The 144,179-nt window shown below is 41.0% G+C and overlaps 1 long non-coding RNA gene across 3 annotated transcripts; it reads right to left on the reverse strand.

Moving 5' to 3' along the window:
* Positions 1-44,273: 44,273 nt before the first annotated feature.
* Positions 44,274-97,636, reverse strand: LOC120398660. 3 transcript variants are annotated; one of them, XR_005594615.1, is made up of 6 exons: positions 97,570-97,636; positions 97,213-97,343; positions 95,167-95,331; positions 70,891-70,958; positions 46,444-46,615; positions 44,274-45,493 (listed from the first exon to the last, which is right to left on the reverse strand). It is a non-coding gene; the product is annotated as an uncharacterized LOC120398660 (long non-coding RNA). The 3 variants fall into 3 exon arrangements; XR_005594614.1 differs by lacking the exon at positions 44,274-45,493 and having other exon boundaries at positions 45,650-46,615; positions 95,167-95,280; XR_005594613.1 differs by lacking the exon at positions 44,274-45,493 and having other exon boundaries at positions 45,650-46,615.
* Positions 97,637-144,179: the final 46,543 nt, after the last annotated feature.

Genomic DNA, 144,179 nt, shown 5'->3' on the forward strand with positions numbered 1-144,179 from the left:
TCACGGGTCGGCTGGAGGAGTAGCATAGCTGGTGTAGTGGAGCTGGTTGTGGTGAAGGCTGCAGCCGAACTCCACGAAGAGGCACAGCAGTTGGCCCTGGCCCATGTAAGGTGCCCCTTAACACCCTGTGTGTGCCCCCCCCCCCCATTTCCACCCATGTTGGGATGGCACTGACCAGAGACTTTCGGGTTGTTGGACTTTGGGGTGATTGGACTTAAAACCCAAGGGGGAAAGGACATTGCCAAACATACTTGGAGGTGGGTTTTTGTTGCTTATGGTTTGTGTTATAATCCTGTTTGTGGTGTCAAGTATCAGAAGGGTAGCCGTGTCAGTCTGGATCTGTAAAAGCAGCAAAGAATCCTGTGGCACCTTATAGACTAACAGACATTTTGGAGCATGAGCTTTCGTGGGTGAATACCCACTTCGTCCTCTTTGCTGTTTGTGGTGTTTCTCCAACATGATGCCGCATTGTTTCCCTCCTTTATTAAAAGGATTTTGCTACACTCAGACTCCGTGCTTGCGAGAGGGGAAGTATTGCCTCCTAGAGGCGCCTGGGGGTGGTATGTAATTGTCCCAGGTCACTGGATGGGGGCTCGAGCCGGTTTTGCATTGTGTTATTGAAATGGAACCCCTGGATACTGAACCCGGCCCTTGTTGCTGCCAACTCAGAGGGGCAGAAGGGTTACACTTGCAACACTCCTGCTGATACATCCTAGAATTTTTTTTATGTTTATTTATTTTCAACAGCATTTGAGTGTTGACTGGCATTCACTATGTTAGACATCCAATCACATCTAAACTTTTTGATGAAAACAGAAACAAAAAGGTATTCATCACTTCTGCCACTTCCACATTCTCTGCTACAGTCTTTCCTCTCTTTCTTCTAATATATTTGTAGAACATTTTCTTGTTACCCTCTATGTCTCTAGCTAGTTTAATCTCATTTTGTGCCTTGGCCTTTGTAATTTTGCCCCTACATGCTGTATATATATATATCTTTCATAATTTGACCTAGTTTCCACTTCTTGTAGCACTCCTTTTTTTTTGAGTTTCAGATCATTGAAGATCTCCTGGTCAAGCCCGTGTAGCCTCTTGTATACTTCATGTCTTTCCTATGCAGTGGAATAGTTTGTGCCCTTAACAATGTATCTATGAAAAACTGCCAACTCTCTCAAACTGTTATTTCCCTTAGGCTTACTTCCCTCAGGATCTTACCAACCAATTCCTTGAGTTTGCTAAAGTTTGCCTTTTGAAATCCATTATCTTTATTTTGCTCTTTTCTCTCATACCATTCCTCAGAATCATGAACTCATCATTTCATGATTACTTTCTTCCAAGCTGCCTTCCACTTTCAGATTCTCCATCAATTCCTCCCTATTTGTCAAAATAAAACCTAGAACAGCCTCTCCCCTACCTTCCTTTATCTAGCTTCTGAAATAAAATAAAATTAAATTAAAAAAACAAAAACAAAAAAAACCCTTGTCTCCAATACATTCCAAGAAATTGTGGATAATCTGTGCCTTGCTGTTTTCTCCCAACAAATGTCTGGGCAGTCAGTCACCCATCAGTACCAAATCCTGTGCTTTGAATTATTTTGTTAGGTAGTTGCTTGTTAGTTATTCACTGCAATAGACACCAATTCAGCAAGGTACTTAAGCGCCTGTCTGATGTCCTGTTACCTTTAATGGAACTAGTCATGTGCTTAATGTTAGGCAAGTTAAGTACCTTGTGAATCAGGGCCATAAATTGGGAGAAGGGGGAAAAACACACACAAGATATCCCAAAACTTTTTTGTACTGTCATTGTTTAAGCACTTGAGTGTTACCCTAGAAGCATTAACTGAATTTTTATGCCGAGGGTGAAGCACTTTATACAGATAATTAAAGAAGAGCTTCAATTTTCATTACACTCTTAAGTATCCTCTCTTCTCAACCCAGATTAGATTTAATAGAGCTATTTGCATGCACTTTGATTTGCAGATTTGGCTTGCAAACAAATTGTCATTGTCAGAGATATTGACTTGCTTACCCTGTATTTCCTCATTTTATTGACCTATTGACATAATGTCAGCACAATAACAAGCTTTTTAGCTAAGATCTAATCTAGAATCAATAGGTTTATTACTATACTATTCATAGATTGACTAAACAAATACAGATCTTAAGGGGCTTTTATTGAATACATGAATTGGTATACTTAATTTTTGAATGACAAATCATTATTTGAACACCAAAACATACAAAAATCTTAACTACACTGATATATAAAGCAAATTTATTTGCATTTTACAAATCAACACTTTCTTAATAAAAAATTATATTCCTAGGATGTAACACTTGGGTCAGAATATTTCTTAAAAGTGCTCTTGTACATTGCAGACTGATGGTGCAAAAAGGAACAAAGTTAATGAAGCTACATTGCCTTACACCAACTGAGAATGTGGCCATCTGGATTTCAGGTAAGAAATTTCTATTTCCTTTTAGATGTGGTCAGAATAAAGCCTCCATGAGTAAGCCTTTAAGGCTGAGACTTTCAAAGATATCAAACAATTTAGATGCCCAGTTACCACCTATCTTACACCTTTATACTGATATGACAAACACTTACTCGGGTTATACATTTGTAAGGATCCTCCATTTGTTATTGATGAACTGTAGAAGGTGGGGCAACTACTGCAGTGTGTTAAGTCAAGATGGTTTGGATCAATTCAGCTGAAAGGAGATAAAAGTTCATATTCAATTTGGTTGAAAGAAAAAGAATCATGCTAGTTTCCGAACTTGTTTGGATATCCTCATTGACAATGATCCATGGAATTAATCTGTGAAAGTTTCACTTCTTTTAAAGAAGACAACATTGGATAATGGACAAAATGTTTTAAAAATATTTAGCTCAGAGTTAAATTAATATTATAGATCCAGATTTTCCTCTCTGGGAAAAAATACTTGGTGCGGGAGAGGAGGGGGCTTTAGGGAGCCAGTTGTGACTCCCTGATTGTGAATTAGAGCAGTCTAGTATTAAGATGTTCATGACAAACAGTAGAGGCTTTGCCTTGGTTTGCCAAAATTACTTGATTATGTTATTCTGAAAAAAAGGAATAAGGGTGAAATCCTGTCTTCACTGAAGTCAATGGGAAAACTCCCATAGACTTCAGTGGGGTCAGCGTTTCACCCTGTGTATTCTGGATTTGTGTAGTTCCTGGGGTGGTGGTGGGGGGCATGATGTATATTAATTATACTTCCTATAAAACTTATCTTTCTTTCAAGTTTAATTATCTTTAGGTGCCCCTCAGATGTAAAATTTTGAGGGGGAGGGGAAACAGGGAACCGAGGGTCAGTTGAAAATAAAATTTGTTCAAAATGGAAGTATTATGCAGTAACTTCTTGGGGGGAAAAGTGGTGTCAGATTCTGTTTGTTGAAAACTATTTACTGGAGTAAAGGAAATAGATTGAAATTGTGCTTCCTAAATTTGGTAAAAAGTAGTTGAGCATTTCACCAGAGAACATTGATAAGGAGAAGCCATATTATAGGTATATGAGGTGCAGTGCAGTGCAGTGCAGTGCAGTGCTTTGTTTTACCTACTATATATTGTATGTAAATAACTACGTTGATCCTGGAAAAGTTAATAAAATATATAAAGAATCAACGCTCTAAAGAGATGCATACATAATGTCTGCCTGAACTATGCCCCCAGGTCTGTCCATTGTTTCTAGTCTGTGCTAGAAATCTGTCAGTCAAACTGATTTCAGTGAATAAGGACTTCAGAATTTGCCCTATGTTTGTAAGATGATATGTTTAACAGACATAAAACAACAAGCTATATAGCATAGTAGTCTCTAGCAAAACAAATGGAAAATCAATATATTGAAAACATCTAATAATGTATCTTTAATGTATCATTCTTTGTGTTGGTCGACACCTTTCATTATGCTGGATATAGATCCATTTTTTTATATTTTTTGCAGATGGGCTAATAAATCTGAGTCATTTTTGAGAAATCAATAATCCTGGGAACAACCAACCATATTTTTATTTTAAGCATTCTCTGTAGAACAGAAATGAATTGCAAAATAAGGCCTCAATTCTTAATTCTTTCAGGTCTATGTGAGTTTTGCCATTGATATTAGTAGAAGAGAGTGCAAATAAAATCCTTTCTCTTTCTTCCCTCCCTTCCCCTATCTTTGCTAATTCTATTAAAAGGAATGAGGTCACACAGTTGAATAGTTTACAAAAGTTTAAGATGATGAACTTGCTAATGTGATCTGAAGAAATAACGGGAGGGGGGAAATCCACAGATATTTAATGAATTCACAAGTGCCATGCCCTGTCCCTTTTGTGTTTAGTTTCCACAAACACTTGAATGATCAAATTTTACTGGCACAACGGTAGCAAAATGTGAATTTTAAAATCACAGGTCTAAATGTGTCATATCCTCATTCATTCCAATGGAGCTATGACAATTTACACATCTGAGGATCTGCCCCAGAGTTTTGAAGTCAGCAGTAAAAGTAGTCATCCTTGTGAGCTCATTTAGTCATGGAACAAAACTAATTTCATGTAACTTATCTAACGAATTTCAATCAACCAGCGTATCTTGGATGCTCGCAATCCATGGAGCAAAAGATACCAGAAGATAATTGTTGAATAAGGAATACATTAGAGGAAATTGTGATCTTCTCACAATATTGCAAGCAGAAAGAGACTTAATTATGTAATAAATAATTTGCTACAAATTATTCCATCTTCTATATTAGCTACAATTTCCTTTAAAAGTGTTCTTGTGTTAATTCATTCCAATATAATTCCTAGTCCCATGGTGATGCACTCTAAAGTAATTTTTCTCATATGGCCTGAAAAAGCAGCCAGACACTTAATATAAATATATTAAATAGAATGTATTTAAAGGGAATTTTACCATTCAGTTTTTTCAAGAATTAGAAATTGTTAAATTAAAATATATTCCTTTATCATTAAGGGCTCACTCTTGCCAAGTGTTGAATATACCTGTGAATTGAGGAGTACTTCCAAATCCCCATTTCCTGTCCCTCACCCACACATGAACATAAATACTTGCCAATACAACAGAGCTAGTACAAATGGGAAAGTAAACTGTCAATGATATAGATTCTAAGAGTAGGGATCAGCAACCTTTAGCATGCAGCCCATCAGGGAAATCTGCTGGCAGGCACAGCCGTTTATTTACCTGCAGTGTCCGCAGGGTTGGTTCATCGCAGCTCCCACTGGCCACGGTTCACCGTTCCAGGGCAATGGAGCCTGCGGGAAGCAGCGTGGGCCAAAGGATGGGCTGGCCACCGCTTCCTGAAGCCCCCATTGGTCTGGAACGGCAAACCGCAGCCAATGGGAGCTGCGATCAGCCAAACCTGCGGATGCTGCAGGTAAAGAAACCGTCCCAGCCCGCCAATGGATTTCCCTGATGGAGCGCATGCCAAAGGTTGCCAATCACTGATATAGACAAATACCAAACTGTTTCCTTCCAAAGCAAGGAAGTGAGGTCCAAAATATGGATTGTTACTGAAAGTCACCTAGTGTGCTTTAGAGTGCAGACGAGCTACATGGTGCCCCTTCCTTAGAGCAATTTAAGGGATGATCTAGTCCTAAATACATTGTTTTGTCATATATTACTCTAAATAATCACAGACTGGAAGACAGGAATAATAAATTACCAAACAATACTGAAAAGTTTTGTATTGGCACCAGTTGGGCAAGCCAATAATTCAGAACACTCAGACAAGTATACATACAGTTTATAGTGCCCATTAGCTGCTTCTATCACAAATAACAAGCTAGACAACACCAACAGCATTTTTCCCCTTTCATTTATTAAGTTAAATATTGTTTAAACACTGGAGATGGAGAGAGGAGGGAGAGAAGACAATGTGAATGTTTAAGGGATTTAATGAGCTTGTAATATTTCAGCCTCCTCATTCTTATGATTTTGTATCTTTTTCCCAACTAATGCGGTGAACTCTATTTCTGTCAGTGATTTTTGACAAGAATCATCTCTGAAGTTAGGTAAATCTTTATAGCTAAAAGACTGCCATGCAGTATATATAGATAATATAATGGCCATATAAAACTGATTGCATAATTATTATTCTCTTTCTTTGGTAAGACAGGATGATATGCTACTTTGTTAGTTCAAACACCAAGTTCTCTAACTTACCTGGAGAACACAATAAAGGAAAGCTTCAAAAATTATTTATATTGTCGGAGTCATCTGCAAAGCTTAATTAAAAGAAATCCATCAAGCCACTTCACTTTTGAAAAAGTGATTACACTCTTTCCACTCTGATATAATTATATCACTTAGAAATTTTAACTGATTAAGCCCTTTTTGAAATAAATTATAGAAAATCTTGTCTATATATATTTTTTAAAAGTCCTTAATAAATTTAGGGAAAATTCTGATCATGAATTATTAGCAAGCAGATCTCAGATGCAATATTCTGGGTTCTCTAAATTCATGACACACCCGTTGTCAAAAGATCCACACTATAGATCTGTGAGTAGAAATGTACATGAGTGTCTATCGATTTGTTTCCCACATCATCACAGGATCTGAATTCCTCACAGAATTACTATGAGTAGGCATACAAGATCACCCCCCATTTTACAGGAGCCACAGAGAGAGTTTATATCATTAATGTAAAACCTGTTGAACTCAATGGAAAGCCTCCCATTGGCTTCAATAGGGTTTGGATCAATCTAAGGTACTTGACCAGTGAAACACAGGAAGTCTCTGGCAGTTCCAGAAACTGAAGCCAGGTCCCCTAATCCCAATCCAGTGTCTTCATTACAAGGCCATTCTTCCTTTGTCCTTGCAAGATATATCTATATAATCTGGTCACCCACATGGAATTGTTGGTGACATTTTGGTGTGAATATAAATGTATAAATGTATCTGACTGATATTTAGTGACTCTTTACAAATGGCTAAAGGATGCATTGAAATAGGTCCCTTGCTAGATTATGCTTGTGACGGGTTGGATCACAGAAACCCAGTTGGGGCTGCCAACTGATGTGCCAAGACTACTTCTGCCCCTGCTTTCCCTGCCAGCTTAGGACTCCAGAGTCCTGCCTGGCTGTGCCAGACACGCTTGCCTGCCACAAACACAGACCCAGGTCTGAACTATGTCCCCTAACAGCTGTAGGTTTAATTGAAGGGAGTTTAAGAAGTGTTCCTGTCTTGAACGCTCAGATGTCCAACTCCCAATGGGGTCCAAACCCCAAATAAATCCATTTTACCCTGTATAAAGCTTATACAGGGTAAACACATAAATTGTTCACCCTCTATAACACTGATAGAGAGGTATGCACAGCTGTCCCTGCCCCCCCCCAGTATTAATACATAGCCTGGGTTAATTAATAAGTAAAATTGATTTTTATTAAATACAGAAAGTAGGATTTAAGTGGTTTCAAGTAATAGCAGACAGAACAAAGTGAATCACCAAGCAAAATAAAACAAAACATGCAAGTCTATTCCTAATAATGTAAGGAAATTGAATACAGATAAAACCTCACCCTCAGTAAGCTTCCTTTTACAGACTAGTCTCCTTCTAGTCTGGGTCCAGCTACCATTCACACCCCCTGTAGTTACTGTCCTTTGTTCCAGTTTCTTTCAGTATCCTTGGGGGTGGAGAAGCTATCTCTTGAGCCAGATGAAGACAAAATTAAGAGGTCTCCCAGGGGTTTAAATAGACTTTCTCTTGTGAGTGGACACGCCTCCCTCCTCCTGTGTAGAATTCCAGCCAGAAGATGGATTTTTGGAGTCACATGGGCAAGTCACATGTCCATGCATGACTCAGAGCTTACAGGTAGCAATCGTGGTCCACATGCTAACTTGAATTTCCTCATGTAGACTTCTTATGTGGATTGGAGCCTTCCAAGATCCATTGTCTATTAAGTGCTTCTTGATTGGGCACTTAACTTGCAAATTCCTTTCTAAAGAAGCTGACCAAATGCCTTACTAAGGCTATTTAAAATCAAACAAGTAGACAGCCAATATTCATAACTTCAAATACAACAATGACACATGCTTACAAAGAGGATGAATATATTCAGTAACTCATAACCATAGATATGTTACATGGCATATCTAGCATAAAACATATTCCAGTTATGTCATATATACATTCACAAGCATATTTCCATAAAGTCTTATGGGGTGCATCATCACAATGCTAATACCTAGAAATAAATGTAACTGCAACTCTGTATTTAGGCAGTCTGGTAATAGACAATATCACCACAAGTCAGCAAACAAGGGAAATCAACATAGCTCAAGATGGAGTGTATGCAATGGTGCTGAGAAGTGAACAACCTCCAGAAGATACATAACATAGGGTCTGATCCAACTCTCACAAAAGTAATTGGGAACCTTTTAGTGATTTCATTTTGAGCTAGATCAGACCTCTACATGGGTGAGCAACAGAGTAAGCTAAGTCATAATACACAAGGCAAGGAATATAAAGGGTTCTGCTGAAATGTTGTGTGCTTATGATTTTCTCTTTAATTTAGAGGAAAATAGATGATAAGGGGATAGCCGGTGGTCCTTGCACTGGGTTTTCATACCTTTTACTCCCTGGAATCACAAGTTCAAATGCATTCTTTCCTTGGTAAGTAAATTGAGGTCCATGAAACTTACTGTTCAGTGGTCTTATTCAATGTTGTGAAGTGTTTTAAATGGAGAAACTGCTCATTAATAGTCTGAGACTCTAAAAGCCAAGGTAAAGTCAAGAGCCCTCAAATTTTGTATGAGAAGGAATTTCCATTGGTGTCCTTGATCAAGCATTTCCTTCATTCCCGCTATTGTATTATGTGTTGTTTTCTACCTACCTACTACTTTACACTCCAGAGCCAACCTTCAGTGTGTCTGAAAAGCAACAGATTTAAAATTCATAAAATGTCCTTGTAGATGTTTTTTTGTTTGTTTGTTTTGTCTAAAGCCCATATTTAATATGTGAAACCTATTACCAAAAAATATCACTGAGGCCATGAGTTTAGCAGGATTTAAAAAGGATTAGACATTGGTATTGACAACTCTTTTTGATCCAAGCAGCTAATCAAGTTTTGGGGCCCTGGGAATGTAACTGTTGGAAGTAGAAATTGATGGGGGCTGGTAGTTGTCTTTTGATGAAACCGTGTATATTTACAGGGAATGTACCAAGTCCTGATTGTGCAGGAGGAACCAAGAACAAAAGGCAACAATATCTTAATGTACAGCCCAAGTCTCTTTACCAACACCAGACCCCGAAGCTCTTTCTAGCTTTTTCCTAGGGTCACACTGTGTGCACAGGCTACTGCTTGCCTCTCTTGCCTCTGTCTCTCTGTTCTCATCTATTCTCTGCTCATGTATGTTCTGTATCCCCCATTCCTCTTTCTCTCTCTCCCTCTCTCGCACAACCTCTCCTCTCACCCCAGGTCACAATACATAATGGAATACTTTACTACCCACACGAGGCTGGTTTCTGGGCAGATTCTGTTACACCTTATCTTAAGTGTTGTCCCTCAGTTGTTTGTTAAACTATCTTAAGTGAAGAGTGTATTCACACATTAGTTCTACCAAAATTTTAGCTCAGCCCATAACAATATTTCATCCAGGCCATAATGCTATGGATAATGAGAATATCCACACTTAGAAGCTGAAGTCAGAGTTTAAAACTAGAAGGGACCACCATATAACCTAAACTGACTGCCTAGGTATCACAGGCAACTAAACACAACCCAGCCAGCTCCAGAGAAAGTTCCCCAACCAGAACTAAGATACATAGAATCAAGATTAGGGTTGTAAGAGACCTCAGGACATAATCTAGGACGTCAGGAGGTCCTGTTGAAAACAGAACCAACCCCAGCTAAATCATCCCAGCCAGGGCTTTCTCAAGCTGGGCCTTAAAAACCTCTAAGGATGGAGATTCCACTACCTTCCTTGGTAACCCATTCCAGCATTTCACCACCCTCCAAGTGAAGTAGTTTTTCCTAATATCCAACCTAGACCTCCCCACTGCAACTTGAGACCATTGCTGCTTGTTCTGTCATCTGCCACAACTGAAAACAGCCAAGCTCCATCCTCTTTGGAACCTCCCTTCCGGTAGCTGAAGGCTGCTATCAAATCCCCACTCATTTTTCTCTCTGCACACTAAATAAGCCCAGTTTCCTCAGCCTCTCCTCATAAGTCATGTGCCGCAGCCCCCTAATAATTTTCATTGCTCTCCTCTGGACTCTCTCCAATTTGTCCACATCTTTTCTGTATTGGGGGGGGGGGGTGGGCACGCAAAACTGGATGCAATACTCCAGATGTGGCCTCACCAGTGCCAAACAGAAGGGATTAATCACTTCCCTTGATCTGCTGGCAATGCTCCTACTAATACAGCCCAATATGCTGTTAGCCTTCTTGGCAACAAGGACACACTGTTGACGCATATCCAGCTTCTCATCCACTGTAATCCCCATGTCCTTTTCTGTAGAACTGCCACTTAGCAAGTCAGTCCCCAGCCTGTAGCAGTGCATGGGATTCTTCCGCCTTAAGTGCAGGATTCTGCACTTGTCCTTGTTGAACCTCATCAGATTTCTTTTGGCCCAATCCTCACTGGCTCACTCTGGATCCTATCCCTACCCTCCAGCATACCTACCTCTCCCCCAAGTTTAGTGTCATTTGCGAACTTGCTGAGGGTGCAATCCAGCCCATCATCCAGATTATTAATAAAGATTTTGAACAAAACCTACCCCTGGGACACTCTGCTTGATACTGGATGCCAACTAGACATTGAGCCTTCGATTGCTACCCAACTTTCTATCCACCTTATAGTCCATTCATCCAATCCATACTTTTTTAATTTGCTGGCAAGAATACTGTGGGAGACTTTATCAAAAGCTTTGCTAAAGTCAAGGTATATCACATCCACTGCTTTTCCCATATTCACAGAGACAGTTATCTCATCACAGAAGGCAATAAGGTTGGTCAGGCATGACTTGTCTTTGGCGAATCCATGATGACTGTTCCTTGTCATTTTCTTCTCCTCCAAGTGCTTTAAATGGTTCTGGGGACATCTACACTTACAGTGGCACGTGGAGTAAAGACACTGCATTCCCAGCTAGCACAGGTATATATAACAGTGAAGATTGTGAGGCTCAAGTTAGGTGAATAGAGTTGCGTGCTCTGAACATCTTAACCCCCCTCTCCCAAGCTGTCTACCCTAGATGGGCTCTTTACATACCAAATGTTATCTCCCATCTCTACACTATTTTTAGCATTCTAATATCCTTGCTGCTTTTCCTCACTCAAACATGTAGATATGCATGTAGTGCCTATACTCTACATGCTGCCGTAAGTGTAGACATAGTTTTAGCCCAAGATATTTCCAGTCCTCAGGAGACTAAACTAAAGGAGGGACTGAGGAGCAGCAATGACCAAGGCCCTTTCAATGACAGGGAATTGAGTAAGTGATAGATACTCAAATGATCTCCGCAAATTACAATACAATAAAAAAATAAGTCTCATGCTCCTGCCACGAAACCAACTACTAATTGAAAGGGATTAGAAATAAACTTTCCCTGTGCTCTGGGTTTTCTTTAACCCCTTATTATTTAAGGCTAGCATCTTCTTCTAGAGCAGCTGTTACTGGACACCATCAGAGATAAGATCCTGGGTAGACTGATCTCTGCTGTTCTCTGGCATTCCTATGTTCCTGCTAGGGAAGGAAGGTATTGTCTTCAGAATACTGAAGGAACTAAAATACCTAAGTTCTGCAAACCAAAGATAGGGCACAGAAGTGGTGCTAAAAATATAAGCTCCCAAAATTGATTAGGACTAAGCTAAAATTATGGTGAGGTTTCAGGCTCAATCTTGCCTTCAGTTTTGACAAAAATTTGAGCAGTGTTCTCTCAAGATTTGGTCCATAGATGGTGGAAATCTCAAAAAATCAGATGCTGACACAAGATTTTTATCATCTTCCCTGAAAGTCTCTATTCTTGGAAGATTCTGGCTGCATCCAAATGAGACCTAGAAAATAGTTCTGCTCTTCATTTGCATCTGACTAAAATATAATTGCAGATTACAAAGAGTGGAGTTTAGGATCCAAATCTGAAGTAATCCCTGCAATTCCAAAGGGTTCAGATGAAACATGCCTGTTTAGTCTCATCTCGGTTATTGACTGGATAAAATTTCTGTCTTTGTTATAGTATAATTTAAAATAAAGTGTGTTAACTCACCTCTACCTTTGAATCGGGATTAGATTCTACAGCAGCTGAGCTGCAGAAATCTTGCAGAGAATCTACATCCAAAATCAAAAAACCCACAGTGAGATTACAGGTTTTAGTAATCAGGGCAAGGGCTGTCTCTTTGTTTGAACCTAGCACAGTTAGATTCTCATCATGAGCACAACTGCAGTATAAATACAGAATAACATATTTTAAACATTTTCCACCTATAGAGAAAAAAGAGAATGTCACTAAAAAGACATTGTCTTAAAACAATCAGATATTTTCCTTAAGGCCTGCTAATTTCCAGCATGGGTAAACTTTCTGTAATTTCAAATGGAGGTCAGTGGAATAAAAGACAAATAAGGCTGCCCTCTCCAATTCCTCCCACTCCCACAAAAAAGAATAATAAAAAAAATATTTGTTCCTTTCCCTATTTCTACTAACTGTTCTCACCCATTATATAGGAACTTTCTTAGCTGTGCATCCCTGAACACATCCACACAGCATGACAGTAAAACCATGCTTTGATATACTGCCTTGTTAGTGTGTTCTTCCAAAACATTATAATAGTTTGAGACATGGTCCAAATGGATAAGCTAGGCAATGCTCAAAATGAATCTTCACAGGACTGCTAACATCTCGACTATACCTGTTCAAATAAAAGTGTATTTTCATTATACCTCCAAATTGACCCTCCTACCGCTCAGCCTCCAAAATACTCAAAGTCCTTATATGAAGAGTTCCTATTAATATTTCACAGTGGCAAAAGGCTTGAATTTGAGTATATGCTTAATGGATAAAAAGTGCAACTGCTAGAATAACAGGTAATGCAGTAATTAATTCATTTGACTTTCAAGGATAGTCAAGTGCTTAGGGGAGTCAGCCTACCTTTGTGTCATTGGGAACACACTTAAGAAAATAATCATAAATACTTGCTTGTGTTTTAAGACCTTGTCATTCATTAAAGAGACCAATTCTGTAGTGCAAGCAAAACTCCCACTCACTGCTGGATTTTTTCCTGACTAAGGATGTCAGGTTGTAGCCCAAAATCAAACAGATGACTTTTGAACTGTACTCCAGAGTGCCAAAAATGCTGTTTTCTGAAATACTATCGTAGAGCCAAAGGGGTGGGGGAGTTATACTTTCAGGGAGAGAATTCAACATTGTAGCTCAGTGTGCAATTTACTTACTGCTGCATTATGCCTGATTCAGTATATACACAGCAGCATGTCTTGAAAAGTATTAAAGAATCCTGTGGCACCTTATAGACTAACAGATGTTTTGCAGCATGAGCTTTTGTGGGTGAATACCCACTTCTTCGGATGCAAGCAGTGGAAATTTCCAGGGGCAGGTGTGTATATATAAGCAAGCAAGAAGCAGGCTAGAGATAACGAGGTTAGATCAATCAGGGAGGATGGGGCCCTGTTCCAGCAGCTGAGGTGTGAAAACCAAGGGAGGAGAAACTGGTTCTGTAATTGGCAAGCCATTCACAGTCTTTGTTTAGTCCTAAACTGATGGTGTTAAATTTGCAAATGAATTGGAGCTCAGCAGTTTCTCTCTGGAGTCTGGTCCTAAAGTTTTTTTGCTGGAGGATGGCCACCTTAAAATCTGCTATTGTGTGGCCAGGGAGGTTGAAGTGTTCTCCTACAGGTTTTTGTATACTGTAGGAGAACTCCACATGGACTCCTCCTGAGGGTCGAAATGACAGTTTGGACCTATACATTGAATGCTTCCGCCGACGTGCACAGGCAGAAATTGTGGAAAAACAACATCGCTTGCCTCACAACCTAAGTCGTGCAGAACGCAATGCCATCCACAGCCTCAGAAACCATCCTGACATTATAATCAAAGAGGCTGATAAAGGAGGTGCTGTTGTCATCATGAACAGGTCTGACTACCAAAAGGAGGCCATCAGACAACTCTCCAATACCAAATTTTACAAGCTACTTCCCTCAGATCCCACTGAGGAATACACTAAGAAACTGCACCATCTACTCAGGACACTCCCTACACTAACACCGGAACAAATCAACATACCCTTAGAACCTCGACCAGGGTTATTCTATCTACTACCTAAGATCCACAAACCTGGTAATCCTGGACGCCCCATCATCTCTGGCATTGGAACTCTCACTGAAGGACTGTCTGGATATGTGGACTCCTACTCAGACCCTATGTTACCAGCACTCCCAGCTATCTCCGTGACACCACTGATTTCCTGAGGAAACTACAATGCATTGGTGACCTTCCAGAGAACACCATCCTAGCCACCATGGATGTAGAGGCTCTCTACACAAACATCCCACACACTGATGGAATACAAGCTGTCAGGAACAGTATCCCTGATGATGCCACAGCACAACTGGTTGCTGAGCTCTGTGCCTTTATCCTCACACACAACTATTTCAAATTTAATGACAATATATATCTCCAGATCAGTGGCACCGCTATGGGCACCCGCATGGCCCCACAATATGCCAATATTTTTATGGCTGACCTGGATCAACGCTTCCTCAGCTCCTGTCCACTCACGCCCCTTCTCTACCTACGCTACATTGATGACATCTTCATCATCTGGACCCATGGGAAGGAGACTCTACAAAAAGTCCACCATGAATTCAACAGCTTCCACCCCTCCATCAACCTCAGCCTGGACCTATCTACACGGGAGGTCCACTTCCTAGACACCACGGTGCAAATAAGTGGTGGTCACATTACCACCACCCTATACCGAAAACCTACCGACCGCTATGCCTACCTTCATGCCTCCAGCTTCCATCCCGGGCACACCACAAGATCCATTGTCTACAGCCAAGCACTGAGGTACAACCGTATCTGCTCTAACCCCGCAGACAGAGACCAACACTTAGAAAATCTCCACCAAGCATTCTCAAGACTACAGTACCCACATGAGGAAATAAAGAAACAGATCAACAGAGCCAGATGTGTACCCAGAAGCCTCCTACTGCAAGACAAGCCCAAGAAAGAAACCAACAGGACTCCACTGGCCATCACATACAGTCCCCAGCTCAAACCCCTCCACCGCATCATCAGTGATCTACAACCCATCCTGGACAATGATCCCACACTTTCACAGGCCTTGGGTGGCAGGCCAGTCCTCGCCCACAGACAACCTGCCAACCTGAAGCATATTCTCACCAGCAACTACACACCACACCATAGTAACTCTAGCTCAGGAACCAACCCATGCAACAAACCTCGATGCCAACTCTGCCCACATATCTACACCAGCAACACCATCACAGGACCTAACCAGATCAGCCACACCATCACCGGTTCATTCACCTGCACGTCCACCAATGTAATATATGCCATCATATGCCAGCAATGCCCCTCTGCTATGTACATCGGCCAAACTGGACAGTCTCTAAGGAAAAGGATAAATGGACACAAATCAGACGTTAGGAATGGCAATATACAAAAACCTGTAGGAGAACACTTCAACCTCCCTGGCCACACAATAGCAGATTTTAAGGTGGCCATCCTCCAGCAAAAAAACTTTAGGACCAGACTCCAGAGAGAAACTGCTGAGCTCCAATTCATTTGCAAATTTAACACCATCAGTTTAGGACTAAACAAAGACTGTGAATGGCTTGCCAATTACAGAACCAGTTTCTCCTCCCTTGGTTTTCACACCTCAGCTGCTGGAACAGGGCCCCATCCTCCCTGATTGATCTAACCTCGTTATCTCTAGCCTGCTTCTTGCTTGCTTATATATACACACCTGCCCCTGGAAATTTCCACTGCTTGCATCCGAAGAAGTGGGTATTCACCCACGAAAGCTCATGCTGCAAAACATCTGTTAGTCTATAAGGTGCCACAGGATTCTTTGCTGCTTCTATAGAACCAGACTAACACGGCTACCCCTCTGATACTTGAAAAGTATTATCTTTTTAGCTGTGTGAAAGCATCAGCTTTCTTCCCTCTCCCATTCCTTTCTGGCCATTTTTTTTCAATGTCCTTGCAGTTTTCTTTTCTGTATTAGTGCACACCAGTGCAATATTAATTTGATGTTACTATCAAAGTCTTGAAAATAAAAACTGTAGCAAGCTGTTCACTGGAGATTTGATCTCTGACAAATAAGCTTGTGTCCATACTCCTAAAAAACATGAGCTCATACCTCTATTTCCTTCCCAAAAAGACTCTTGGCCCGAATGCAATTAAAAAAAATCAATCAGTGGTTTGCTGTCTGATTTCTGAATACTGACACTGAGCTGCCAGTGTGTGAAGGTGCAGTGTTGTAAACGTACAGAAGCACTGGTAAATCCCACTCCTCTTTCTGTTCTCTAAATGAGCCTGATTTATTTAAAGCATTAGAATGAGAGAGAAAAAAGGCTTGTGGGGTGGGGACAGTGGGTTATGCAGCTGGCTTTTGATAAACCGAAGCATGTTATATACTGTTTCAAAATGACAATATTTAGAGATCTGAGGTAGACTCACTGTCCCGGGGCTTTCCTATGGGCCACTGTGCTGACTGGAATCTCCATACAGCTGCATGCTGCAAAATATGTCCAGTTAAGACATTTGAAATACAAAAGGCTGTATGTTTGGGGTCTGACTTTTCTCCTACAAATTGCATTGAAGTCAATGGGAGTTATTGGTGTTCAGCATCTTTGAAAATCAGCAAACACTCTTTTATGTTGTTTCCTAGCTATGGATTTAGGAACTTAATCCCCACAGCTGTATAAATTTCAGCCTGATCTATCATGGGTTGAGCCAACTGCATATTTTTTTTTAATACAACCTGTTTTTTGGCGATGATTGTGCAACACTTAGGCACATATATAGTTATTACTCATATGAATAGCCCCATTGAAGTAAATAAAATTACTTGACTCAGAGAAGTTACATGTATATGTGTCTGCAATATTGGGACCTTTATCTCCATGGTATATCTTGTAGGCAGTAGCTTTGCACCTAAGAAATAATTCCAGTCAGAGAGACACAGCCACTAAACAGATTTTATTAGTTATATGCTCAGCTTCCTAAAGGAACTATATCACAAATAACAACCAGAATTTTACAGTATGTTAAACAGAACTTGCAAGTCTATTTTTAATGGTGCCCTCTGTTGACTGATAATAATAATATAACTCACTCCTGAGTCTGTTCCCTCTTCCAAACTTTGAGGGACCTTGGATCCTGGTTCAGTCTTTGCAACTTAGGCACCTTTCTTATATCTTCTAGAAGGTAATATATTTTATCAATTTTCACTGCATATCTTTAATTTTCTTGTAGGTTTTGAATATTTTTCTTTAAATTTTGTGTCATAAATATGATCTGACATAAAATGTATAATATTTTCCATTCAATCAATTTTCATTTAGGTTAATTTTTTATATATCGTCATGTACTACGGAAATATTATTACATATATATGCATAAACGCTTTAAAGTGAAATAATCATAAAGTCAGGGATGAGATTGTGTGCTGCATCTCTAAGATGTACCGCACAGCACTCACGGCCAAGGAGTAGGAGTACGCTAGCTTTAAGCTACTTAAGCATTCTCTCAATCCCTTGCTGTTGCAGAAGCTGTAGAAGCCTCTGGCAAACCTTAGGCAGACATGGGGGCATGTTTACATTATGACTGGCTCCCTGCACTGCCCTCATGGCCACATTCCTGCCCAGAATCTCCACACTGCTGCATGCTGCAACTCTGCCCCAACTTGGGCCTCTTACTCTTGGCATGCTCCCTCACCAGGGCTTGTGAGAAGATCCTCAGAAGACAGCCTTAGTTCAGTTCCTGTATGGGGGGAATCTTCCCACAGCAAGAATCAGCATTTTTGATTCTCTTTTTATGGTGCTACAGCATTGCTGCCTGGCATAAAGGGGTCGGCATGTCACCAGTGTCTGTGGTTCAGTCCCCCACCCACTTATTTTTAATTTTCTTATTGTACTTTTAACCAAGTATTTCCAAAGTTCAGAGTCTTGATACAGAAAGAGTTTATCAAGAAGGTGGATTTCTCTGATCACTGGCATGATTTCTCTTTTTTTCCCCTTGAATTGCAGAACCTCAGAAACTGTTCAGAAAGCTTTAAATTTACCAACCACTCTCAGTACATTTTTTTCGGGGTAACATCCAGATATTTGTTGACAGAATCAAAGTGAACCCATCTGACCTGAATTGTTTTCATTCTATGCTGATATTTTTTCTTAAACAAAACTGATTTCCTACCCTTTTATTGTATTTAAACAAGAAAAAGGAAACAAACACCAGTTAAATACAGTTCATAAGGACCACAGCAGTATAAAATGGTCTCTCTCAAGAGAAATAATTCTTCAGGGAAGTTGTTTGGGAGAGGGAAGCAGGGGAACCAGACTGACACAGAGACCTGCTGAAGAAACTAGGCCTGCTAAGTTACCATCAGGGGCTGATGACCCAAATGAGGGCTGCAGGAAGCGGCGTGGGCTGAGGGATGTGCTGGCTGCTGCTTTCCGCAGCCCCCACTGGCCTGGAATCATGATCAGTGGGAGCTGTGATTGACCGAACCTGCAGATGTTGCAGGTAAACAAACCGTCCCGGCCCTCCAGCGGATTTCCCTGACGGGCCGCGTGCCAAAGGTTGCCGATTCCTGTCTTAAATCTTAAAGCACATGAGGTGCAACATGAAGCATATCACGATGTATAATATTAATTTCTAAGCATAGTGCTGATTATTTGTTTGATGATTTAATGACACTTTTCAAGTACTTTTACTGTCTCTTTCACTAAATCATTCCTTTTCCAATGGGATTTAAACCCATACTAAAGTGTTTTCCTGAATCAGTGCCAAAGGCTTGATCTTGCTGCTACTGAAGGCAATGGCAAAAGTATCATTAAATCTCATTAACTCTCACCCACATTCAAAGAAAGGGAAACACAAAGCCAACACCTGAGTCTTTATGTTTGGGCTGACTATAATTGGAACACTGCTTTCTTCTAGCCCTGTTTGTGGACAAAAGATGGCAGAAGGATAAAGGCAGCAGAGAGTTTGTCACATTGTTGGCATGGGTAAAGGGAGCAGTGTTGTCCAGGCACAGAAATAGAAGTGTGAGGAATGCTTTTCAAGAGTGACACAGCAGGTATATTAATGTACATTGCTAGGCAACCCCAGGAGAAATACTGGATGAAAAAGCCACAATTTTTTCTGGAGACTATAACTGACCCTTATTCGACTATTCATGAATAGGGAGATCCTTCTCTGGAATAGGGTTGCTTCTGTGGTTTATTGTGTGGACCCTCTGCTGACTGATTTTCTAATGGAGAATAATATACGAAGACCCAAATTCAAGAGAGGTGGCCCTATATATTTTAACATGTTATAAAGTATTGTTTGTAGAAAGTCTTTCTGAGTGACACAGTGGCAGGTTCATACTCTACAGAGGGGAATCTTTACAAATCTGAAGCATATCAATTTCTAACCAGTAGAATACAATTCAAATTTTAATTTCAAAGCAATTCACTATTACTTTAAGTATAGGAAGAAGTATTAATTCGTCAAGATTCCTTCCCTTTGGAAACTGTGGGCCAAAATCTATCCTCAGATACATAGGTTTTAAGGCTAGCCGGGACCACTATGGTATTGTGTTTGACCTGCCTAATGCAGGCTATAGAATCTCATCCAGTGAAGCCTACCTAAGCACACATTGAGTCCAATAACTTATGCAAAACTTTCCCTTCAGTGATGGAATCTGGCCCAATTAATTTCAATCCTTCAAGGACCTCTCCATTATGAAGCAGTTTTGTTTTTTAGTGCAGCCCCTCTGCCATCACCAGAAGGTAGAAAACTGAACTATATACTTGTTTTAAAAAACAAGTTTTGAAATAGCACTGTGTTGAATATAACAATAGTACACATCAAAGAACTGACAGTTGTCCCCAATAAAAATGCTAAATACCGTATATCTTTATCAGGACTTATTTCTTTAGTTATAGAAAGAGAATGAAGACTAATCACTGAAGGTTAAAAGGCAAACTAAGAAGGAGATTATCTTGCCTTTAGAAGTTCCTGAATTATCAAACTGTTTTAAAGTTACTGGATCTAATTAGTATCATTCATACTTCATATAAGCCTTTGTAGATCTTCAAAAGATGCCTGCTCCATGTTATATTTCCATACCTTTGAGAAACTTTAGGTTGTACTGAGAAAAAGAAATTCCTGTTTATATGTAAAGGGACTTTACAAAAGCCAGGGGCAGGTATCATAAAGCAGCTTGAGATATGATGATGATAGCATTGGAAATAAATAAATAAATACAGTTAGTGATAAAAAGTAATTGGAAGACAGTTGCAGAAGAAATCACAGTAAAATGAATGCCGGTTGTGCATTGCTGTATGCACAATGGGAAGTCTCCAAAATAAGAACAGCTTTGTGATATGACCATTTGTAAAATTCTATATGAGATCATCTGTTTCTCTCACTGGTCTATGTCATTAGGGTGACCAGATGTCCCAATTGTATAGGGACAGTACCGATATTTGGGGCTTTTTGTTCTATAGGCTCCTATTACCTCTACCTCCTGTCCTGATTTTTCATACTTGCTGTCTGGTCACCCTATATGTCATACAATTTAAAATGCATTTTGCTTCTTTTTTTTCCCAAATTGTTTAAAGGGGCTATTTTAAAGACAGGCTCCACATGATTATATATACATTTCTGTACATTTATAAAATGAACTTAATTATTTAGTACAGTGCTGAATCAGAACAAGTACTGATTATGTTCATTCATTTTGTTTTATGTTGTTAATAGATTATAAAGTGTTTTGCTTTCAGTTACTTTGATGTAGTACTGTTTTAAAAATAATTGTTAATCCTAATGTTGAGAGTGGGGCGTGAGAGAGAGAGAGAGAGAGAGAGAAGTAAAAATTCTTGCTAGAATCTGTTATTCTGAAAGGTGCTGCTGTTCTTTCAAATAGTAACAATCCTGGATACACAAGTTTAAACAGTTAATTTTGTCCAATCAAGTTTTACAGAGCTTTTAAACCTGAGTATCTCCCCATTAAAAACAGTATCCTAAGTGAGTTCAGAACCCTCTAAGCCTACATGGAGAGATTCAACCCTTCATAATGAAATCTGTTCCATTATCTACATCATATTCAGCAAATAAACATAAAATGTTTGCTCTGATCATTTACATTCCTGATTGGCAGAAGATGTGTAAACAGAGCAATTATAGTCTGATGATTTATTATATATTTACATGAGGATGATCAAGAAGAAAGCTCCCCTTAATTAGGTGGTTGGAGCCTGGGGGGCTCCCACACACACAATTTCCCCCACAGCAAGCCATTTAAATCCTGTGAATCCTCAAAGCTGAGACAGCCTGGTGGGCTATGACAAATGTCAGTGTCCCATAGAGCCTAAAATGAATGCAGGTTGGATGCAGATTTTTCCCAAATGCAAGTACACTGCAGCATTCCATTTACATTTCTGATTTACTTCTCTAAGTTAAAAGACTTGAAGAAAAGCAACTGTGGTGTGAATAACCAAATACAGGCAAATGCAGAGAGCAGCTGTTAAAGTCATACAGAATTCCAGAAGTGTTTTTCAACACACAATAAAATAGCCGTATACAAAGGGTGAAGAACAATCACAAATATAAGAACTCTGAGCCAAATTCTGTTCTCATCAAGTCTTTCCAGGTGTCTGCTTTCAGTTCTACCTATGTAAACTTAAAGGAGTTGCCCTGGATTTACACTAACATAATTGAGAATAGTATCTGTCCCTGTATTATTAGTACTGTGAATATACACAGCACTTTCCAGCAGATGAAATATGTTCAGCAAAAAACAATAGCTCTGTTCCAAACAGCTTACAGTTGAATTACACAAATAGGTACCGTTCAGTAAACAAAGTGTTATGTGGAGTCTAGCACTTAGAAGGCTTGAATGTTTACATGTGATTTATTTGGCTGATAGGTGTTGGTGAACCAGATTGGCCCTGGCCCTTGCATATGGATGGGAATGAAGGGCCATAAGAACCTCCCATTCTGCCTATAAAGTGCAATGGAGGGGAAATTTCATTTCCTGAGACTACAAGAGTATAGAGACTGCTCCCTCCCTACACTTCCAAGGGTGCATTTCACCATGGGCCAGTGTGGCTTCAAAGCACCACCACTGTAGCCCTAATTTAGAAGATATTCCAAGTAGAGGAGGAGATAGGAAAGAAGGCACAGTAAAATTCATCTACAGTGTAAGTCAATTAAGGCTATGTCTACACTACAGCAATGCAGCTGCACCAATGCATCTGCACCACTATCGCACTTCTGGTGAAGATTCTCTTAGATGGCGGGAGAGAGCTCGCCCGTCGGCTTAATAACTCTTTGCTTCCACGAGAAGCAGTAGCTGTGTCAGAGAGAGAAGCTCTTCTGGTGACATGGCACTGTCCATGTTGGTGCTTAGGTCAGTATAACTTACGTTGTCCAGGGTGTGGATTATTCCCTAAGCGATGTGTGTTATACCGAAATAATTTGTAGTGTAGACATAGCCTAAATAATCAACAAATTAATGTGCAGTGTAAGCCAATCAAGCACAAGCGATTAACTTGTCCTGAAGTCGGTATAAAGGGAAGGAGGTATAGTGCTAAATTCTGCTTTCAATGTAACCTCATTGATTTCAGTGGAGTAACTTTAAGAATGGGTGACAGGGGATGGAAGACTTGATGATTGCCTGTTCTGTTTATTCCTTTTGGGCACCTGTCATTGGCCCCTATTGGAAGACAGGATACTGGGCTAGATGGATCTTTGTTTATTGGCTGGATCTCTCTGACTGGAAATAGTTCTTAGGTGCAGAGCTACTGCCTACAAGATATACCATGGATATAGTTTTATGCTCAGCTTCCTAAAGGAATTATATCACAAATAATAACCAGAATTTTTCAGTATGTTAAACAAAACTTGTAAGTCTATTTTTAATGGTGCCCTCTGGTGACTAATAATAATATAATAATTCACTCCTGGGTCTGTTCCCTCTTCCAAACTTTGAGACACCTTGGACTCTGGTTCAGTCTTTGCAGCCTGGGCACCTTTTTATATTTCTTAGAGGGTAATACATTTTATTAATTTTCACTGCATATATTTAATTTTTTGTAGGTTTTGACCCAAATGGAGCAGTAAGGAGATTCAGCTAAAAGAACCATAGAATCATAGAACTGGAAGGGACCTCAAGCGGCCATCTAGTCCAGTCCCCTGCACTCAAGGCAGGATTAAGTATTATCTAGACCATCTTCCACCTAGATCATGGTAGCTGAAGGAGTGGAGAGGAAAAGGGTTTCAATTTTTTCTGCCTAACATTCAAAATGTACAAGAAGGACTTACTCCTGTAAGTTTTACTCACAGACTGTAAGCTTTCGGGGCAGAGTCTGTCTTTTTGTTCTTTTTGTATCCCTGAGCACAATGGGTTCCTGATCCATGACTAGGGTTGCTATGTGCTATGATGATACAGATAATAAATAAATACTAATAATGAATTATCATCACTCTCATAAGTATTCCCATTTACTTCAATGAGACCGCTTGCATGATCAAGGATGATGCATGTGAGAAAGGCTTGTTAGATTGGGCTCAGACAAATTTACAGTTGACCACACAGGCACCGACTTTCCAAAGTGCTGGGGGCTGCTCAATCCCAGGGTCTGACCCAGATCCCACCCCCCAACTCCACCCCTTCCTTCAAGGCGACATCCTGCTCTACCTCTTCCCACCCCCACTCCACCCCCTCCCCATCTCTTTCTACCTAGTTCCTCCCCATCCCCTCACCGTGCCACATCCTCGCTCCTCCTGTATGGGGAGACTTTGGCAAACCAATAAAGTGCCTAAAATCACTATGGCTTATTGTTAAAGGCAGCCTAGTAAGCAAGCTGTAAATTGGCCATTCAGCAGTCTCAGCTTGACCAAGGCGGGGGGGTGGAGTTTTGGGGTGCCACAGAAAGAGCAGCTTGACCCCACATCCTTCCTGATAAGAATTGTGTTGAAGTTGCTGATACATGCATTTTAAAAGAGCAGGAAGTTCCTCAGGAATGTCTATTGACATCTCAAGGTTGCAAACTCTGGAAGAACCCACACCTGGTTAATCAATAATCAGAAGGAGCCTCTTGCTTGCCCATTGGAACTGCTTGCTTTACAAGTTTTCTTTAAGGGACATGTCATTCTATTACTAATGTATAAATAAGGGGAAAAAGCTTGAGATGGTTTGACTCGTTTGGGGACTCTTTTTGGACTCTCCCTCTGGATACATCTTGCGGTCCCCACCGGCAGACAGAAGATTTGGCCACTGCTGTGTCACTCGAAAGCCACACTCAGCTTTGGTAATTATCAAGGGTTGGGGGTGTTTTACTAATCTGTTGCAGATGTGTGTAAGTGCTTGTCCTGTTTGTGCTGGCCATCTATCGGTCAGACGGCCGTGTCTCCCCTGATTTATTTCCTGACACCACCTCTCACAGAGTAAAATTACCAAGAGCTTTGGGTTGAAAGAACCCTGGGTAGCACTCCCCCTCAGCCTTCTGCATGCTTTGAAAGAGCTGTTCACGGTGGGTGGGAGGCGCTGGGAGGGAGGGGGAGGCACTGATTCTTGGGGCCCGCTGATGGCGGGAGGCACTGGTGTGTGTTTTATTTAACTTATTCTGCAGGATAGTTAACTTATTCTTCAGAATATTTTCCAGGCCTTGTGCTTCTTTTGGTTGTTATCTGTCGGCCTGATTTCCTCATTTTGTCTCTTTAATTTTCTCAGCCTGTTTATAATGCAGATAGTAAAGCCTTCTGTGTGAAACTGCATAATGTAATCTGTGATTGTCAGCATCTTTTCTAATTCACTTTGTTAATGTCCTGCATTAGAAACTTCTCCCTATGTACAATGAGATTAGTTCATCAGAAACTTCTCTCATTCTTTCGGACTCCCAGGTTGTGGAACATTTCTTTGGTAGGTGTCAAGTTCTCAGCACTTTTGCAGATTTGTGTTGGCGTTCTGTGAAGTTTAAGACAGATGGAATTTACATTGAATCTGGCCCTTGGAGATCAGGAATTATTCTGCTCATTTTAATACCATGGATCACAGATCAGTAGCACAAGAGCTTACATTAACTGTCACTGGCCTGATTTACTAATGGTGTTTTCTCTCTCATTAGATAGTGTTTGCCAGCCTGTTTCTCCTGACTCATGGGGAATGTCACCTTTAGAAAATATAAATTAAGGCCCTTTGAGGGAATGCAGGGAATAGCACTATCAAAATCCGGGAAAACTGAATTTAAGTATAAATAATAAAAAATCAGCTGGTGTAAATCAGCAGAGCTCCATCAGTCTATGCTGATTTACAACAACTGAGGATCTGGCCCTAAGAAGAAAGGGTGTGCAAGAGAAAAGGAAGACTGCCTTAGGTGAGCAATCAGTGGCCATCACATTATCTTTTCACTTGCACATTTTGAAAATATTTGTAAATTGCAGAAACAATTTGAAACAATTTCAAAAAGTCTTGTTAGAAGTATGTTGGTTATAGAAAGTAATGACTTATTACCCAGGTACTAATCTGGTGAAATTGTCAAAACTCCACTGACTCCAACTGAGCTACAACAACTTATGTCAGATGAGGATCTGGCCCAGTATATCTAGGGTTCTCAAACTAGTTCAGTAAAATTGCTTTGATGATGCTGTGATTTATGCCCAGATGGGTGTCAAACAACCATAAATGGTCATTTTCTGGCAAGGAAATTACAATTCAATGACTCGCTTGCATAAGTCCACAACAGAGGAATTGTTTAACCTTGCCCAGTGATTCAGCATTGTCCATTAGACATGCCCAGAGACCACATGGTTGTCCTGCTCTCCTCCCCTCCCCTACCCATGCTGAAAGCAATGAGAATGCTGGAGCTGGAGCTGAGGGAGAGCCTGTGTATGAAAGACTGTAACCAACCTGCAGTATCCAGCTAGGGTGAGAAAAACTGCTTAGTCTAGATATTGCCTAGTATAATAAAGTTGAGAATTTAGACTGTGTGCTTATCTTTTATTTTCCTTTGGTAACTACACTGACTTTTGCCTATCACTTATAATCACTTAAACTCTATCTTTTTGTAATCAATACACTTATTTTAATATTTATGTTTATGTTTACCAGAGAGTTTGACTGAAGTGCTTGGTAAATCTGCTCAGGTTACAAAGGCTGGTGTATCCACTTTCCATTAATGAAGTGGTGAACCAATTACTAAACTTGCATTGCTCAAGACTTTTCTTGAGCAGTGTAAGACAGTATATTCCTGTGATACAAGGCTGGGAGATGGGGGGATTTGTCTGGTGCCTTTCTATCTGTGATTCATGAGTGGCTCTGGGAGCATTCATGCGATTTGTCTGAGTCTTCGGATCCACATGCAGTTGTACTGAGTGGTAACAGCACCTTGAGGATTGCTGCTTGTCACCAGTAAGGCATTGTGAGAGACAACCTAGATTAGTGAGTTAAGGAGGCACAGCAGTCCCACAGTCCCAGGTTACACCCTGGGATCCCCTCACAATACTGTTTTATCGAATATGCTCAATAGCAGAGTCAGTATTGCTTTTTAAAACTTAACTTTTGCATATATTGAGTGAAACATTGGCTCTGCAGATGTCAATGGGAGTTTTGCCATTGATTTCAATGGGGTCATCCATTGATTTTTTTATTCAAACCGTGTGACCTTAACATTGCATTAACACAATATCATGCATTGTGCATGTGCCCGCATGTGTATGCATGTGCACGCACACATGTATGGACTGCCAAAAGGAACAAAAATAAGATATTTTTGATGGTCTAATTTGTAACATAATCTGTTTGACTGAGAAATATATAAAAAGATACACATTAAAAATAGATAGGCAGTTATTTGAATAAAAATGTTAGTCTCTGAAGGACACAAACTAAGACATATAAGACTATGGATTTTCTCTTGTTTCTGATAATGCAGATTGTATGAGTGGTACATTTGACTTTGTATTGAAATACTCTAAGGTTTAATCAAAGGATGTCTTTCTTCATAAGAGACTTGTCCCTCAAGATATGTTGCAAAAGAAACTTTGTAAATGATACTTCATTTGATTTGGACAGGACATTTATTCTCTTGGATTTTACTCTGCTAGAAAGAAAGTGATGAATTAAACAGAATATATGCATACTTGCTAACTGTGTTATTAATGCATACATGGGATAGTCCATCATCTCCAAACTTAAAAGGAGATAGAAGAGATTGGTCGTCCTGAAAGCATAATTCTGATTTGCATAGTCAGTTCAATCAGGTAATGTGCTTTTTTCTCCTTGAACCTATCACTAAAGTAATAATTTGCTTTGGACAATACGTAAAGTATAAAATAAATATTTTCCAAACTATTGTAACCCTTTGTTGAGTTAAATTAGACACATACATATGGATGTGGAAGTGGAATCCTAGTGAGGAAAATAGAAAGGTGCATAAACTCTGGCAAGTGAAGTGTAAAAATATAATTAGGAAGGCCAAAAAAGAATTTGAAGAGCAGTTAGCCAAAGACTCAAAAAGTAATAGCAACAAAATGTTTAAGTACATCAGAAGCAGAAAGCCTGCTAAACAACCAGTACAGCCACTGAATGATTGAGATGATACAGGAGCAATCAAGGATGATAAGGCCACCGAAGAGAAACTAAATAAATTATTTGCATCGGTTTTCAAGGCTAAGGACGTGAGGGAGACTCCCAAATCTCAGCCATTCTTTTTAAGTGACAAATCTGAAGAACTGTCCCAGATTGAGGTGTCATGGGGGGGGGGGGGTTGAAACAAATTGATAAATTAAACAATAGTAAGTCACCAGGACCACATGCTATTCACCCATGAATTCTGAAGGAACTCAAATGTTAAATTGCAGAACTACTGACTCTTGTTTGTAAACTTTCATTTAAATCAGCTTCTGTACCAAATGACTGGAGGATAGTGAAATAGCTCCAGGGGTGATCCCAGAAATTACAGGCCAGTAAGCCTGATTTTAGAACTGGGCAAATTGTTTGAAACTATATTAAAGAACAGAATTGTCAGACATATAGATGAACATAATTTGTTGGGGAAGAGTCAAAATGGTTTTGTTAAGGGAAACCATGCCTCACCAATCTACTAGAAATCTTTGAGGGGGTCAACAAACATATGGACAAAGGGGATCCAGTGGATGGATATAGTGTACTTAGATTTTCAGAAAGCCTTTGACCAGGTCCCTCACCAAAGGCTCTTAAGCAAAGTAAGCAGTCATGGGATAAGAGGGAAGGTCCTCTCATGGATTGGTAACTGGTTAAAAGATAGGAAACAAAGGGTAGCTATAAATGGTCAGTTTTCAGAATGGAGAGAGGTCCCCCAGGGGTCTCTACTGAGGCCAGTATTATTGAACATATTCATAAATGATCTGGAAAAATGATAAACAGTGAGGTGGCAAAATCTGCAGATGATACAAAACTATTCAGGATAGTTAAGTCCAAAACAGACTGTGAAGAGCTAGAAAGGGATCTCAAAAAATTGAGTGACTGGTCCATTAAATAGCAGATGAAATTCAATGTTGATAAATAGAAAGTAATGCACATTGGAAAACATAATCCCAACTATATATATAAAATGATGGGGTCTAAATTAGCTGTTACTACTCAAGAGAGAAGTCTTGGAGTCATTGTGGATAGTTCTCTGAAAACATCCATTCAGTGTACAGCAGCAGTCAAAATCTAACAGGATGTTCGGAATCATTAAGAAAGGGATAGATAATAATACAGAAAATATCATATTGCCTCTATATAAATCCATGGTACACCCATGTCTTGAATACTGTGTGCAACAAAAATGATTAGGGTTTTTGATCAACTTCCATATAAACAGAGATTAATAAGACTTTGACTTTTCAGCTTGGAAAACAAGATAACTAAGGTAGGATATGATCAAAGTCTATAAAATCATGACTGGTGTGGAGAAAATAAATAAGGAAGTATTATTTACTCCTTCTCATAACACAAGAACTAGGGGTCACCAAATGAAATTAATAGGCAGCAGGTTTAAAACAAACAAAAGGAAGTATTTCTTTATACAACACACAGTCAACCAGTGGAACTCTTTCCCACAGGATGTTGTGAAGGCCACAACACTAACAGGGTTCAAAAAAGAACTAGATAAATTCATGGAGAATAGGTCCATCAATAGCTATTAGACAGGATGAGCAGGGATGGTGTCCCTAGCCTCTGTTTGCTAGAAGCTGGGAATGGGTGACAGGGATGGATCACTTGATGATTCCCTATTCTGTTTATTCCCTCTGGGGCACCTGGCATTGGCCCCTATTGGAAGACATGATACTGGGCTAGATGGATCTTTGGTCTGACCCAGTATGGCCGTTCTTATGTTCTTATGTTATATTCTTATGATGTATCAATGTCTATATGAAATGCAATATATTACTCATATTGTAAGTAAGGAATATTCCCACAAGATTGACAGCTCTTTCCCAAAATTACTAATATCAGACAATGTTGTCACACTTTAATGCTTGAAGTATGAATTTGTGGTACCCATACAATCTTTTCTAAGGAAGTTGTGGAAGTCTCACCATTAAGCCATTTAAGACAGTACTGGGAACCCACTCATAATAAGAATGATCCTACATTGTTAAGCAAATTAACAAATTGGTATTAATGTTTCCTCATCTGTAATGACTATGGATGGTTATTTGTCTGTTTTTCATATGTTATATTATCAAAGGTTTCACTGGAGTTTCTCATGTCACAGTTGGTACTCTGAAATGGGCACTGGTTGTTTACTCAACCCCATTCACACTGGGCTCTGTTACAGAGCACTAGCTAAATCCATAGAGTGTCTTATTGAAAGTGGGCTAGGCAGAGAACAAGATAAAGCCACTCTCTTTCCCCCTAGTGCACTGGGATGCTCTCATTGTAAACTGTGGGCTCTAATGAGTAGGACTGTAAGAGACAATAGATGTTATGGGTAAGCCCTAAGCCTGTGTTAAAAAAAGCAAGTGGCTGGCAGCAAGATTACCTGGTTTGCTGCTTATATGATATTGTGGTAGGGATGGTTTAACAGAATACATACATTTTTTACCTTACAGAAGACCCTTTGGGAATTGAGGATAGTTGCCTGTGCACACTTGCTGAAGGATATGAACATCTAGAAGCAAAACTGCAGTAGTTTGATGAAAGGGGGCTCTGTGGGAAAGGGTTAAGTTTCAGCAATAAGTTTAAAGCCACCAAACATGCTACTGGACACTATGTAGTGCCACACTTCCTGTTGATTCTCAACCATACTCACGTATACGGAAAGAGGAAACAATTGCAGAGATAGAGATGGAGAATAGAACCAGGCTAGTTTACAACAGCAGCAATACTATGTGTACTTTGTAAGTTGTTTGAGTTAGCTGTACTTGCAAAGCACTTTCATGATGCTATACTGTGTCGCCACCAGGGATTTTGCAGATATAGAAATGTCATTAAAAAACCTACACACCCAGCTAACATTACTATATTGGCAAAAGTTTCTCATGTAAACTATATCTTTATACAGCACCTAGCACTATGGATTCTTATCTTGATGGAGGCCTCTAGGCACTACTATATTAGTATACTTTGCTATACTGATATAATTAGCAACCTAACACCTAACATTTTTTGGCTCAGTTGAGGATTTGCAAACTAAACAGAGAGCTGGATTCTCACTTACAGTGTGGTCAACCAGGAGTCTGAATTCAATAGATTTAAACCCATGGACCTGGTGGAAGTAAGATCAGAATCAGACTCACTAACATTTAGGACTTCGCTTGATATAAATGAAAATGAAATGTCATTCTAATTTGTCATTCCTTTTGCCTTTCCATTAACTTTTATCTAGTCCTTCTTTGATCTGAAGATAATAGTTTCAGTTTTTGACTATGGCTGTATTCTTCTCCCCAAATACTGCCCATCTCCCAGTCTCAGGTTTCCAGAGTTCTTCTGAGAAAGTCCTGAGTGGTATGAAAACAATCTCAGACACTTCTGGAGCCTGTCCACCTATACTCAGCTCCCTGAATCCAAAATCAGTGTAGGAGATCAAAACAGGGGACTCTAATAGTGAATCAATTCTATATGTTAGGTTCCAATGCTGCCGCAGTATCAGCAAGTGACAGATCACCCCACTCCAGCTTCTCTTTCCACCTGAGTAAAGACATGAAATTCAGTGCAATGCCAATATTGACTAAAGTCTGACTCCCTTTTGATATCTGGTGCTTGATGACTTTACAATCTCAGATTGCTCCAAGATTTAAAACAAAAGCATTGGGCTTCCAGATAAGGCAATTCACAGTAGTGTTTTTATACACAAGAGTATGAAAATCAGAGATCATAGTTGTCTGTGATGGAGCCTCTTTCAGTCCCAGCTGGCATTTTGTGTCTATGATTAAACCTATACACCATTAAATGTGGTGGCACATACTAGCAGTAGTTGTGGCATGTAATCCAAATATACCTAACAAAATCTATGCTGATACAGCTAGCTTCTTGGTCTGCTCAAATGTCTTGTTACATTCATCAGTACAAATCCAACCTCTAATCTTTAAAAAAAAATCATGGTGTCATTGGTTAAATAGGAACCTAGATTGGTTCTCAAAACAGAGAAATTTTAAAGTACAGTTACCTGAGAGACTGCTTCATTGTATTGTGGAAGAAGATTTAAACTTTTCACAGCAATCATATGATTCAAGGAAACCACCTGAGACTGGAAAAAAGGCATATTTCTCCCTTTCCACCTGTAATACAAGCATTTTGATCCTTTTTAACGAAGACTACAGGATCTTCAAATGAGCTTCCTCATTTTCAGCTTTAGTGAGTATATAAATTTGGTAGCAAATCATGGCATTTAAATCCTGTAATATTTGTTCAGTTATATGTTAAAATACAGCTGTGATACAAGTTTCTCTATAGGGCAGCCTATTATAAAGGTACAGACCATTTTGGGCATCTTTAAAAGGGAGTTCTGAGATTTTTCCTTGTGTGCCACCTCCTGATAAGTTTAAGAGAAAACTGAAGCTCTGATTGTCCAGTCTTTTTTTATATGAATAGCCCCAGTTATTTAATGTGAGAAAGGGCTACAGATTCCTGACCTAGTTTTAACTACCTCCTTAACAAATTATGTAACCTGTTTCTGGGTTTTCTCCACTGAATAATGGGTCCAACTGCAGCTATGGCTCACACACTCTACTGTGCTTTGCTTTCTCAGAGTATATAAAATGGGTGCTACCCAACTGTTGTGGAAAATTGACCACACGGTTGATTTTAGATCAGACAGCCTGAGGCTCCTTTATTTTATACAAGCATATATGCAGGGAGAGTCAGCATGGACCCACGCAAGAGGCAAACTGCTCTGCTCTCCACAAATTTTACCAAGCTTATAAAGGCTAAAACCGCAAGCACGTAACGCACTCAATACATTTTCAATTGCCTTATTTGGAATACAGCGTTAATCAAGAGCAAGCTTAATAATTAGCTTTCCATATATGGTTTTTCCTGTTATTGTTATCCCTAGCCAAGTTTGCAGTTTGACTGTTCTAACACCTTTTCTGTAGTCCCGAAAGCAAGCTCGGCTGTTGTAACTTAACAAATCACCTGGTTCCCTTTATCCAATTCCAGTTCCTCTTTTTGGGGCCCTGGCCACATCTTTCTGCCCCCGCATGCCCTTTGTACAGAAAAGCAAGCCTAGCTGAAACTCTTAAGTTCCATAGCTTTGCAAAAAGGCCTAAAGCATTGGGGGAGGTGAGGGGTTATCACTTTTCCCTGACACCAACCTAAGAATTACCCAGGTGATATCACATCTCAGTAAAGAAAACATCAATAAAAAACAAGCTTTGTGGATAAGTCATTTAAATCTGTCAATCATAGTGCAATGCATTACAAATGTGCCACACTCTGGTCATTTGTCATACATTTCAGCATCTGAGGCATTGCATAGAGAGGAAGGATGATCTGGTGTTTAATGTACTAACCTAGTAGTTGGCAGACCTGGGTTCAGTTCCCTGTTACACCACAAATTTCCTATATGACCTTCAGCAAGTGACTTAGCCCATTAGGTCTCGATCTGTAAAATGGGTATAATAACAATGTCCCATATCACAGGCAAACTATGCGGTGCTTTGGTACTAAGGTGATGGGAGGCAGATAAGTACTTGAGAGAGAAAAGTCACAAGTTGGAAGGTTTACAGGTATGCTCCCATCCACCTTTCTCATATTGCTATTCTATTAGTCTGTGAGCGCATTTTGGTAGGGACTTGGTTCTCTTGTCTTAGGACAGTGAGTACTGTAATGCAGGTACTTTGGAAATGCATAAACTAATTAAAAATAAAATAAAATTATTAAAATAATTACTATGACAATGTAATTGTCACCCACCCCTACTAAATATGAAAGGTTCAACCTCACTAGAGTACTTCTTCAGGGAATATTTTAGGAGAAAGAATAAGGATTACAAAGTAATGTTAAATACTTGTATTCATGTAATACACTGTATTGTACACAATACATGCATATTAGTAATACAAAATATTCATTTTGGTCCCATTTCTGTAATCCTTACCCAGGCAAATCTACTTTTGACTTCAATGGGAGTTTTGCTAAAGTTAGGGATGAAAGTTTATGATAATACCAACTGAATACTCCACTGGAAGTTTAATAAAACATATGACAGGGCAACTTTTCATAAAGTGAGGCCGAAGTGCATGAACATTTTCACATTTGCATGTGTAGTTACTGCAATGGCACATGAAGACTGAGCATGCAAAGGCTATAATTCCTAATTTAGCACACAAATGACTGATCTGGAAGGACATTACACAGGGACTGTTCTGCCACTTGCTGCCATACCTGCAGCAACATTGGACCCGTAAGTCATGGAAATCCAACAAATACTAGTGTGATGCTTATGCTCAGTCCAGCATGGTTCTTTTTTTTTCTGAAGGAGAACTATTTGGTAATGACAGTAGCCCTCAGTGGACTGTTAGAATGTGTCCCCATTTACTAAATAATGTCATAGGATCCCTCCTCCTCTCCTGTGTAAGAAGAAATCTCCATGTTAAAATTTATTTAACTTTTCCCTCCTCCACCCCCTACCCATACACCCCAGTTATGTACATGCGACCTATTCCTCTCATGCCTTGGAGAAGAAATTAGTCTCTGTTGATTGTGTGTGGCAGTAGCTGGAGGGGTGGGGGAATGAAAAAGATAGAAGGGCATCTCAGTCAGGGAACAAGTGAAGGATTTTGGAAGTACTGGTACTGCAATTTGAACAATTGTGCTTGAAAATGTAGTCAGGGAAAAGTGCACAAAGTTCTGGACTCACCTTATAAAAACCAAGCCTCTGAAGTGCAATGTCTACACTATACATTAAGATATGTAATGCTGTTGTTGTGAAACATCGTTGAAGCTGGTAGGTGTAAGGATCATTAAGGCTTCGATTTAGTCACAGATATTTCTAGTAAAAAACATAGACAGGTGACAGCAATAAACAAAAATTCACAGCCCATGACCGGTCCATGACTTATGCTAAAATATCTGTGATTAAATCTTGTGGGGGCGGGGCACTGAGGGATGTGGGGAAGCTGCTGTGGGGAAGAGTGCTGTTGGGGGAGGAATGGGAGAGAACTATGGGAGGGGGGATGCCCAGGGCCAGCGGCACCAGCTCCTGGAGGCCACAGACCATGGCTGCTCCGGCTGGCTGGCCAGGGACCACTGCAAGAGGCTGTGGACCACAGCTACTCCAGCCAGCTGCTGGGGACCACTGCCTGGGGCCACGGACAGCGGCTGCTCTGGCCACCCCAGGACCGCTGCCAGGGGCCACCAGAGCAGCAGCTGGTGTGGCTGTCCCCAGGGGCCACCTGAGCAGCTGGCCCCAGAACAAGCTGGTTGAGCCGCCCTGAGGTCAGCCACACTGGCCCCTGCAAATGTCATGGAGGTCATGGAAAGTCACAGATCCCTAACCATCATCCTTCATTTAAGATAGTTAGAAATCATTGAGCTCCTTTATGGAAGTAGAAATCTGAAACAACAGTAATCTCCACCCAAAACACAGACTCATATCACGGCCCCAAACAAAGGCATATGAGAGCAGAGTGGTTTTACTGGGTGTGGTTTTGAGTTCAGAGATGTAAGTGTGAGACAGAAAAGCAGGAGAAACCTACAGAAACAGACACAGAGACAGGGGCAGCTCTAGACATTTTGCTGCCCCAAGCACGGCGTCATGCCGCAGGGGGCACTCTGCCGGTCGCCGATCCCGCGGCTCCGGTGGACCTCCCACAGGCGTGCCCGCAGAGGGTCCGCTGGTCCCGTGGCTTCGGCGGAGTCGCGGGACCAGCGGACTCTCCGCAGGCATGTCACCGAAGGCTGCCTTCCTGCTGCCCTCCTGGTGACCGCAGAGCGCCCCCCGGTGGCATGCTGCCCCAAACACGCACTTGGCGTGCTGGGGCCTGGAGCTGCCCCTGCACAGAGAAGAAATAGAAAGCCTAACACTGCCTTAACAATCACAGGGAACGTGGCCATGAGAAAAGGCCAGAGAAAGAGCATTTGGGCTGAGTGCTGGCTGAAGTGGGCTTGGAGCTGTGAACAAAGAAATTCTCCTGTTGTTTGATTCCTCCTGTGTTAAGGGGAACAGGACTTTGTACATAAATAGAATTGTATCAAAGATACCTGACTCCATCATCAATTTCTCCTCCTAATAGTAACAATGTGATGGCTCCAGAGTTTGATTAATCACTTGGGTACAAAGGGGTAACACTAACAAATGTACCACACATACATACCTGTTGTATCAAGCAGGTAAGGTACTAACAAACTTCAACAGGACTTTATTTTTACAGTGGAAACCCCTTTACCAAGCTGCTGCTGCACCCTCTGTAACTCTCACTCAGCCTCCTCAACTTCTCCCCCATCCTTCCTCTTTCTTGTCCTTTCAGACTCCCAACAGCCACTGCTGCAAGTTCTAATAATTTCAAGCACATCTAAACACCACAATACCATAATTCCATAGGGAATGACACAGTCAAATATATGTGAACTCCCTCTTGTCCCTTCTGTAGGCTGCATTATTGGTAACATAGTGAAGCTATACTCTTTGTGCATCTAGAAATCAGGGACCATTTTGGGTGCACAAAGAATTTAGAAGTGGGCCCTAAGAAGAAACATTAGCCCTCAGGTGTTGAGCCATATACATTTAATTACGCATGTTACTGTATATGGTAAATTGGCACATTAATAGGTGTTTGCTTAATCTAGTTGCACTGAATTTGCTACAGTACCATTAGGTGTTAATCAAACAAACAAACAAACCAATAAATAAATAATTAAATAAATAAAAATCAGTTTTAAAATAAGTTAAAGTAAATCTGATATGCTACTGAGCTTAACACAGCAATGTTTCCATCATTTTTTCCCAGATGGTGGTTACCCCAAGGGGAAGGAATGAAAACATAGTATATCATATTTTCCATCTACTGCAATCTACAGAATCTAAAATGAGCAGTTAGTTGGCAGAAGCTGCAATAGGAAAACCTGTTGTTTGCTCTCCCTTTGCACCATGTGTTATTTCAAAGGTGAAATACCATTCCAGACATGGGAAATAATAATGTATTGTGTTTAGTGGAAACTACCTACACAGGAATGTCCTTTGACTGAGAAAGTGTAGGCCACACTGAGGGAGATGGTGGAGAGAGTGGGAAAAGTGGCTACAAGCCTCCTTTTGAATCCGAGATCCTGGGGTTGCCATGCTGACCTAAAGCCCCACCACAAGTTACACAAGCCCTCATGCTGCTCTAGCATATGAATGCTGCCTGCCTGAGAGAACCATTTTGGCATCAGGGTATCACCATGGCACAAGGGCATCCAGATATTCCCTGAGCGCCAGGGTCTGGAAAGGAGTGTGGCACAGAAGCTGCTATGGTACCTATGTACAATCCCTAGATTCTCCAATGCCAGGGGAATCCTTTACCATTCAGCTGAGCTGGAATGGGGCTGAGGATCTGGACAAGAATTTTGTTGCCTTATATCAGATATGGCTGCTTTGGCCTTTGTTCTTGTGTACTGTGGGAAAACTTGACTGTCCACTAAACATGATTTCAGAGGACAAAGAAAGTCAGCCCATGGGATTGTATGATACTTTTGGCAGACTATCTGAGCACAAGTGGGGGGCTGCATCTACACTGCAATGCAACAGGGCTTGAACCTTGGGTATCAGATTGACTCAGGCTCGGGCCCTCTAGTTCCATGGGGCCTTGGGACACGAGGTCTGAGCCCTAGGTTACTAAAATTTATGTATAGATGGAAGTGGGGGTTAGGCGTGTGCCCAAGTTCAAACCCTGTGCTTACACTGCAGTGTACACATGCCCATAGAGTTTAAGGCTAGAAGACACCATTATGCAATCTAAACTGATCTCCTGTATATCACAGACCAGTTCACTGGTTATTCTTAAATGTCAGGAAGAAAAAGATATCACATCCTTTGAGAAAACAATGAACTTTCTACATTCATGAAGTATGAAAAAAATCAACTTCTCTAAAAGGAAAATGAGAGAATTTGTGGTTGCTTACATGAAAAATGTCCCTTCTTGAAAAGAGATAGGCCCACAGTTTCTCTATGTGGGTCATCGCCTATCTGTAGCTGTAAGGGGCAGAATCAAAGCTCATTGGACAGCAAATGGGGGATCAGTCTCCACCTTATAAAGACTCCCTCAGTTTCTAGCTTTCCCCAAAGCTAGCTCCACTGGATTCTGAACAGCAAAACAAACACCAGTCTCTCGTCAAAAATAATATTCAACAAGAAACACTGAACAACACAAAGATTTTAACTATTACAGAGAACTTTAATCATAAGTTAAACAGATCTCCCTTAAGATATTTCCCCTTGATTTTATTAAACAGATCTCTCTTAAGGGAGGGCCAGATCTGTGGAGCTATCCCTTTGAAGAAGGGACATTTTTCAGGTAAGCAACCACAAATTCTCCCAGTCTCTCTCAGGTTAGGTCCACAGATCTTCTATGTGGGATTTCTCAGCAGTAACAAAATTCCTAGGCAGGAAACAAATAATATCGAGGAGAAAAGGAAGAATGCAGCCTTGGTTTCTTCTTGTTTGGATCCTTCTCCACCATTCTCCTAGGCTATTACCTAAGCTCTGTGTGTATTGGGAAGTGCACTGTGGTAACTCCAGGCAGGAGACAAACTGCCTCCTTAAGCCATTTTTTTAAAGTGACCAATATGTCCAAATTAGACCAAATGGCTAATTAACAAAAGTTCTCTCTCATGCAATAGGTTCTGGATTCCACCTGCAAGTAGCTACAGGAGACAAAACAAAACCGAGGGAGGTCTTCAGATGGTGGGACCTGTCCCTTGTCAGCCAACCAATCAGTTTTGATTTTGACCTCTGCAGTGACAGATGGCAAAAGATTCACACTGAGGATCTGTGTATCCAGTCATGAAAGAAAACAATGATTATCAAAATACAAAAGCAATTGGTAAGAGAACTAAAAATAATTAAAAAAAAATGAATGTAAGCAAACTTAATTTCTTCCCACAATGACACATTCCTGGTTTTAATCACCTTCAGGAACCACAGATGTCATTTGTACATTTGTACATATATATACACAATAAATTCATCCCATAGTGAACTGAAATCTGCAAGTTTGTCTTGCAATGTATGTGTTAAGTACTCATAGTTTATGCAGCAAAATCTATCAGATATGAATACTATTGCTGAATTGCAGGAATTGTGATTTCTCTCCATCTTCATAAAATAAAGTTTTAGCACCAGAGTAATTGCTACCCATGTTTTGAAACCTACTGAATATATTTTATATAAGTGAAAAGTCATAACACAATAAAGACATTTTATTTTTAGTACTGTAATTTTTCCTCCCAACTCTTTTCTCAGTTGCATTAATAACTGCTCTCTTCACTTTGTTGAGTGACTTTAAGGCAAAGTGAACGTATATTTGGTATATGGAAGAAACTGGTTCCAACATTTCAGGTTCGTAACCTCCTCACTGCTATTTTATTAGATGATACTTCATCCCAACTGTTGCATCAATCAATAGAGTACAAGAGAGAAAAAAACTATTAGAAATAGTGCACATTTGTAATATACATGAAACAGAGGAGATTACAGTGTGCCTGTGAATATTCTACAGCCTGAGAAAAGGCAATTAGGAGCCCAAATCCTGAAATACCAGCCAGGAATGCTGGTTGAATCTTGCATCTATATTACCCATATTGGCATATATAAGACTCTACATGAGGACGGGAGTCCATGCTAGCACAACTGATTGAGGAATTTGTATATAAGTGCTTTTACTAAAAGACTATTGCCAAATCCAAGAGCTCAAAAGTCATTAGTCACATCCCCAAAAAACATGAGATTGGCATAAAAATTGTGAAATAATTTGTTTTAAATTATTTTTCTTCGTCCTTTTTTGGCATGGCTCAAATTTTCAAGCTTTTCTCCTCAGCCATTGCAGCTGGAAACTTCATCTTTTTTTCTGTTTAATGAAAGCTGAAATTTGGACATAACTTCATGAATTAGGGCTTTAAGAAAAAATATCAAATATTGTGAGATGATAAAATTGAGAGAGTTTTGAGAATACTCTCAACATTTATAACATTTCCCAACGTTTTGCCATTTATATTTGTGTGTGTACATGCTTTACCTTACACCCTACTTTGCCTATGTGAGGCTAATCATCTATCATTCTCACTCACACAGTATAAAGTTTCAGTGTGCAAAGAATTCTGTTATAGAATATACTTTATGACTGAGAATGATGGAAGCCATTCACAGTTTAATCACTATGAATATTTTGTACACTGGGGGGAATCTGTTAAGCCTTGTTAAGACTCACAGAGTTTGGAGGTTCTCACTGTAAGAATCTGTGTTTCGACATAAAGTGTTAAAGTAAATATTTTTGCATTCACTAGATGTTCTAGAACATGCTGAATCATTATTGGCCATTGCTAACAGAGCTGTGTAGTGGAGATGCTCGGAGAGGTGTGCTGCTGAGATTAATGGAAGTTACTAATTTGAACTGTCAAAGTGACATAAAACTGATGGTTTACCTAACCACTGTTGTGTGGCACATAAAAACGGGGGCAAATTGTTAATACATATTGAGCATCATTAGTAGATTAAACTTTTTTAAAGCATTAGTGAGTATTTTATATCTTCTTATGGGTTAATTGCAGTGCTTTACAGCATTCTCCTTTAGCAAGTCATTTGAACATTTTTCCGACAGTAAATTAGTGGCATTTACATCTTGACCTGTTTATTACTCAGTCAAAGATCAGACTGGTATAGAATGGGTTGGAGAGCCAGCCAGAGGGATTTTTTTCCCCCATTGATTTTCACATTTAATTAAGAGCTTTGTAAAATAATAATGGGACATAGTAAAAATACATAAAAACATAGTCTGGGTGATTTTTGCATAATTGATTGGAAGAGCAATTCACAAATCCAAATAACTGCTGCATTGCAAAGTCCATTATCATTCAACTAAAACAATCATATACTTAAAATAGCAGATGTGCGGACCGTAATGCGGCAGTCCTTCTTCCACTGAATTACATGACAAAATTCCCATTGACCTTAATGGGAGCAGAATCTGGCCCAAGATATGCAATAAAAAGGAGTGGTAATATAAGTATTAGGGCTGGGATAATAACTGCCTAACACCATAGAAAAGAAATTAATACACAATAAAATTTCAACCAGGAGCAAGTGCAGCACAAAGGAAGCATAGCACGGTTAGTGAGGTAAGGTGGACAGATACCTTTGTTAGTTTCTTTAAAAAGAGAGAGATCCTTTTCATTCATTGCCAGATCCATGGCAATTTTACCAGCAAATAATTTTCAGAGTAAATGGAGATTTCCATATCTGAAGAATCAATCATTTTGCTACCATGGAAACAATAACAAAATATGTAAGCCCTTCAAATACATGTTGATGACAGCAGGGATAAAGGAGAAGCTAAGAACAAAGGACAAGTTCTCCATTGTATGCAAAATATTATTTTCACTTCTGGGGTTAGTAAGCCTGATGCATATATTTGAATTTAGCAACACCAGGATCAATGTTTCTGTGGTTATTCTAAATTCTTTGCCTCAGCCATATTTGTAGCTTCATCTCACCAGGGTAAAGAGAGATGAGATTTAAGGGATAGATTTCTCAAAGACACAAATAGCAGCTAGGAGCCTAAATCTCATTGAACATCGATAGGAGTTAGACACCTATGTGTTATTTTTACCTTTAAAAACCGACTTTAAATAAGCTTCCCTCTGCCCCTTCACCCCCCACTTTTATACAGCAAAGCTTCATCTAGAGCATAGCAGTTACCAAAAATCCTGAAAGCTTATCACATATGGATTCTATTTAAACATGCTGGGCTAGATTCTCATTTTTGATCCAGGTCCTTTGTGTTCAGGCAGTGTAAAGGAGCCAGAAGGTGGCCATAACTGTCAGCTAAGAATGCTTCTGGCAGGGGAGAGCACTCAATTGGCTTGAAGCTGATGGAGCCAACTCCTGGGACAATCCCTCCCTGGCCTTGGCATAGCAGCTGCATGAAGGGGAATAAGGGGCAAAGGTGGAGCTATGCTCTGTTGATGCACATCTGGTACATAGTCTATTAAGGCCATGCATTACTGGCATAAGTTAGAACAAGCCCAAAGTTTGCTCTCATTCCGACCGAGGACAGCTCAGAATGATTCACAGAATTAGGAAGCCATAACCAGCTCCCTGATGGCCCATCCAGAACTGTCATGCCAAGCACATCTTGGAAGCAGACCAGAGCCTAGAGAACCTACTGTGCTGTATTTTATAAGCAACAAACAATAATGTGGATGACATTGTATAGAAAGTTGTGCAATGAAAGTCTGCCTTAGTGTCCTTGGAGAGACACAGTTCATTCCCTAATCCCTACAGTAAATAATCTGTGACTGTTCTTTGTCAGTAGCAGATTACATTTTCCCTATCATGTGTTATTCAGCTACCATATTCAAGGTTCTGCCCACATATGTGGGAGAGAAGTAGTGGTTCCATGGAGCCTGGCCTACCCACATGCCTGTAGCGGCAATCCATTGAGTCTATGCAGGGGAGAATTTGGGGAAAGCTTTCTCCCCTTTATGTCCAGGTGAAACCACATAAATCTGGGCCACAATCTGGCCCCAAATTCCACATGTAATTCCAAAATCCAGATACTCTCAGTTTAGTTCAGAGCCCTCTTAAGTCTCAGTTGGCATTGCATTCAGCTGAGGTTAGTGGAGTGCTCTTAGAATAATGGTGCCACTAGGATTTTGAAAATAATAGTACACAGTTACTTCAGCCTTAGAATCTGTGATTATTACTCCCTCTGAAAATGTGTTACAAAACAATGCATTGCAGAAGCAACTCTAGATGTCTTGCAGAGGATGCTCTGTGCAGCACTTCGGTTTTATTGATTGGAACACCATTTTGATTCTCCACCCATTGCTGTGTCAGAGCAAACAGAAGAGAGTGAGGAGAAGAGAGAACTATACTTGTCCCATCGTATGTGCAGCCAATCTATAGGGGGATATGAGGGGACTATGATATGCAATAATACTGCATCATTGAAACGTTTTTTCAAAGGACAATTTTCCAGATAAGAGAGAGATCTGGGACTCATTAGTGCTTTCTGTATGTATGTTTCTGTTCTCCTCATCTACCAGTTAAACCAAGAAAAAAATTAAAGATTGTTAATATACCACTTCAGCTTCCTAGTGAAAACTGTTTGTGCACAAGTTTTCACATGAAATAAAATTGTGTGTGGTGTTTTGCATACTTTTATGTAGGAAAACAATCAAGCCCTTTTAACAAGTATTTTGTAGAAAAACAAAACATCAGGTAATGCAAAATAGCATAATAAAAATCTTCATGCAACATTCTACAAAAATATTGTTGCTACTTTTAACTAGCAGTATGATATCCTACATAAGATAATTTGATTAGTGGACTTCTCAGGACAGAGTAACACTACAGAATCCCACAACCACTTGTGACAGACCCAGACCAGTGGGGTACAGGAGTCTGGTAGAGGGCAAATATACTGGTCATTGGATGAGTAGTTTTCTGTTCCCTGAGTGACCAGAGCAGGGAACCAATTAAGACAGGCAGGATAATTAAGACACCTGGAGCCAATTAAGAAACTGCTAGACTCAGTTAGGACAGGCTAGCTAATCAGGGCACCTGAGTTTAAAAAGGACCTCACTTCAGTTTGTGGCGTGCATGCGAGGAGCTGGGAGCAAGAGGCATGAGGAGCTGAGAGTGAGAAGACATATTGCTGGAAGACTGAGGAGTACAAGCATTATCAGATACCAGGAGAAAGGTCCTGTGGTGAGGATAAAGAAGGTGCTTGGAGGAGGCCATGGGGAAGTAGCCCAGGGAGTTGTAGCTGTCATGCAGCTGTACTGGGAGGCACTCTAGACAGCTGCAGTCCACAGGGCTCTGGGCTGGAACCCGGAGTACAGGGCAGGCCCCCAAACCTCCCAACTCCTGATCAGACACAGGAGGAATTGACTTGGACTGTGGCTTCTACCAGAGGGGAAGGTCTCTGGGCTGTTTCCCGACCACAGGGTGAATCTGTGAGGCGAGCAAATCCGCCAATAAGCACAGGACCCACCAAGGTAGAGGAGGAACTTTGTCACACACTTCAGACATCAACAAAATCTGGGTTAAACAATATTAAATAAAATTAAATGTAAAGGTGCAACACACAACACTACAGAGTAAAAAATTAATTGTGTAGTTGGGTAAACTAGATGAGCAGCATCACTATGCTTAGTTGAAGAATTAGTCTCACAACATGTACTGAAATTTAAAGGAAAACAAAGCAATAGGTGAGGATGAAAGAGAATAGCAGAATATGTTTTTTCCCCTCTCATTCTAAAGATCAGTAATTAATTTTTTAAATCTGTTCTTGACTGTTGCCCTAAAATAAAAATCTGAGAGGAAAAAAAAGATCAAAAAATCATTTAATACTTAATGCCTTTATCAGAACAAATGCTTAAATTATGTGGTTTTTAATGTTCATTTTTGGGTAATCTCTAAAACTGCACTGTAGCGCAAATCACTTATTTCATGCACACATAAACCAGAAGTGAACTGTAATCTGCTCTGAAACTACATTTTTAACAACCTTTTTGAAAAAGGAAGCTAATTATGGATTGTGCACTTTCCAAATGAGTCTTGATATTATTAAATAAATTTACCTGATTAGTCTTTAAAGATATATTTGTAGGGCTAAATTTTGCTCTGATTTACACCAGAGGAAGTGCATCAGTTTTAATGAGAGCAGAATTTGTCTCAGTTCATTTTATATGTTTTTGCACTGCCTGCTTTTCAATTTAAGAACCAAAATGTATCAGAACATGTCCAGGTAAAGTATTCTGATAACTATAATGTAAAATGTGCATCATCATCTTCTTTTTTCCTTTATGCCACTTTTCCTGGTGAGTAGGGAGGACCAGACCTCCTTTTCCTCCACAACAGGTCCCAGTTCCTCCCAGGGGATTCTCCAGCATTCCCAGGCCAGCCGGGAGATATAATCCCTCCAGCGTGTCCTGAGTCAGCATCAGGGGACTCCACCCAGTGAGATGTGCCCAGTATAGTTCCAATGGAAGCCTCCCAGGGGGCATCTTTATCAGGTGCCCAAGCCACCTCAACTGGCTCCTTTTGATCCAGAGGAGTAGTTGGTCTACTCTGAGGCCTTCCCACATAGCCGAGCTCCTCACCCCGTCTCGGAGAGTAAGCCCAGGCACCCTGCAGAGAAACCTCATTTCCGCTGCTTGTACCCTCAATCTCGTCCTTTTGATCATTACCCACAGTTCATGACCATAGGTAAGGATGGGGACATAGACTGACCTGAAAACCGAGACCTTCATCTGAGATCTCAGCTCCTGCTTCACCACTATGGATTGGTACAGCGCCCACATCACTGCCACTGCCGCTTGCCATAACTTGTGAACAAGACCCCTAGATACTTGAACTCATCCACTACGGGCAGCTGGTCCTCCCTCACCTGGAGAGACCAGTCCACTTTATTCCAGGACAGGACCATGACCTCTGATTTGGAGCTGCTGAGTCTCATCCTAGCCGTTTCACACTCAGTTGCAAAAAGTTTGAGTGCATATCAGAGATCACAGTCTGAAGAAGCAAGAAGGACATCATCTGCAAACAGCAGAGACACCATGTCTGAGTCCCCATACCAGATGAACTCCACAACTCGGCTGTGCCTTGATATCCTGTCAATGAAAATCATGAATAGGAATTGGGACAAGACACCCTTGGTGGAATCCCACCTTTAACAAACTCAACTTAATGCCAAGAATATGAACACAACTCTCACTCCAAGAACAGAGGGATGAGAATAGATAGCATGCAAAAGCAGCACGGGTATCACATACTCCAGCAGCACATCCCACAAGACATCTCAGGGAATGTGGTCATATGCCTTCTCCAGGTCTACAAAACAAAGGCAGATCAGGTTAGCAAACTCCCACAACCCCTCGAGTATCTGTGAGAGAGCAAAGAGCTCAACCATTGCTCGGACGGAATCTGCATTGTTCCTCCTGTGGTTCAACTAACAGGTGTAACCTCCTCTCCAGAACCCTGGCATAGGCTTTGCCGGGGAGGCTGAGTAGTGTGATCTCCCTATAGTTGGAACATACCCTCTGGTCTCCTTTCTTAAATATGGAGACCAGCATCCCGCTTTGCCAGTCCAGAGGTGCTGCACCTACCTTCCACGCCACACTGAAGAGGCATGTTAACCACAGCACCCCACCATTGTCCAGTGCTTTCAACATCTCTAGGCAAATCTCATCCACCCCTGCTGCCTTACCACTATGAAGGCACTTTGCTGCCGTAATGATCTCAGTATCAGAAATAGATCTGATATCTCCAGAGGTTTCCGGCACTGCCTCCTGGAAGCGGGACATGTCCATCAGGTTGAGGAGTTCCTCAAAGTGCTCCTTCCACCTCTTGACGATCTCCTCAGTTGAGGTCAGCATTTCATCACCCCTGGTGAGTACAGTCTGGGTAACATCTCAATGACCCCTCCCAAGGTGACGAGTGGTTGCCAGAACACCTTTGAGGATGTCTGGTAGTCATTCTCCATGGTCTCTCCAAACTCCTCCCAAGCTGGGTCATTCCTTCAACAACCACCACAACCACAGCCCTCTTAGCCAGTCAGTACCTCTCAGCCATATCAGAAGTCCAGTTCGTGAGCATTGCTCGGAAGGACTCCTTCTTCAACTTGACAGCTTCCCTCACCATTGGAGTCCATCAGCGGGTCCTAGGGTTGCCACCATGACAGGCACCAACTACATTCAGACCACAGCTTTTCTTGTCTGCCTCAACGACCTCACCTAGAATGCAGGAGAAGTTCTTCCAGAGGTGGAAATTGAAGTCTTTCTACAAAGGGACATCCACCAGATATTCCCAGGTTACTTGCACCAACTGTTTGGGCCTAAAATGTGCATATTTTCCTAATATTTATTTAAATATATATCAAAATAGTAACAATACATTTCCAGTTTTCTATATTTGTTCTATAGTACATATATCTATAGCTGTATGTGATTATATATGACTGTTAAATTAATGCCAATTAATTTACTACTTATCTGAAAAAAATATACTTTATATGTACTATGGCACTGCAGTATCATTACTGTATGGTAGTCACGACTAAGAAAGCCCATTCATTTTATGTCCCTAATTTCTAGAGCTTGGAACTTCAAGAAAATATGATGTGTGGTGAAATTTCTCAGGATTGTTCTCAATTCAAAAGTGCATATTGTGACAGACCCGGACCAGTGGGGTACAGGAGTCTGGTAGAAGACCAATATACTGGCCACTAGATGAACAATTTTCTGTTCCCTGAGTGACCAGAGCAGGGGCAATCAGGAACCTGCTAGAACCAATTAAGACAGTCAAGCTAATCAAGACACCTGGAGCCAATTAAGAACTTTCTATAATCAGTTATGGTAGGCAGGCTAATCAGGACACCTGGTTTAAAAAGGACCTTCCATCAGTTAGTAGGGGTGTGTGCAAGGAGCAGGGAGTGAGAAGGAGTGCTGCTGAAGGAGTGGAGAGTTCAAGAGTGATCAGGCTTCAGGGGGAAGATCCTGTGGTGACGATAAAGAAGGTGCTGAGAAAGGCCATGGGCAAGCCCAGGGAGTTGTAGCTCTCACGCAGTTGATACAGGGAACATTGTAGACAGCTGCTATCCACGGGGCCCTGGGCTGGAACCCGGTGTAGAGGGTGGGCCTGGGTTCTCCCCATCCCCCCCAACTACTGATTGAACACAGGAGGAGTTGACCTGGTCTGTGAGAAACACCAGAAGGGAAGGTCTAATTTGGAAAGGGATCTGCCTGTCCCCGACACACTAGGTGGGACACAGAGACTGTAGGGATTGTTTTCCCTTTCCCCATGCTGGCCAGTGATGAGGTTAGCTGAGTGAACGGCAGGTTTGAGCCACTAGCAAAAGTGGCCAAACTGAGGGCTGCCGTGAATCTCTGAGGCAAGGAAATAAGTGCAGGACCCACCAAGGCAGAGGAGGAACTTTGTCACAATATGAAAATAAAAACATTCCAAAATTCCAATATTTTTAAGCTTGAAAAACTAGTGTTTTCACACGTTTAAATGTTATACTCTAAAAAGTGACTTTGCTAAAGTGTCATCATAGGACACCATGTTTAGTATCTCTTGATGCCTTTCAGAACAAATGTCAGTTTACAAGCAAAAATATGTTTTAGTGTCTCTCTTCTTCACCACCCTACTCAGATCTCTCTACTGTTCTCCCCCCACCCCCCATCTTTACCTTCAAGCACTGTCCTCTCAGGTGCCATTTTTACTTTCTAAGTACTGTACTTGACTTTGTATCTGTAATGTTCTTTAAATGTAGTCAGAGCTCAAATATGGGTCTTAGAAATCACATCCCTATAGAGTGCATTACCTCACCCTGTAGATAACCCCTCAGATTTATAAAGTACACCAGCATGTTGCATGTTAATTGGTGCGTGTAGAGTCTGCTGTCACACTTTAATGTAGTGCTGTTTGAAACGATACTATGTTAGAGCACATTAAGGCATGTTTAGTGTGCACCAGCAGGGTCTGCAGGTACCAATTAAGGCGCAAAAATATTAGTATGTTTTAGAAATCACTCTCCAGTATAGAGAACATTACCCTACAATGTAGACAAGCACTGAATCTCCTTCAAACAGTGGAACAACCACACTGGCTGATTGATGGTGCCTGAATCCGTAATACCTTTAGGGGTGTGTGACTCCGACACGTGTACCATGATGATGTGGTATATACATTTTATAACTGCATTATCCTCAAGAAACACAGTCACTTGGTAGAGCCATACAAGGGTGAATAAAAGCTTTATATTATATCAAATCAGCTGTTTTGCTTTGCTTATATCCAACAGATTTTTTTTAGAATGGTTTCAGAGGGTTTGCCAGCTTTTAGTGGCATTATTTCTCTTATTACTTGTATAAAGAAACAGTATTATCACCTTGAATTCAGCTGTACAGGCTTCAGAGGGAGATGTAGCATTTATATTATTGATTGGTTTATATTACCAATGGTATCTTAAATCATAGTAACCTGTGCTAAGGGTTCACATTCCCTAAGGGCTACAGTTATTAGTATTAGAAGGGGAGAACCACTATTAGAAATATCATTAGTTCTGAAGACTCTAGGACAGGGGTGGGCAAACTATGGCCTGTGGCCGGATCTGGCCCCTCAGGGCTTTGGATTTGGCCCGCAGCGCCGCTGGCATCACGTCCCTGAGGCCCCTAGGCAGGGGGGCACAGGGCTCCATGCATTGCTTTTGCTTCCAGGCACTGCCCCCAGCAGCTCCCATTGGCCGGGAACAGGGAATTGTGGCCAATGGGAGCTTCGGAGGAGGTACCTGGAGGTGTGGCAAGGGCAGTGTACGCAGAGCCCTCTGCCTCCCCTCCCGCAGGGGCCGCAGTGCTTCCAGGAGTGGAGTGGGGCCGGGGATAGGGCAGGCATGCAGGGAGCCTGCCCTGGCCCCGGTGTGCACCGCTGCCAGCCCAGAGCCACTTGATGTAAGCAGCGCCAGGCCAGAGCCCAAACCCCTCCTGTACCCCCCAACCCCCTGCCCTGAGCCCCTTCACACACCCCACACCCCTCCTTCACCCAACCCTGCCCTGCGCTCCCTGCTGCATCCTGCACCCCTGTGCACCCAACCCCCTGCCCTGAGCCCCCTCCCGCACTCCACACCCCTCCTGCACTCCAACCCCCTTCCCTGAGCCCTCTCATACACCTCACACCCCTCCTCTGCCCCAATCCCTTGTCCTGAGCCCCTTCCTGCACACCGCACCTCCTCTCACACCCAGATGTGACCCTTGGCCCAAAAAGTTTGCCCACCCCTGCTCTAGGAGCACATGAGGAATGATGGTCGTGACCACAACAACATTCACAATTTAACAATCTTTCTTTTATTAAAAACCGTACTTCATAGATGATCAAAGTCACAATTAAAGATTCGTATGTGATGTTGGAGGAATACCATAAGATGATCAGCATCAATGTTTTCATACTCACATCCCAAAGAACACCATAAAGGTGGGTGGATCTCTCAGCTAATAGTCATCTGTGGAGAGTCTCCTGATGGATTCTTCCTCCTTATTAATTCTGGAGAATGCCTTTTTATTCTGCATAATACTCATGCCCATAACCCTTATACATATGCATGAGGGTTCCAACTCCTTTTCCCTTACCTGGACTTCCATATCCCATAAAATTTTGGATGCTTCCCTTTTCCTAGGTTATCCCTTTATTTCCCTTTATTTTCATTAGCATACAGATCAAAGAGTATGGTAACCTGCAGTTGCTGCAAAATTTCCCATGATGTTACAATCTGGCACCTTGTAGTATTGATGGGTACATTATGGCATAGCTTCCTGAACATCACATATTAGCACATATATTCCAGTGATCTTGTAACTTTACTGGTACATGTCAACTCCTGGGTCACCCCTCCATCCATGTGGCTAGGTAAAATCGTACAGGTCCCAGCCTGCAAGCCCTGCATTACAACCTTACTTAACTTATATACCAAATACACACTCATCATTCACACATGTTCATCAGCCTTATACCCCTATAATACTCTCCTACCTATTCCTATATCTATAATCTACAACTTAAATCTATTCATTATACTCTGATTACATATGATTTAATCACAACAATAGAAGACACAATTAAATGATTATATAAGGTGATTAGCTACAGAGAAACAAAATATTAACCAAGAAATAGCAGAAGTCTCTAAACTGTACTAAAAGGTTGCTTTACAATGTCATGCTTTTATGGTCTAGTATCTTCCAACTTGCCAGAGCTAGGAATGATTGCTGCCTCCCATTGGAGAGGGATACTCCCAGTTTTCCAGCATGATAAAACATCCATTTCAACCCTAATGGCTCATGAGATATTGAAAATTAAACCTGTCACTAGTCCAGAACTATTGAACGTTCCGCAAATCAAACTAATATGTAATTCTGTATCTGTGAGAGTTGGGAAATTTCACTTCTGGGGTGAAAGAAAATCATTTTTGTGTCACATATGAAATTTCAGTTGAAAAGGACATTTTTTGAGAAACTTGCAAAGATGTGTTTAAACTGCGAGTGCCTCTGTATCCTTAATGTTAGCGTTGACGACCATGAAATCTATCATATACTCGACCCACAAGAACTGTGCACATACTTGTGACTTTTGGAACCTTGAATTATTTTTTCTCGCAACTTTGTCCCAGTCAGGAATTACCTTTATCAAATAAGAAGGTTCAAAAATAGTGAGATCAGTTGAGATGCAGTCGGTGTATTTAAAGGTATATGCAAATCTGAAGTGCATCAATTACAGGCTCAATATATTTTTAATTGTTACATTTAAATTATGAGTATATTAAATATGTTCAAAGTAGCTCCGCAATTTATGGATTACATGCTTTAAAAGCTTTAGAGAGAAAAAACAACAACTTAGTTCACGTTAATAAAATTAACTATATCTATGCCACTTTGGTACTAATCAAAGTACTTAACAACTGGAGGCTGCTATTTAGTAACCTATGTTGAATAAGTTTGGTACCTGTCCAGTTCACAATGGACAAGCGTCCACATCAGGGATCGGCAACCTTTGGCACGCAGCCCGTCAGGAAAATCCACTGGTGGGCTGGGATGGTTTGTTTACCTGCAGTGTCCACAGGTTTGGCCGATTGCAACTCCCACTGGCCACGATTTGCTGTTCCAGGCCAATGGGGATTGTGGGAAGCGCCAAGGGATGTGCTGGATGTCCCTTCCCACAGCCCCCATTGGCCTGGAATGGCAAACTGCAGTCAGTGGGAGCTGCGATCAGCCGAACCTGCGTCCCAGCCTACCAGTGGATTTCCCTGATGAGCCACATGCCAAAGGTTGCTGATCCCTGGTATAGTGCAAGCTTTCACTCTTACTATCCATGGAGTTTCTACTCTATGGGAAGGATAGTTTTATGGTGAAACCACTGGATTAGGACTCAAGAGATTTGCATTCTGTTCAATTCAGGATTGTGTTTAGACTTCCTGTGTGACCTTGGGCAAGTCACTTCACCTTTCTGTGCCTCAGTTCCCCATCTGTAAAATGGCATAATGATACTTTCTTACTCTGCCTTATCTATTTAAACAGTAGGGTCCTTGAAGCAGGGGATATATCAACAATGTGTTTGTCAGTGACTAGCATAATTGAGCTTGGACCTTTTGATGTCTCTAGGCACTACAATATGGATGAAGCACAGAGGATTCTATCTCTGTAGCTTCACTTTAGAGAAATATTAAATCCATCACCTTCAACAAGCACTAAATTCACATGAACATTAAAAATACCCTGAATTTTATTTCTACCATTTCTGTTAATATGTTCTTATCAGCAATATTTATCAAAAATAAATACCATTCTCATACATTGTATTTTTATTCACCACCACAGTATTTTCCCCTGTACATCATATTTAATAATCTTCACAAAAGTCCCTGACCTCTACTTTAAATTGTGTTTAGACATGTGTCTTTCAAAGTGGAACACAGAGTCAGTAAATAAAATCAGTAAATTGACCTGACTTCAAACAAGAACTTGAGTTTTAAGGACATAAAAAACCATCTGCAACGTTACAGCTACTCAGTATAAATCTCCACTGCTAGAGGCTGGCATTACTCTTTGAACTGCCGGTTCACTGAACTATTTTCTGATGGCATAAATTTTGTTCTTTCAAAGGAAAGAAGTGGACACAGAAATGCCCAATTCTAAATAATTTGCTAGAGTTAAGAAATAAAAGGTTACATTGGCAGCTGAGCCTCAGCCTTTGCAAAATTTCTGCCTACACTGGCCCACTGTTCTGTGTGCCTCACTTTGCCCAATCTCCAGAGTATGTGGGTTTGTTACAGCCAATGGCTAAGGAATCTGCTCCTTTAGCTCTAGTTGTAGAAGCTCATGTTTGGACTTACAGGTCATACAGGTCTAATGTTATCCATACCCTTTGCTTCCTTCTCCCTTTATGTCTAATTCACCTCCTGGCTGATCAGCACTGGTGTTCATAATAGTGTTGACAGGAGTGAAAAGGAGATGTGAGTTTTTGAGTTGTTTGGTTTGATGGTAGAGGGTTATAATGAATGGTACTGCTGCACTTCAGTTATGCTTGGGTATTGATTGGTGGTATTTTTTACATGATGTCAAGTATACCTAGAGCATACAGACAGGTCCTTGTTTTAGCATGTGTATATATCTAAATAAATAATAAATTAATATTTGCTCTGGGAAAGTGCTTCTGAGTTGGGTAAGCTATGCAATAAATTTGTATTATATTGCAAGGGCAGCATAGGATTCTAAGCGAGCTTGAATCCTGTGCTGGCACAATCCACTAAAACAAGAAATTATTCATGGAAGCAGACAAAAAAAGCAGCACATGATCAATATAGTGATATGTACAAGTCCTTATTTCATTTAATTGCCACATGGCTTCTGATTATTAATATTATGTAAAGATAGTGGCATAATGGAAAACATACCCAATTGAATGATTAAATTAACAGAAATGTATTCTTTTAGTTAAGGCTTCATACACAACCATTCACAATTTTGGGGGCTGAATCTCTTTTTTGGGGAGTGGTAGAAGTGTCCTTAAATTTCACTGCGTGAGCTGGTATATTCTCTTGCCATATAGTTTAGCTGTGTGTGTGCATGTACAGATAGCCACATCACCTCCATGCTTATTCAAAAAGTTACAGTCTTTTCTGTTTTCTTGGTTCTCAGTGTACTTATTCCTCTCTTTTCACTCATTTAACCTTTAACTAGCTTTAAGGTATGCTGCTCTATTATGATCATGGCATGGGGACCTGAAGCTTTTCTCTGATTTAGCAGGACTGACCTTTACTTGATTTGCCCCCACTTTAATGTTTTTCACTATCAGAACTCTTGGGAAACTTGTTATGTTAGCATGGGTGAGGAGAAGGGAAAGAAGTCTATAATAAGTTTGGAAAAAAGGTGTCTTGCTGCTTTTACAGCCTCCTCAGCTATACCTGTCCTTAATTGCTCCCTGATGGTGGTCTTTGATGGTGGAATGGTAGTTTGAGAAACAAACCACAGAATAAAATAAAGTTGATATTTACAGTTTCCTGTTTAAAGTACATTGTGGTTAAGAACCTCAACCAATTTTAACAATGAAATGATTCAGTATTTACAAAAATCTGAATAATAAATTTAAAAGACTTTGAAAAAGGAAAAGAAAATGGAAAAGGGAAAAAAGAAAACATGGTAGAAATGGATCAGCCAACTCTTACTACGTCATCCCTTTTGCAAATCATTTAATTAGCTAATCCTACCCTTGCACATGAAAAGCAAATTCCTAGTCATCCTCTTCAAAGCTCTGAATAACTCTGGTCCTGTCTCCACAGCTTCATCTAATCTCACGTCCCATTAACTTTTGCCCTATACAACTTTTTTCCTAATTGTTCCCATTTTCTCAGTCTTCCTTCATCAGATTTTCCTTCTTTCATGCAGTTAGTCCTAGCTGAAATACTTCACAGAATGTTTTTCAATGGAAAATGAGGATTTTGACAAAATGAAAATTTTCAGGGTGTCTAATTTATTTTTAAACTCTATTTTTCTTTGGAGAATGGAACATCTGAAAACTGAACATAAGAACCAAACTGAAGAAAAAAAAAAGCAACAAATTTTTACCACAAATGTTTGGTTTTCTGTGCCCCAAAACAGGAAAAAAAATAGTATCTATAGTTTTGGACAAGAAAAGTTATAATTTTCCATGTCTGGGGAAGGGGAATTCGAACCAGCTCTACTTGCACACCCTTTTGCTTGGGAAGCAGATACTTTTACAAAACTCACTTTGTCCTTCAAATCTTCTGTGTATGCATTTGCTGTGGTGATCTCCTTGTTGACAATGTCTCAGAACCTGCTTTCCTATTACTGGATCACATTTGCCGGAGTTCAAATAGAAATTCTTTGTGGAAAGCATTTTTTTCTGGGGTTGATATTAGAGTGCTACCAGAAGAATTTCTGGAAAAATATTTTCTTCTAGAAAATTTCCATGAATGCTATTAACATGTTTTAAAATAGTGAATGAAATGTATAGAACTATAGAGAAACTGAAAATATGTGGTTTAAAAACCTACATCAAATGTTAGGAATGGAATAATTGCAAGGCGAGTGGAAGAGAATACAGAATATAGAATATGCTCATGCCCCAAATCTCATCATAAGTTGACCACTATATTACTGTGAAGTTATAATTCTTTGATCTGGAATTATTTTTGTCCTGAAATGGACAATTAATCTTCCTGCATGACTGTTTTTCAATTTCAGCATTATAACTTCACTTCTGCCTTGTGCAATGAGGTTACTATTATAACTGGGACTGGAACAATATATTAATTTAGAACCTGTATGCTTACCTAGCTGGAGTTTCAACTTGTGAAAGATTTCTTTATAAAAACAAACAAAAAAAATTATCAGAGTACTATGTGGTTCAGAGGAATTTCTTGGATCAAATTAAACATGACTTGAAGATTGATTTTACTCATACGTGATCTTTGGTTTCATAATGTTGCAATTCTCCACCAAAATGTTATGCTTAAACAAAGCACACGAGATCTTTTATAGGGGAGAAGGCAACACGCCATATTTATTGAGAATTCAGCAGTTAGCATATGCTTTTCAGTCACACACACACACACCATGCACATAGTCCCTGCAGCTGATGTTTATAGTTACCAGTTTAGAGTCTGGATCAATCTAGTGGCCAGCCAGATTGGTCACAGAGGGCAGCCAGGCTTTGTCGGTTGTGATCCGATGCTCCTGGAGTAGTGGCAAGATGAACCCAAAGTCCCATGGCAAATCACTCTGTTCTTATAGTCTTTTTTTGTTGTTGAAGTCTATGGATTTTGCTGTGTCAGTTTATGACTCTTTAATTGGTATTATTTTTTTCATGTAAACAGTCCAAAACACCTCTTAGAGGGTCATTTTTTCCCGGATTTGATTTAATCAATTGTCTTTAGGGTTCCAGTCTCCACCTCAGGGTCGTTAATCTGCCCTTCCTCAATTATGGATGCGTGTTGATGGTTCTTTGGTGTCAATAAGTCTCAATAAGTGTCTTCGCTCCTCCTTTCTTGAACATCTGGTTAACAATAGCCTTCACACCTTATCTTTTCCTGATGCATGCATTCCTCATTCACACAGTCTTTTACAGAGACTTTTGAGAATACAAACAGCAGTATTTTATATTGAGCAAAAAGACACTACAAATTAAACGTTGCTAAGTTTTATAACCAGAACAATTGACATTGAGGTCCAGGCCTTCAATTTACTTAACATAGACATAATACAGAATTCTGTCTCTTACTAACTTAACCTTAATAATAATAATTAAAAAAAAACCCTAAAAAGGGCCCAATTTGTAATGCATATGGGAAACAAAATCCCATAGTCCCAAAGGGTTATTCCTTTCTGCTATTCAAAAAGGGTAGCTGGCAAAATAAAATAAAATCATACATTAATTCTCGTAGTATAATTATAAAATTCTGTTTGTACACTGACCCAATCAACCCCCAATTTAACTTAATGAAGTGAGTAGAATTATGTTGTGGATAATATTGACCCATTGTATTTCATAATATATGGCTTGCATTATTCTTATTCCTGTTCATATGAAGTTGTCAAACCCAGGATCGCCAAAAGTATGGTTGCCCCTCTTTGAGATGAGCAGTTTGGTAATATCTGGGGCATTGCCAAATTGTTTCCAGTAGGAGGAAAAATTGATTATATGAATCAGGTCTTTCTTTGGAGCAGTCCTGTTTCTCTACATAGAATGTACACAAACTCTTGTTTTCCTGAACATAGTAGAAACAAAGAACAGGAGATAGCTTCCTTCTTGAGAAACCCAAGTCTGCCTTTCTGGAAAGTACTGTACCCAATAGAATCATAGAATCATAGAATATCAGGGTTGGAAGGGACCTCAGGAGGTAATCTAGTCCAATCCCCTGCTCAAAGCAGGACCAATTCCCAGCTAAATCATCCCAGCCAGGGCTTTGTCAAGCCTGACCTTAAAAACCTCTAAGGAAGGCAATTCCACCACCTCCCTAGATAACCCATTCCAGTTCTTCATCACCCTCCTAGTGAAAAAGCTTTCCCTAATATCCAACCTAAACCTCCCCCACTGCAACTTCGGAGCATTACTCCTTGCTCTGTCATCTGCTACCACTGAGAACAGTCTAGATCCACCGTCTTTGGAACCCCTTTTCAGGTAGTTGAAAGCAGCTATCAAATCCCCCCTCATTCTTCTCTTCTGCAGACTAAACAATCCCAGTTCCCTCAGCCTCTCCTCATAAATCATGTGCTCCAGACCCCTAATCATTTTTGTTGCCCTCCCCTGGACTCTTTTCAATTTTTCCAAATCATTCTTGTAGTGTGGGGCCCAAAACTGGACACAGTATTCCAGATGAGGCCTCACCAATGTCGAATAGAGGGGAATGATCACGGCCCTTGATCTGCTGGCAATGCCCCTACTTATACAGCCCAAAATGCCATTAGCCTTCTTGGCAACAAGGGCACACTGTTGACCCATATCCAGCTTCTCATCCACTGTAACCCCTAGGTCCTTTTCTGCAGAACTGCTGCCTAGCCATTTGGTCCCTAGTCTGTAGCGGTGCATGGGATTCTTCCGTCCTAAGTGCAGGACTCTGCACTTGTTCTTAGGTTGTACCTCATCAGGTTTCTTTTGGCCCAATCCTTTAATTTGTCTAGGTCCCTCTGTATCCTATCCCTACCCTCCAGCATATCTACCGCTTCTCCCAGTTTAGTGTCATCTGCAAACTTGCTGAGGGTGCAGTCCACGCCGTCCTCCAGATCATTAATGAAGATATTGAACAAAACCAGCCCCAGGACCAACCTTTAGGGCACTCAGCTTGATACCGGCTGCTAACTAGACATGGAGCCATTGATCACTACCCGTTGAGCCCAACAATCTAGCCAGCTTTCTATCCACCTTATAGTCCATTCATCCAGCCCATACTTCTTTAACTTGCCAGCAAGAATACTGTGGGAGACCATATCAAAAGCTTTGCTAAAGTCAAGGAATAACACATCCACTGCTTTCTGCATATCCATAGAGCCAGTTATCTCCTCATAGAAGGCAATTAGGTTAGTCAGGCATGATTTGCCCTTGGTGAATCCATGCTGACTGTTCCTGATAACTTTCCTCTCCTCTAAGTGCTTCAGAATTGATTCCATGATTTTTCCAGGGACTGAGGTCAGGCTGACTGGCCTGTAGTTCTCTGGATCCTCCTCCTTCCCTTTTTTAAAGATGGGCACTACATTAGCCTTTTTTCCAATCATCTGGGACTTCCCCCAATCGCTATGAATTTTCAAAGATAATGGCCAATGGCTCTGCAATCACATACGCCAACTCCTTCAGCACCCTCAGATGCAGCGCATCCAGCCCCATGGACTTGTGCTCATCCAGCTTTTCTAAATAGTCCTGAAGCACTTCTTTCTCCACAGAGGGATGGTCACCTCCACCCCATGCTGTACTGCCCAGTGCAATAATCTGGGAGCTGACCTTGTTTGTGAAGACAGAAGTGAAAAAAAATCATTGAGTACATTAGTTTTTCCACATCCTCTATCACTAGGTTGCCTCCCTCATTCAGTAAGATGCTCACACTTTCCTTGACTTTCTTCTTGTTGCTAACATACCTGAAGAAACCCTTCTTGTTACTCTTAACATCTCTTGTTAGCTGCAATTCCAAGTGTGATTTGGCCTTCCTGATTTCACTCCTGCATGCCTGAGCAATATTTTTATACTCCTCCCTGATCATTTGTCCAATCTTCCACTTCTTGTAAGCGTCTTTTTTCTGTTTAAGATCAGCAAGGATTTCACTTTTAAGCCAAGCTGGTCGCCTGCCACATTTACTATTATTTCTACACATCAGGATGGTTTGTTCCTGCAACCTCAATAAGGATTATTTAAAATACAGCCAACTCTCCTGGACTCCTTCCCCCGCTCATGTTATTCTCTCAGGGGATCCTGCCCATCAGTTCCCTGAGGAAGTCAGTCTGCTTTTCTGAAGTCCAGGGTTCGCATTCTGCTGCTCTCCTTTCTTCCTTGTGTCAGGATCCTGAACTCAACCATCTCATGGTCACTGCCTCCCAGATTCCCATTCACTTTTGCTTCCCCTACTAATTCTTCCTGGTTTGTGAGCAGCATGTCAAAAAGAGCTCTGTCCCTAGTTGGTTCCTCCAGCACTTGCACCAGGAAATTGTCCCCTGCACTTTCCAAAATCATCCTGGATTGTCCATGCCAGGGCTGCCCAGAGAGGGGGCAGGTGGAGCAATTTGCCCCAGGCCCCGCAGGGACCCCCACGAAAGTTTTTCGGGGGCCCTGGAGCGGGGTCCTTCACTCACTCCGGGGGCCCCGGAAAACTCTCACGGAGCCCGGACCCCCAGAGCTTCTTCCGCTCTGGGTCTTCAGCAACAGGGGATCCTTCTGCTCCGGGGCCGAAGAACCCCCCGCTGCCGAATTACTGCCGAAAACCCAGCTCTTCAGCGGCAGGTCCCTCTTCGGCGTTAATTCGGCGGTGGGGGGTCCCCGCCACGGGTCTTCAGGGCACTTCGGCAGTGGGTCCCGGAGTGGAAGGACCCCCCGCAAATTACCGCCGAAACAGGGGCCCTCACCACTGAAGACCCCAGGCCCCCTGAATCCTCTGGGCGGCCCTGGTCTATGCACTGCTGTATTGATCTCCCAGCAGATATCTGGGTGATTAAAGTCTCCCATGAGAACCAGAGCCTGTGATCTAGTAACTTCTGTTAGTTGCCAGAAGAAAGCCTCGTCCACCTCATTCCCCTGGTCTGGTGGTCTATAGCAGACTCCCACCACAACATAACCCTTGTTGCTCAGACTTCTAAACTTAATCCAGAGATGCTCAGGTTTTTCTGCAGTTTCATACCAGAGTTCTGAGCAGTCATACTGCTCCCTTACATACAACGCAACTCCCCCACCTTTTCTGCACTGCCTGTCCTTCCTGAACAGTTTATATCCATCCATGACAGTACTCCAGTCATGTGAGTTAACCCACCAAGTCTCTGTTATTCCAATCACATCATAGTTCCTTGACTGTGCCAGGACTTCCAGCTCTCCTTGCTTCTTTCCCAGGCTTCTTGCATTTATGTATAGGCACTTAATGTAACTCACTGATTGTCCCACTTTCTCAGTATGATACAGCAGTTCTCCCCTTTTGCGCTCTCCTGCTCGTGTTTCCTCCCGGTATCCCATTTCCCCATTTACATCAGGGCTTCGGTCTCTTTCCCCCGGTGAACCTAGTTTAAAGCCCTCCTCACTAGGTTAGTCAGCCTGCTTGTGAAGATGCTCTTCCCTCTTTTTGTTAGGTGGAGCTCGTCTCTGCCTAGCACTCCTCCTTCTCAGAACACTATCCCATGGTCAAAGAATCCAAAGCCTTCTCTCAGACACCACCTGCGTAGCCATTCATTGACTTCCACGATTCAATGGTCTCTACCCAGGCCTTTTCCTTCCACAGGGAGGATGGACGAGAACACCACTTGTGCCTCAGACTCCTTTATTCTTCTTCCCAGAGCCACATAGTCTGCAGTGATCTGCTCAAGGTCATTCTTGACAGTATCATTGGTGCCCACGTGGAGAAGCAGGAAGGGGTAGCAATCCGACGGCTTAATGAGTCTCGGCAGTCTCTCCATCACATCATGAATCCTAGCTCCTGGCAAGCAGCAGACCTCTCTGTTTTCCCAGTCGGGGCAGCAAATGGATGACTCAGTCCCCCTGAGGAGGGAGTCCCTGACCACCACCACCACCTGCCTCCTTCTCTTGGGAGTGGTGGTCCTGAAACCCCCATCCCTAGAACAGTGCATCCCATGCCTTCCGATTGGTGGAGTCTCCTTCTGCTCCCTTCCCTCAGATGTATCATCTAGTCCACTCTCCGCATTAGTACCTGTGGAGAGAACATGAAAATGGTTGCTCACCTATATCTCCATTGCTGGTACATGGACACTCCGCTTTCTTCCTCTGGAGGTCACATGCTGCCAGTCAAATTTCTTGACTGTCATTCTGTCTCTGCTGCACAACCTGCTCTGATTCTTCAGAATGTTGTGCCCACAGAAGCATATCCTGACATCTGTCCAGGAAATCTTCATTTTCTCTTATGCAGTTCAGGGTCAATACTTGTTTCTCCAGACCTCAAATCTTCTCTTCCAATATGGAGACCAGATTGCACTTTGTACAGACAAAGGGTACGTCTACACTATGGGATTATTCTGATTTTACATAAACCGGTTTAGTAAAACAGATTGTATAAAGTCAAGTGCACGCGGCCACACTAAGCACATTAATTCGGTGGTGTGCGTCCACGATCCGAGGCTAGCATCGATTTCTGGAGCGTTGCACTGTGGGTAGCTATTCCGTAGCTATCCCATAGTTCCTGCAGTCTCCCCTGCCCCTTGGAATTCTGGGTTGAGATCCCAGTGCCTGATGGGGCAAAAATCATTGTCGCGGGTGGTTCTGGGTAAATGTCATCAGTCACTCCTTCCTCTGGGAAAGCAACGGCAGAGAATCATTTCGCGCCCTTTTTCCCTGGATTGCCCTGGCGGACGCCATAGCATGGCAAGCATGGAGCCTGTTTTGCCTTTTGTCACTGTCACCGTATGTGTACTAGATGCTGCTGACAGAGGCATTCAGCAGCACTACACAGCAGCATTCATTTGCTTTTGCATGATAGCAGAGATGGTTATCAGCTGTTCTGTACCATCTGTTTCCATTTTAAATTGACAATGAGATGATGGTTACCAGTCCTTCTGTACTGTACTCTCTGCTGCTATCATAGGTGCCCCTGGCTGAGGTCGGTATCTAAAAATAGAATCAGTCCTGCCTAGAGTATGGGGCAAGTGTACTAGAGAACCAGTGTATCAGAGAACCAGAGAGCACAGCCGCTCCGTGTCAGATCCTGCAGAAATGATGAGCTGCATGCCATTCACAGGGGGTGCCCCTGCAACAACCCCACCTGTTGCTTCCCTTCTCCCCCAGCCTTCCTGGGCTACCGTTGCAGTGTCCCCCCATTTGTGTGATGAAGTAATAAAGAATGCAGGAATAAGAAACAGTGACTTGTTAGTGAGATAAAATGAGGGGAAGGCAGCCTCCAGCTGCTATGATAGTCCAGAGAGGACATTAAGCAGTGTGGGGGAGAGGATCCCAGCATCCCGCTGCTATTATAGTCCAGGCAGAACAGAATCTTTTCTTTACACATGAAGGGCGGGGGCTGATGGAGCTCAGCCCCCTGTTGCTATGATGAAGACGGTTACTAGCTGTTCTGTACCATCTACTGGGAAGTAGTAGCACTCATGGGCTGATGATGAGGACGGATACCAGTCCTTCTGTACTGTACCATCTGCCACAAGGCTGATGATGACGATGGATATCAGTCATATTGTACCATCAGCCACCAAGGAGCGGGGGGCGAGGATGCTACAGTTCACTGCCGCAGCATCGTGTCTACCAGCAGCATTCAGTACACATAGGGTGACATTTAAAAGAGTCAAGAGACAATTTTTTCCCTTTTCCTTCTGGGGGTGGGGTGGGGGTAAATTGATGAGCTATGCCCTGAACCACCCCGGACAATGTGTTTGACACTACAGGCATTGGGAGATCAGCCAAGAATGCAAATGCTTTTCGGAGACTGCAGGAACTGTGGGATAGCTTGAGTCCTCAGTCCCCCCTCCATCCCTCCATGAGCGTCCATTTGATTCTTTGGCTTTCCGTTACGCTTGTCACGCAGCAGTGTGCTGAGTCCCTGCTGTGGCCTCTGTCTGGAGATTCTTTAAAAATGCTTTGGAATTTTGTCTTCTGAAACGGAGCTCTGATAGAACAGATGTGTCTGCCCATACAGCGATCACATCTGTACGGTCCATGCTGGAGCTATTTTTGGATTTGGGACTGCATCGCCACCCGTGCTGATCGGAGCTCCACACTGGGCAAACAGGAAATGATATTCAAAAGTTCGCAGGTCTTTTCCTGTCTACCTGGCCACTGCATCCGAGTTCAGATTGCTGTCCAGAGCGCCCAGAGGCCAATACCGTCGATTTGCGGCCACACTAACCCTAATCCGATATGGTAATACCGATATTAGCGCTACTCCTCTCGTTGGGGAGGAATACAGAAACCGGTTTAAAGAGCCCTTTATAGCGATATAATGGGCCTCTTAGTGTGGACAGGTGCGGCGTTAAAATGGTTTAACGCTCCTAAAATCGGTTTAAAAGCGTAGTGTAGACCATGCCAAAGTCGCTTCTGTCCTCCTTTCAGTCAGATCGAAGTCACCTTCCACTGCTTCTCTCTCCTCTTCCTTGCTTTCTGGTTGTTATCTGCCCCTCTCTCTCATACACAGGTATACACAACTTCAACCAAGCAACCTCCAATCCCTGAATTTGCAATCAGTCTCCAGGGAAACGCTTCAGGCCACCCGGCTTAGCTTCTGCTCTAGCCTTATCAGGCTGGCTAAAGTGTCTTGGGCAATGGTTTCTATTATTTCAGCTCTCAGTGCACAAAGGTACATTTAATTGTTCCTTCCATTTAGCCTGTGTGCTTAGTACACTCATCAGTTTTCACCGGGTCTATGACTGATCTGTTGATCAAAGATATGCATGATAACAGCCTTCCAGCATAACAGCATTCTTTTTGTACTTTATTTTTCTTTTAATATTTGTTTTTATTACATGAATATATTATCTGCTAAAGCTGGGCCCATGTCACAAAATTCAAATCTGAATTTCAAACCCCACAAAATCTGATGGTATTGAGATCCAAGGTTTTGGATCTGAAAGGGCTGCTTGTTGCTCAGCACTTTCAAAAACTATATTACTTATTTAGGTTTATAAGCATCTATTTTTTAAAATCTTCATCTAAGCTACTTAATAATAATAATACCCATCAACAATCCTTCTCCTAGTCTCAGCAAGCAACCTCCACACAAGATGACTGAAAGAAAAAAAAGGACTTAGCAGCATGCCCAGAAAGTACAAACTGGGGCTATGTCAGACCAGAGTTCTATAATTAAGTGCCCCTCAGGGAATATTGTAATTGCAGTCTACACAGAGGGAGAGAGAAGTTGCTATCTGTTTTGTGCTAATCTCTTTTCTAGATCAGTTCTGATTGACATATTAACCCCTCGTGCGCATAGGTTAAAATCTGTACTTTCTATATTTATCTGAATTTTGGCATGATATGTTTATTTGCTAATTGTTAGTGTGATGTTCTGAATCATTGTCTGATTTTGAAATGCATTTGCTGTGTTTGGAACAGTATCTTGGGGGCTGTATTCAGGGATTTTTTGTGTGTCTGTGTAAAATATCTGGCTGGCCTTCAAAACTGTAAACAATGCCAGAAGCCACCTGAGGTGAGAAAAAATAATTGGCATCTGAAAAAGTTCCTCAAAAATAGGGAGGTCTCCAACCTACCTGTTTTACTTTGTCTGGAAGGATTTATTAGAAACCTAACTGAACAAGCATCCTAAAGGTGTTTACTGAGACTATACATGGGAAGATGGGAGGAGGGGAAAAAATCATTTCACATGCCTCAAGCTTCAGACAACTTCAGAAGGTAGACTTTAAAGTGGAAGACTGTACCTTTGAAATTCTGAGTATGTTACCATGCTACTTAGAAGGAAATTAAAAGACTGAATATCAAGATATACTGACCTACATTAAGCATTGAGTAAACCAGAACATATGGTACAATGGAGATTGTAGACTGATAGGAATGTAATTATGTGAATGAAATAGTGTCCCACTGCTAATTATACCAGGATAATAAGGTTAGAAGAGGGACCTACCGTTTAACATAATCATGAGATGTTTTGACAGCTGAACAAGAAAGGGTAGCTAGACAAAGGACACAACACACAAATTCCCATAAGAGTCACAGAGAGAGGGTTTAACACTGGGGCAATACCCCTGGAGACATGAATTAGTGTGAGTACCACATTCCCCTTCAACTTCTGAATCTGTCTCCTACTTCTGCTCATACCCTGCTCCACTTAGGCCTGGTCTACACTACGAGTTTATTTTGAATTTAGCAGCGTTAAACTAAATTAACACTGCACCCGTCCACACAACGACTCCCTTTATTTCGATATAAAGGCTCTTAATATCAATATCTGAACTCCTCCTCGATGAGGGGAGTAGCACTGAAATCGGTATTGCCATTTCAGATTAGAGTTAGTGTGGCCACAATTCGATGGTATTGGCCTCCGGAAGCTATCCCACAGTGCACCATTGTGACCATTCTGGACAGCAATCTGAACTTGGATGCACTGGCCAGGTAGACAGGAAAAGCCCCGTGAACTTTTGAATTTCATTTCCTGTTTGCCCAGCGTGGAGCGTTGATCAGCACAGGTGACCAGGCAATCCCAGAATCAAAAAAGAGCTCCATCATGGACCGTATGGGAGATACTGCATCTGATCTCTGTGTGAGGAGATGAATCTGCTCTATCAGAACTCCGTTCCAATAGATGAAATGCCAAAACATTTGAAAAAATCTCCAAGGCTATGATGGACAGAGGCCACAACAGGGACTTGACACAGTGCTGCGTGAAACTTAAGGAGCTGAGACAAGCGTACCAGAAAGCCAAAGAATGAAATGGATGCTCACGGAGGGAGGGGCGACTGACGACTGTAGCTATCCCACAGTTCCCGCACTCTCTGAAAACCATTTGAATTCTTGGCTGAGCTCCCAAAGCCTGAAGGGTCAAAAACATTGTCGCGGGTGGTTCAGGTATATGTCGTTAGGCCCCCCCACCCTGTGAAACCAAAGGGAAAAAAAATCATTTCTCGCCTTTTTTCAATGTCACCGTATGTCTACTGGATGCTGGTGGCAGATGCGGTGCTGCAGCGCTACACAGCAGCATCCCCTTCCTTTCCCTTGCCTTGCGGACAGCAGATGGTGCAGTCTGACTGATATCTGTCATCGTCGTCCCGTGAGTGCTCCTGGCTGGCTTCAGTGAGGTCGGCTGGGGGCGCCTTGGCAAAAATGGGAATGACTCCCGGTCATTCTCTTCTTTAAGTTTTGTCTCCTGGAGATTCACTCCTGCCTGGAATATCATAGCATCTGGAGGCTGCCTTCTCCTCTCCTCCCCCCTTTGATTTCTGCTTGCAGAGGCAATAAAGTCAGTGTTGTTTCTTATTCATGTTGTCATAAACAGTTAGTTAAGGGTTAAGGTCTCTTTTACCTGTAAAGGGTTAACAAGCAGTACCTGAGGAACACCTGACCAGAGGACCAATCAGGGACAAGATAATTTCAAATCTCTGTGGAGGGAAGTTTTTTTATGTGTTCTTTGTTTTGAGCTGAGTCTCTCTTGGGAGCTAAGGGAATCCAGACATCTTAATCAAGTCCTCCCAGGTTTCTGCAGTACTTTTCATCTATTCAGTCTAGTGAGTATTAGAAAGGCATACTAGTATTATAAGTTTATTTCTACATTTGTAGTTGTGTGTTTGCTTGATAAATTCTTTATTCCTGATTGCTGTTACTTTGCTTTTACTGAGAAAGAAGGGGGAGGGGGAATTCTCTCCAGGTTTATAGGTTAGACTCTGTGTATTGTTCCATCCTGGTATTACAGAGATAGTGTACTTTCTTTTGTTCTTTTAATAAACTCTTTTCTTTTCTTTGGACTTGGTTAATTCCTTCTCTTGTGGAAATTCAGGGGAAGGGGAGGGGGGAAGAGTGAGTTCCTCCTGGGTTTGATTCACGGAGTTGAATCGGTGTGTATCTCTCTGGAGTAGGCTAGGAGAGAGAGGGAGGGGGGAAGTGGGCTGCTTCCCTTTGTGTTGAGATTCAGGGAGATTGAATCTGTGTTCCCGAGGGAGAGTTTTTGGGGGAACAGGGAGTGTGTCAGACACTTAAAACTGACTGGTGGCAGCGAGAACCAGATCTAAACTAGGATTTTAGTTTAGAGGAGTCCATGCAGGTCCCCATCTTGGAACCAAAAAGCTCCAAGTGGGGGAGAAAACCTATGACACATGTATTCTTTATTACTTCATCACACAAATGGGGGGATAACTGCCACAGTAGCCCAGGAGGGGTAGGGGAGGAGGGAAGCAACGAGTGGGGTTGTTGCAGGGGCACTCCCTAGAATGGCATGCAGCTCATCATTTCTGCGGGATGTCTGGGGCTCTGACCCGGAGTGGCCATTTGCCTCTCTGGTTCTTAAATAGGCTTGCCCCCTAATCTAGGCAGGACTGACTCTCCCTTTAGACTAAACTTAAAGAAGAGAATGACCTGGGGAGTCATTTCCATTTTTGTCCATGCGCCCCCAGTCGACCTCACCGAGGCCAGCCAGGAGCACCCATGACAGCAGCAGACGGTACGGTATGACCAGTAACCATCATTGTCAACTTGCAAGGCCGCAGACAGTACAGTAGAGCTGGTAACAGTCTTTGCTAACCTGCAAAAGGCAAGGGGATGCTGCTGTGTAGCACTGCAATACTGCGTCTGTCAGCAGCATCCAATAGACATACGGTGACAGTGAAAAAAGGCTCCATGGTTGCCGTACTATGGCATCTGCCCGGGCAATCCAGGGAAAAGGGCGCAAAATGGTTGTCTGCCGTTGCTTTCACGGAGGGAAGATTGACTGACAACATTTACCCAGAATCACCCGCAACACTGTTTTTGCCCCATCATGCATTCGGATATCAACCCAGAATTCCAATGGGCAGGGGAGACTGCGGGAACTATGGGATAGCTATGGGATAGTTACCCACAGTGCAACACTTTGGAAATCGACGCTAGCCTCGGTACATGGACGCACACCGCCAAATTAATGTGCTTAGTGTGGCCACGTGCACTCGACTTTATACAATCTGTTTCCAAAAATCAGTTTCTGTAAAATTGGAATAATCCCATAGTGTAGACATACCCTGAGACTCCTCAAGCTTCTTTTACAGTATCTCTGCTGCTCCTCACAGACCCTGTGCCCTAATAATGTTTAGTCGAGCTCTTCCCAAACTGTAGAGTGTTAGCCACTTTACCCGTGGGCCTGGGTTCAGTCTCACTGAAAACAGTGAGAGGTGACAACCGTCTTTATTATAGGACTGCCTCCCTTCCATAAACAGACAGATTATAATGAAATTAAAGCCAAGCTGCTGGCTTAGGCCTCACTGACAGTAAGGGGTTAAAATAGCCACTTTGAATAAGGGAAAATGTATGATTTGGCAGCCAGTCATCACCTTTTGATAAGATAGATTTAAAAAAAAAACACCCAAATCACTAGAGTTTGCAATATTGCAGAAGTCAGACCACAGACAGAGGTGATAATATTAGCTTGCACTTTCTCCCAAGAGCTCAAAAGTGGGAGGGAACTTATTTCTTCAGAAGTACCAGCAGACTGACCAGTCATTGGGAAAGCCTAACATGCAAACTAAAGGCCAGAAGAAAGGTCAAATGTTAGTGTACAATTGTTACATATTCAGCAATGACATTATAGTCAGCACCATAGAAAACATGGAGGAAAAAACAGTCCTGACCCCAGGAGCTTATAGTACAAGAAGATAAACAAAAGACAAGAGTTCAAACAGATAAAGAACAGGGAGTAACATTCTGTCCCCCATTGTAGTCAATGGAAAAATTCCCACTGACTTCAATGGAGCCAGGATTTCACACTGGGTGACCTTTCCAGCTCATGCTGCTGCAGGCAGGGAACAGTAGGCTAGCCATTCTCCATTTACCAGGGAAGATACCTGGTGGATGAGGGAGTAAGAATGGAGTCGGTCTTCAGACCAGACATAACCAGGACAGAATGAGTTGGCCATCAACTGCCTCTGGAAAAGTTAGAAAAGTTAGTTGGGTGATCTGAATTCTTCTGAAAACACTGTAGGGCCACTAGCCCTTCGTCACCATTAGACAATGAAAGAAGAGTGAAAGTTGCAATGAAGTCTGGGCCTCTTGAGGGGGAGAGATAGAGAGGAACCAGTAGGAAAAGAGAGAGATAGTAGGGCTTCCAAGTTTCTGTCTACAAATAATCAAGTTTCATTGAGCTTGCTTAACGTTCACTTGGAATTCTGGAATGTGAGCAAATTCAGCAATAAAGCAGCTCCCACAGGTTGCTTGATCATATGAGCTAAACTCTACAAAAGGTTACGCTACATCATTGCACATTGAAATTGGTAGGTTTCACAGAGCTATAAAATTAACTCGTGCCATCAGATTTCTCCTAATATTTTAAGTATAAGTGAGTCAGAATCCTGATTAATTTTTTCTTATGAAGCTCTTATGAACTTATAGTGCTTACAACTAGCTATTATGCGCTAAATTTCTAATGCATTTCTCAAAAGATAAATTATAGTTTGCTTAGTTAATGCTCCTAATAAATGTCCATTTTGTGATTGTCCTAAACACATGACTAGTCTTTTAAAATCCCTGAACTCTTTGACATAATTGATACACATTTTTATATTGATTTGAATAAAGGTACATACACTGAATTGGCTGTGTTTGGTGAGTTGGATTACTCCCTTTTGCCTTGCTAAGGTATTGCTTCTGTCTTAATTTAAAAATGGCAGACATAATAGTTCAGTAAATATTAATTCCCACAAGTGAGATTCCACTTAGGTGAAAATGTCTGCCCTCACAGAGTGCAGTGCAGGCTGAGCACATTATCTTCTGTGTAATCTATTTATTGTTTTACAGTATAAATGTTTGATATTTGCCTCCTGCAAAATCTTCATAGGTATACAAGACATAAGTAAACTGTATTTTAAACAACTTTATATAGGAATTTAATATTTTTATTTCTCTTTCATAAAATAAAATCAATAAGGGTGATTCATAGTAAGGATAGTGAGCTGGTTGCAAGAAGGGATTCTTACTAGCACTGGCAAAAAGAAATAAAAATAAAATATAAAATTGAAATTTAACGAAAAAAGGGACAAACTTTTCTCAAAAAACATCCAATTTATCAACCGGCTTTAATTGTTTTTTTTTTCCCCAAGAACACTCCAATATCTCTTGGTTGTTTGGTATTTCTCTTTCGTTGGTTTGCTTCCTGTTCTACATTTTTTCTACATCCTAATGCAATTTTATTTCAGATTGTATATGTTTGTTGACCTTCAGGAATTAGAGTAAAAGATTGCCTACTGGGGCTAAATTGGTGAGATGCATTAGTTTAATTGACCTGGGAGCAAAAATGTTTGATGCTGCTGGATTCTTGTTTAAACAATGGTTACCATTAGAACTACCGTTGCTGCAGATGAACCTGTGGAAATTGTTTTGTTAAAATTCCTTAATGTCTATACATTCTTTTGGTGTCTTTTTCCCCCCTTACACAATTTTATCTATAACTTTTCATTCTTTTAAAATGCTTTGGTTGATATTTTTGCATAAAATCCCTTTCCACCATTGACTTTTCTCCTCCTTTCCTCTCACTGGGCTTGATCCAAAGCCCATTCAAGTGAATAGAAAGACTCATTTTCTTCAATGGACTTTAGATGATGCCCTCTCTCTGAATCTCTCACCCCCATCCTCTCTCTCCAGTGCATTTCTCTCACCATTCTTGGTGATTTTCTTCTCCCCATACACATCTTTGGTCACATTTCTCATGTCCTTATGAAATGAAAGCTGGAGTATGTGACTTGCTCAATACCCAAAAGCAGGTATATTCAGTTTGTTTGAAGAATGGGAAGGTGACACAGGGCCTGATCCTGATCCAATGAAGCCAGTGGGAGTTTTACCATTGGTTTCAACAGGAACAGGATCAAACCCAAAGTGAACTCTGGGTTTCACCTGCCAAATGCAGGTGAGCTGTCAGCTTGGCAAATGTGTTTATTATCTAGCAGAGACTTTTTGTTTGTTTGTTTGTTTGCTGTCACTGAAGTTAGAAAGAAAGAACAAGACAGGAAAGTAGTGAGCTAGAGAGCTTTCAAAGACAGACATTCATTCATTTTTTTTTTGTTTCAAAGAGACAACATTAATGGACGCATTTAATACCAAAAGATGAAAAAGGATTTTTTTTCTCTTGCAATGAAAATGTACATTTCATTGTTTAGGAAATTCACATTTTGCCTACCTTGAATCATATCTTCCATATTCTCCATTTTCTCACCTCACAGCTACCAAGTCAATCTGAATAAATATCTGCATAAATATAGAAGGGAAAAGTCAGTTCCCAGAGAGCCTGAAGAAACACTAATGGCAAGAATGGCATCTGCATCAATACCATAAAAGCAGGAAATGAGTTAGTACCTCATTTATTGTCAAAACAGACCATATGGGAAGCATTGTGTGTCATCAGACCAGGGTGTTAATTAAGGCAAACAAATCTATTTGTAGACTAGTGGAAGTAATACTTTTAATACTGACAAACCTAAACACAGAGCAAAGACTTTTTCACATGTTTGGAACTGAGAATCTAGCTGTGTAAAAATTCAGGGCCCCATTCTGAGGTTTTTAATCAAATGGGTTAATTATAACATAGAAATCAATGGAACCGCTTGTGTGCTTAAGAATTTGGTGTTCCTATGTCCTAATCTTTATTTGCAAAGCCTTTCATTTGCAAACATTCGGCCCAGTCCTGCAAACCTTTCATCACATGAGTGATTCTTACTCATGTGAATAATCCAATGGTCTTCAGTAGGTTTTGTCACCTGAGTTAGGGTTTGCATGATCAGACTAATAGTGCAAACAATGTGTTAATCAGAGGATAAAATGTTAATAGCCTCAGAGGAGATGGCTGACATTAAGAAAAAGGAATTATTCACACTATGCAGACATCATTTATTTGTATCAAATATTTAATGTGGTATCTTTAGACAAGACTTAAAGCAGGGCAGCTTGCATGGAATTGCAGACCCAGTGGTGCTGGGGCTGGGAGATGAATTGATTGATGAGGAAGGTACAATACAAAATACTTTAAAGAAGCTACTTGAACATTACAAGTTTGTTTTAAAGTGGTGAATTTCCATTTTGGGACACTGGCAAATAGACTCGGATACTGTTTTATATCTTATACCTCAGACTTCGGTTAAGGAGTTGGAATGTTGAAGACAAGTAAAAGCTCCTGTGTGCTGATCCTCACCGTCGACTAACATAATTTTCAGTGGGGCTGAACACCCACAATTCTGGTAAAGTCAATGGAAGCTGCAGGTATCTAGTACATTCTGACCCTATACATATTTACTGTTTTCATTCTCTCCTCCCCCAACTAATATAATTCTTGCCTTTATTTTTCACCTTACTACTGAGTCCTTGACTATTTCAAAGGGCCACCATACCCTACCATTGGCTTGATCCCCACTTCCCCCATCAGCCTCACTTTCTAGAGTTTTATAATTGCAATCTGTCTATGGTTTTATTTTGTTCCCATTGACGTTGATAGGAGTTTTGCCACTCACTTGACTGGGGGGTAGGTCTTTAGTTTTGTATCCAGCTGAAACTCCTGCTGAGTTAGAAAACTGAATACTTCACTCTTGAATAAGAGAATTTGTAATATTTCCAAGTTATCAACTTCACTTTTTGATTAATCTTTACAGGGAGAAGGTAAGGAATATTTAAAAAAGAGATGATTATGTACCTTTAGGTAAAAGTTAAATCTTGCTTCCTGAGCACTTTGAGGCATTTTTAATAGGCATATTGTTTGCTCTATATATGCTGGTAACTTTAACTCGTATTGTGTAAATTAGGAGACTAACAATAAAACTACAAGTATGAGTCAACAGAAAGGTCTTTTTCTTCCCCTTTGTTTTATTCCTATGCTGAGCTATTCTTCAAAGTGTCTGTTTTCCTCTTCATCTTGGGGCAGAGCATCTGTTGCTCATTAGAATATTAGGTCAATCTTCTTAAAAAAAATGTATTTTGTAATTTAAAGATTTCCTCATTCCTTTCCCTGCTGAAAATCTTGCCATTATCACTTTTGGTTGGATAATTACCATAGGTACAAATGGTAAACACCAATCTTGAATTTTTCATGTAATAAGCTGGCTGATCAAACTCCCAAAAGTTAGATAATATATGAGTCCCATGTATTTCAAACAGTCATAGAAGTTAATTATTACATACTTAATGGGAGAAAGAATAGAAAGCAAAATGTATTACTTTATGTGTATTTTCCTTTGCATGTTACAAAAAAGCTGATATTACAGCAGCTCATTCTTGTGTTAGGACCATAATCTATCACACTATTTTTAATTGGGTATATTACAATGATTCTTTGTGGAATCAGTCTTTTTCCCTTCCCTCATTATACACTCTTCCTGTTTCTTTCCACCTTTCTCAGCTACTATTTGGTATATATCCCTTGTCCTCAAACAATTACTCACTCAGGGTCTGATCCAAAGTCCATTGAATTTGGGAAAGATTCCAAGTGATTTCATGATGCTTTTGATTAGGTTCCAATTTTCTTTCAGGTTCATTTAATTGAAACATTATGGAATTTTTCAAGAGTTTTTAATCGAAAAATGTCATGAAATCTTGTGTCCCCCACACATTTGCAGAGAGGAAATGGATGCTCATCCCACACCCACATCTTCAGTTGGTCAGTAGATGGGCAGTTATGTTGACCTGTGGCTCACAATTTATGCAGATAATATAATAATAGGAGATATACCTATCTCCTAGAACTGGAAGGGACCTTGAAAGATCACTGAGTCCAACCCCCTGCCTTCACTAGCAGGGCCAATTTTGCTCCAGATCCCTAAGTGGCCCCCTCAAAGATTGAACTCACAACCCTGGGTTCAGCAGACCAATGCTCAAACCACTGAGCTATCTCACCCCCAGACCTGATTGTCTTATTCATATGTAGGTGCTATGCCTGACTTTCTCAATTCTTTTCTCATTTAAATTTGAGATGGTAAGATGGCTGTCCCTTAAAGGCCCAAGACTAACCTCTGTGGCAAACATGACAAAAGAATAGATTGCAGAGGCAGGCCTCACTACAGAGCCCAATTTCTTAAAGAAGATTAACAAAGATGAAGATTCTGAAATTGTTGAGCACGCTGACCCTTATCTAGCAAAGTACTTAAGTACATGCTTAACCTTGAATGCTTGAATTTTTTCATTGACTACAAAGTTAAACACTTACTTAAGTGTTTTGCTGGATTAGGATCAGTATGTTCAGCATTTTGCAGGATCATTCACTGGTTCTCCAAGCCTATTTTCCAGGACATGTTCAGTAGCGGAGGCAACATGTTTTGTAGGAATTCAGATAAGACATTTTTTCTCTACATTCTCAGGCAATCCTGGGATCTTCAGATTACAACACCATGATCTGTTTTCTAGGTCCAACACTTTTTCCTGAAGGGCTTTTGTCAGGCCAGTTTCCTATTAAAATCAATGGAAATACTTCTATTGATTTCAGTTGGTTTTGGATCTGCCCCTATGGCCTCTAATACGGTTTTAAGAAATCAGAACCTTTCTTCCTTATTTCCTCTGCCTCTTAGCTTAGCTAACAGTCTGTTCTCAGTGAGGAGCAGACCACTGTTTCTCTCAGCTTTTTTTTTTTTTTTTTTTTTGGAGAACTTTGCTCTGAAATGTGGAGGTCTTGATGCTATATCCCTGTAAGTTGAGATGCCTTTTTAAGTGACATAGAGGAGTGGAGAGCCTGTCACAAAGCTCAGAATCAAGCCATCATCTTCTTGCTCCAATGGACTATCAAACACACACTGTTTAAAGGATCCCAACATCTCCAAAATAAGTTGCTCCTTTTCATTCATTAAACATTTCAACAAAAAAGGCATGAAGTGTTCACTCTGACCAAACTTTGGATTCTTACACCCATAAAACAGTTATATTTATCAACTCCAATTCTGTATGGCATAAGGGAATATAGTGACAGACAAATGATCTGAATAATTAATGTTAAACTTCCCACATTATATGACTCAACATCTGGCACATTTACAAGAGAAAAACATTAGAATTTTTATGAGCGTCTGCACTCCTTCACTGTAAATAACATTTATGATCCTAACATACTGACACATTTGCTTATCTGTTACTCAGTCTCCTCTTGGGGTAACATTACTGGGAACAAAAATTTCCTTGTCACTTAGTCAGGTAGGAATGGTTTTATTGACAAACACTGTCCACACATGCATATGTGCTATAACATGGACAATTGTCAAATATGTCTTTCTTTGACTGATTTGTGATTTAGTCAAATGACAATCTAATATTAATTATAATAAAATATTACAATATAACTTAGAATTTTAATATTCTTGTACTGAGTGGGAAAAGTTTTTAACCTGTCATAACAAATATGAAAAGTTTCTCTGTGAAGAGGAGAAGGAGCTGGACATAAACATAGGAATTAAAAGTGACGTAATATCTGTGAGCAATCTAAGGATATATCCAGAAATCCCACTGTTAGCTTCAGCTCATGTAAATGTATGCACTGTGCTGCCCCTTATGCATAGAATGTCATGACATATTTACTATACAGCAGGTGAATTCTCACTCACTTTTCTATCCCATTCCAAAATTCCCATGCCAACCTAATAAAGCCTAATATATATATTTTAAAAGGCAAAAGAGAAATAGCTTTATTTTTAGAGATGAACAAGTAATTCATTCTGAATAGTTTATTTAATTAATGCAGCCTCATCTTCTGTTTATGAATTATCTGTTTAAAGCTTACAATTTACCAAATAGTCAAATTAATTTGGTATTCATTATTATTCTCCAAATAGTCTTTGTGGCTGATTTTTGTTCTGTAACTGTTCGTGAGCAGTTAGCTGTAGTTTTGAAATTCCAGATATGTTAGATTTGACTGGATAAAAAGGTCTCACCTAGTAGTTTTTAGGTATGCTTATATTTCCATATTGGATGAGTGCAACAGAATCAGATTTCTTGTGCAAACAGATTTCCACTTGAAAATTTGCTTACCACAAATACACTCTAATATTAACTTAAACATCTTATTGCCATGGACATTCATTTCAGTAATTTACTTAAAAAGAGGGAGCACTAAAGGTGCACAAATGCAGGTGAAGCCAGTGAAATGTTATTTTTTAATTCAAGTAAATATGCATGAAAAATCTCCCTTTCTTTCTTTCTTTCTTTCTTTCTTTCTTTCTTTCTTTCTTTCTTTCTTTCTTTCTTTCTTTCTTTCGCTATCATATAAACTCCATGGGACAGGGACCATGGAATACATGCACACACTTATGGTATAAACAATTGTTTCATAATAATAAATAATCATGCACCATGACTGCAATGACTAAGATTTCATAAAATAAGTAGCCAAACAATTTTAACTGACATACAGAGTATCTTTCTACACTTATTTTGGTCTCATCAGAGGTTGATATGAGCTTGCCTGGCCATGAAACATGAATCATTGAGGGCTAGTGTATGTGATTAGTGATAAAAAGATTTAGAAAACTATGTGCGTGCACACACACAGAAACACTGAATAAAGAAAGGATTAACATCTACAAGTATCTGAAGGGTGTAAACCCCAAAGAGGGATAGAAATTATTTTGGGCTAAATCGTGGCATTATCAAGAGCCTTGAGTAAGAGGCAGCCTGTAGATATGCTATTCCAGGGCTGCCCGGACGGGGGGGGAAAGGGGGGCAAGTGGGGCAATTTGCTCCAGGCCCCAGGCCCCACAGGGGCCCCCACGAGAATATAGTATTCTGTAGTATTGCAACTTTTTTTTATGGAAGGGGTCCCCGAAATTGCTTTGCCCCAGGCCCCCTGAATCCTCTGGGCAGCCCTGTGCTATTCCATACACAAATCAGAGACCAAAGGCCTTGCTCCAGAATAGAAATAAGCTATAGCAACTTACTCAGTGCTCCTGTCGGCCCACCTGTCTGCTTTCCAAGGACATTGTGGCTGGAATGTATACATTGGCACCAGGTTAAGGGCAAGAGGGAGAAGCTCCTTGCATCCTTTCCCCCTTTTGCCCACCCACGAAAGCTCATGCTCCAGTATGTCTGTTAGTCTATAAGGTGCTACAGGACTCTTTGCCGCTTTTAAGAAAGATTTAGTTCACATTACCATGCATACAAAATATTCATACAGTTAAGGGCCCAGATCCTCATCAGGTGTAAATCAGAGTAGCTTCCCTAATTTCAGTAGAGCTAACTCTAATTTACACCAGCTAAGGTTAGGATCCCAGTACACAAAATCTGAAAGTACCCACAATGGAAAAACCTCATATTTCCCCCCAGAATCTAAAAGAAATAAAAGAAGATTAATAGAAAAATTGCTGAAGCAGGGGCTTCAACTCCACACATTTAGGGGAAATGTTGTCATGGATTGATAGAGAAGGAACACATTTCTTACTGCAATTTCCCTTTACTCAGTAATAACTTTATAGCTGAGTGAGCAGAAAAACACTAGTTTCAAATGGAATGTTCAGTAGTTCCTTCCCTTGTCTTCCTTCCCAATTGGCTTTTAAATGAAAGCCTGTAGTAAACTTCCTCAGTACTTGTAATGTGCAATGGAGGGGCTGTAACAAAACATCTGGGTGGTATTGTATAACTTTATTAGGAAATGGAAAATTTCTTTTTTTTCTTTTTGCAATTTTTTTAACTGACTTTGTTGAGACAGTAGTACTATTCTGCTATGCGTGAATACACACAGTTTCCCTTACTGCTTCTGTGGAGTGGTTTCTACAGGTGCCTGAAAACAGAGGGTAGCTTGAGACTTTCACATCCAAAGTCAGGCCCAAATTCTGTCTTCAATTAGTTTTGTGCATTCTTTTGTCTTTTATCCAGGCACAAATTAGGATGTAATTCGAAAACAGTGCAGTAGTATAAGCACAAGTGAAGGCAGTATTTGACTAGCACACTTTTATTACAGATAATTTGCGAGTGAAAAACAAAGAACCCAGTTGAACCTTCAGACCTGAGAGTGAGTTTGCAAGGCTAACTATTACCAAAAAGCACATCTTTTTATTTGTAAAGTGAGTACATTTGACCTGAAAGTCACTGGTACATTACAATGGAAACCCACAGGGCAATGGCATTATTACAAAGTCATCTTCAGAGTAGAATCACAGTGTAAGGTGGCATTACATGGTCTGTCTAATCGAAATAGAAAGTGATCAGTCAGATCCAGGAAACTCCATTTGAAGATAGGCATTGTTTGAATGAATTGAAATGTATAAAGTGTTATTCTACTATATGAAAGCCCTGCCTATGGAAAGGCAGGGTGGGGTGAGAGGGAGAGAAGACATTTTTCTGTAAAGGAAATAACCTGATTCAAAACCCATTGAAGTCAGTGGAAAGACTCCCACAAACGTCAATGGGCTTTGGATCAGGCCCCTAATGCTTCATCTTGAGGTAAGGGATCTCTGTAGCAATATCTTTACCCACATTATAAACATAACAAGAAAATGTTACTACATAGAGGGAAAAAAGAGGTACTGCAGGCACCTGAATTTGATTCAGCCAAATTAGCAAGATTGACAGAGAGTTCAGGGGTGAGGTTATGTGATAATCGGGATTTTCAGAGCAGACTGAGTGGTCATGTAGTAGAGACACAACTGAGTATAGAAAGAGGATCCAGGGAAAATGAGAAGGCTGTAGAAAGAAGATAAGAACCACAAGCAGCGGAAAAAAAAAAGATTTCAGAGGGAATGAGAGCAGCCTAACAGAAGACAAGATCAGCATTAGTTGAGATGGGTAGAGTGAGAAGGCCTGGAGGAAGGAGCACTGAGATATTGAGAAGTACTCATACGAAGAGTGATTGAATAGTTCAAGTGTCTACTAAGGCAAAGAGGTTCAGTACTGAGATTGCATCCCTGGAGATCATTCCAGCTATGGAACAAAGAAAAAGAGAGATTCTTTTATGCATGGTTATTACTTAGTACACAAAATCAAAAGGAGCCATTGTTTTCCGAGTAACTTCTACAGGGAGTCAAAAAAGAAGCAAAGCAATTTCCCCTTCCTTCGCCATAACATTTATAAAAATGTTTTGAAAAACTTTAAATCAGTCAGTCTGCACTGCCTGGGGAGGTGGACTGCATTCATTACCATGGTATTTGAGCATATGATTCAGAGAAATGCCTAGAACTTTTTAAAAAGGAGATTAAAAACTAGCAACACTCCTCCATCAAAGCACATTTTGTGCCTCTTCAAGCTGCAATTTAACAATGAATTCTGATTACCGGAACTTAAACAAATAAAGCTATTCCAACAAAGACAGCTCAGGTTCCCCACCTTGACCCCATTTGTTTCTAATTATGTTGTGAGAAGAGTTGGGGTTATAGCAATGAACTTCCCATAACTGTGGATGGGCGTAAGAAAGCTGTATGGCCATTAATGTTTATTATCAAGCTTTTAAGCAATGTAATAACTAAAGTGATCCAAGCTTTAAAACTCTCCAATGCCAGCTGGAGAATCAGAAAATGTGTATGAGGCTTTAATTAACTGTAAAGTCTGAAGTGAACTGCATTGCACGATACCTGGGGATTTTAATGAAGAACGTACATATGTTCTTTCTGCTAATTGAAGATGAGCTGCATTTTAAGGGATTACATCCCCTGAGGTTGTAGAGTCAGAGAGAGTGGAGGAAAGGCAAAGAATTTTAAAGGCCTAAAGTAAACTTTTACTAATGGTTTGCCCTTTGCAAGCAGTTTATTAGCAAGTTATCTTTGAATTGATTTACTAGATATATTAAGCATGCTATGTGGATTTTACCCAGAGATAAAACTATGATCCAGGGAAGAAGCTTGTTATTTTTGCACATCTCCAGAGAACTGTAATATCTAAGGGCTGCTGTTCAGCCCTGTGAGCCTGATGACAAAGACAGTTGCAGTCTTTGCACATGGAAATGCATACTGCTCCAAAGGGGTCTCAGGCATATTTCCTCCCTGAGCTTGGTCTTGTGCCAGAGACTCCAGCCTTTCTCTTCTCTCTACTGTTCTTCATCTCCCCCGCTGCTTAGTCACTGGCACTATGGCAACTGGATAGAAAAAAATTACCTCAGTATCTTTGCCACATATTGGAAACTATCTGATAGGGAAGACTTCTGGCTCTATCTCCTGGATTAAAGAAGGCTTCCTGCCTCCCAGCTGCTCCTCCTGTGTATCTGTGTACACAGTATCTCCTGTATATCTGACTGGACCTGAGAGAGGGGTATGGAGAGGAAGCAAGAGAAGCAGTGGTATAGAGCAGAAACAAAGCTGCTTCATCCCTGAGAGAGAGCTGAGCAACCATTCATCCTCCAGACCCTTGGATCAATGGGGCCTAAGTTAGAGATAAAGGGGCAGCAGGAACAATAGATAAAATGTAGGAATACCTCACAAATGACCCTCATTTCAATGGATGTCCCTCATTTTCATCCCAAAGTTATTCAAGTCCCACACAAATTTTGTGTCCCCTCATTAAAAAGTGATGAAAGTGATGAACATCGGAAGAAAAGAATTATGGAAATGAGGAGAGAGAGCACTTTGTGCCCTGCATGGATACTTTATGTCCTTCATATTTGTTCTTTGTCACACATTTGGGTCTTTTCCGGCTGACACTAGGCTGCTGCAGTGCTGTAGTGTAGATAATTACTACATCAACAGAAGGGGTTTTTCCATCATTCTAGTCAATCCACCCCATTGAGAGCTGGTAACTAGATTGATGGAAGAGTTCTCCTGTTAATTGAGTCATGTCTACACCAGGGATTAGATTGGTTTAATTACATCTCACCAGGGCGTGAATTTTTCACATTCCTGAGTGAAGTAGCTAGGTCAACCAATGATTAGGTGTAGACCAGACCTAGGGCTGCCAGAAAAGAATTCCATTTCATGAAACATTTGGAGGTTTTGAAATAAGAGGTTTGGAAAGTGTTCAAGAAAATTTGATTGTCTATAGCCCAGTGGTTAGGGCAGTGCCCTGGGATGTAGGCGATCCAGATTCAAGTCCCGTATTATGCCTGATTTGGGAGAGAACTGGTAATAAAACTGATGTATTCATAAGGGGGTAATTGCTTGATTTGGAAGGTACTCATTGAGTTGGGGCTGTAATACTGAAGTGGATTGCACACACCAATACATTATACAAATTATATGTAGTTCTAGTGTAAGTTGTATACAAATTGCATGAAAATTTTGTGTACTTTTTCTCTTCAGCTGTTGGCTAAACCCACTTGGTAGGTCAGAGAGAGGCGTGTGGTGAACATCCTTTAAGATGACCTAGTCTTTTCTCCAGGCCAATCAGGATCTAAAATTATTTTACAGATTACTCCCTTGCACTCTGCCATAGAGGAACAAACTCCCTATGTGCCAGGTCACAAAACAATTTGGGCTGGCCACCCCTTCGACTGGACAGAGGAGTGACCGAGTCAAGCTTCAATGGCATTGATAACACATAGCCAGAGCCATGCTCAGGACTGCTCCAGCAGCTGTTGTACTGATTTAGAACAGGACCACTGCTTAAAAATGGTTATGCCATGCCCCCCGCCCCAGCTCCATATCCTATGGAACTTTCAGCAAGTGCAAAAAACATAGATGGGGGGGCGGCATTTTCCATCCTGTCCCTCCAATTGGTGTCACTGATTTGGATCTCAATAGAAACAGAGTTCAATAAAATATCCTAGAAAATATTGCCAAAATGTTCTCAGAAACGTATGGTTGCTGAAACATAAATGGCCATATGAGAGAGAGAGAGAGAAAGAGAAAGAGAGAGAGACTGACAAAAATAATATTTTATTAACCAACACCACATTAAGGAAGGTAAAGAAACTGAATAATGCTTTGTGTATGTTTGGTGCATAATATATTTAATACCAGATCTTCAGATGATGTACATCAGTGTAGCTTCACTGAAGTTAGTGGAGCTACATTCATTTACAGCAGCTGAGAATTTGGTGCTTATACTACAAACTGTAAACAGAATTCCTATATTTCTTGTATCCTTATTGTCCCAAAGTAAAAATGGGAAAGAGTATGTGACTGAAGAGTGCTTCAGTAGGTGTCATCACTTCTCACGACCATGACCCTTCAATATTTACAGAATCTTCCCTTCTAGACTTCCATACAACCACTGGATCTTCCTGCTGCTGTGCTTGTTAATGCTGTTGCTATTATTATTTTGGCTTCCAAAATGCTAGCTTGTCAGGGAGACACTATGGCCTCCATGTAAAGTCAACTCTTTTGTATTAATTATATTTATCTACAGATCTTAGACACAATTTTAAACACAATTCACTGCTTCTGATTGCTGGGCCATAAATGTACTTGTTTTATTGTCATGTTAGGTGCCAATTTGTCAGTTGGAGAGTGCTGAAGTTGAGAACATTTTCCATTCATTGCATCTCATCTGGAGAAGGAAGGGTATTCTTGAACATCAATGACTCTATCTCCAAGCAGGGACATATTTACATAGTGTTTACATACTGTTAATACTTATGTTCTCTTCATTAATCATGCATAAATTCTACACACAGACTGGTATGAATATACTGAATTGAAAAGTTTGTTACTTGAGTTGTATAGAAAAATATAATTTGAATGTAGAGTCAACATGCTAAGCATTTTTATGCTAAATGATAATACCTTCCATTTGTTTATATCATTTGATTATTATTTAGATTGTGGTAAAACCCAAACTGTACTAAACATCTTCCAAACACAGAAGTCATAATCCTTCCTTCAAATTGCTTGCCACTTCAAAACAAATTTAAAAAATGGTCCCAAAAGACAGTTTGAAAGAAACAAACACAAATGAATGCAAATGGTAAGTCACAGGACTGTATGTATCAATCTAGTAAAAAATATTTTGTAACTCCTCCCGACACAATAATTATTTAATATTAAAACAATTAACAGGGTTTTGTTTTATGGGGACATTTGTTATGCATTTTTACACAAGGAACAGTAAAAAATAGCTTAGCTGACCATATTGTAGTGACAAAATAAACAGAGCCAAAAGTAAAGAACTGGATTCTGATCTTACTTTCCTCAGTTTTACTCCTGATTTACACTAGCAGAAGCAGAATCAGGCTCCATGTATTGAAATTGACCCCAGCCTCTGTTTTTTTTCACTTACTGAAAGACTAATTACATATACATAATCCTATGTAGATTACACAGCTACATTTTCAATTCAGTAGATACTATGTGCCAAATTTGTTGTCTGTTACACCGGTATACTGAGGTTGTGCTGGTATAACTGGCAGCAGAAGTTATGCTCTCATCCATAATCGGGGCCCAATTTTTCCTTCTAACATGCACCAGCAACTCCAGAGTTGCCAACTCTCACAATGTTATTGTGAATGTCACATTTTTAAGCATTTAGTTTGTAAAGCTGCTCATGCTGTCAGAAGAAAGGTTGGGAGTTTTTCACGATTTTTCCCCTTACTAAAATGGCTGCCATCGCTCATTGTTCTGTCCTCAGCTAAAATCAGAAGAATGGAGAATAGGGAAAGGCAGGGGACAAGAATGATGTGGCGGAAGAGATAGGGCAGGAAGTGAGAATGTGAGCTGTAGAAAACTGATGGAAAATAGAACATGTCTGAAGGGGAGGGTAATATACATGGAAAGAAGACTGTGGCAGCATTACAAACCCAAATCATGAATCAGGCACCCAAATTGTCATGAGATTGGCTTAAAAATCATGAGATAAAAATAATGTATTTTTTTTTAAATCATGTTTTCAATCCTCTCTCTGTAACCATGACTGTTTGAAACTTGATTTTTAAAAAAGTAAAAGCCTTGATGGGCTCGGAGTGTGAATAGCGGGCATGAGACTGTGAGGGAGGACAGTGCACATCAGTGTGTTGATATTACAGTGAGGAGTTAAAGATAATAAAATAGCAGTTGAATATCATTTTTACATTATCTGATTATTGTAGCAGGGACCGTCTTCTGACTACTCGACAGTTTGTTCTCTTCAGCCCAGCAGAAGCTGCTCTTGGCTGCTTGAAGTCCCTCTTTTTCCCCTGGGTATCAACTGTTTCATGATAGCAGAGGCCATATTGAAGGTCTGTCATGCATCAGGTTCTGGCTCCTTTCTTCCCGCATGGCTCCACAAGCAGGGTTTGCTGTCCTTGGAAGAGGAAATCTGCCTGACTGTGTGAGGTTCACCTGGCTGAGCTTCTCCCACTCTTTTTGCCCCATAGCTGGCTGTTTCCCTCCTTCTCTCGTGAAGACTATTGAACCGGGGGTGCTGGAACAATTTGTTTAGCGAGGGAGCTGAGATACATTGAACGGAACTTTAAACTGTGTATCTAATGGAAACCACTTCAAGCCAGGGCGTGCGGCACCAAACCTAGCACACTAGTTCCAGCACCTCTTTGTCTGTGCATGAGAACTTGTGAGTCTCTCTAGGGAGACCTGGGATACACCCAGCCAAATGCTACTCCTCGGGGACTGACTGCCAGAGCCTCCAATTGGCTCATCTCTTCTTTTCTTCCCCCACCCTTCCTCCTGTCTGAGTTTCATGTGCTTTTTCACAAAGTGAAATGTCAACACTGCTTTTGTAAAGGGAAATCATTAATCAACAATCTATTAGAATTCTTGGAGGGTGTCAACAAGCATATGGACAAAAGTGATCCAGTTGATACAGTGTACTTAGACTTTCAGAAAACCTTTGACAAGATCTCACACCAAAAACTTGTAAGCAAACTAAGCAGTCATGGGATAAGAGTCATGGATCAGTAACTGTTTAAAAGACAGGAAACAAAGAGGAGGAATAAACAGTCAGTTTTCCCACTGAAAAGAGATAAATAGCAGGATTCCTCAACGATATATACTGGCTGTGTGCTGTTCAACATATTCCTAAATGTTCTGGAAAAGGAGGTAAACAGTGAGGTGGCAAAGTATGCAGCTGATACAACATTTCTCAAGATAGTTAAGTTCAAAACTGATTGCGAAGAGTTACAAAAGACTCTCACTAAATGGAGTGACTTGACAACACAATGGCAGATTAAATTCAATGTAGATAAGGGCAAAGTAATGAACATTGGGGAAAAATCCCAACTATCTATACAAAATGATGGGTTATAAATTAACTGTTACCACTTGAGAAAGAGATCTTAGAGTCACCATGTATCATTCTCTGCTCAATGTGCAGCAGCAGTCAAAAAAAAAGCTAACAGAATATTAGGAACCATTAGAAAAGTCATAGATAAGAAGACAGAAATATCATAATACCAGTTTCTGAGTCCATGGTTTCTGAGCCTCACCTTGAATACTGAATGTAGTTCTGGTCACCCCATCTCTAAAGAGATATATTAGAATTGTAAAAGGCACAGAGAAGGGCAATAAAATGATTAGAGGGCATGAAACATCTTCCATACGAGGACAGATTTAAAATACTGGGACTGTTCAGTTTAGAAAACAAGGCTACTAAGGGGGGGATATGGTAGACATTTCTAAAATTAAATCATGAATGGTATGGAGAAAGTGTTATTTATCCATCCACGAAACAGAAAACAGAGGTCAGCCAGTGAAATTAATAGACAGTAAGTTTAAAAGAAATATAAGGAAGTACTTCTTTACAGAATGCACAGTTAACTTCTGATTTTGTGAAGACCAAAAGTTTAACTGGGTTAAAAAAAAATTAGATAATTTCATGGAGGATAGGCCCCACCAATGACTATTAGCTATGCAGGTCAGGAATGCAACACTATTCTCTGAGTTTCCTTAAATCTCTGACTGCCAGAAGCTGGGAGTTGATGACAGGAGATGGATCACTTGAAAATTGCCATTCGGTTTATTCTCAATGGCCATTGTCAGAAGACAGGATACTCGGCAAGGTCAGTGGTTTTCAATTTTTTTCATTTGAGGACCCCTTACAATATTTCAGATGGAGGTGTGGACCCCTTTAAAAATCTTAGACATAGTTTGTGGACCACCACGGGTCCGTGGACCGCAGGTTGAAAACCATTGTTCTATAGGAACGACAACCTTTTGTGGACCCCTTAGACATAGTCTACAGACCCTCAGGTGTCCATGGACCACAGGTTAAAAAACACTGGGCTAGATGGACCATTCTTATCTTTTATGTTCTTATGTTGTGAACGAGAAGGGAGGCCAGACATCATAGATCCATGTCCTTATACAGGTTTTGACCCCACTCCCATCATTCCTGAGATCAAAGGGCCTCCAGATGCCAGGTTATGTGTAGTCTTTTTTCTTGCCAGAGTTTCTGGGTGAGAGAGACACCCAGGGAGGTACATAAGGAAAATGTTTTTTAAAATGTGTTTTCCAATGTAACCCACAGATGAAGTTTAGGCTGTTCCCTTTCTACAATCAGCCAAATTCTAAACAGTTCTCCAAAGAACACAGTGACTGTATCAAACCAAGAGGCCAGCTAAAAACTTTGCCAAAGAGTGTTGAGCAATCCTATGCCATTCTTTCTGAGTAGTGACTAAGGCCTGGTCTACACTACACGTTTTTTTATACCAAATTTAGCAGCGTTAAACCGAATTAACCCTGCACCCGTCCACACAACGAAGTCCTTTATTTCGATATAAAGGGCTCTTAATATCGATATCTGTACTCCTCCCCGACGAGGGGAGTAGCGCTCAAATCGGTATTACCATTTCGGATTAGGGTTAGTGTGGCCGCAATTCGACAGTATTGGCCTCCGGGAGCTATCCCAAAGTGCACCATTGTGACCGCTCTGGACAGCAATCTGGAGTCGGATGCACTGGCCAGGTAGACAGGAAAAGCCTCGTGAACTTTTGAATTTAATTTCCTGTTTGCCCAGCGTGGAGCACTGATCAGCATGTACGGGAGATACTGGATCTGATCGCTTTATGGGGAGACAAATCTGTTCTATCAGAGCTCCATTCAAGAAGTCGAAATGCCAAAGCATTTGAAAAAATCTCCAGACATAGGCCACAGCAGGGACTCAACACAGTGCTGTGTGACAAGCATAACGGAAAGCCAAAGAATCAAATGGACGCTCATGGAGGGAGGAGGGACTGAGGACTCCAGCTATCCCACAGTCCCCGCAGTCTCCGAAAAGCATTTGCATTCTTGGCTGAGCTCCCAATGCCTGAAGGGTCAAAAGCATTGTCCCGGGTGATTCAGGGTATATGTCATCAATTTACCCCCCCTCCCCCCCCCGTGAAAGAAAAGGGAAACAAATTGTTTCTCGCCTTTTTTCAATGTCACCGTATGTCTACTGCATGCTGCTGGTAGACACGGTGTTGCGGCGCTGAACAGCAGCATTCCCTCCCCTTCCTTTTCTGATGGCAGATGGTACAAAAGGCTTGGAAACCATCCTCATCATCCCATGAGTGCTCCTGGCTGGCCTCGGTGAGGTCTGCTGGGGGTGCCTGGGCAAAAATGGGAATGACTCCTGGTCATTCCCAGCAGACGGTGCAAAAGGATTGAAAACCATCCTCATCATAGCAGCGGGAGGCTGAGCTCCTTACCCCCCCTTTCATGTCTAATGAAGATTCTGTACTGCCTGGACTATCATAGTAGTGAGAGGCTGCCTCCCCCTCATTTTATCTCACTAAAAAGTCAGTGTTTCTTATTCCTGCATTCTTTACTACTTCATCACACAAATGGGGGGTCACTGCCACGGTAGCCCAGGAGGGGTGTGGGAGGAGGGAAGCAACAGGTGGGGTTGTTGCAGGGGCACCCCCTAGAATGGCATGCAGCTCATCATTTCTGTGGGATATCTGGGGCTCTGACCCGGAGTGGCTGTGCTCTCTGGTTCTCTAGTAGACTTGCCCCATATTCTAGGCAGGACTGACTCTAGTTTTAGACAAAACATAAAGAAGGGAATGACCTGGGGAGTCATTCCCATTTTTGTTCATGCGCCCCCGGCCGACCTCAGCGAGGCCAGCCAGGAGCACCCATGACAGCAGCAGACGGTACAAAAGGACTGATAACCATCATTGCCAATTTCCAATTGCAGACGGTACAAAAGGATTGATAACCGTCATCGCCAATTTCCAGTTGCAGATGGTGATATAGGGCTGGTAACTGTCTCTGCTACCTTGCAAAGGCAAATGAATGCTGCTGTGTAGCACTGCAGTACCGCGTCTGTCAGCAGCATCCAATACACATACAGTGACAGTGACAAAAGGCTAAACAGGCTCCATGGTTGCCATGCTATGGCGTCTGCCAGGGCAATCCAGGGAAAAAGGGTGCAAAATGATTGTCTGATGTTGCTTTCATGGAGGAAGGATTGAGTGACTACATTTACCCAGAATCACCCGTGACACTGTTTTGGCCCCATCATGCAGTCGGATCTCAACCCAGAATTCCAATGGGCGAGGGAGACTGCGGGAACTATGGGATAGCTATGGGATAGCTACCCACAGTGCAACTCTCCGGAAATCGACGCTAGCCTCAGTACATGGACGCACACCGCTAAATTAATGTGCTTAGTGTGGCCGCGTGCACTCGACTTTATACAATCTGTTTTTAAAACCCGGTTTCTCTAAAATCAGAATAATCCCGTAGTGCAGACATACTCTAAGGCCTGGTCTACACTAAGGGGGGGCGGTCGAACTAGGGTACGCAAGTTCAGCTACGCGAATAGCATAGCTGAACTCGAAATACCCTAGTTCGACTGACTTACCCGTCCAGACGTGGCGGGGTCGAACTCCGCGGCTCTAAGGTCGACTCCGCCACCACCGTTCGCGGTGGTGGAGTTCCAGAGTCGATCGGAGCGCGCGGGGAGTTCGAACTATCGCGTCTTGATTAGACGCGATAGTTCGAACTCCGAGAAGTCGAACTCACCGCGTCGACCCGGACGGTGAGTATAGACCTACCCTAAGTGAAGTACAAAACCAAAGCATGTATTGTCAAGGTGCTAAAATGAAATCACTTAAAACATGGCTGATTAAAGACAAGACAATAATATACCTCCAAAAATCAGATCAACTTCTGCTTGTTGTAGTACTGACTGTCTCCACCCGCAACAGAAACCAAATGCCAGGTTGCCTTATACTATTAGCATTTTTGAGGTACCTCATCAGTTATGACTTAAGTCTTTCCCTGAGTGTAACTTTGGAGAATGAGGCCATTCTTTTTGTTCATCTTGATCTGATGATCTTCAATGGCTCCATTATTCTGAAGTTTAGTAACAGCATTCTTTGTTTCTATTGTTGTACGACTTTTAATTGCAAACTACTTTAGAGTAAATAAATAGATGATGCTGTCACACAATCTGGATTCTTTATCTGGAAGAAAGCTCAAGGCAAATTTATGGGGCATCAAGCTTCATCTTGTCACTTCATAGCAGTTGATATTCTTCACAAAGAATGCTAGTGGTATCCTAAATGTCCAGTACTCTCAGAAGAAAGAACAAAACAGAGAGATCCTAAAGATAATACTAAGTAGTATACATTCTCTTGCCAGATAAGGACTTACACTGCAAGGTCATTATACTGAACAAGTTGAAAATACATCCTTAGGTGAGATTAGAGACAACTTTGTTAAATTGCTTTAATTCCAGGAAGAATAAGATCCTGATATTTCAAAGTAGCTGAAAAAAGAGTCAAGAGAATTTCACAAGTCCAGTTATTCAAAACAAGATAATGGAAACCATGACTCTTAATTGTGAAAGATATTTCAGAGAAAATTTCTGGAAAGTGGTATACAACTATAATAGATTAAATAGACTTCTCCAACAAAGAGCAAGTGGTTTCATGCCTCCAATATGTGGATGATGAAAAGAATGTTCATGAAGACTTATTTGATTTTACAGTGTAGCCTGTACTTCGGCATATGTAGTCATATTAAGAAAGATATATTATTCTTTAAGTCTTAGCATCAACAACTGTCACAGACATTGCAATGATGTCTCCACTAAAATAGCAGGCTTAATATATTGTAGCAACCAGCGTATGCCCATTTCTTCCAACGTATTCCCATTTGGCATTAATAATAATGCTATCTTAAATCATGCAAAATAATGCTGTCTTAAGTTAGCATTGAAACTTTTTATAAAATCACATAATTTTTTAAAATCAACCAAATGTGACGTGATATGGCAGGACAGAATATGAAGTGTTAAACACATCTTCAGGCATCTATGTACTCAGTCCAAGAAGATGGACTCTCATGAAGAACCATTGGCTTCATTTTCTGAGAACAACCTTGACACTATGTGCAATTGAGCAGGTTGTGAAGGATGCAATGAAAGATCTTGAAATGAGATCTCTAATTAGTAGCATAACAGCTCAAACAGAAAAGTTTGAATTTCTCTCTGATATTAAATTAGGTCCAAAAGTCCTAACATGGTAGACAGTCTGTCCATATCTCTGCAAAGATCAGATGTTTTAGCAACAAAAGGCCAATCTCTTATGAAAATGAAAATTCACTCCAGTCCATCCTGTGACATTCTATACCTTGAGGGAGTGTCCTGGAACCCCCATATTCCTCATTCCTGAAATTTAGCTGGGTGTGGGGCTCCATATGCGGTTGTGCTGAGTGATCACAGTGCCTGGAGGGGCTTGCTGCTTGTCATTAGCAAGGCACTGAGAGAGACAGCCCAGGCTGGAGAGAGTTAAGGGGGCACAGCTGTCCCACAGTCCCAGGCTGCACCCCGGGGATCCTGTCACACATCCTATCAGATCCATAATTTATTCTGGGATTAAATCCGTCAGAAAAGTTGAAAGTTGGAGATAATGTGAATGTATGATCTTCCAAAGAAGAGAAAAACTCCCACAGAAATACAAATAGGAGCAGGGGAAACCAGCTACCAGATTCAGAAATGGAATTTTGGAAGTACACCTATTTCAAGGTAATTAATTGTACAATGTCCAATATTCAGTCAAGGTTTGAACAGAGGCTATAAAATTATTCAAATTCTTGAGACTCTCATAAACACTCAAAACATAACAGAAACACAAATTCAAGACATGCCTCAGGTGTAAGGTTCTGATTTCAGTCACGATCAAGTGATTACTCAGTTTCATCTGATGTAAGTAAATTTTCACCTTCCAGAAAATAATTAAAGTCAGTTCAGAAATATCTATGTTTACTCAGCCAAATCAAACATGTTTTCAGCTGTTTTCTGAAATGGTAAAGTTAACTAGTGATTTTAAGATACATGCAACCAATGCTGTAAGTGAGGGTAGTTTCAGTGTTCTACAACATATTAAACATTAAACCTGTCAAATCCAAAGTGGAACAAATCACGGCTCAACTGGTACGCAATTATGCAAGTACATAATGACAAAACTGATGACCTGCAGATGCTGCAGAAGAATGAATTTCAAGAAATCCAGGGCTCATATTGTTGTTTAGTCCTTTCAGTTAAGTCATTCTTTTTACTCATGTTTAAAAAAGGTGATGTTTCAAGGAGTAATTTGATACCATGACTAAACGTGTCCACTTTTAATAAAATGAAAGAAATGAGTTTCTGTTCCAAACTCATTGTTTCCTTTATTAATGCAATCCCTAAAATTTTACGGTAGCTAAAGTCCCCCCATGTCTCCAGTTATCTACACCTCTGTGGGGGATGGAGAAGAATAAAATAGCAGCTCCTGCAATCACAAGGATTAAGAAAGGGTAAATGGACTCTCAAGCCTCAGCAGCCTTCCAGCAGCCCCTATTGGCCCAGAGCAGCGATCGCGGCCAGTGGGAGCCACGATCGGCTGGACTGCGGATGGGGTAGGTAAACAAACCGGCCCAGCCCGCCAGGGCCTTTCCCTACACAAGCGGTGACCCCTGTTTGAGAAACCCTGGTATATAGGGAAAATGTTAGATAAGAAAGTTCCAGTTAGAATTAGCCAAATAAATGCCCTCTGAAATCAAACTAAAGTGTTCCATTGCTTCAGTGGGTATTGAATCAGGCTCACAGGGCAGATATAATCTGCGTGCCTGGACATCGAATGGGATGTGGATTGACTAGTGCTGTCAGCAGCACTAGCAGTCAGAAAGGGAGCATGTGTGAATGGACTAGAGTTGCACTGGAAAGATAGCAAAGTACTGGCTACCTCTGTTGTACTGATATGGCAAGTCCCACAAACCATCTGATTCCACACAGCACCCATGAAACTGTATGAATTAAAATGGCATAATATTTCCATATATCCCTTCTCAAACCGTGACCCTTTCACCATTCTCAACATAACTCAAGGCCTTAGAAGCTTTAAAGGCTTTAGGAAGTTTGGATACAAGGGAATGGATTTATTTATAAAAAATGTTAGAGCTGAAGCATGTATATATTATTATTAATAATATCCAGAGAAAACAATAACTCCTGCATGAATTAACATATTTAATTATGTTCCCATATATTTTATATATATGCTGATCTATATTGAAACTATAATACTGAAATAAGAATATTTTGCTTACAAAATCTATTGCACAAAAACACATTTTCCAGTTTAATTTAATCTAGACATAATCCTTGTACTTATTTCTCCCAATGGCCACTTTCTTCCCATTCTCTTTGTTTTAACTCCTGGCACATATAGAATCCTCACAACTATTTGGTTTTGGTATCTCACTGGGATTAAGAAAAGGAAAAACACTCTCTTTGAGGAAGGCCATTGTGTTTTTAAAACATACATTTCCTTAGCTATATTCTTTATATAGAAAAGCTGAGCCCACAAGATGTAAACCAGATGGAGGGGAAAAAAATTGGTAAGCTGTTTGTGTCCTGACATTCACTAGATATTCATGCAGTTTCTAATGGATTTGCAGAACTGTAGTGAACAACATATATTATGATGTAAATGCTATCAGTATGACATATGCTTAAAGTTCTGTGTATAAATAAATAAAACATATTGAAATGCCTGCTGCTTACCCCAGCTGTTTATTTCTCACAGTGCATAAATGTTAAGAAGTCGCATAATTTTGCTTCTAGAGTGTTTCCATATTGAGTTTGAGTCATAAAGCAATTAGTAATCTTAAATCAAAATTACTTCTTGAATTAAGGTTAAATCCCAAGAGTCAAAATCTGTCTTTGAGCCAGGAGATGTATAGATCTTTCCACATGAAAGTTGTGAGAAAGAATATGCCACATTCTGCTATACATGTTTCTGGGACTGTTGATCATTCATGTATAGGTAGGTGGATTCACCAGGGGTCCAATCCAAATGTTATTGGAGCCAATGGAAAGTCTCTCATTGCATTGAAAACTGAACTGAGCCCAAAATTCAGTTCTTCTTCCAACTTGCTCACAGGCCAGACAAATAATCAAGGATGAATATGGGATGAAAAACATTGTTTGGCTGACCTAGAAAGTCACAACAGTAATAGGAAATATGCAATAACTAAAAGAGCTTAGCTACAGTAAGAGGTCACAGTATTTAAAAGGCTCTCATGCACACATACCGTGGAGATACTAAAATAGTGTATATTACTATACTTGTATACAGAGCTGGAAACAAGCCCATGATTCTGTGGGGGATATTTGTATTCTAGAGAAGAGGGAAAGTGGCATAACCATACTATGTTATATGTAAGTTATATTTTTTTGAGCTGGATTTTGAATGTATCCTAGTGCTATGTGTGGGGAAGCCTTATTGAGAACTTGGACAGCAATACACAGCTGACCCAAGTTCAGATATAAACACATAAGCTCCACAAGCTTGGTTGGTTAGAGATCTGCCAGGACATTCCAGCCCTTCTGCTAGCTGTCAGCTCTACTACAACTGGAGAATGAGGGTGCCATTGGAGATTGCATGGGTTGCTGTTGCTGCTTCAAGGAGACAGCTGTCCTAGAATCTAGGGTTTAAGCCTGGGAGGCTGGGTAGTGCCTGGAAGGGTCACTACACTCTTGCCCATATTCCATTCAAGAATCAGCCGGATCCCAAAGGGAAGGAGGTGCCCTGATCTGTGATTCAGGGACCAATGTTGGAAGGGCAGTTGGACTGTGCACCTGTGATAAATGGAACTGTTTGCTTGTTGAAGTGAGACCTGAATGAATTCCTGCTGGAAAGTTCTCCACCTCAAGGCGGAAGGTGTGAATTTGGAATAAACTACTAGACAGGAGCTCTCACCACAGCTCTTTGACATATGCTGGGGACATAAAGATTTTGCTTTTTTAAAATCAGTGGTGGGGTTTTTTTGTTTGCTTTCTAAATACATTGTATCCAAGCATTATATGTTGCACATCCTTTTTCAGAATTTGTCCCTAGAAAGTGTTTGAAATGTTAAAGTAACTAATCACAACTTCCATACTCAGAGGAAATTATCTTCAAGTGGGAATCTTTTTTTCTGAGCGAGGAGTCTAGAGGCTGGTCTTTATGCTTGTATACTGTAGAAGCGATCAGCATTAGCCTACCTGTGCTTCCATTAAGTCAATGGTAAAATTCCCATTGATTTCAGTGGGAGCAGAGAGAAGCCAATGTTAGAGTGCTTTTGAAAATCCCACCCAATATTATTACTTAGCCTACACATAGTGTTTTACATAGTCAAAGCCAACTAGGAGCAATCTGGGGTCTGGAATCCGGGAAGAAATATGTTTTGCAGTGTATGACTAGGTTTTTTGGAGGACTGGCACCTATGGAGACGATTCATCATAATAACAGTATCAGGGGATTGCCACAAGAAATGTTGGCATCTTTACAGCTCATGGAACTGTATTTAGATGTGTCTAAGAATGTATAATTAAAATGTTCTGTGCTGGCCACTGGTATAACCTCTGTATGGTTGTGATGCCTCTTGATGGATAGTGTTCTTTTAAAAAAAGCACTATTAAGGAGATATTTTGCTTTCTCTCAGCATTCACCCATAAACATTCAAAGTAGTGGGTACCTGCTCTTTAACTTTCAAAATGACTTGGTATTAGATGAAGCAAATGGTCTGATTCTTGGATAAGTTCATGTAAATGTTGCCATATTTTGAGTATTTCAAAAGCCATTATATAGACAAGCTAATAACCCCACTTACAATAACTTATACATGTATTCAATTTTTTGTATGCTTTCTGATATTAGGGCTGGAGACTTGCCAGTTTTTGGTTATTCACAGCCTTACTTTCACCGGACTTCCAAAGGTCTGCCTACACTGGAATGTAAGCTCAGGGTCTGTGGGATGTGAGCAGGCAAGCACAGTGTTTGTATGCCTGGGCTTGAGCATCTACTCTGAATATTGATTCTAGGTTTACAATTTCTGGACACAGTTCTTATATCTGCACACCAACTTCTACACTGAATTTTACACTCTAGTCAAACTAGCCTATGAAAGGCTTCCTGGAGCCCTCCCTAGCTGTAGTTGCACTAGCCATTTGTTCGTGGTGCACAGTCAGTGACTGTCCATCCTGCACACTTTACAGGAAGTTGTCACAGCCCAGCAACACATCCTGCCAAGCCATCTTTTGGATCTGCATGCTCCTGGCAACTAGAGCCAGCAACATGGAGGAGTCACCTCTTGAAGAACTTGTCCTGTTTGGGCTTTCACTTCTCTTTCAAGAAATGTGCAGATCACTCATGAGACACTGGCGGATATTTTGTCAGCATGTTATCACCTACCTTAAGCACCTGTTGTAGGAGAAGAAGGAATACGGACATGGCAGACTTGAACTGGCTGATACTGCTCCCAACTCTCGGGCTAGCTGCTGATGTCCCCTCTGTAGACAGGCACTTCTGGATCAAGGCACAAGCACAGAGATCCTGGGATCACATCATTACACAGACCTGGAATGATCAGCAGTGGCTCCAGAACTTTTGCATGAAGAAAGGTAAATTTCTGGAGCTTTGGGAGCAGCTTACCCCAACCCTCCAGTGTCATGACACATGCATAAGGATGGACATGCTGGTCCAACAGCAGGTTGCTATAACCATATGGAAGCTGGCTACCCCAGATTCTTAGAAGTCCATTGCTAACCAGTTTGGTATTGGAAAATCAACTGTGAGTAAACTGGTGGCAAATGTTTCTGAGGAAATCAGGTGTGTGATTTACCCAAGGTGGCGGGCAAAAACAATATCCCTGAAGTTATTGCTGGTTTTGAGAGAATGGGGTTTCCAACTACCCAGGGCCATTGACGGAACTCATGTGCCCATAGTTTGCCCTCCTCAAGGAGCACGTGATACACAAACTACAAAGGTACTACTCCATTGTTATGAAAAACCTCATGGACCTCAGAGGCTGATTTATAGATGCCAATGTGAGCTGCACTAGAAAAGTTCATGATGCCAGGGTTTTCCATGAAGTGGGAGTCTACTTGCTGGGACCGGCTGGGACATTATTCCCACCAAATGACATTGTTATAAATGGAGTAACTCTTCACCCTGTCATTCTAGGGGTATTCAAGGTTTTGGAAACTGTACCCTGATCTCAGAGGCCCTGGCAAAAGAATTTTAATTACACTCTCAGCAGGTGTAGAATGGTGATTGAAATCCTGCTGGCACTGTTTGTAGAGCTATTTGATTCCAGTGTAATGTATGCTGTCCGCATTATTGTGTCTTGCTGTGCTTTTCACAATCTTTTTTAATCAAAGATGAGACATTTGTCCCTGAAGGGACCTATGACAGTTAATGGGTAGCTGAACTGCTACACTCAGGCAGAAAGTTCACCTGCCAAAACTGTGGCAAGATGCACATGGGCAACAAAATGAGGGATGTTTTGTGTGCCCGTATTATGGATTGCATGGACCAATGGGATAGAGAGACTAGTACACTTGTAGATGTATTTGTACAGCACTTTTTACAGTAAATGACTCTTGCTGTATGCTATGAATGGGGTGTGTATGTGAGAGCGATTGTCATGAATTATTAATTATGACTGAGATGACTACTTAACAATGGCGGAGGGGTGGTATGTGTGAAAGAAATTGTGGATTTTCATTATGGATTGCTCTGAATTGAAGTATTGAGAAGTTGTGCTTAGATATAACTTCCCAGTTGTGGCTTATGTTTTTATCTTCTTCAAAATACACATTCTATGATGTGATGGTTATACACTTTTTAAATAAAGCAAAAGCCTTTATATTTGAAATGGCTGTATTACAATATATATTAAAGCACTGTCAGGCAAGCCAACTACCATCATAAAATCAAACCACCAGTAATAAACCAATAGCAAAAACCAGTAAAAAAAAGTACATAACACAAACATTAACCCATACAAAAAAGAGAAACCAGTGCAAACAAAAATGCCATACTTTTGCATATACACTGCTCTCCTGTTCTCCTTTCCTTTTCTAGGATGTTTAGCAAGCACTTGATGCTTTTTTGCACATCTGCACTGTCAAACTAATGATCAGTCCTGGTTCCATGAGCCACCAAACATGCTATTGTCCAGTGCATTCCTGTTCTACAAGACATGGTAGGGTGAAAAGGGCTCAGGACATGCTGTGGGTGGAGCAGGAGCATGAAGTTTTGTGGCCATTAGTGCAAGCAGCCTCTCAAACTAGTGTTTCTGCTGTGCCATTTCTTCATCCCTCAAGCAACATTTCTGCTTCAGAAAACTCTGCTGCAGGTCTCTCCCCACAAGCTACAATTCACCCCTCAGACTCTGCTGCCTGTCTGTCTGTGCCCTTCCATTTGCTTTGAATCCTTCTCCCTTTGGTATTGTACCTGCTTGTTGGTCCTGTCCATGATATCCACCATACGTTCATCACAGAAACACATCCTCTTTGACCAGTCCATGACAGTTCAAAGTCCCAGGCTCCTTCTGGAGTCTGGCTGAACTGCTGAGGTGGCAGGACCTGAAAACAGACAACAAACAGTTCAGTATTGTCTCAGTACTTTAAAAACAGTTAATTGCATCCTCAGAGAAAAGTGCCTGTGGAATCTTTGTAAAACTCAGCTTTAATATAGTCTTGAGGAATATAGAGGAATGCTTCACTTCCCAGAAGCTAAGTGGATACAACTAAGTTAAGCAGAGTAAAAAGAGTGCAAACACAAAGGAAAGTTGAAATTTACAAATGCTACCTCTTTAAAAACTGTGGAACATTGTAGTCTGGGGTGGGGTGCTCTGGTTTACAACCTAACATTTCTCAGTCCTTCCAGGGATTCCACATTCTGAAGGACATAACAATGCTGAGTTCCTGAATGGCAAAACAATTCCAAGTTATCAGTGACAAGCCAGCCATGTCACAGAGGTTTTCAAGCTTATGTTGGCTCAGCAACACATCCATGAATAGAGTGGGCAGGTGTTCTATAAAGGATGGCCCAGAAAGAAATGTCCTTCCCTGAAATGTGACTATCTATTTTGAGTTCCTACTGTGGGAGAAGTTTGCTGCTATCAGCACCTGGGATTGGGTCAAAATCCATGGTGGAATCAACATGATGTTGTATTAGTGTCCACAGGGATTATTGCCTCCCTAATGTTTATTATACAGCCTATTCTGATTATATCTGTCCATAATCTACATGAAAACACACAAGACAACATGGAATCTCAAAGAATTGCACAGCCAGCCCACCCTCATATGACACATTTCTGGACTGAATAAAATCCCCCACCATATTTCAAACACTGTTTTTGTCACTTGTGCACTGCATTTCCTCCTCTCACTCCATTTCCCCCACACAGTTTACTATTAGCTAGTAACACTGTGGCATTGCTGATTTCTCTGGTGCAATGTACTAACAGGGAAGGCAGTATACCAGTCTTATTTTTAATGATCTTATTTTAAAGATGTGCACATCTTTGTAAGAATGTGCACATATCTAGTAAAAAAAATGTTAAATACTTGCTTCCTGGTCTCCATTTTGAATTCTACAGGGTGGTGCAGGGGATGATGCCAAATTGCTAGTCTCCATTCTGCCATTACAGATACCCACTGCTACTTTTGGCTTGTAATAAAAAATTGCATTGGGTTATAAACCAGAAATCCCTCCCATTCATATATTAATAGCAACAAATATAGAGCCAAACACTTACCAAGATATGGGGCTAGTTCCACCTCTTCTGTTTGTGCTGCAGGTTCTGGTGGGCTGCTCCTGCAGGAGATCACCAAACAGCTTCTCCAAGCCTGGACCCAGAAGGTGATGCATCTGCTCCAGCAGCAAAGCCTCCCTGGGGTCTGGTGTGAGCACCAGAGTCACTTTGCTGGCTTAGCCTGGTGCCTGCATGCTCCCCTCCAGTCCTATAATAGATTTGGGGGTTGCCATCCCAGCTGACCAGGATGTTGTGAACCACTGAGGGTTCGGTGCTTGGCTCAGTATCCAGCATCCAGTCAAAATCCTCACAAAAGAGGCAGGATGACAGGGAGTTCCCAGAGGTGCAGGTCTCATCACTGGCTTTCCGAAAGTCACTTTTGAGCTGCTTAATCTGCTCCTTACACTGGTTGTTGGTCTGTTGAATTCCCATCACTGCCACATTGTCCGCTATTTCTTGGTACATGTGGTCATTTCTGGTCCTCTTATTGAAGTACAATATCTTGCTTCCCTTCCACCACATATTTACCAGTATCTTACTGTGGTCCAGTGAAAAGGTAGCACTTGGAAAAGGACTTCTTGTTGGTGGCCATAGCTAATGCAGGAGATGGTTCAATCTGTTTGAAGCTCAATGATCAGAATAAAATGGAAAGGTTAAATGCCGAGCAGCTGTACCTGAACCAGAGGATTATTTCCATTTCTATTTCCAGGGAGTTGATTGGCTAGACCTTTTCCCTTGTCAGGTCCTAGGCCCTGTGTCCACAGGGTTTACTGGCCTGAATCAGACAGATTTGTGTGTAGATAGAATGTGGGGTGGGGGTTTGGCTCAAGCCTGAGCCCAGGCTTACATTTCAACATAGACATTCCCTAGCATGGCAGTGGCCCTGTGGACATAATGCAAGGAAATCATTGATTTTCATATAACTTGTCATTTTTGTTTACATCTCTAGAATGGACATTAATCTAGTGAACATCTCAGCATATGGAAGGTACACATGCTGCCTGCTCTGCAATACAGGGTTTGTTTTTGTTTGTGTGGCAGGAGCAGGCAATGAGGATTAATTATTTTTATGTGGTCAGTAAAAGGTAACTTTAACTGGGAATTTGTGCACACCAGAATCTATGAATTTAATATTTTATGTCTTATATTAAGTGGGCCATGTTCTCTCCACCAGCTCTTACTTTTGCCATTTCCACCAAACAAAATCTGTATTTAATATTTTTAAAAGGACAAAACATTTTCAGATTCTTCCATTCCAAATTGCAATGTCCATGAATAAAGCCACCATGAATTTAGGAGCCCACACAGGAACACCCACACTCTGATTTCTAGGTCTTTCAAGAAATGTAAACTCCACATAAATATCCTGAAGATGAAGGTATGTATTTCAGACTTTGAGAAATTTTTGGCTTCATCTAGCTTCTGTTGATAGATGCTCTTGCTGCCTTAAGAACTATCACCTTGAACAAGGATGAAATGGCAGGATTGTCTATTACAATAAGGGGCAGGCTGAGTATGTGGAAAGACTGATTTGCTCCCTGAGACTCCAAACACACACACACAAATAGCAGAAAAGCCACCACAGAGACTACTGACAGATTTTCAGAGGTTTTTTACTAACTTGAAACAGGTTACAAACAAGTGTGCCCAGAATAACTTTGCATGGTGTCAAGTATCAGAGGGCTGGCTGTGTTAGTCTGTCTCTGTAAAAAGCAACAGAGAGTCCTGTGGCACCTTAAAGACTAACAGATGTATTAGAGCATAAGCTTTCGTGGGTGAATACCCAGTTCGTCAGATGTCTGACGAAGTGGGTATTCGCCCACGAAAGCTTATGCTCCAATACATCTGTTAGTCTTTAAGGTGCCACAGGACTCTTTGTTGCTTTTTACAGAATAACCTTGATCACTTCACTTACCTGTTTTTCCCCTTTCCTTGGTTCTTTTTCAATCTTTTCTTTTTTTAGACTGTAAACACATTGGTACAAGTCCTGATTGGGTCCTTATTGTGGGTATTATTGGGTATTATTGTGAACTACAATAATACAAATAAGCTTTCTCCCTTCTCTCTGATAATTAAAATATCTCTAGCCATACCTATGAAAGACCTCATAGTTCTTTTATTGATGAAGACAGATCTGGCTCCACATTATTTGGTTGGAGCCAGTGGTGGCTGATTTCATTAAGATTCAAAGCTCAGTCTGTCTGGTCTCTTGGAGAGGGGAAAAGGAAACACCATTCTGAACTGAATCTAGGTATTTCAAGCAAGAATACTCTTAAAACTTTGTATTTGAGGCCATGTTAGGGCTAAGGTCCAGGGCTGTTTGCAAGTTTTAATCTCAACCAGTGATTGAAAATCATAGATATCAGGGTTGGAAGGGATCTCAAGAGGTCATCTAGTCCAACCTCCTGCTCAAAGCAAAACCAATACTAAAACAGATTTTCACCCCAGTTCTCTAAATGGCCCCCTCAAGGATTAAATTTACAACCCTGGATTTAACAAGCCAATGCTCAAACCACTGAGATATCCCTCCTCCACCTACCATGCTTTAATGCTACTCTCATAAGATGAGCTCTTACAGAATTTTTGACATGGTCATGAGAATAACCCTTCTTGTAGGTTTCCACTGTTTAAAGCCATGCTGGAAGTAGATGAAATACAAAGCCAAACCCACAGGCAGGGATTCATATTGGGGATTAAAAATTAAAACACCATCCTTTGCCATCTGTTCATATATTAGGTTCCAGTTTGGATCCATCTCTTCTTAGAAATAAGAACATGTACTTCTACTACCCAGGTTGAAATCATTTAGTATGTCTCAAGAAACAGTAGAAACTAACCAGTTTGATGTTTCAGATGAGGCTAGCAAGTCCTTCTGGCAACCTAGAAAATTATTTTCCAGTCTTATTGATTAGTTTTACAAGCAGCCACATATTCTGTAGGTATAAGATGTAAATTGGTGGGTTTTACAGAAATTTCAGACCAGGTATTCCATGAAAGAATAATAAAATGTTAGCCTTATTTAGGGAGGGTTCAACTATACAGGATGTTTTTCTTTTAGAAATCTTTGACAAATGCCTTGTAACCATAGAAATGATTTCTGAGACAGCAGGAGTAGCTAAAATAGATTAAATTAATGTGCTAGGCTCCCTTTTTCACAGCATGTTTCACTTTAATTGATTACACTATAGCCAAACTTAAATTACTAATATCAGTGCTGATAGAAGAAAATGAATATTTAATAAAATCCCTTTGTGTAGTTTTAATAAATTAATCTATTTGAATAAGCTATAATTTGTGATAGGCATTTAAAGCTATTTTTGTATCTTGAACAGTCTGTTCAAGAGCTTATAAATACAAAGAGCAGAATAAGACAAAAATAATTTAACAATGTAGGGAAAAAAAACAATTAACTCTGCAACATGATATACAGAATTTGCATGTTAGGATTCAATAATATTCTTGATTTGCACAATAGATTTGTCACCATGCTAACATTTTAAGCACTGTTCTGAAACTGCAAGAGGCTCTCTGAATAGGTTGCTTTAAAAAAAAACACCACCACCACCTTAATACATTAGGTGTCAACTCCAAAATGGGGCAGAATTAGTCGATAAAAACCTGTAATTGTGATTAATTTCTAGACCCAGGTACAAATCTATAGTTTTGTGGATTACAAAAGCTTGTATTTATAGATATTCTTCATAGAATAATTAGGGTTAGAATAATCAATAGACTAAATAATTTTAATAGGGTAAATCTAGAGACCAGTCACAGAGAAAAATTGGAACATGATGCAAAAACCCAATCCCAATACAACTAAGCATCTAACAAAAGCACAAGAGTGTTTCATATTAAGGCCAGAGGTTTATAGTACAACCAACAGTGGAAGGCAGGCAATTTCATACTGTGGAATTCTATTTGGTATTTTACAATTAAGAAGGGCAGGCCTAACATTTTGTTTTATATTAGCCATTACTTACATTTTTTTACAAGATTTAGCATTATAATACCATGATTATGCTTATGAGAAAACCATTGTCTTGTCATAAACCCCCATTGACTTCAGTGGAGCCAGGATTTCAGCCATTATGCCTACCAAGCCCCCTTTTTTCTATGTGAGCAAGTACATAAGATAAGCTTATCAGTTAATATTTCTATACTATGCACTCATAACCCTCACTGCAAATGTATGGATTAATCTTCATTGCAGTATAAGATGAATTCATGTTCCCTCGCTTTTTACAATTCTTTTTCAGTCTTCAACATAACCCACTTTCTATCTAGTTTGGGGTTTCCTATTTGGCAGTTTACTAGCAAGCAGGCATATTTTTAAAAGTTTTGCTGTCCTGGTAAAATTGTTCTGTGTTTGTGTATATGTTGCTACCCTTGTGTCATGGCTGATAATACAGAAGTCTCAAAACTCTTCTAAAGGACAGAGAAGGAAATTGCTCTTACTTTTACCTCTTGCATGTATTTAACAGTTACAATCGGGGCTTTCATTAAAATTTGGATACTGCAAAGTACTGATTTTACATCCAAATGTCCGGACAAGCCATCTTTTTGCTAGTCCATCTTTAGCTGCTTCAGCATTGATACCTCCTCATCAGTAATCTACAACTGAACCGTGCTGCTCAGATTTTCCCCTCATCCGGTTCATCCAAATTTAGCTGTTTCTGATAATGGTATTTTTCATTAAAACATTTCCTGTTGGGGATAATTTAATTTGTTCCAGTTTCAACCTTTTGATGGAAATGTTGAGTGTAAATATGTAGTCTGTTGCTTTTCCCTTAAAATTTATTGTTATTTATCCTTTGCAATATATTTAAATATGAAATAGCTGTTTGTCAAATTTGTTTGTCAAATTTTCTACTAGTTTTTTTTAAATTTCAAACAGCTGTATTAGTGACCAAGAATGTCAAGATGTTCTGCTGCACACATTGTTTCTAATGGCTTGTCTACACTGGCAAGTTTTTTTCGATGAAACTAATGTGGCCAAGGAAAATTTGACAAAAGCAAAGTCGCCAAAGCGAGTCTACATTTGCTCCCTCTTTCTACAGATCGTGTTCACATTTGGGGCACCTTTTTCGACAGCGAGAGCAATAGACTGTGGGTATGTATCCCACAGTGCCTGGTGAAACCATCCATCGCTAGGTGTTGTGGGAATGTGGAAACGGAGCGCGGCGCATCCTAGGATGTGAAAAAATGTACCGTCATGCACCACATTGAGTGCCACCCTCCAAAGGTCTCTGGCTTCCTTTCACGTCGTTTTTCCAACTGTCATTCTTTTGTAGTGTGCAGCAGCATCTGTAGTAAGAGAGGATGGATCCCGCACTTCTCTCCTATGCACTGTTAGCTGTCGTGAGGACATTGCACATGGCAGCACAGTTACTCGCAGAGTTACTGGCAAAGTTAGCAGAGGATGAATCGCAGGCACCCACGTGTGATATGGACAGCAGCGACTTATCAGTGCTTTGTGCATTCACAGAACAGCTGCATACGGCAGACCATCACTTCTGGGCTAGGAAAACAAGCACTGATTGGTGGGATCACATTGTCATGCAGGTGTGGGATGACAACCAAGGGGTACAAAACTTTAGGATGCGTAAAGCAACCTTCATGGAGCTATGTGCTGAGCTGTCCCCCGACCTGTGGTGCAAGGACACCAGATTGAGAGCTGCCCTTTCGGTAGAGAAGCGTGTTGCAATTGCTGTGTGGAAGCTGGCAAATCCAGAGTGCTACTGGTCAGTTGCTAATCAATTTGGAGTAGGAAAGTCCACTGTTGGAGCTCTATTACTTCCAGTGTGCAGGGCAATAAATCACATCCTGCTGCATAGGACCGTGACTCTGGGAAATGTGCATAAAATAGTGGATGGCTTTGCAGAGATGGGTTTCCCTAACTGTGGCAGGATGATTGATGGCACACGCATTCCAATTTTAGCGCCAGACCATCTTGCCTCTGAATACATCAAGAGGAAGGGATACTTCTCCATGGTGTTGCAGGCACTTGTGGATCACCAGGGGTGTGTTATGGGCATCAATGCAAGCTGGCCTGGAAAGGTACATGATGCATGTATCTTCAGGAACAGAGATTTGTACAGAAAGCTGCAGGTGGGGACTTTCTTTCCTGACCACAAGTTCACAGTGAGGGATGTGGAAATGCCCATAGTCATCCTGGGAGACCCAGCTTACCCCTTACGGCCCTGGCTCATGAAACCTTACACAGGGCACCTGGGCAGCAGGAAGGAGTGTTTTAACAACAGGCCGAGCAGGTGCTGCATGGTAGTTGAATGTGCCTTTGGCCATTTGAAAGCTCACTGGAGGGGTTTAACTGGCAGGCTGGACTTTACCAAGGATAATATTCCCGTGGTCATAGCAGAATCTGTGTGAATCTAAGGGTGAAATGTTTGCTCAGGTGTGGAGCACTGTGGCAGAGCGCTTAGCTGCACAGTTTGAACAGTCAGATGCTAGAGCTGTCAGAGGAGCCAAGAGGGCTGCTATTAACATCAGAGAGGCTTTGAGGAACCACTTTGACAATGAGGGGCAGTAACACATGTCTGCTTTGGAGTTGCTTCCCTGTTGCATCCATGTACAATTTTGAGGCCCAAGATCCATGCAACGCAATGCTTTAGACGCCTGTACCCAAGAGTGAATTGATTGCTATACACTTTTGTAGAACACAGAATAAAAACGCTGTACCATTAAATACCTTAGCCTTTATTTATTGTTAAAAAGAGTAAAACCTCACAAATGTATGTAGCTCCATCTATCATTATGCAAGCTGTGAGAGGAGATGGAGTGATGGGGAAACTCAGGAGTGCTATAAAGTGAATGTGTGGGCATAGAGGGGCATGGGGTTGGAAAATAATTTTGTATCTGCATATGCTGCAGTGGAGGTTGGCCACAAATCTGCTCAGTCTGCTGCTGTATCAAAGACTTGAGCATCTCTGTCTGATCCTCCATAATTTCTATCATCCGCTCTGTCGCTTGCCTAGCAAAAGGAGCATTCACTTTTCTGTCCTTTCTTTCAGTTTCCCAGCACTCTCTCCGTTCCCTGGTCTGTCTCTTATAGCGCTGCAGCACTTCGCAGAACATGTCTTCTTTGTTGCGCCTAGGGTTTTTTCTTATCTGACAAAGCTGGTCCATGGGGGAGCGTGATGTGTTCTTCAAGGTCTGTGCTGAACAGAAGAGGGATTGTTACATTCCAGAAAATGATTAAAACATTTTAGTAAAAGGGGCATTTTGCTAGTAGAAATCACTTTCTCTCTGAGACTCTAGCCAGGCACACAGCTCTGCGAGCACCCCAGTCATGGTGAGTGTCGGGAGTGGGAGGAAGACAGTTGTGTGTATGGACAAAAAAGTCACGGCTTGCAGGGCAGCTTTGCAGGGAACTCATTCTAAAATTATCCCACACTTTTTCACAGGCGGCCAACATTCTGGCTGATATCTCGCTGCTGCAGGTGACCAGAGAAACCAGGGCACAGCTGCTGAATGCTTGTGGCTTTCACCCTGGTCTATGTGCAGCTCAGCTATGTGACGCTTTGGTCCCAGGTCCAGTGATTCCTAAATGTCATGGTACAGTTTCCTACAATGAGGGAATAAACAAGGCTGCAATCCTTTGCAATCTGCAGCAGAGGTTTAACAAGTACCTCTTTGAAACTTTCCAGATCCTCTCTCTGGAGGATTCCCTGCAGGTCTCGATGACCATCAACACCCTGCTTGGCCATGCAGATTAGCTATACAAGGCAATGTCCAGTTCACACTTTTTGATTCCTCACACAAGCCACAACAACTTACCCAGAGTCTCATCTGCTTCCTGCTCCCTGTTGAACACTTCTGGAGTGGAGAAAAGTTACTGGCTGCCTGCCCCATGGGACAACCCTGCTCGGAGCACCACATCCTCTTCAAGCTTGACTTCTTCATCCAGAATTTCAGCCTGCAGTTTACCCCCTCTTTCTGCTGCCTGTGAAGTATCCATGGGGATATCGGTGATGGAGGTGGGGTCACCACCGAGGATAGCATCTTATGGTACACCTGTCTCAGCTCCTTTATCTTCACTCTGCTCTGCTGCATGTCCCAATCATAGCCCTTTTCGCACAAGCCTCGAGAAATTTGCCCGTATGTGTCCCGATTCATATGGGTCACTTGCAGCTGCAACTGAACAGACTCCTCTCCCCATATACGGATCAGATCCAACAGCTCAGCAGTGGTCCAAGCGGGAGTGCGTTTGATGCCATAACCAGCCATGCTCACCTGGGAAGCCACCTGGGAAGCTCCTCAGGGAAGCCGGCAAGCAGGAAATGAAATTTAAAATTCCCAGGGCTTGCAAGGGGGAGGGCCGGGTTGGCAGCATGGGAATTGTGAGTTACTTTCTGGAGGCCAATAAAATCGGGAAAAAAAGATTGGTGTCTATACTGCATGTTTGTCAACAATAAAAGGAGGGGAAAAGACAAAAGTCTCTCACAGAGGTGGAAGTTTTTTGTTGCCAAAACTGGTCTTTTTTTTTCAAAACAAGTCACATTGCAGTGTGTATGCTATTGCTGTTTTGTCGCCAAAAGCCAGTTTTGCAACAGCAACATTCATATATAACTAAGCCAAAATAAAAGTCTGGATCACACTGTATGGTTGAGCATTATTGACCTGCCTGTTTCACCTAATTTGTACATAACATATAAAACATATAAAATATTGGAATACTGCAGGAGAGGGAAATACACTCCTTCATGCTTAACAGGATACAGAGCTTATCCTCTCACTCAATATTTTTGCAGTAGTTTTAAAAGAATCTGGGAGATTCTTTAAAAGACTTTAGGGAGAACAGTGGAATACAGTGTACCACAGTAGAGTGCCTTGTAGTCAGCCATCATATTGAAATAGAAAAATTAAGCTCAGTCACTGAGGTAGATTCATGAAAATGAATTTGACAAACTCTCAGGAAAAGCAAAGCATATGGGAAGTGATGTATGCCTAGCATTTTCAGTGCTTTATATTGCTAAATAACAAACACTGGGGGAAAAAAATCTACCATCCAGTTCTGTACACTATTATAGAAGGTCACTAATTCTTCCATTTTTGGTTGAAAACATATTTGGAACACCGAATAAAATTGCCTAAGTTCATTGAGCTACTGGCTCCGTATTTCAGAAACACAGATACTCTAAACTTGGACTGTGAATTTGCCATTACTTGTCATATTTAACTTTTGATAAACATCATATCTCTGTTTAAATACCAGCAATGGAGGTGGTACAGGCAAGGAAAAGAGTATATAACCAGTAGTGAAAATAGTGAAACTCTTGCTCAGTGTGACCCAGGATTCTTTCACAATATTCACATGTTGCTGCAAATATTTGCTAGACTCTGACTATAGCTATCGAAGAAGTTCTTTCCACTCTTGCCTCACTTTCAGGAAAAAAATACATAGTGGCTGAGGCCCCCTTGAATGGACTAGCTATGAAGTACTAGAATTGAGTGAGAACATTAATCATGTGATAGAGAACACCACTGACTGCCACGTGAGGCAGTTAAGATCTTTACGTCTTTTTTGTGTAAAACAGAGGATATGCATCTGACTATCTTTCATAAAGATTCTGCTAGTTTGTATAATCATTTGCATAATGTGCATATTTGCATACTTGTCCCACTTATTCCCACTGAAAAGTTTTACTTCTATTACCATTTATAAAATAGGAGATAATTTACTGTACACCTTCTTTCAAAGATCTGAAGTATGGGGATGAAAAAAACAACAATGCCAGTTAGGGCTTATAAGGCTACCAGTGATCTGAGGGGCAGCTCTCAGTATTACATTCTCAATCTGAATTAGATAGGCCAGCTGCATTTATTTAAAAGAAAAAAAATTGAGGTACTATATCTAAATCCCTACAGGAAATAGAAAAGCATGCAGAGAAGAACCCCTGTAGTGCAAATTTAATTGACTCTTATTATCCAAATAGACTGGATAATTTAGAAATTTGTATCTGCATAAAATTGCAGAAGGGGTTGATTATAAAGCAGCAACCATGGAAAATAGAGATTATATTTTTAAATGAAAAAAGAATAAAAAGGTTGAATTATATGTATTAATGTAGAAACAAAACAATTGACCAAACACTTTCCTTCCTCTTTAGCTTAATCATGATACCAATTTCATAACGACATGTCTTTTTTAAGGAAGTTTTCATGGCTGCTTCTGAACATGTGGATTTAAATATCAGGATAACAAATTATAGTGAGGAAACCAACAGGAAAAGTTAAACTGCTGTAGTAAGGTGAAAAATGAAAGACAGAAGGCTGGAGTTCAGATGAGATGAGAAATAAGTGATTAATGAACTGAAAATGATTATTGTTGATCTCATTCTCCAGTCAATATAGTTCTGTCCTGTACAAAGAGGCCATGTTTACTGGATCAGAATCATACTCCAGATCCAAAAGTTGCAAACGTTAATATGCATAGAAATTGGATCATTAATCTTACAACTTAAGACCATGTGTTACATTTGGAGATGTGTCCCTCTTAAATCAGAATCCAGGAAGAACTGATAACAAAACAGTGCTAGCCTGGCAGTCTGAGTAGAAGACAATTTTAATAATTCCTGTAACAATTGGAACACAGAAGTGTAGTACAATCTGCTCTTTCCACACTTATTCACTGGGATAGTGACAGTCCCTTTTTGTGGGGCATTTCTGTCTTTGTCTATAAGATTGCAGGTGTTCAGTTTGTCATTGTTAATGACTTCAGCCAGGCATTGGAAGGAAAGTCCTTCAAGAACAAAATGTTTAGTTGTGTATTAGGAATGTATGGTTCATAACCTCACACTGTCATTCACTGACCTGAAGTTTCAAGAAGTGCACAAAAACATGATGCTCAGTTATTAGGTGGTGAGCATGTTATTGTGTTAGCTGACCTTTTGTAGCTTCTGTCTACGACAGATTGTCACAGTGTCTGATGTTAGAAGTGCCAGAATGCTAAAAATGTGTGGTATGTATACACAGTTTTGAAAGTGAAAAGTTCATAATATGCGTCCCAAGAAATGCTAGAAAAATTTAGTAGGAATTTTGATTAATTGAAAACCAGTAACTCTTTGCCCTTGATAGAGGACAAAACACCCACTTTCTGTCAAATGACTTACTGTACCTTAAGGCAAGAAGACAAAGAAAAGATATAAAATCTCTATGAGAAAAGAGTGCAACTCAGCCAATAAGCGCCTCCACCTTGAACTTCCTTACAACCCTGACCTCTATAGATTGAATCAGAGTATGTTCTAGTTATTTAAAACTAGTTTGACATGTTCTATCTTTATCTTTGGAAACCACCTCCCAAGGGCTGCTGGTGGGTCAAAATTCAGATACAAACCAGAATCGCATTTTTGCATCTTTCTTTATTAGAAAAAAAAATAATGTTATAAACTTTAAGATAAGGAACTGTAGAGCTAAAGATAAAACATACCTAAGTATTAAAAGTATAGAAATTCATAGTTAAGGAAAGGCAGTCCATCTTGCATTAATCTTCATCCCAGAATATTAAAGGAACAGGCACAAACAATAGTAACTTGTCTCTTTCTTACTCTCCATATACATACAATATACTCAAATGTCTCTCAACTCAGCCACCCACTGTTGTCAAGAGCCCACAAACTATCTCATTTTTATTTTCCATATGAATTCCAGAAACTTCATCTCCTATTTCACCATGGCACAAAACCCAATCTGTGCTATTCACCATTGTTATACATACTGGAAATCACATTGTAGTTTCTCTATGTACCCTGCATTTGTGCAGCTTCCACACACAGATCACATCCAAGCCCTTCAGCATATATAAAACTCAGAATATTCCAGTTCAGTAAACCAGGCAAGTATATTACAGTTTTCCACGGAGAGCAGAAAGGAGTCAATGTACTTGCAGACTGTATTGCATTTTCCATTTGTAGACAGTGATTCAAAAAATATCTGAAGATGCAGGATAAAATCCTAGGTTAATTGAAGACAATGGCAAAACTCCCACTGACTCCAGCTATACTATTATGGGCTGGATTGTCACCTCACAATCTAGCTTGATTTAGGGGCAATGTGTAGCTGCACTGCCCCAAGAGCAGGTGCAGAGATCTTTGTTCCCTCCTTCCTCCTAGTTCCATGGGAAAACAAGCTGCACCAACACTCTTCCTTGAGGAGCTTGTTTCCCCTTTTGTGCCAAGTTAGCTGGGCTAGCTGGCACATTGGCACAAGGCAGAGCCAAGATGCCAGCCACTCCTCATCTCTGCCTGCCTACTTTTAACTTTGCGGGAAAGAGAACAGCATCCCAGCTGTGCCTGCTTGCCCCGTTGCATAGGATCTGGCAATGCAAGTCACCCATGCAGGGGAGTTTTACACATCCTTATTCCCCTGTGAAGGTCCATATCCTTATTCCTCTTGGCTCAGTCATGAGCATATGCAAGCATACCCCTGTTGTATATAAGATGGCCATGTAAGGACAGAATAAAGATATTTTCAACATACACATATAAATATCATATTGCCTATTTACACAATATGAAATACTTACCTACCTGCCCTTAATAGTTCATTTTCATACTTCTAAATACAATGGATAGGAGGGTAATTTTAATGTTCCTTGCTACATGCATGGAATAACACCCTTAATTTAAAGTTAACATTTTTGTTTACTAGTTTCCTTTTCATTTTTTTCTGCTTATAGATTTTAAAGTGAGAAGGGACCAATAGCACAGAAATAGAAGTGCCTCCAAAATAATTAATTGAACATGTTTGGTGTTTTTAGAAAAAACAACCAATCTTGATTTAAAAATTATCAGTGATGGAGAATCCACCATGACCCTTGGTAAATTGTTCCAATGATTAATTACTCTCACCCATTAAAACTTTACACCTTCTTTCCAGTCTAAATTGGTCTAGCTTCAAGTTTGAGCCACTGGATCGTATTATACCTTTTTCTGTTAGATTGAAGAGCCCATTATTACATATTTTTTCTGAATGTAGATATTTATAGATTGTAATCAAGTCATCCCTTAACCTTTTTTTGTGCTAAAATAAATTGAACTCCTTGATTCTCCTTGATTATAAGGCATATTTTCTAATTCTTTAATCATTGTTGTGGCTCTTATCTGAACCATCTTCAATTTATTGACATCCTTTTTGAATTGTGGGCACCAGAACTGGACACAGTATTCCCACAGCGATCACACCAGTGCCAAATTCAGAGGTAAAATAATATGCCTACATCTACTTGAGATTCCCCTATGTATGAATCCCAGGATCACAGTAGCTCTTTTGGCCACAGTGTCATACTGGGAACTCATGTTCCATACTGGGAACTCATGATTATTCACAACAACCCCCACTTTTCTTTCAGAATCACTGCTTCCCAGGATAGAGTCCCCATCCTGTATGTATGGCCTACATTCTTTGTTCCCAGATGTATATGTTTACTTTTAGATGTATTAAAACACATATTGTTTGCTTGCTCCCAGTTTACCAAGCAATCTAGATCTCTCTGAATCAATGACCAGTATTCTTCATTATTTACTACTTGCACATTTTTTGTGTCATCTGCAAATTTTATCAGTGATGATTTTATATTTTCTCCAGGTCATTGATAAAAATGTTAAATAGCATAGGGCCAAGAACTGAGCCCTGCTCCATAAATTTCCATGTACCTCTCCTGATATGTGAGATACAGGAGCTCTCCAGGGACTCAGGTTCTTCTGCCTCTGTGTACAATATAATGCTTCACAGGGTCCATGACTCTCAGCAGATACATCTGACATGTGGAAATTCTGAGCTCCAGAGAGGCACAGGGTCCTGGTTATTTCTACTTCTCCTTGCCCTGCAAATCTCTGGAGCTGTATAAAGCAACAAAGAGTGCTGTGGCACCTTAAAGACTAACAGATGTATTGGAGCATAAGCTTTAGTGGATGCATACCCACTTCATCAGGTGGGTTTTCACCCACGAAAGCTTATGCTCCAATATATCTGTTGGTCTTTAAGGTGCCACAGCACTCTTTCTTGCTTTTTACAGATCCAGACTAACACGGCTACTCCTCCGATACTGGAGCTGTATAGGTTCCTAAGATCTTCTGTTTGCCCTACCTTGCTCTGTTCTTTGGAATTTATTCTAGCTGGAGGATTCCATTTTCTTCCTGCATAACCTCTGAAGGATCCACTAGGCCATGTGTATGTTATAATGAATTCATTGATATAGCTACAAATAACACCTATTTTGTGGACAAATGTTTTAAAGTTTATTTTCAAGCTATTATATGGCCTAGATTTTAGTGGTACTGTATTTAATAGCATATTTAACTTCTACATTTTACAATCAGTTGTAGTTTTAGCTGGAGGAACACAACAAAATAAAATTAGACATGTTCATTGCCTTTTTTAGAGTGTACTTTTTAGGCACCCATAACAAATAGTCTGATTTACTACCTTTAAAATTTTCAAGGAATATTCTAATATATCCTGAAAATGATCACAAAACTCACCTAATTCTACATTTGAAGGAGAATGTCCACTGGGTTTATTATAGGATGCTGGTTACAACCTGGACTGTTGAGTGAGAAGCTCTATTTTTAAAGCATTTTTTCTAGTTAAAGACAGCTTGACTAGTTTTCTTCATGGTTTGCAGAAACACACAGTAGGGTTCCATTCTGAAACTTATTTCCAACTACAAATTCCCAGTTACAAGAGAACCATGCAAAATTGCATGTCTGGGAACTAAACCTCTGGTCTTGAATGTTAAAAAGAAAAAAAAAAGAAAAAAAAGAAAAAAGAAAAACTCAAACAACGTAAAGGTCTTGCACTAAGGGAAACTTCTGTGACATTGGGGATGCAGTCTGTAGAAGGTGTAGAGTGTTCTCTCTAAGCTGTAACCAGCCACCGAGCAGCAAACTGCTCACACATGCCCCAGTATATGGATAGTGAGATACAAAATAAATAACTTGGCTTAATTACATTTTATTTTCTTGAAATATCTAAAACTCTCCTTGAAAACCCATGTATATAACTGAAAAGCTTGAAAGGGTAGTTACAAGCCATTTGAGGGGCACAAAAGAAAATTTCAGACTGGGATTTTTTAAAATGATCCATAATTCGAATTTGGTTTGACCAGTTTCCTTCAGACTTTACAGAGAAATTCTCCTTAGTCTTCAGAGTAAACATAGACGCGTTCAGACCAAAGCAATATTGCTAGCCAAAGTTTTCAGTTATGGGCTTGCAACTAAGGATGGTTGCAACTTTTATCAGTGGAGAGCCTGTCATCTCCCAGTAAACATTTTAAGTTTAGAGAGATTTATTTGTGTTTATTTACTTTTGATTTAAACAAACAGCTGGCCAATATAGGGTCTGAATTGCCTGCAAGTTATTTAAAATTACAATCTAAAATTAAATATCCTGTTCATTTCCTCCATGAAACAGTAGCTCTGAAATAACCAATAGCCCAAGGTATTGGCCAGAACTTCAGTCACCCCTAACTCTCCATGGAGATTAGGTGGAGTAAGTAGGCCCTACAGCATATAAAAAGGAGTATCACTTAAGCAACCTGTAGACGTTCTGTGTCCCTCACTATGAATATGCATTTTACACTGAGGTTATAATTGAAAGAAAGGGATTTCCCCTTTACTAGGACTTTTAGCCATTAAACACTTTAGGGATCTTTAGGACAGATGAGTCTACAGGAATGCACTCTCCCTGCACAGCTAGACAAGGTGCTATGTACAGACTCGAGTTGGCCAGAAAACAGGACTACTGTCCCACAAGAAATTCTGACATTTTGAAATGTGTTAACCTTTTGAACCAGAACAAAAAGCTGACATTTCCAAATTAACTGGTGAAGCAGAAATCCTGAAAAAATGTTGATTCAGAAGCATCCAAATATTTATTTTTTTGATAATGACAAAATGTTACAATACAATATACAATATTAAACATAATAAATACCAAATGTTAAAATGTGTATACATATATAAATTTTATCGTAAGTCAAAACAAAATTAAATTAAATTATAAGGCAAAAATCTTTCTTTTCAACTTTATTGAAAAAAACAGAAAGTGAAAACAAATCTTATAGACTTGTGCCTGTCAAAAAATTAGTGGAAATTCATATGATCCCAGAAAGTGTTTTGCTCTTGACAAAACTGCATTTTCTGATAGAAAACTGTTCCATGATTTTTTTTGTCATTAGCGCTAATACAGACAAAGAGAAACGAAGTTTAAATAAAACTAACCCTTCTTTGTGGGTAGAATTCTGGCTTTGAGTCAGCAGTTCCCTAAAGTCCAATCCCAGGAGGTCTTCTAGTTCTCCTTTTTGGGAGAGGTTTGGCTCTTCTAATAATCTCAGCGGGGTAACCTGCTCAAATGAATTCTTTCAAAGGCACAGATGTGCCTCATTTCAACAACCATTGAGAATTTTTTCCCAAAGAAACAATATAGACAGGAAAAAAAAAACAGGAGTACTTGTGGCACCTTAAAGACTAACAAATTTATTTAAGCATGAGCTTTCTTTCGTGAGCTACAGCTCACTTCTTCGGATGCATAGAATGGAACACACAGACAGGGGATATTTATACATACAGAGAACATGAAAAGGTGGAAGTATGCATACCAACAGGCAGAGTCTAATCAATTGAGATGAGCTATCCTTAGCAGGAGGAAAAAAACTTTTTGAAGTGATAATTAAGATGGCCCATAGAAGGTGTGAGGAGAACTTAACATAGGGAAATAGATTCAATTGGTGTAATGACCCAACCATTCCCAATCTTTGTTTAGGCCACAGTTAATAGTATCTAGTTTGCATATTAATTCAAGTTCAGCAGTTTCTCTTTGGAGTCTGTTTTTGAAGTTTTTTTGTTGTAAAATTGCCACCTTCAAGTCTGTCACTGAGTGGTTAGAGAGGTTGAAGTGTTCTCCCACTGGTTTTTGAATGTTATGATTCCTGATGTCAGATTTGTGTCCATTTATTCTTTAAGACTGAACTCTCTAAACTAGATATTCTGATGAAAAACCAACCTTCTACACAAACTTCCTCATGGACAAACTTTACAAAAACTAGACAAGCCATTTACAACAAAAACTTTGCTTCTCTACAAAAGAAAAAGGACACTAAACTGTCTAAACTGCTACATGGCACAAGGAGCCACAACAGTAGCTCCCTTAACCCACCCAACAATATTGTTAATCTTTCCAGCTATTCTCTTAGCCCAGCAGAAGAATCTGTCCTATCTCGGGGACTCTCCTTTTGTCCTTCCAGATCCACGAATATGATACAGTTTTGCGGTGACCTAGAATCCTACTTTCGCCGTCTCCGACTCAAAGAATACTTCCAACACACCTCTGAACTACATACTAACCCACATAATCCTTCCTACCAATGCTATAATAAAAAGGATTCTGCATGGACTCCTCCTGAGGGTTGAAACAACAGACTAGACATCTACATAGATTGCTTCCATCACCGTGCACGGGCTGAAATTGTGGAAAAGCAACATCACTTGCCCCATAACCTAAGCCGTGCTGAACACAATGCCATCAACAGCCTAAAGAACAACTCTGACATCATAATCAAACAGGCTGACAAAGGAGGTGCTGTCGTCATCATGAATAGGTCGAAATATGAACAAGAGGCTGCCAGGCAACTCTCTAACTCCACATTCTACAAGCCATTACCCTCTGATCCCACTGATGATTACCAAAAGAAACTACACCATCTGCTCAAAAAACTCCCTGAGAAAGCACAGGAACAGATCTATACAGACACATGCCTGGAACCCCGACCAGGTGTATTCTATTTGCTACCCAAGATCCATAAACCTGGAAATCCTGGACGCCCCATCATCTCAAGCATTGGTACTTTAACAGCAGGATTGTCTGGCTATGTGGACTCTCTCCTCAGGCCCTATGCTACCAGCACTCCCAGCTATCTTCGAGACACCACTGACTTCCTGAGGAAACTACAATCCACCAGTGATCTTCCAGAAAACACCATTCTGGCCACTATGGATGTGGAAGCCCTCTACACTAACATTCCACACAAAGATGGACTACAAGCCATCAGGAACAGTATCCCCGATAATATCACGGCTAACCTGGTGGCTGAACTTTGTGATTTTGTCCTCACCCACAACTATTTCACATTTGGGGACAATATATATCTTCAAGTCAGTGGCACTGCTATGGGTACCCGCATGGCCCCTCAGTATGCCAACATCTTTATGGCTGACTTAGAACAACGCTTCCTTAACTCTCATTCCCTAACGCCCCTACTCTACTTGCGCTACATTGATGACATCTTCATCATCTGGACTCATGGAAAAGAAGCCCTCGAGGAATTCCACCGAGATTTTAACAATTTCCATCCCACCATCAACCTCAGCCTAGACCAATCCACACAAGCGGTCCATTTCCTAGACACTACTGTGCTAATAAACGATGGTCACATAAATACCACCCTATACCGGAAACCCACTGACCGCTATACTTACTTACATGCCTCCAGCTTCCATCCCGGACACACCACACGATCCATTGTCTACAGCCAAGCTCTAAGATACAACCGTATTTGCTCCAATCCCTCAGACAGAGATAAACACCTACAAGATCTCTATCAAGCATTCTTAAAACTAAAATACCCACCTGATGAAGTGAAAAAACAGATTGACAGAGCCAGAAGAATACCCAGAAGCCACCTACTACAGGACAGGCCTAAAAAAGAAAATAACAGAACACCACTAGCCATCATCTACAGCCCCCAACTAAAACCTCTCCAGCGCATCATCAAAGATTTACAACCTATCCTTAGAGATGATCCCTCACTCTCACAGATCTTGGGAGACAAGCCAGTCCTCGCTTATAGACAGCCTCCCAACCTGAAGCAAATACTCACCAGCAACCGCACACCATACAACATAAACACTAACCCAGGAACCTATCCTTGCAACAAAGCCCGATGCCAGCTCTGTCCACATATCCATTCAAGTGACACCATCATAGGACCTAATCACATCAGACATGCCATCAGGGGCTCGTACACCTGCACATCTACCAACGTGATATATTTCAGGTTTCAGAGTAGCAGCCGTGTTAGTCTGTATCCGCAAAAAAAAAAAAAAAAAAAAAAACCTAAAGACTAACAAATTTATTGTAGCAGGAGCTTTCGTGAGCTAAAGCTCACTTCTTCGGATGAAGAAGTGAGCTTTAGCTCACGAAAGCTCATGCTACAATAAATTTGTTAGTCTTTAAGGTGCCACAAGTACAACGTGATATATGCCATCATGTGCCAGCAATGCCCCTCTGCCATGTACATTGGCCAAACCGGACAGTCTCTACGCAAAAGAATAAATGGACACAAATCTGACATCAGGAATCATAACATTCAAAAACCAGTGGGAGAACACTTCAACCTCTCTAACCACTCAGTGACAGACTTGAAGGTGGCAATTTTACAACAAAAAAACTTCAAAAACAGACTCCAAAGAGAAACTGCTGAACTTGAATTAATATGCAAACTAGATACTATTAACTGTGGCCTAAACAAAGACTGGGAATGGTTGGGTCATTACACCAATTGAATCTATTTCCCTATGTTAAGTTCTCCTCACACCTTCTATGGGCCATCTTAATTATCACTTCAAAAAGTTTTTTTCCTCCTGCTAAGGATAGCTCATCTCAATTGATTAGACTCTGCCTGTTGGTATGCATACTTCCACCTTTTCATGTTCTCTGTATGTATAAATATCCCCTGTCTGTGTGTTCCATTCTATGCATCCGAAGAAGTGAGCTGTAGCTCACGAAAGCTCATGCTTAAATAAATTTGTTAGTCTTTAAGGTGCCACAAGTACTCCTGTTTTTTTTGTGGATACAGACTAACACGGCTGCTACTCTGAAATATAGACAGGAAGGTCTTGGTCCCAGGGAATTCCCCTTTGGAACTCTCCAAGGGCCCATACAGATGGTCACCCACCACCACCCAAACATGACTGAAGTTTCAATGTTCTGCCTCTCCTTTTCTTCATAAATTTGCTCTTTAAAAAGAAGATGAGATGAGATGAGATGAGATGAGATGAGATGAGATGAGAGGAAAGGAAAGGAAAGGAAAGGAAAGGAAAGCAGGAGCTTACAAGTATAAAAGAAAGAAGAAATCTGATGAAGCCTTCTTTTATTTTTGAACCAAAGTGAGCTCTTTTGTAGGAGAGTAAAGATGTGTCTGAGCAGAGCTTTCACAGAGCCCACCTAAGATAATACATTAGAATGAGAGGAGGAAAAAACATCCTACTAGGCTTTGTCAAGACCCAAAGGAAGAAGAAATGTGCACTTTTATCTATATTAGTGTTACTTTTCAAAGTGATGTTCAGGGTTTTAGCTGGAGAACTTCCATTAGCACCAATGGAAATTGAGAGGCTTTATCTCTGTTCAATGCTTTGAAAATATTCCCCTCTATGGTACAGGCAGAAAAAGTGTTATATAAAATATCTGTGATTTATTTATTTACTTGTTTTTCTCACTGAACTGGAATAACCAATCCTAAATAAATGGTTTTTTGCGTATGATCTATAGAGTTTAAGATACATACCCAGATATAAAAAGGGACACCAGAGCAAGGTAGGCAATTTGACTAACCATCACGACAGAACACCCTAGCAAAGTAAAGAGATTAGGAATGTAGAATTTTTGTATAGATGTTTACACTGTTTTATATTGAAAACAAGCTCTTCTGCACTTCATAAATACTGCAAATAGTTGCTTTTCTCCCTGCTCCAGTATATCTAGATGTGCTAAGATGGGGGGAAAAGCATCAGAAGCTGCAGACAGAATTCCCTTAATGAAACCACAGCACACAAAACATCACGTGAAAGTAGCAGTATTACCAACACCATGCATTTGTGTGTGTGGGGGGGTGAGATATATTTTTATTTTCTATCTTGCTTTTGAGGCTTTGGGGTACAACTTTTCTATGTAACCATGAGAGCAATTTTTAAAAAAAAATGAAAGCTAAGATTCTTATGTACTCACGTGACTCATGGAGCTGGGGCTTTAAGAAAAACACAATATATTATGACTTGCAATACAATAGTGAGAATTGGCAATAATGGCAAAGTTGAGAATTTGTAAATGTGTATAACTTACATAGTGAGGAAACAGATGGTACAGTATAGCAGAGAAAGCAAGTAACACTGGGTAGAAAGTGATGTAAACTTAACCAGAAGGACTTAACTGAGACATAACTTACCCCAACATTTATATCACCTCTGCATTTGGCCAGAGCGCAGAGCATCAGTTTTAAGAGGTGAGCAATGAGCAAGTTTCAAGGATGCTAAACAAATGAAGTATCTGGTATAACAGCTACAGATCATTGGGGAATAGCGGAAAGCCTTCACCCATCCCCCAAAATAAGGAATAAAGTGGAGAGGTACAGAAAAGTTGGAGCTGCCTTACAGTGGCCGAGAGAGAGAGAGAGAGAGAGAGAGAGCAATAATTCCTCTACTTATTGCCAAGAAAAGGGAAAAAACCGTCAGGGCCCCATGTGTCTCCTTCCAATCAAATAGCCAGCAGGAGAGGAAAGAGACTAGAACAAAGTGCTAGTTTTAGCTTAGTAAATCTGTCCGAGCATGGTTTGAGTTCACTTTAATGACAAGCATAGAGTGAAGTTTGCCAATGTAAAAGCAACATGGGTTGAAAAAATAAAGAAGTTCATCCTATTACAGAAGCTATTAAGGCAAGAGGACAATTGCTATGTAAATGTTCTAGCATCATTTTGTCACAGATAAAATAACTCTTGTGTGTCCCATATGTAACTTAAAAAATGAAAGTTAAGCTGTTTGCATTTTCATTCTCTTTTTCCTTAATTAATTGATTTTTTTTCACTGCAAAATCATAGATCAAAAAACCATAACAAACACTAACACTAGGCAAGTGAACAGCTCAAGAGCTAGAAACACAAGTAAAAAAAAAACTTGGAATCATCCTCTGGAAAGATCTGACACTGACATCTGATATTGACACTTATACATCAGTTTCTACCACTAGCCATGGGGTGTCCCTTTGAACCATATTTGATACAATTCAGGGACTTGATACATTTAATAAAACACTTGAGCTGGGATATCCACTCTGTAAGGGAATGGAATATCCATCTCCAATTCCAGGTTGATGGGGGATGGGGCATGTATATAGCTTAAGCTCATGTGATAAGAAACATTTATTATCAGTAGTAGTATTACCGTATTGCCTAGATTCTTTTTGAAATGTCAATGAAAAATTTTCCTCAAAAAAAGGAGAAAAAATTGATAAGGTTTTCACAAAGTATTCTTCCATTTCCCCCTCAACCATTTCTAGTTCTTTTAGAACAGGGGTCGGCAACCTCTGGCACATGGCTTGCCAGGATAAGCACCCTGGCGGGCCGGGATATTTTGTTTACCTGCCACGTCGGCAGGTTCAGCCGACCGCGGCTCCCACTGGCCACAGTTCGCTGCTCCAGGCCAATGAGGGCAGCGGGAAGCCATGGCCAGCACATCCCTCGGCCCACATCCCTCAGCCGAACCTGCTGACATGGCAGATAAACAAACTGTCCCGGCCTGCCAGGGTGCTTACCCTGGCAAGCTGCGTGCCAGAGGTTGCCAAGCCCTGTTTTAGAATCTAAGTGCTGAACCTGCATTTCTTGATTCAGAACTTCTCAGATGAACTGCTGTTCCCAGGACTGGAACTTAAGACAGACAGAAGGGAGGAGAGACAAGAAAGGTTAATGATGTGTAGTTCAGAAGTATATGATAATACTTATAGAGGGGATTGGCAACCTTTGGTACATGGGAAGCATATCCCTTCCTGCAGCCCCCATTGGCCTGGAGCGGCGAACCACGGCCAGTGGGAGCCACGATCGGTCGAAACTGTGGACATGGCAGGTAAACAAACCGGCCTGGCCCACCAGGGTACTTACCCTGGTGGGCCGTGTGCCAAAGGTTGCCAATCCCTGCCTTATAGGAAAGCATTAAGCCTTTTCTTTTTGAAAGAACATAGAAATATTGAAAACAAGGAGTCCGGTGGCACCTTAAAGATTAATAGATTTATTTGGGCATAGCTTTTGTGGGTAAAAATCCCACTTATTCACATGCATGGAGAAAGCTTATGCCCAAATAAATTAGTCTTTAAGGTGCCACCGGACTCCTGTTGTTTTTGTGGATACAGACTAACACAACTCCCTTCTGATACTTAGAAATATTGAGATTCTAGAAAACCATAACATAACAAGTAACACAGTATTGCCAACTCTCCAGAATTAATTGAACATCTCAGGATTTTTGGCAAGGAGGAGCTTTCATTATGACGATGCAAGAAGCTTGTCCATTCCCAGGAATTTCAGGACTGCCCTAGATAAAACAACATCTTTTCTCTGATTCTTCAGAGTGCTCTGAGGCATCTTATCTATCTGGGAAGTGGCAACTGCTTCCCAGGGCATCAGGTGGCAGGGAGTGCTGCTTACTGCTGCAGAGATGTTCCAGAGAAATGGGGGAGGGAGGAGTGTCAGGGGAGCATTGCTTCTTGCAAAAGGCTCAACTAATCACAGGTTGTTTGTACTGTAACGTTATTATTTATCTGAATGGTTGATACAGTCTTTTGCATAGAAACTCTGTCATTATAGGCCATTTTTGGAATAGTACAAATACTTTCAGCATTTAATATTTTTGAAATATTCAGTGCAGGGAGATGACATAACAATGTTGTCACTAAGGATGCTAGTTCCTGGTTAGCTGCCCATTAGCTAACACTGATTAGTTATTTCATACTTATTTATTGCAGTATTGCAGTGTTTTCCAAACTTGGGACACCGCTTGTTTAGGGAAAGCCCCTGGCGGGCCAAGCTGGTTTGTTTACCTGCCGCGACCGCAGGTCTGGCCGATCGTGGGTCTCATTGGCCGTGGTTCACTGCTCGAGGCCAATGGGAGCTGCTGGAAGTGGCAGCCAGTACGTCCCTCAGCCCATGTCACTTCCCACAGCTCCCATTGGCCTTGAGCAGCAAACCGCGGACACTGGGAGCCACGATCGGCCAGACCTGTGGATGCAGCAGGTAAACAAACTGGCCTGACTCGCCAGGGGCTTTCCCTAAACAAGCGGCATCCCAAGTTTGGGAAACACTGCAGTACTGCATAAACACGTTAAGTTACTCTTATATAGTAACAGAGTATATTTCTCTTTTGCTGTTGTATACAATGTTGGGATAAAAAGTTGGGAGCATGATTCTGCTGCATAGAGTAGTGTCTAATTTTTTTCTAAAATCCTTCTCCTGACATGTTACTCTGCACCCGGTTTGGCTAAATTCAGAAAGCAGGAGTTGATATAAAATTCTTTAACACATTTATCGGAAACTCATCAATCCCAACAAATAATGTAAGTTCTATGTGCGAATGTGAATTGTGATGCATGACTTAGCTCAGTGGCTCTCAAACTATGTCATCCAGTCCTTCCTTTAGCAAAAGAAATAAACTAGAAAACTAGAAGAGAAGAGAATCAAGAGAAAAATAGGAAATGGATGGTAGTTCACCTATCTTAGGGGTGAGGAGAATAAGCAGAGTCTTCATCTTAGCAGTCAGGAAGAGGCGTGCATTTTTGTATGCATTAAAGTTTGATTCTTCAACCTGAAATTATCACACACACATTGGCAGTGGGGAGTTAAAAAGACAAAAGTCAGTCCAAAAAAATGATTGGAGGTTGTTTAAAATATAATGATTTTGGGAGACAATCTCATGACTTTGGGAAGTTCCATCATTTTTTATTTCTTGAGGTTGTCAATACAGGTAACGTTTTCCTCCAAAGGGCTTAACTGTGGGTGAGGTAAATTTTAATCTTCAATCTCTTTGATATTCCATTGTGGGAAGGGAATCAATCCCCCCCTGAAAATCAAGACAGCGAGCAGCATTATCTCCCGTAAATGTAAACAAACTTGTTTGCCTTAGCACTTGGCTGAAGAAAAATTGGACTGAGTGGAATTGTAGGCTCTAAAGGTTTACATTGTTTTGTTTTTGAGTGCAGTTATATAATGTGACAAAGTTCCTCCTCTACCTTGGTGGGTCCTGCACTTATTGGCAGATTTTCTCACCTCTCAGATTCACCCTGTGGGTCGGGAAACAGCCCAGAGACCTTCCCCTCTGGTAGAAGCCACAGTCCAGGTCAATTCCTCCTGTGTTTGATCAGGAGTTGGGAGGTTTGGGGGGAACCCGGGCCCATCCTCTACTCTGGGTTCCAGCCCTGGGTCCTGTGGACTGCAGCTGTCTAGAGTGTCTCCTTGTACTGTTTCACGACAGCTACAACTACCTGGGATACTTCCCCATGGCCTCCTCCCAACACCTTCTTTGTCCTCACCACCGAACTTCCTCCTGATGTCTGATAATGCTTGTACTTCTCAGTCCTCCAGCAGTATGCCTACTCACTCTCAGATTTTTGCACACACTTCCTCTCTTCTGGCTCCCTTTGGCCTGACTGGAGTGAGCCCTTTTATAGTATTAGAGGGGCCTTAATTAGAGTCAGGTGCTTAACAGCCTCATCTGACTCTTAGCAGGTTAATTGGAGTCAGGTGTTCTCATTAGTCTGGAGCAGCTCCTGCTCTGGTCACTCAGGGAACAGAAAACTGCTTCTCCAGTGGCCGGTATATCTCCCTTCTACTACTCTGCTGTTCCCAACTGGCCTGGGTCTATCACAATAACAACAACAAAAATCTAAATTTGTAAATTGTACTTTCATGCAAAAGAGATTGCACTACAGTATTTGTATGAGGTGAATTGAAAAATATTATTTCTTTTGTCTATTACTTTTACAGTGCAAATATTTGTAATAAAAATAACAATATAAAGTGAGCACTGTACACTTTGTATTCTGTGTTGTAAGAGAAATCAATATATTTGAAAATGTAGGAAAACATCCAAAATATTTAATAAATTTCAATTGGTATTCCATTGTTTAACAATGTGATTAATCATGGTATTCTATTGTTTAAAACTGCGATTAATCATGATTAATTTTTTAAATCGTGATTTTTTTATTCACATGAGTTAACTGTGATTAATCCACAGCCCTACTTATTTTCTGTCTGTTTGCAGCCCTGACATCAGAGAAAAATAATTATCCTAATGAATTCATATTAGACTAAACCCTATTATAGGAACATAGACACTGACAGACTGATCAGAGCTGTGGTTTATTTAGTCCATGGATGTCTGATCCTATTCCCCAGTAGTGAGGGATTGCTTTAAATCCTTAAACTCAGAGCTTTATATGGGTACGTCTACACTACGGGACTATTCCGAATTTGCATAAACCGGTTTTGTAAAACAGATTTTATAAAATCGAGTGCGCGCGGCCACACTAAACACATTAAATCGGTGGTGTGCGTCCATGGTCCGAGGCTAGCGTCGATTTCTGGAGCGTTGCACTGTGGGTAGCTATTCCCTAGCTATCCCATAGTTCCCGCAGCCTCCCCCGCCCCTTGGCATTTCCGGGTTGAGATCCCAGTGCCTGATGGGGCAAAAATCATTTTCGCGGGTGGTTCTGGGTACAGCCTCACCCCTCCCTCCCTCCCTGACAGCGGCAGACAACCGTTTCGCGCCCTTTTTGCTTGGTGAACCGTGCAGACGCCATAGCACAGCAAGCATGGACCCTGCTCAGCTCCATACCGCAATCGTGGATGTTTTAAACACCTCGCGCACTCTCGTGCAGTATATGCTGAACCAGGACCTTCGAACCGAGGCGAGTAAGAGGCGGATACGGCAGCGCGGCGATGACAGTGATGAGGACGTGGACACAGAATTATCTCAAACCGCGGGCCCCGGCGCTTTGGAGATCCTGATGGTAATGGGGCAGATTCTATCCATTGAACGCCGATTTTGGGCCCGGGAAACAAGCACTGACTGGTGGGACCGCATTGTGTTGCAGGTGTGGGACGATTCCCAGTGGCTGCGAAACTTTCGCATGCGTAAGGGCACTTTCATGGAACTTTGTGACTTGCTTGCCCCTGCCCTGAAACGCCATAATACCAAGATGAGAGCAGCCCTCACAGTAGAGAAGCGAGTGGCGATAGCCCTGTGGAAGCTTGCAACACCAGACAGCTACCGGTCAGTCGGGAATCAATTTGGAGTTGGAAAATCTACTGTGGGGGCTGCTGTGATGCAAGTAGCCAAAGCAATCACTAAGCTGCTGCTACGAAAGGTTGTGACTCTGGGAAACGTGCAGGCCATAGTGGATGGCTTTGCTGCAATGGGATTCCCTAACTGTGGGGCGATAGATGGAACCCATATCCCTATCTTGGCACCGCAGCACCAGGGCACCCAGTACGTAAACCGGAAGGGGTACTTTTCAATGGTGCTGCAAGCACTGGTGGATCACAAGGACGTTTCACAAACATCCACGTGGGATGGCCAGGAGGGTTCATGATGCTCGCGTATTCAGAAGCACTACTCTGTTTAAACGGCTGCAGCAAGGGACTTACTTCCCAGACCAGAAAATAACAGTTGGGGATGTTGAAATGCCTGTCGTTATCCTGGGGACCCAGCCTACCCTTGATGCCATGGCTCATGAAGCCATACACAGGCAGCCTGGACAGTGGTCAGGATCTGTTCAAGTACAGGCTGAGCAAGTGCAGAATGGTGGTGGAATGTGCATTTGGCCGTTTAAAGGCTCGCTGGCGCACATTACTGACTCGCTCAGACCTCAGCCAAACCAATGTCCCCTATGTTATTGCTGCTTGCTGTATTCTCCACAATCTCTGTGAGAGTAAGGGGAGACCTTTATGGCGGGGTGGGAGGCTGAGGCAAATCACCTGGCCGCTGATTACGCGCAGCCAGACACCAGGGAGATTAGAAGAGCACACCAGGAAGCGCGCATCAGAGAAGCTTTGAAAACGAGCTTCATCAATGGCCAGGGTACAGTGTGACTGCTGTGTTTGTTGATGAACACCCAACCCTTGATTGACTCAGTCCCTGTAAGCAACTCCCCTCCCCTTCGAGTACAGCTTACTTATGCAAATAAAGTCACTCTCATTTAAAAGCATTAATTCTTTATTTTTCATTATAAAAAGAGGAGAGAAGTAAGGGTGTGCTTTGGGAGGAGGAAAGGAGGGATGGAGAAGGCCATTAAAAAAATTCAGAGTAACGGCATCCTTCTGGTTGGGCTGTCCACGGGGTGGAGTGGGCGGGTGCACGGAGCCTCCCACGCGTTCTTACACGTCTGGGTGAGGAGGCTAAGGAACATGGTGAGGGGAGGGTGGTTATACAGGGGCTGCAGCGGCACTCTGTGATCCTGCTGCCGTTCCTGAAGCTCCACAAGACGCCGGAGCATGTCAGTTTGATCACGCAGCAGCCCCAGAGTTGCATCCCGCCACCGCTGATCTTCCTGCCGCCACCGCTGATTTTCCTGCCGGTCTTCCTGCCGCCACCTCTCATCTCGGTTGTCCCTCCTGTCCTCACGTTCACTGGCCTCTTTCCTGTAATTTGAAACCACGTCCTTCCACTCATTCAGATGAGCTCTTTCATTGCGTGTAACTTCCATAATATCTGAGAACATCTCATCTCGCGTCTTCTTTTTCCTCCGCCTTATCTGTGCTAGCCTTTGGGATGGAGGAGGGACGCTTGTAAAAGGTGCAGCTGCATGAGGGAGTTAAATATTTAGAAAGAGACATTTTTCAGAACAATGGTTATACTCTTTCACAGTGAAAAGCACTATTCACCTTACATAGCACATGTGATTTCCCTACAAGGTCGCATTTTTCATCTTAATAGTGACTGCTTGCATCTCTGGGGTTACAGATCTCACAGACACAGGTCCAGGCATCAGGATTCAGCTTGCATGCGGCCATGGTAAGCCACTGTGTCAGTGATTTACCCTCCCCAACGCATGGCTAATACCACGCTAGCTCCCTGCTAATCAACAACCTTCCCCTCCCCACCCACTGCTTGTCCGGTAGCTTGGGAAGATCGCCTCGCCGGTGACCAAACAGAAAAGATCATCGGCATTTCACCCTCCTCCCCGCTCGCTACGTGCAGGAAAGTGTTTTTTTTAAGCTGCTGCATTCCACGAACCCAGTAGAAAAATGGCCACCCCCCTTACTTAAATTCCTGATTTTTAACCAGGTTATCCTGAACGATATCACTTTGCTGAGGATAACAGAACAAGATAAAGAGCGGATGCTTCTTGAATGCCAGCAGTCCCCGGGACCATACGCTGCGATGCTTTGCCACGCAATGATACCTGATTACTTGCTACATGCATGGCATGGTAAAGTGTCCTACCACGGTGGGCAGAACAAGGATGCCTTGCCCAGAAACCTTCTGCAAAGGCTTCTGGAGTACCTACAGGAGCGCTTCATCGAGATGTCCCTGGAGGATTTCCTCTCAATCCCCGGACATGTTAACAAACTTTTCTAAGTAACTATACTGTCTGCGAATGCATCCCAAGTCCTCAGGGCAAATCAATCATTAAAAAAGGCTTGCTTAAAAAACACTGTTTGCTATTTGCAAAGGTACACTCACCAGAGCTCCCTTCCAGGGCGTCATTCTCTGCAATAGTTGCTTGTGAGGGCTGGGAGCAGGGTAATTCCGTCAGGGTGATAAAAAGCTCCTGGCTGCTGGGGGTCACGGAGTGCTGTGTGCTCTCTGCGAGGTCTTCCTCTTCTTCTTCCTCTTCATCTTCCCCGTCTGCATAATCCTCAGACATGGCAGAGATTACAACCCCCACCTCGGAATCCACAGTCAGGGGTGGGGTACTTGTGGCGCAGCCCCCTAAAATTGCATGCAGCTCAGCATAGAAGCGGCATGTTTTTCGACCTGCCCCGGACCTTCCATTTGCTTCTTTGGTTTTCTGGTAGGCTTGTCTGAGCTCCTTAACTTTCACTCTGCACTGCACGGAGTCCCTGCTGTGGCCTTTAGCAGTCATAGCCTTAGAAATTCTTTCAAATACTTTTTCATTTCGTCTTTTGGAACGCAGTTCTGTTAGCACTGAATCCTCTCCCCATATAGCGATCAGATCCATTACCTCCCGAGCGGTCCATGCTGGGGCTCTTTTTCGATTCTCAGGAGACTGCATTGTTAACTGTGCTGATGAGCTGTGCGTGGTCACCTGTGCTGATGAGCTGTGCGTGGTCACCTGTGATGATGAGCTCTCCACGCTGTCGAAGCAGGAAATGAATTTCAAAAGTTCGCGGGGCTTTTCCTGTCTACCTGGCCAGTGCATCCGAGTTGAGAATGCTGTCCAGAGCGGTCAGTGGTGCACTGTGGGATAGCTCCCGGAGGCCAATACCGTCGATTGCGGCCACACTAACCCTATTCCGATATGTTAATACCGATATTAGCGCTACTCCTCTCGTCGGGCAGGAGTACAGAAACCGATTTAAAGAGCCATTAAAATCGATATAAGGTGCCTCCTAGTGTGGACGGTTGTGGCGTTAAATCGGTTTTACACTCGTAAAACCGATTTAAACGCCTAGTGTAGACCAGGATGTCTGATCCTATTCCCCAGTAGTGAGGGATTGCTTTAAATCCTTAAACTCAGAGCTTTATATCCCTTTCAAACCTTTCAAATGGTTGTCAGCATTGCCACAGAGAATGCATTACTTGAGAATGAAAATAACAGGGGTCAGAGGAAATGCTTAATGAGGAGGGAAGTGCTTCTACAGCTCCAACAATAACATAAAAGTAACTCCTCTGGTATACTTTTATGTGTCTGTGCATATTTGTTTCAGTACTTTTTCAGTTTTTCATTTGACAGAACAAATATTCAAAGTTAATCTGACCTTAATAGGACTTGAATCAAGCACATACAGCACAATATTAACAAATCTTGGTGTTATTTGTTATGTATCATGGCACAAGACACAAAAGAAAGGGAAGGTCCCTGATCTACAATCTAAATAGACTGATAATATTATAATATATTCAGTTTAGTTGTAGTCATGTCAGTCCCAAGATATTAGAGAGACAAGGTGGGTGAAGTAATATCTTTTATTGGACCAACTTCTGTTGGTGAGAGAGACAAGCTTTCGAACCACACAGATCTTTTCTTCTGGTCTGGAAAAGCACCACAGCTAAATGCAAGATGGAACAAATTGTTTAGCAGAAGTGGTTAGCTCATATTTTAAGGGATCTTTCAAGGTAGAGTGGCCCATTAACACCCCTGTAGTCACAGAGCAAAAAGGTAGGCGAGTGGGGTAGCCCTTTTTGTCCTATTACTGTAAAGGTGATAATGGGTATTCTATCCTGCATTTAAGTGCTGCAAGGTAAGGTTCCCGCAGCAGGGAGGCAGCAGGGAATGGCTCTGGCAGCTCCCTGCCGCACATGTAGACAAGGACTAGAATGTTCTTTCTTTGCTCTTTACAACTCTAATGAATGCAGCAGAGTCATCTCCCAATGTTTTGTCCCAGAGATTCTATAATATTTCATAAAAATCTTCCTTTTTCTGAAAAAAAGTTAAAATTAAATATGTATTCTCTTTCAGTTATTCACAAAGGAACATACTCTAATGCCACTGACAGACTGAATACAGAAGATCTCCACACTTTTGCTTGCCTGAACATCTGCTCCCCCAATATCCATGCGTATAGGACACCTGCATATGGATGTCCCCTGGCCCCAACTGGAAAATGGAGGTGTACCCAATGCCTCTGCAATACTGGCCTCTCTTACTAAGACTCTGTAGATGTCTCTGTGGTGTCCAGACTCTACACATGTGGAGAAGACCAAATGGTTTCAGCAGAGGGAATAGGCCTAATCATTAAACCAGCTCCAGGGGCAACTCTGGGGAAAGTTAATATATCCTGAAGCTATATGCACTTTTCCATGGCGGTCTTTGCTTGCGAAAATCTCACAGAGAAGATCTAGGATCAGCCAGGGGAAGGAGAGTCCTGGGAAGGAGAGTCATACTATCAGGAAGGTATAAGCACTTATGGAATTGGTGCAGAAGAATGGAACCGCTGCCTCCAATTGATAAGGAAGTTCTACATTGATCTGAACCTCCTCTTTGTTCCACAGGTAGGCAACCCACCTTCCTGATGAATAATTTGAAGGGAATATCATTAAGGGAATATTTCAACATTTCCCACTTGCCTGTTTCCTACAGTAGTTGCCAAACTAGACTGTAGATATTAATAATTCAGTACCTTTAATGAAAGTTTCCATTGCATACCATGCACTTTATTTTGTGAAGCGATTAAGTGATCAGATTTTTTTAAAGTAATTTCTAAACAAAGTCTGTTACAGATAATTATAAAATACCAATAATGGACTTTTATTGCAGAGGTGCAAATGACTAAAGGTCAGTCCATCAAGTTAGATTTTCCCATAGGCAAATATTTTTAATGTCATATTTACACTCCAATAACTGTATTAGGTAAGCAGTTGTGAGGAAAGAACACCTCCCCCCATTTGTGTCACTTGGATATATTCATCTCTCTTTCTCAAGAAGGCAGTCTAGCTGAAATCTTAGATCTATGAAAAAAAGCATCATTGTTCCAGGAAAACACATCCAGAAACACATTCTACTTTTTTTTAACACTGATGGAATTGTATCTTAAAACAGTAACAGATTGAACTTTTCATGGCACGGAAGAAATTATGAAAATATAATGTGTTGCAAACTGTTATTTTAAATCCAGAGTCAAAGCATAAAAGTTTCATATATAACTTTAAATTGCTTTCTCCTTCACTCCTCTACAGCTGGTATGTGTTAGTATGCTGCGGGTTGGTAACTTTAACATCACACAATACATCCAGCTAATGAGATTGCAAGAACATTGTGCTCCTCCATCATTTTCTTATCAGTGACAGCCAGTCCATTAAAAGCTGTAACCCTGAGAAGTGAACTTCAGTTTTAAAGTTTTGCATTCTGGAAATGGTCTTCCCCAGTCTCTTAATGGATAAGATGGATGCAAGATTTTGTGACAGTTCAAGACACTCACCCTCCAAGAACAGTTATAAACTAACAACAGACCTATTATCTCCTTTTAGAAAATATTTTTTTAACCAGCGCTATTAAGTGACTAGTGTGTTTTAGCTGGAAGCACTCAGCTCATCTACCTGGGTTTCACCTGCCCTTGTGGTTACTAGGCTCTTGTTTTCTGTGTTTTAATGGCTATTTCTAAGTAAATTTGAACCTTTTAGAATTCATTTCCCAGCAACACATATTACACTTAGCTGGAGTGACTCATGTGTCAAAAGATTTTCATTAATTTACTCAGAGAAAGAGCAAGGTTATGTCTAATAGTGAAGGTTGCTCTATTTTATTCCAAGTAGAATATGAAAATATTGAGAAATTGAATGTTTGGGCCAGATTTTGCTTTCTATTACTCTGGTTTTACATTGGTATAACTGAGAGCATAATTTGGCCCTGTCACTATGAAATCTCAAGAAAGGATTTGGCGCAGTAATGACAACAATACTACTCTGTGTGTGTGTGTGTGTGTGTGTACAGAATTACAAAGATTAAGCTCTTTGTATTAGCCCAAAGAATTTGTACTAGCCCAAAGGTTCCCAAATTCTGATCTGTGGAAAATGGACTACTCATTATTTCTACTGCAAAATTGCACTAAAAGACACCTTAAACTAGTAATAATGTATTCCACATAATAGCTTTCCATGTTAGCAGTTGCAAAAGGGATGGTATGAGCTTGTGAAAGGGAGGGGAGGTAGTCTACATAATCACAAGTAAAAGGGGAACTGTCTAGAAGACAATCTATGTTGGAAAGTCAGTCACACTATAAAGAGTTTGAAAACACTGACAACACAGTATATTAGCTAGTACTATGTCCAGTCTAGTTTTAAAGTTCTCAAGTAATAGATGAATATACAGAAAAAAGTATATATGTAGTATCTTAAGCTTTTAGAGTCATGCATGAGTATTACTAAGTGTAGATATTATTTCAACATAATTATAGAATCATAAACTCATCAAAATGTAGGACAGGATGGGACCTTGATAGATCATGTAGTCCAGGGGTCAGCAACCTCTGGCATGTGGCTTGCCAGGGTAAGCACCCTGGTGGGCCAGGACAGTTTGTTTACCTGACGCGTCGGCAGGTTCGGCCGACCATGTCTCCCACTGGCCACAGTTCGCCATCCCAGGCCAATAGGGGAGGCGGGAAGCCACAGCCAGCACATCCCTCAGCCCGCACCGCTTCCCACAGCCCCCATTGGCCTGGGATGGTGAACCACGGCCAGTGGGAGCCGCGGTTGGTCAAACCTGCTGACATGGCACGTAAACAAACTGACCTGTCCCACCAGGGTGCTTACCCTGGTTAGCCGCGTGCCAGAGGTTGCCAACCCCTGCTGTAGTCCAATCCCCTGAACTGAGGCAGGACTAAGCAGCTAGATCATCCCTGACAGATGTTTATCTAGCCTGTTCTTAACCTCCAATAGTAGAGATTCCACAACCTCCCTAGGTAACTTCTTCCAGTGCTTAACTACACTTACAGTTAGAAAGTTTTTCCTAATGTCTAACCTAAATCCCCCTTGCTACAATTTAAGGTTATTACTTCTTGTCCTGCACTCAGTGGTTAATCGGAACAATTTATCACCCTCCTCTTTATAATAACCTTTTACTCACTGGAAGACTGTCATGTCCCCTCTCAATCTTCTCTTCTCCAGCCTAAACAAACCCATTTTTTTCCCAATCTTTCCTCATAAGTCATGTTTTCCAGACCTTTAGTCACTTTTGTTGCTCTCCTCTGGACTTTCTTCAGTTTATCCACATCTTTTCTAAATGGTGGTATCAAGAACTGGAAACAATACTCCAGCTGAGGTCTTATCAGTGCTGAGCAGAGTGGAAGAATTTATTTTCATGTCTTGCTTACAACACTCCTGCTAATACATCTCAGAAAGATGTTTGCTTTTTTTGCAACAGTGTTACATTTTCACTCAGATTTAGTTTGTGGTCCACTAAACCCCCAGTTCTTTTTCTACAGTACTGCTTCCTGGAAGTCATTTTGTATTTGTGCAGTTGATTAGCCTTTCCTAAGTGTAGAACTTTGTACTTGTCCTTATTGAATCTCATGCTATTTAATTCAGACCATTTCTCCAAGTTTGTCAAAATAATTTTGAATTCTTTTTCTGTTGTCCAAAGCTCTTGCAACCTCATCCAGCTTGCTATAATCCACAAACTTGATACATGTACTCCCTATGCTATTATCCAAATAATGTATGAAGATATTGAAAAGAACCGGACACAGGACAGATCCCTGTGTGACCCCAATCAATATGCCCTTTCAGCTTGATTGTGTACATCTAAGCTATATTTCTCTAGTTTGTTTACAAGAAGGTCACGTGAGACACTATCAAAAGCCTTACTAAAGTTGAGATATATGATATCTACTGCTTCTCTCCCATCCCTTGTTACCCTAAGGATGTTAGATTGGTTTGACATAATTTCTTCTAGATAAATCCATGATGACTGTTACTTACTACCCTATTTTCTTCTAGGTGCTTACAAGTTAATAATTTGATTATTTGCTCCATTATTTTCTGGGTACTGAAGTTAAGCTGACTAGTCTAAAATGTCCTGTGTTGTCCTTATTCCCCCATTTATAGATATATACACAATATTTACCCTTTCCCAGTCTTCTGGTCAGGGCTGGATTTAAGGGAAGGTGATCCAGGCCATCACCTGGGGTGATGGGCTTGTGAGGCACCGGGTTAGGGATGCTGTTTTTGTTGTTAGCGACAAAAGGGAAAATAGAATGTCTGAAGTAAAATATTTCAGGTATTCCATATGTGGATTCATTTTTCATTAACCTCCTAGAATGTTCTAGACCTCTGTAGAATCTCATGGAACCTTCCAGACTCTGAGAACTACATTTTCCTTGAACCTCATAGAATGTTATTAGCCATTCCCTCACATTGCCAGTCAGTTAATGAGATATAAGAGCAAGATGTAGTGAAATGAGAATCCAGCTGTGATATTGGGAACCTTTTCTTATTGAATAATTGTGAAAGTGCACTTGTGTTTCAAGAGTTGAAGAGTGTAAATAGTGACTAATAAAGGACATATGTAATAAGATACCAGAGATATCTATTGAACCCCTATCTACGCAACAATATAAAAGAAACACTGTTATTAATTTTGCCATGCTTAACACGGAATGTCTGATGACTTTCTAAGACTGCAGAACATAGACTTTTGCTTTCCCTAATACTGTCTGTTTTCTCCTGTAGAATAAAAGATGCCCCTAAAGAAGCCTTCAGGAGCTCCATATAGGAATCGAAAAGCTCAATTGCAATCTAATTTGCAGCAAGGTGCAAATTTGATGGGCAAATATCTGAAACAAAACAACATAGACCGGAATTTAGGAGGCAGCAATCGTCCCAGTGCAGAAGAAATTGAGGAGTGAAGCGCAAATGATGGAAGTCCTATTACTAAAGAATTAGCAGATTTACCTAAAGATAAATAATGGAGATGTGAGAAAAGTGATGGAGAATGAAAAAGAGAGAAACAATAAAGAAGAATGGGCCTCACAGCAGTGAGAAAAATGAAAGAAACAGAAGTGAAAAAAATTGCACAACACACACTGATGTATCAGATCCTGCTTTATGACCGGCAATCCTAAACTCTGCTGATATTGATTGTACAATTTTGAATGGGCCAGGGAAAACTGAGAATATGACATTTCCAGCAAATGAGCAGAAGCGACACTTCTCAAAGTCACACTGCGAAAGCGTGCTTGAGGGTGGTGAGAAATTGAATAGGTGTTGGCTAGTTTACTCAAAAAAAACAACCTGACAAAGCATTCTGTTTTTGTTGCAAAATATTTGACAAGGATGCCAAATGTTTGCTTGTGTTTTTCAGGTACAATTACTGGCATAACTTAGCTGATGCTATGAAGCAAATGAAAGTCAGTTCGCTATTTTATGGCCTATTCCAAATGGATGGAGGTCAAATCCAGGCTCAAGCTGAATAAATGCATAGATGCAGAAAACTAGTGCATTATTAATGTAAAAACCCAACACTGAAAAATCATGCTCAAGCATCTGATCTCAATTATCCTCTTCTTTACAAAGAATAATTTGGCTTTCCAGGGCTCATCGGATAAGTTGTTCAATGAACATAATGGTAATTTCCTTAATTTGGTAGAGCTCCTTGGGAAATACAATGATTTCCTGCATGAACATCTATGTTGAGTCATTCGCAAAGAAACTACAGACCATTACTGTAGCAAAACAATTCAACATTAATTGATTTACCTTATGGCAAGGAAAGTGCTTGATAACATATTGTTGTCACTCGGCAAAGTGAAGTACTGTGCCATAATAATGGACTGCCCTCCCAAAATTAGTCACAAATTGATGATGAGGATGGCTCTATCCAAGTAAAGGAACAGTTTATCTGTTTCCAGACAGTGGATGACTCTACTGGAAAAGGCCTAACAGCCCTGTTTATGAACATTTTGAATAAGAATAAAATAAAGTTTCAGGACTGCCACATCCAAGGCTAAGAAAATGGTGCAAACGTGAAGAGAAGAAACTAAGGAGTCCTTGCAAGGATCCTTGCACTGAATCCAAGAGCTTTCTTTGTTCCTTGTGGCTGCCATGCTCTAAACCTAATTGTGTCATATGCAGTGTGATCTTCTTTAGATTCAGTATCTTTCTTTGGAGTACTGCAAAGGATATAGTCCTGTTTTCAGCACCAACTATCTGGTAGAAGATCCTCATGGACAATGTTACAAATCTGACCATGACGCCAATAAGTGACACTTGCTGAAAAAAATGCATTGACAACATAAGGCCAGTGAGGCACCAAGTGACTGAGGTTTATAATGCCCTGATGGAACTGGTGAAGTTGAGTAAAGCCAAGGCCAGAATCTGACACAAGGAGCAAAGCCTGGCAAACCAGATCACTGACTTCAAACTTCTGGTCTCAATTTTGGTTTAGCAAACACTGTAAGCAAGGCATTACAAACTCAGTTGATGGACATCGCAACTGCTACTACTTTGATGAGAAGCTGCCTTGATTTTGTGGTGACCTACAGAGACAACAGATTTGAAGATGCCATCACTGCTGCCAAAGAAATGGCAGAAAACTTAGGAATTGAGCCTGTCTTCAAGGAAACTCATATTCATTGGAAGAAGAGACAATTTTACTATGAGGGCAGAGATGAAGTGATGGAAAACTTGGAAGAAAAATTCAAGAGGGAGAGGTTTTTTGCTCTCGCATTAATACTGCTCAATTGTCCATTGAAGAAACATTTGGACAAATGAAGCACCATGAGAAAAGCTGGGGGTGGAGGGTGTATGGCCTTAGTAAGCTGCTGGCAGACAGGAAAACACTGTTGAACAATTGTGCAGACATTCAAAGGACACTGACACATGGGAATGTTTAGATGTCAATGATAAGGACCTCTATGTCTAATTGGACAGCATCTGTCACATTTTTCAACATAGGAAACAATTTCCAGTCCAAGTTTTCTAATTCATTCATGATGCAGAGCTGAAGGACACTTTTCCTAATATGTGGATAGCTTTGAGGATTCTGCTCATGCTGCTGCTCACAGTTGTGAATGGTGAACGCAATTTTCAAAGCTCGGTCTCATTAAAACATACCTTCAATCGACAACGGCCAATGAGAGACTGACATCGCTTGCTATTTTATCCCTTGAAAATGCCAACTGGCAAATCTTTGGATCTCTCTGATGCTGTGTTTAAGTTTGAGAGGGCAAAAGGGACAAAAGCAACCTTTTGAACTAAAGGATTACAGTTAACATTGTAAGGCTGTCATGTAATGTAACACTATTTAATACTGCTCCACCCAGTATTGGAGCACAGTTCAATTTCTTGATGTTAGCACATTTCAGTTATTCTTAAAATTAAAACATTTCTATAAGCTTATTTTTATTTGCTTGTATATGGCATGAATAAATACAGATTTACAGATGTTAGCATGCAAATGTATAATCTTATATGACGGATAAATCATGCATGCAAATCCTGTATCAAAGTCATGAAATGGGCTACAAATGCAATAAAAATGAGGCATTCAAAAGTTTAACAAATGGAAGGTAGGGTACTGAAGACGCTCCTTGCCTGGGGCATCATTTGGTCTAGGTCTCTTCCATCCTCCACAAGGTCTCAAAGATAATCACTAATGCCTCAGAGATCTCTTCAGCCTGTTCCTTAAGTATTCTAGAATGTATTTAATCAATCCCTGACAATCTGATGACATCTAACTTGTCTAAGAAATTCTTAGCTTGTTCTTTTCATATTTTAGCCTCAGGTCCTACCCCATTTACACTGATGTACACTATATTAGTTGTCCAATTACTGCTATTTTTTTTGGTGAAAACTGAAGCAAAAAGGGCATTTAATACTTCGACTATTGCTGTGTTTTCTGTTATTATTTTTCCCTCTCATTGAGTGATGAACCTACCCTGTCTTTGTCTTCCTCTTGATTCTCATGTATTTGTAAAATGCTTTGTTGTTATCCTTTATATTCTGACCTAGTTTAATCTTGTTTTCTGCCTTAGGCTTTCTGATTTTGTCCATACATGATTGTGATGCGTTTTTTTTAGATATTCATCATTGTAATTTGACCTAGTTTCCACTTTTTAGGGTTTCAGGTTGAGTTTCAGATCTCCTGATTCAGCCAAAGAAGTCTCTTACCATACGTCCTATCTTTCCTAAACATTGGGATAATTTCTTCTTGTGTCCTTAATAATGTGTCTTTAAAAAACTGCTAACCCTCATGACCTCTTTTTTCCCTTTGATTTGCTTCCCATATCTATTCTCTGAGTTTGACAAAGTCTGCCTTCTTAAGTCTATTGTCTCTGTCCTGTTGTTTTCCTTCCTATCATTCCTTAGAATCATGATCATTTTCACCCAAATTGCCTTCCACCTTCAGATTGTCAACTTCTTCCTATTTGTCAGAATCAAAGCCAGAGCAGCCTCTCCCCTGTTTGCTTTCTCTACCTTCTGTAATAAAAGGTTGTCTCCAACGTATTTGAATAACTTGCTGGATAATCTGTACCCAGCTATATTTTTTCCCAATGGATGTCTGGGTAGTTGACATCCCTCATCACTACCAAATTCTGTGTTTTGGATGATTTTGTTGGTTGTTTAAAAAAAGGCTCATCCACCTCTTCCTGGTTATGTGGTCTATAGTAGACACCTATCATGATATCATCTTTGTTTCTTACCCCTTCCATCATTACCCAAAGCCTTTCAAGAGGTCTGCCTCCCACTTCTATCTTAACCTAAAGCAAGTGTATATATCTTTTGTAACCCTTTTGCCTGTCTGAGTTGGCAGCAACAAGGGCCGGGTTCAGTATCTAGGGGTTCAGTTTCAATAACACAATGCAAAACTGGTTCGAGCCCTCACCCAGTGACCTGAGACAATTACATACCACCCCCCAGGTGCCTCTAAGAGGCAATACTTCCCCTCTCGCAAGCACAGAGTATGAGTGTAGAAAAATCCTTTTAATTAGGAGGGAAACAATGCCGCATTATATTGGGGAAACACCAGAAACAGAATTCATAACGCAAACCATGAGCAAAAGACCTCCCCCCTGAAGTAAGTTTGGCAGTATCCTTTTCCCCTCAGGGTCTTAAGTCCAGCAACCCAAAAATCACCCCAAAGTGCAACAACCCCCAAAGTCTCTGTCCCTGGTCAGTGCAGCCCCAGAGTTCAAAATTTTATCTGCAGAGTTTTACCTCCCAGCCTGGGGGGAGGGAGAGGGCATGCACAGCGGTGTTAAGGGGCACCTTACGTGGTCTGAGGCCAACTGCCCTGCCTCTCCATGGGGTTCTGCTGCAGCCTTCACTGTGAGCCACTCCAGCCATTCCGCGAACTGCTCCATTCTGCCAGCCGCTCTGCTCCACCAGGTGTCCCGCAAGCTGCTCCAGTCATCCCACAAACTGCTCTGCCAGTTGCTCAGCAACATAACTTCAGCCCTCCCACCCCCCCAGCAATGATTTCAGCTTGTAATAGGGGAGCCTCAGTGCTGGTGCACCATTGGCCCAAAGTGAATTCAGCTCAGCAGCCTGTAATTAGACTCCTAATAGAATTAAAATTAGCTCTGATATTCCACACTACAGAGAAGAAGGTGCAATTGGTATTTCAGGCCCTCAAGGGAGGGAGAGAGCTATCATTAGGTACAAACACCTGTCCCCATCCTCTCTCAATTCACTGGGTTTTGAAACCCATGTCCCTTGTCTAGTGAGTGCTGCTTAGTTGATGGTGAGTCCCTCTGTCATAAAACAGTTTCATTGTCCTTGATTCACATAATTGGGGTAACATCACTTTATTTTTCCTGCCCCAATAACAGAGAAACTGGGGATCCCACAGCAGCCAAAGTGACCATTTGGGCTGCTGTGGGTTCATGCTAGGCAGGGTGGGTGTGCCTATGCAAACAAGATCAGCTCCTGAAGTTCTTTTCCACAACTCGCCACAATTCACCACCAGATGTCAGGGTAGAGCTCATCCTGACTCTGTTTACACTTTGATACTCAAAACAACACCTCCTCTCTTTTTTCCCATCCTGTCCTTCCTGGACAAGCTGTACCCTGCTATATTCATATTCCAGGCATGTGAATTACCCCAACAAGTTTCTGTCATGCCAATTATGATGTATGTGGTTATTCTCTAGTATTTCTACTTCTTCCTTTTTATGCCCCCTACTTCTTGCATTAGTATATAGACAAAGAGGTTTATTAAATTTACTCTCTATATTCCCTCATCTCTCCTTCATTCCTGCTGTGATTCCCCATGTTCTTCCCCCCCCCCATTCCGCCCCCAGATTCCGACCCTTCACACAGATCACCATATTTTGGATTTGCTTGTATCACCTGCCCCTGTTGAACCTAGTTTAAAGCCTGTCTCATTGGGTTAGCCAGGCTGTATTCTGTATCTTACAATTGTATCTGCAAGGTTGGACACTTGTATATATGTTATGTTTACAGAATACAAATAGAAAAGTTATATAAAATACGCCTTCTTTCTAGAAGGGTGCAACATCATTTTGCTTTTAATCTGAGAATCCAGAATGATAACACAGTAACCAAAAAAAGAAAAAAAAAAGAGAGACACAAAGCAGGCTGCTCCTTAAGACAAAGGCATCACTTACCCCACTTTGTTCTAGGCTGCTTGTTTCCAGACTGACTGATGAAACCCAAATCTCTGACTTCCATACAGAGTCCTCCAGCCAGCAAGCATGATGAGGAAACTTCTCTTTCTTAAAGTGATAGCTTGTAATTTTAACATTACACCACACCATCCTGTGCCTGAATGAATCCATTTGCAGGACCTGAACATCTCTTCATTCAGTATTGTAGTGAGACCACTCAAAAACTTACTAGTGACTTTCAATCACTATCAACATGAACTGGTGTTCTGAATTCCATTACAATTCTTTGAGTCACACATTTCCCCTTTCCTTCTCACATAAAGGATCTCAGCTGGCCGTGGGATTATATTCCATAGTCAGACAAGGGAATGCATTTGGAGATAAATAAACCTAACAATTATCAATAAAGGAAACATGTTTCTTTGCTATTTTAAACTTGCTATTGGTTGGTTGGGTTTTTGTTTTGTTTTCTGCTAAAAACCAAATGTGTGGTGTATGATGAAGAATTCTTATTATGTTACATTGAACTATATGCTCATTTCAGATCTACTTTAAGAAGAACAAGTTTTGCCAGTTTTTAGTTCAACAATAATGATTTCATTTTATTACCACTGGCAATGTTAGGGTAATTAGCTAATTAATATGGTAATAATATTAGCTAAAACATCAGATGTGGCATTAATTAGTCATACTAAATGTCTCATATTTAATGAGAAATTTTATGGCCCAAAGGAAAAGGAAAATTGGATGAAGGCTTAGAAGACTAGTTAGTAAATAGTCCTCTTCCATCTTTTTAAAGGAATAGATTAAACAGTACATATGAAAGGAGAAAAGTCACTTACACACATACTTGGTTGACATCTTTTAGTAATATGTACTAATAGACTAAAGTTAGATAAGTTTATAGAGTATATTTTGAAACAGAGCATATGGCTGTGCCCAAACTCTACAGATCTTCATAAAATGGAGTCAGTGCTAAATAATTGAAGTTAATGGTCATTATTTGCCACTTATAATGCATGTTTTTTTTCCTAATGGAAAAGAGATTACCACATAATTACTAATACTGAAAAGTATTTTAAGAGAGTCAATATCATAGTATGAACATACATTACAGAGCTTTATGAAATTACTTTAGAAATTAAAGAAAAATGGAACTTTGGATCTCTCTTTTTATATTTGTGTGTGTATATTTAATGCTAAGGAAATGTGCCAGACGGAGTTCCATAGACTAAAGTCTTCTAATCTAGTCTTTGCCCATGGAATAGGTAGGGCAAAGTATAGGACAAGCTTCGCTAGAATGCCTTTCCAATAATAAATACTAATATGAGTTAAGCAAGCAAGATCTGGCTCAAAATTAATAGCATCATTATTGTAAAATAATCTCTAATAATTTATTTGATGTATTGATCCAACACCTTTTAATGTTATTTTGAAAATCATTCTCCTTTTTTTCCATATAAACAGTGAACGTACACTATGGCCTCGTTTAAAGTAGAGACTTGAATCATGTGCTTGAACTAATTGTTTTGTACAACTTGAAGCACAAATGTTTTATGCCCAAATTCAACAAAGCTCTTAAGCATTAATTAGTCAATAAGACTTAAGCATAGGAATCAGTGCCTTAGAGCATTCAAACCAGCCATCCTAAATTAGTTTAAGATTTTCACTGTGTGCACGTGTGGATCCCAATCCTGAAATGAGCTCTCTGTAGGCTGCGCTATCATTGATAGGGTTGCCAACTTTCTGATTGCATGTCACCTCTCCGGCTCCTAGGCCAGATGGCTCAGCGTGCTTCCCTGTTCACAGGCGCCACATCTGCAGCTCTCATTGGCCACAGTTCCCAGCCAATGGGAGATGTGGAGCCAGCACTCAGGCAGAGGCAGCGCGTGGATCCAGAAGGGAAAATGCTGGCCACTTCCAAGAGCCATGCAGATCCAGGGCAGACAGGACAGGATTAGAATGCAAAATAACCTTGAAAAATTGGAGAATTGCTCTGAAATCAACAAGATGAAATTCAATAAAGACAAAAAGAAAGTACTACGCATAGGAAGGAAAAATCAAATGCATAACAACAAACTGGGGAATAATTGGCTGAGTGGTAGTATTGCCAAAAAGGATCTAGGGGTTATAGTAGATCACAAATGCAGGATGAGTCAACAATGTGTTGCAGTTGTGAAGAATGCTAATATCATTCTGGGATTAGCATGAGTGTCATATGTATGACCTGGGAGGTAATTCTCCTGCTCTATTTGACACTAGTGAGGCATCAGCTGGAGTACTCTACCCAATTCTGGGCAGAAACTTTAGGAAAGATGTGGAGAATGTGAAGACAGAAGGAGCATCAAAAATAATAAAAGTTTTAGAAAACTTGACCTATGAGAAAAGGTTAAAAAGGGGTCATGCTTAATCTTTAGTGTAGAAGACTGAGTGACCTGATAATCACCTGGATCACCTGGATTGATCAGTCCTCAGCTGTCGTTAAGACTGCACCGATCACAACACATCCGCCATTCTTCTTGCATTCTTGCTTTTTTTCTCCACGTTTGTTCGAAACGTTTAACAATGTCATCATCCCATTTTCTTGGAAGCCGACCAGGTGGTCTTTTCTGTTCTCACGGGTACCACTCAGTAATGACTGTGGTCCACCTATTGTCCATGTACCGTGCTATGTGGCCTGCCCATCGTATCTTATTGTACCTGCGTTCCACGACAATATTGTTCACACTGCTGAGTTCTCTAATCATTTCATTTGGTATACGATCCAGAAGGGGAATTCCCAACATAGCTCGTTCCATTACCTTTTCAGCTACCAACAGCCGCTGTTCTCTCTTCATCAGTGTCCATGTTTCACTACCATACATCATGGCTGGGAGCACTGTTGAATTGAAGATATTTGTACATGTGGTCTTGTTGATTTTTTTCTTTGAGGACATCCTTGATGGAATTAAACACACACCATCCTGCCCGAATCCTTTGGGAGAGTTCTCTGTTCATGTCTTGGTGCATATTAACTTATTGGCCCAAATATACATACTGTTCCACTTCTTCAATTTATTTTGTTACGGTTATTCAGGCTTTTTGTAAGACACCTGATCACATGTATTTCATTTTGCAATGATTCATTTTCAGACTTCAGAGGAGTGGCCGGAGAGGACTGGGAGACGGGAGTGGGCTGAAGAAGAGAGGGGAGCAGGGAGACCGAGCTCTGATCCCCGGGGGGGGGGCTGTGAGGCCCCCCAAGATGGACCTAACCGGGGGGATCTGGTTATCTGTGCCTGCAAGACCTGTGTTGGACTGTGTTCCTGTCGTCTAAATAAACCTTCTGCTTTACTGGCTGGCTGAGAGTCCTGGTGAATCGTAGGGAGCACGGGGGTGAAGGGCCTGGTCCCCCCACACTCCGTGACAACTGGTGGCAGCGGTGGGATCAATGGCACCCCGTGGACGGCGCTTCCTGCAGTGAGTGACTGGGGAGCAGTAAAACGAAGGGGCGATTCACCCCTGGGCGAGTGTGGCCAGAGAGCAGGACTTTGCAGTAACAGGGTCCCCTGGGGGATCACAGCGAGCGATCCCCGGGGC

The sequence above is a fragment of the Mauremys reevesii genome, linkage group 2 (assembly GCF_016161935.1).
Source record: "Mauremys reevesii isolate NIE-2019 linkage group 2, ASM1616193v1, whole genome shotgun sequence".
In the NCBI taxonomy this organism is placed as follows: Eukaryota; Metazoa; Chordata; order Testudines; family Geoemydidae; genus Mauremys; species Mauremys reevesii.